Source organism: Girardinichthys multiradiatus, chromosome 6 (assembly GCF_021462225.1).
Source record: "Girardinichthys multiradiatus isolate DD_20200921_A chromosome 6, DD_fGirMul_XY1, whole genome shotgun sequence".
NCBI lineage: Eukaryota > Metazoa > Chordata > Actinopteri > Cyprinodontiformes > Goodeidae > Girardinichthys > Girardinichthys multiradiatus.
This window is the reverse complement of record NC_061799.1, coordinates 28,477,428-28,598,264: the sequence shown is the minus strand read 5'-3', so window position 1 is coordinate 28,598,264 and position 120,837 is coordinate 28,477,428. Positions and strand designations below refer to the sequence as shown.

The 120,837-nt window shown below is 40.7% G+C and overlaps 5 protein-coding genes across 9 annotated transcripts; 4 read left to right on the top strand and 1 right to left on the bottom strand.

Annotated features, from left to right (window-relative positions):
• The first annotated feature begins 26,949 nt into the window (after positions 1-26,949).
• On the top strand, positions 26,950-29,466 carry LOC124869592 (5-beta-cholestane-3-alpha,7-alpha-diol 12-alpha-hydroxylase-like). The gene has a single exon (XM_047367542.1). It carries the CDS (start codon positions 26,982-26,984, stop codon positions 28,515-28,517), a length of 1,536 nt encoding a protein of 511 aa, XP_047223498.1. The 5' UTR covers positions 26,950-26,981; the 3' UTR covers positions 28,518-29,466.
• A 32,884-nt stretch (positions 29,467-62,350) lies between these two features.
• Positions 62,351-83,298, top strand: gjc2 (gap junction protein gamma 2). 3 transcript variants are annotated; one of them, XM_047367862.1, is made up of 3 exons: positions 71,884-72,288; positions 76,371-77,634; positions 82,281-83,298. In XM_047367862.1, the coding sequence occupies exons 2-3, from the start codon at positions 76,399-76,401 to the stop codon at positions 82,281-82,283; spliced, it is 1,239 nt and encodes a 412-aa protein (XP_047223818.1). In that variant the 5' UTR covers positions 71,884-72,288; positions 76,371-76,398; the 3' UTR covers positions 82,284-83,298. The 3 variants fall into 3 exon arrangements, with proteins under 3 accessions (XP_047223817.1, XP_047223818.1, XP_047223816.1); XM_047367861.1 differs by lacking the exons at positions 71,884-72,288; positions 82,281-83,298 and adding an exon at positions 62,351-62,475 and having other exon boundaries at positions 76,371-79,197; XM_047367860.1 differs by lacking the exon at positions 82,281-83,298 and having other exon boundaries at positions 76,371-79,197.
• Positions 83,299-83,412: 114 nt separating this feature from the next.
• iba57 (iron-sulfur cluster assembly factor IBA57) lies at positions 83,413-86,290 on the top strand. Its single transcript, XM_047367863.1, has 3 exons — positions 83,413-83,868; positions 85,195-85,544; positions 85,668-86,290. Exons 1-3 carry the CDS (start codon positions 83,546-83,548, stop codon positions 86,057-86,059), a joined length of 1,065 nt encoding a protein of 354 aa, XP_047223819.1. The 5' UTR covers positions 83,413-83,545; the 3' UTR covers positions 86,060-86,290.
• On the bottom strand, positions 86,289-90,958 carry jmjd4 (jumonji domain containing 4). 3 transcript variants are annotated; one of them, XM_047367859.1, is made up of 6 exons: positions 90,834-90,958; positions 89,032-89,197; positions 87,904-88,029; positions 87,533-87,800; positions 86,868-87,014; positions 86,289-86,766 (listed from the first exon to the last, which is right to left on the bottom strand). In XM_047367859.1, the coding sequence occupies exons 1-6, from the start codon at positions 90,880-90,882 to the stop codon at positions 86,431-86,433; spliced, it is 1,092 nt and encodes a 363-aa protein (XP_047223815.1). In that variant the 5' UTR covers positions 90,883-90,958; the 3' UTR covers positions 86,289-86,430. The 3 variants fall into 3 exon arrangements, with proteins under 3 accessions (XP_047223815.1, XP_047223813.1, XP_047223814.1); XM_047367857.1 differs by lacking the exon at positions 90,834-90,958 and adding an exon at positions 89,288-89,918; XM_047367858.1 differs by lacking the exons at positions 87,904-88,029; positions 90,834-90,958 and adding an exon at positions 89,288-89,920.
• Positions 90,406-102,798, top strand: snap47 (synaptosome associated protein 47). The gene is made up of 5 exons (XM_047367864.1): positions 90,406-90,533; positions 90,838-91,359; positions 92,429-92,936; positions 93,231-93,341; positions 101,780-102,798. The coding sequence occupies exons 2-5, from the start codon at positions 90,863-90,865 to the stop codon at positions 101,924-101,926; spliced, it is 1,263 nt and encodes a 420-aa protein (XP_047223820.1). The 5' UTR covers positions 90,406-90,533; positions 90,838-90,862; the 3' UTR covers positions 101,927-102,798.
• The last annotated feature ends 18,039 nt before the right edge of the window (positions 102,799-120,837 follow it).

Genomic DNA, 120,837 nt, shown 5'->3' with positions numbered 1-120,837 from the left:
AAGTTTTGTGGTCAGTAAACTGGCGCAACACCTCACTGAACCAACAGTAGAGCACTGGAATACAGTGGACAGGTAGTGCTGCAATATTGTCCTACTGATCAAATGCTTGCAGATTTAATGACAAAACCTGCTACTAAATTAAAACTGAAAAAGTTTTCCCAGGAGATATTTGGCACATAAATGTGCAGGGATATGTTTTCAAGATAGCTCAGTGAGTTACGAGCGAGTGGGGGTGTTAAACTTTACTATTGTAAACACTCTTACTCAACATGTTTCAATACTGCCACCTGTTGTTGTTGTCATGTATGTTACTCCTGGTGTGCGCATGTGCGACGTCATTATGTCATGATTTTACGTTTTACTTTTTGCTGAAGAGCATGGCGCTGTAAGCAAAAGGGCTTACATGTAACTTTGTTAAAGTTCTTCAATAAATATGCCTGATAGAGGCTGAAGAAACTCACAGACTCACTTATTTTCATCTCTCTGCAACGTAAATACCTCTGCGCACCACTCATCGCAACACACCCCCATGCTTCACTCTGGGCATGCAACAGTCTGGGTGGTATGCTTCTTTGGGGCTTCTCCACACCGTAACTCTCCCGGATGTGGGGAAAACAGTAAAGGTGGACTCATCAGAGAACAATACATGTTTCACATTGTCCACAGCCCAAGATTTACGCTCCTTGCACCATTGAAACCAACGTTTGGCATTGGCATGAGTGACCAAAGGTTTGGCTATAGCAGCTCGGCCGTGTATATTGACCCTGTGGAGCTCCCGATGGACAGTTCTGGTGGAAACAGGAGAGTTGAGGTGCACATTTAATTCTGCCGTGATTTGGACAGCCGTAGTTTTTGGATACGATCCGGGTTAGCACCCGAACATCCCTTTCAGACAGCTTCCTATTGCGTCCACAGTTAATCCTGTTGGATGTGGTTCGTCCTTCTTGGTGGTATGCTGACATTGCCCTGGATACCGTGGCTCTTGATACATCACAAAAACTTGCTGTCTTGGTCACAGATGCGCCAGCAAGACGTGCACCAACAATTTGTCCTCTTTTGAACTCTGGTATGTCACCCATAATGTGTGCATTTCAATATTTTGAGCAAAACTGTGCTCTTACCCTGCTAATTGAACCTTCACACTCTGCTCTTACTGGTGCAATGTGCAATCAATGAAGACTGGCTACCAGGCTGGTCCAATTTAGCCATGAAACCTCCCACACTAAAATGACAGTTGTTTCAGTTTCATTGTCCAACCCCTGTATGTTGCTACAGATATACAGAATCCAGCGTATATGCATTCTAACTGCTTCTATGAACATTTTAAAAGAATGTGTCACTCTCAGTAGCTTTGTAAATTCCAGTGTGGTACATTGATGGTATGCCACTTTCGCAATATGTTCAGTCATGAAATGTCCTCACTGTCAACTGCTAGTAATAAGTTTAAAAAGTGGACGTGATAGGGAATGACAGCCACCCAGCTACAAAGTAGCTGTAGAAGTAGTAGTAATAGTAACAATATGAGTAAGAAAGCAGACATTTAGATATTTTTGGCAATGACCACATCTAGTGTAGAAGGCATCTTGCAGCCTCAAAGTGGGGACAGTGTGTCCTATTTGTGCCGGTCCCATGCCCGGCCCACATGAATGCTAGGGGTTGCATCAGGAAGGGCATTCAGCATAAAACTTTTAGGAAATTGTCGAAGCCGTCTCTGCTTCCCCGGGTCCGTTGATTTGGGTGCAGGTTTCAAAAGAGTGAAATAAACACAAGTACAATCAGCTTATGTTCACCTCTGCAGAGTGAGAGATAGACTCCAGTTAAAACCTGCGAGCCCAACTCTGGTATGTCTCTGCTTCCAGCTCGTTTTATTCAGCCTTAAGGGTGTGTTCAACATATACATATATCATGTCACTCATGTATATAGCATAAAATTTCTTTAGGCCCAAATAAGGAGTGCTTCTGGTTATTCTCTTCTAGCAAACTCATCCTCCCCTGTCTCCTCCACCCCCCTCCATTTACGACCTAGCCCTCTCTATGCCTTACTCCCTTGTCATTCACCAATTTATGACTTTACACTTTCTATGCTTCTCACTCCCTATGTTTTCACTCCCCTATATCTGCACCTTCCAGTTACACACATAGATAGTTTATATTCTACAAAATCTACCATGAGAGTCAAGAACATGATCTCCATACCAGATCAGTCGAAGTCTGGGTTAAAAGGTGGACGAAGGCGGAGACCTTGATCTCCGGATGCTTAGGCTGGCTCTAGGGACGTGGAATGTCACCTCGCTGGGGCGGAAGGAGCCTTAGCTTGTGCGGGAGGTCGAGAGATATCGACTTGAAATAGTCGCGCTCACCTCCACGCACAACGTGGACTTTGGAACCCATCTCCTCGAGAGTGGCTGGACTCTCTTCAACTCTGGAGTGGCCCACGGGGAGAGGCGGTGGGCTGGGGTGGGTTTGCTTGTTGCCCCCCAGCTCAGCCGTCTCATGTTGGGGTTTACCCCAGTGGATGAGAGAGTCGCATCCCTGCGCCTTCGGATGGGGATAGGTCTCTGACTGTCATTTTGGCCCGTGGGCTGAGCGGTGGTGCCGAGTACCTGGCCTTCTTGGTGTCCCTGTCGGGGGTGCTGCATAGTGCCCCTCCCTGGGACTCCATTATTCTGCTGGGGGACTTCAATGCCCACGTGGGAAACGACAGTGACACCTGGAGAGCTGTGATCGGGTGGAATGGTAAGGTAAGGTAAGGTAAGGTAAGGTAAGTTTATTTATATAGCTGTAGCGCCTTTAGCCTGATCGAAAGAACACACTATGACAACTACAATCTCTCTAGGTTCGAAGAACTGGCAATAGTATTCAACCACTATACCATGAAGTTAACAGCTGACAATTTATTGTCACAGATAAGCAATATTTTGCAGTGTATGAAATAAAAGATACAAAAAATAGAAATAGAGCTCTTTCAAAAATAAGTTGTGGAAAAAGTAGAATAAATAAAAAATAAATCAAAAGAAAGTGTCCTTCCTTCTTTGTAGAAGATCAGAGTTCAGTTTCGATTCTATGTTTTATGTGTGTAATGCTGTGTTCGTATGGTTACTACCCAGGTAGATTCTAGTGTTATGTTCTTATCTGTATCTCAAGTGAAATGGGGTGATGTCTGAAGTTCCTTGGAGTGGATCCCACAGTTGGCCAGACCATGCACCGTTCCGTCTGAGTCGCTTGTCCTCTCTGGCTCGCCACCGAACTGCCTGAGTTCGGATCTGAATCAACTCCTAATCCGGCAAGCGGAAAAACCAGTCGGAGTTCTCACAGAGGCTTAACAAGGTGAAACCGGCTCCTCTCTCGCTCTCATGTACACTCATATGACTTTCCCCAGGTTCGTCAGCTCGTTTACATGTGCAGGTGCTCTTCTCAGCAGCACAACTCTGTCTGGAACCACGTTCAATGGTAATGGCACTAAGCACCTCCCAGTGTACCACCTTGTGGTGGGGCTAAGTACTGCATTTAATCAAATAAATTGGTTCAGTAACCATGTGGGTTACACCCTCCCCTCTTGAATCTGTATGAGTTCCTTCACACTTAGTCCTCTGATCTACAAGGGGGCTATCATAGTTACTAATACTATCAAGTGCTTGGTCAAAGCTGTATAAAATACTGTGTGCAAAGGACATTAAAGGTTTCCCTAACTGAATGTAGTGAAAAGAGTCAGTGGGGCTGTTGCAATCTTTCTGACCTCCGTGTGGAGTCATTCATGTTTCCATCGGTTCCAGTCTCACTTTCAGTTTCTGTGTCCAACATCTGAGTATGACTTGGCTCAGCATCTTGTAGTACTCCTACAGGATTCTTTCCCACCTCAGTTTCATTTGTCATGTCCGGTGCGATTTCATTTGCCATATCCGTTTAATTTGTCACATCCACTTGTGAATTGTCCTCTTCAGCAGGGAACTGCTCAAGCATGACCTCAGGCTCCCCTCCCTCTACCAAGTCAGGAGGTGTTTCCACAGGCTCAGCTGGGGAATTGCAGTCATCAGGACCATCCTGAGACTGGGGGGCCAGAGGACCAGATGATATAGTTGATAAATCTCCACCCTCTGGGTTTACATTGGGTTGTGTTGAGGTATAATAATGCTATCACTGATATCCTTGCGGCTTCAACCTCTCCCAGTCTGGATGTCGTGAGAAAGAACAGATGAAGAGCAGGAAATTAAGATTAACGCAAGTTTAATTTGGAAGATAATAAGTCCAATGATTTTCAATGCAAAATGAAACCATACAGAATAACACAAAGAAAGAAAATTACGTAAGGCCTTACGGAGAGATCACAGGTTTCAGCAAAGCATGGCTGCCTCTACCCAGATGTCTCTCCATCACAGTTGCAGGAACATTTTTATACCATTTACTTCAAAGCCCACTGACTGTACCTTCCCTTATGCCGTCTGGTGTTGTAAATCAGCCAAGCTCCCTTGTGGTATCTATACCATGCCCAAACGTTGACATTTATTGCTTTATTGTCCCTACAGCCAGCTTTCACTGCTTGCAGCTGTTGAGAACTTCCTAACCTCTGTTTCACCCTTGTTCCATCCTGACTCCTGCTGTCATCTCTCCTCAAGGCTCACTCAAGTTAAATCTCAGTTTAATGTTCCCACATGCAAACTAAACTAATATCATGAAAGTACATGATTTTAATTCTCAACAATTCCTCCTTTTGACCTCTGCAAAAGAGGTCAATATTCAAAAATATAGGAATGATAAGTAACAAATGCACACCAAAAGATTAGTACTCTACGAAGTGACAAAGGAAAGCCATGAATTACAACTGGGCCATTAATTCCCAACCTTCAGTAACAACATTTTGCATCATATTATATGGAGGTGGCTGATGAGTGAGTGCCCCTTTTTCAATAGTTGACATTATGAGTCATACTGTAAGTGAGCAAATACATGGCACACAAAAACATCCACACGTTACTAGAATACCAACAAATACAGACAATGAAATCAGCAATGAGATGATTATATTCTTCCACTTACCAAAGGTGTTGGTGAACCACGCCTCCAGTCCCCGCCAATTCTCGAATATTCATGCATTTCTTTACTTAACGTACGTGAACCTTCTAAATCTCGAGTCACTGAACCATCGGGGACAGTATTATTTGGGATAAACGTGCAGCACATGTCACCAAACACTGTACACACAACAGTCTATTCTGCACAGCCATAAGAGAAGTAGGCGCCAACTGTTCTGCCAATCCTTCAACCACATCTCGTGTCAGATTTGCCAACCTTAAGACATTGTCATGTATGTAATTGATCCTGTCTACATTTTTATTTGGGGTTTTCACTTCACCACCTTTGGCCATAACAGAAACAAGATTAATTCTAACAATTCTACCCTGATCTCGTGCGAGCCATCCTGGCAAATCTACTCCTAAATACATATAAAATCCGGAACTCATATTTCTACATCTAAGAGTAGGTGGCCTTATTGTAATATTAAGGTTTTGGTAGGGGTTGCTCTGTATTCTTCCAATGCTGAGTAATATTGGATTAATACCTCCAGTTGTCAATTTACCCTACGCTTGTCATCTAGCCAAGGTCACCAAATGCTGAAATGTTTCTGCATATGGATTATCTGACAGTATTCGTCCCTGTTTAGTGTCCCAAATGACAAAACCCTGGGCCAGCATGCCGATGTTCTCCATACCATGCACCGCACCTTTCTGATAGATACTCAGATACACATTATATTTAGTCCAGGCTAGCTCACTACCCTCACATGTAAACACAGAACAGAGATCAAATTGAAATGTGGTGTCTGAGCCAAGTACATAATCTAATTCAATACCTCCGTGTCTTTTAATGCATGTATCCGATATTTCAGTCATTTTCCGGAGTAGATGACGATGGCTGCGGAAATTGGGACTGGAGGGTTGTTCACCACTCTGGAAAACATCACACACCAAGAATACAGTTATTCCCACAAGTGTCATTATTAAACCTCCTCCCCCACATTTCCATTTACAACTAACATCCCAACCATGCATCACCATTTTCATTCTTTATATCAGATCAATCCCACTTAGCCCAGGAGCTTATAACCTTCACACACTGTGGGATTTACTCAAGAATGTTGATTCAAAGTCATACATCAAGTACATAAAACAACAATCACATAATCAAAATCAAGAGTCACATATGCTCCGATTCCCAGTCCTGAATTTATCTGTTGATTAGTTGAATGTAATGACTCCTTGTAGTGGATAAATCCTCTTGAAAACCAAAAGAAAACGTCTCTGGAGTGGATAAATCCTCTTCTTTCAATCTTGAAAACTAAAAGAAAAAGTCTCTGGAGTGGATAAATCCTCTTCTTTCAATCTTGAAAACTAAAAGAGAAAGTCTCTGGAATGGATAAATCCTCTTCAGCTCAGTGCGATCACACCGGTGAGCCTCCAGGGGATTTATTATGCCCCTTTATGACACCTCTGGTGCCTGTGACTTTGTAGGCTCCTCAGCTGGTGCACACTGTCTCCAATGATACCAGATTTCTCCTTTTCCTCTCAGATGAGCCGTATGAGATGTTCTTTCCAGGACTTGGAACGGGCCTGTGAATCTGGGTTCCTGCCACTTCCGCTTGATGACCCTAAGCCAGACCCAGTTGTCTCCTGGTACCACAGGGGGACCTCTTGTTTCCTCAGGTCCTCTGGAGAATTCTGCCGCTAGGGTCTGCAACTCATTAAAGAACGTGTTAGAAGATAATTGTGCCGATTCACTTGTTTGTCCTGATATCTGCTGTGCTGGTACCGGGAAGACTCTCCCAGTCTGTAGTTCATGTGGGGTGTAACATGTGGACTGATTAACAGACATCCTGACAGACATTAAAGCAACTGGCAAAGCATCCACCCAATTTAATTTAGTCTGTGCACAGATTTTAGCCAATTTTGTTTTCAATGTTTGGTTCATTCTTTCAACCTTGCCCTGTGACTGACGATGATATACTGTACCGAAAGCATGTTTCAGTCCCAACATTTGCTCCACCTGTTGCAGATCTTTGCTCCTGAAATGAGTTGCATTATCAGATCTTATCTTTTCCGGGAAGCCATGTCTGGGAACGTAATGATTAATTAAACATTTTACCAGAGACTTACTGTCATCCTTTCTTGTGGGCCATGCCTCAGGCCATCCTGAATATCCATCCACACAGACCAACATGTATCTATATCCTCTTGCTGTGGATACCATGTCTGTGTAGTCAATGATGATCTCCTTTCCAGGTTGGGTGTAGTTTTTAAACTTACCTGGAAATGGATGCACAGTAGGTTTTGGATTAAATTGTCCGCAAATAGAACAATTCCTGATCTTCTCTCTGACCATATCTTTTAAATATGGGTGCCACCATTGTTCCAGGTTGATAAGCATCTGTGGAATACCTACATGTGCCTCTTCCAAAATGTGTTCCCGAATGTTTGGTGGCATCACAATTTTACCCTCAGGTCCTCTCCACAGACCATCTTCTTGTTTTGCACCTTTTCTCTTCCACACAGTAAGTTCTTCAGGGGAGACTCCCTTTTGTTGTTGTTTAATTTTTTCCAAAGTTAGATGTTCAAAGGTTTCAGCTTCAACACTTACTAAATTGAAGCTGACAGTATAACCTGCCGCAGTTTTCGCTGCCAAATCTGCGGCTTCATTCCCCTTTGCAGTCATAGTTTTTGAGAAATCATGACCTCTGCATTTGATTACAGCTAGCCTTTTAGGCAACAACAAAGCTTCTGCCAAAACTCTCATTTCATTTTCATGTTTGATTGGCTTCTGTGCTGCAGTCAAAAATCCACATCTCATCCATTGTTGCAAATCAACATGTAGAGATCCTGTTACATAAGCAGAATCAGTAAAGATAGTTACATCCTGGCCTTCTGTCAACCTCAAGGTTTCAATTACTGCCAACAGTTCAGCTCTTTGTGCTGACTGAGCTCCAGACAATCTCTCTGCTTTTAACTGTGTGAATCCCTGTGGTGAATGCTCCATTATTGCATAAGCAGCTGTAAGGCCATTCGTGTCATGATTAAAACAGCACCCATTAGTAAAAATGTTGCGGACACTGTTTCCAGCGAGTGGCTGTGATTCCAGATCTGGCCTGACTTTCTCCTCTTTCACAACCAGAGCCACACAGTCATGTGGTTCCCCCGTTCCCATTTGCTCAGCCATGTTTACCCCTTCATGTGTAAAAGTTAGACTTGGGGCCTGCAAAACCCAGCTAAGGCGCTGTTGTCGTAATGTAGTTAGAGTGAAATTTTCTGAGTTTACATATGCGACCACACTGTGTGATGTTAATACAGTGAGTGGGTAGCCCATAACAATATGTGCAGTTTTTTGAATAGCTTTCACGTCTGATGCGTGACGGGTGCAAAAAGGATGTCTCCTTTCCATGTTATCTAGCATGCAGCTAACATACTGAAGCACCTGTCTGTGTCCCCCTTTTTCTGAAACAACACAGCATTCACAACAGTGGCTGTTACAGAAACGTCCAAGTAAAAAGGCAGACAATACTCTGGGAGTGCCAATTGAGCAGCAGATGATAGCAGCTGTTTAAGTGTAATTAACACCTAATCTGCTTCTGTTGTCCAGTTCAGTGTTGCATTAAGATTTCTCATCCCCTGCTGTTTCACCAAATATGCAGACGACATATGGGTTCCTGATGCTGAAATAACCCGTCCTAGAAAATTAACCTGTTTCCTCACAAGCTGCATTTTGTTCCTGCTTACTTTAAAACTTTTCTCTGCAAGATGTAAAAGAATAGATTTAGGAGCTGTTTTGGGTGCAATCAGTAAATCATCAACATACTGAATTAGGGTCACATCCGCTGGCAACACGCAGTCTTGGAGCTGCTGTTTGAGAACCTGATTAAAAGTACCCTGGGATAAGGCAAACCCTTGAGGCAATCTGGAGTATCTCAGTTGTTGATTCTTATATGTAAACGAAAAGACATCCCTACAGTGCTCAGCTAGAGGGATGCCAAAGAAAGTATTAGCAAGATCTATACATGTGAACCAACACTGTGAGGGGTCCAGTGATGCCAATGCAACATGTGGATTTGGAACAGTTACTGTTGGTGTTTTCAGGATTTTGTTAATGGATCTTAAATCATGAGTACCTTTCTTCTCTATCGGCAGAATGGGGGCGTTCCAGGCGGACTGGCAGGGTTCTAACACATCTGCTTTTAACAGCCCCTCAATGGTGTCCGCAATTCCTGCCTCTGCAGCAGGGGAGTGTGGGTACTGGTTTTGCCAGATGGGGGAGACATCCTGTAACTTAAATTCCACAGGGGCAATGTTCACACATCCAACATCAGTGGGTCCCAGAGCCCATAGATGTGATGGATAACTGGATAAAACAGCCTCCGCCAGAGGGTGATCAGTTAATTCTCTGCCAATGTTCCAGCATGGCACAGTCAGAGGCAATCAAAGCAATACAATAAGTATTAGTGGAGGGAGAAAAAGAAAGGGCTGGGACAGCAGTAGGTTGCCAATCCGTGGTTTCGTTGTCCGATGAGCTAACCCCTCCCTCCTACTTCCCCATGTCTAAAGGGATTGCTCAATCCAGCTCTCCATCTAACGGGTCCGGATTTCCCTAAACCTGAAAGATCTTACTAAGCAGGTTTACTGAAAGTTCTGTTTAAGCTGGTGTAGGGAAATGACTCGCCTAGCCTCTGACAGCCTTCATCCAAAAGTCTCGCCCTTCTTCAACTGGAGGTCCAGGCGATCGAGTAGCCTATTGCAGTCATCCACACCTTCGACAGTCACTTTTGTTCACGGCTGCTCATTCCCTAATTTTACAACTGGCACTCGGTATATGGGCTAGGTTAATTTTATTAGCTCAGCACGAGCCCCAAGGGCGCTGTTTTAACAAACTTGACTAAGGCAACCTATAAAAACCTCTTAAAATATCTTAGAACCAGGCAACAAGACTTTTTACCACCAATGAAAAACCAATAATACGGTGACTCAAATAATTGAATGTCCAGGATTTAACTAGAATTTTATATGCTTTCATTAATTAGTAATGCTTTTGCAGGGGTCAGTAACAGCTTAAATTCGGCAACACAAAATAATTTCAATAATAGAAATGAATCAATCAACTCAACCTGTCTTTCCCTGATGCTGAAACTAGTGGGTTTGAAGAGTCTTTGAAGACAGAGGCTCATCCATGCACCTGATGGAGAAGAATTCTTCTGGCAACAACGAGTGGTTTCTTGAAGGGAATACGACTTAATCTTCAGTTTTCTTCCTTTAAGTGGCAGGCACTGATGCTCCAGACTTTGATGGTTAAACAGGATCTTTGTTGTTATTTGTCTCCGAAGACAGTAGTTTCCAGAGGCTGAAGAGTTGAAGGAAACCAGGAGACATAAATAAGGTTGATTCAGGACTTCCAGAAGCCTGAAACGTAGAGCAATCAGCTGTTCACCGATCAAGTTCACTTCTGTTGTCTGGATAAAAAGGCTTTAGATGAAATCAGATTCTTAATTTTGAGGCACAGTCCATTCTGGGCACACGGGTTGATCCTCTTTTTTAATGCAGTCGATCAGTGGGGCTGTGTCTTTGTTCCTTTTCCATCCAAGCTTATTTTCTCCGTCCGGACTTGTTCGCTGGTCTTCTGCGAGGAAACAACCCCGTTTCTGCTCTCAGCATTGTTTTTATAGCGCTTGATTCCTTCACCGGTCAGGCCCTTATTAGGCTTCTTAGTTATTGCGCAACCTATTCAGCTCAGCTTCTTGATTATTGCTCAATACTTTAGTCATGGTCATTGTGACCTACTGATTCTGTTTCTCAGCCTTGGAGATGCCAACAATAGCCCTGCTGGTCTGTAGTCGCATCCGCCCTTCCTCCCGTTAGCATGCAGCTGGCTCTCGTCCCTCCTTGTCATCCTCCAAATCTTCCCTAATCTGCTCAGTTTTAAACTTTACACAGTATTACACATTTCATTCTTCAGCTTTCAGCATTCACTTTAAAACACAGTTGCAAAACCATCACTTCATTCTTTTTATTCATGCTTTACAAATGATTAACGTTATATTTCTTTCATATATAGCTGATTGAGAATGTCAAACCTTAATGTTTTTCCTCTAATTCTCAGTTCTTAACCACATTTCAATCATACATCTTTTAACTTGTTAATCAAAGACTACTAATTTTATTCAATACATGTGAAAGAATGTAAAATCATCATACATCATTTCTTTGGATATACTTGTTTATATTTTTGCAAAAGATAAGACAGATAACATGTGGCAGATAATATGTGGCTCCACACAGGCCTCTCCAGTCTCTCAGCTCCAGAATATGAGAACAAGCTTGTTTCACTCCTCACTGCTTCAACTGTGTTTTACTAATTATTACATGGATTACACATAAGGATATAAGGATATTTATTGTAACATTTATGGAGTTAACTGTGAGCAGTTACTAAATGTTGCATGGATTACATGGAAAGATCTCACCTTATTTTGACAGTGGCTGCAAGTGAACGTTTTACAACTCCTCCCAGTTCTTTGGTCTGATGACTTGGATGCAAAGCTAGAGATATGTGAGGTACAGCTTCATCAGACATTTCATACCATATCTTTTGTTCAGGTTGAAGTTCAACAGCAGCAGCAACACCTTCAGGTGCAAAATAGAGGTTTTTAGATGAAATTGTCCATATTTTCCCTTCTAAATATTCCTCAAACTGTTCCTGATACCAATCTGTTTGATTTCTGTCATAATACAAAGTCACATGTGGTGGGTCAGGCGTTGGGCCGTAAGGAGCAAGGGCCTGAATCCAGGGCTTCCACAGGAGGAAACTGGAAATCACCCCAGCACTAGATGGGGTTTCAGGCTCAATGTAGCCCCAATATACAGGTCCTTCTCAAAATATTAGCATATTGTGATAAAGTTCATTATTTTCCATAATGTCATGATGGAAATTTAACATTCATATATTTTAGATTCATTGCACACTAACTGAAATATTTTAGGTCTTTTATTGTCTTAATACGGATGATTTTGGCATACAGCTCATTAAAACCCAAAATTCCTATCTCACAAAATTAGCATATTTCATCTGACCAATAAAAGAAAAGTGTTTTTAATACAAAAAACGTCAACCTTCAAATAATCATGTACAGTTATGCACTCAATACTTGGTCGGGAATCCTTTTGCAGAAATTACTGCTTCAATGCGGCGTGGCATGGAGGCAATCAGCCTGTGGCACTGCTGAGGTCTTATGGAGGCCCAGGATGCTTCGATAGCGGCCTTTAGCTCATCCAGAGTGTTGGGTCTTGAGTCTCTCAACGTTCTCTTCACAATATCCCACAGATTCTCTATGGGGTTCAGGTCAGGAGAGTTAGCAGGCCAATTGAGCACAGTGATACCATGGTCAGTAAACCATTTACCAGTGGTTTTGGCACTGTGAGCAGGTGCCAGGTCGTGCTGAAAAATGAAATCTTAATCTCCATAAAGCTTTTCAGCAGATGGAAGCATGAAGTGCTCCAAAATCTCCTGATAGCTAGCTGCATTGACCCTGCCCTTGATAAAACACAGTGGACCAACACCAGCAGCTGACACGGCACCCCAGACCATCACTGACTGTGGGTACTTCAGGCATTTTGGCATTTCCTTCTCCCCAGTCTTCCTCCAGACTCTGGCACCTTGATTTCCGAATGACATGCAGAATTTGCTTTCATCCGAAAAAAGTACTTTGGACCACTGAGCAACAGTCCAGTGCTGCTTCTCTGTAGCCCAGGTCAGGCGCTTCTGCCGCTGTTTCTGGTTCAAAAGTGGCTTGACCTGGGGAATGCAGCACCTGTAGCCCATTTCCTGCACACGCCTGCTCTGGATGTTTCTACTCCAGACTCAGTCCACTGCTTCCGCAGGTCTCCCAAGGTCTGGAATCGGCCCTTCTCCACAATCTTCCTCAGGGTCCGGTCACCTCTTCTCGTTGTGCAGCGTTTTCTGCCACACTTTTTCCTTCCCACAGACTTCCCACTGAGGTGCCTTGATACAGCACTCTGGGAACAGCCTATTTGTTCAGAAATTTATTTCTGTGTCTTACCCTCTTGCTTGAGGGTGTCAATAGTGGCCTTCTGGACAGCAGTCAGGTCGGCAGTCTTACCCATGATTGGGGTTTTGAGTGATGAACCAGGCTGGGAGTTTTAAAGGCCTCAGGAATCTTTTGCAGGTGTTTAGAGTTAACTCGTTGATTCAGATGATTAGGTTCATAGCTCGTTTAGAGACCCTTTAAATGATATGCTAATTTTGTGAGATAGGAATTTTGGGTTTTCATGAGCTGTATGCCAAAATCATCCGTATTAAGACAATAAAAGACCTGAAATATTTCAGTTAATGTGCAATGAATCTAAAATATATGAATGTTAAATTTTCATCATGACATTATGGAAAATAATTAACTTTATCACAATATGCTAATATTTTGAGAAGGACCTGTATGTCCACACCAGGCTCCTCTACAGACTGCAGTAAATACTGATGCGCTTCAGGGCCATCCACTGCATGCAGTGTGGTTCCATCTGGAAAAGTCACATCCAAACCATCTAATGGAACATATTATTGTTGCTCCCAATGCAATCAAAATGTCTCTTCTGCCGAGTAGATTCACTGGTGTGTCAGACGAAACAACAAATGAATGCAAGAGGTTTTGTTTTCCAACCATGGTGTGAAGAGGTGTAGACACAGGCACAGTCTGTTTAACCCCAGAGAATCCCATCACTGAAATACAAGCCTCAGACACTTTATCAGATGAGGGAGGAATATTCAAAGTGGAAAAAGTGACTCCACAAGAAATGGCAACATTTGTCCCTCAATTTCCACTGGAACAATGGGTTCTGCTGTTTTCCCATTATCTGAAACTGTATGTGGGGTGTGTCACTGCTGTCCCCACCCCTGTACAGGATATTGACAGCCTTGTGGAGGTATGAATGCTGCATTTGGAGGTTGTGCAGGAAAATGCCCCTGCTCTCCTGGGGGTTGATGCGAAGGTGGAGGAGCTCCTTCTGGGCGTGCCCCACAGCGCTGTGGGCAGTTGCGGGCCCAATGATCCATTTGCCCACAGACTAGGCAGGAGGAGGAACCAGCCCCTCCCCGTCCAGCCCTTCCTCCGGCCCTATTTCCAAACAGCCCATCCCTGGACTGCCCACGGGGACCATATGAGTATGACTCCCACTGAATGGGTGGAGGCAGTTGATATACAATGGTGGGGGCCACGGGTATCTGGGGAGATTTTATCTCCCCCTGTTGTGGTCATTATTTTATCAGGTTTTTTCTTACTATTCATCCACTGTCGTACTGCTGTTAATTGGGCAGTTTTAAGTTGTTTGTCTAATGCTTCAGCCTGTTTCTTTTCGTCCTCCATTTGTTCCTTTTTGTCCTCCAAATATTCCTGCATGTGATGCAACAAGTGTCTCTCCCATCTAGCATGACCACACCTTTTCAAATCTGGATTTCCCCGCATTATTTTCCTGACTTCTTCCGGTATGCCATCCATCACAGTTTGTCTAAAGTAGTGAACTCCATCTTTGGAAGAATGAGTCCCTGTCTGTCTAATCCATGTTCCCACTGCCTCATCCAGGAACAACTTAGGGTGTGTTCGCCCATCCCAGAAAAATTTAGGCACAGTGTCTGATTCTTTAGATGGGAACATGTCACGTAGCACATCTCCCAGTAGTCCAGCCACAGCATAATAAGGTGTATCGTCAGACTGCTGAGAAGTGCGGGCCACATTTTCAATAATCTGGAGATTACTGAGTGTAGTGCTGCGTCCCAAGATTTGTCTAAAATCCCCTAATGCTAAAGTTACTCTGACTGACAATCTATCTATCTCATTTAGCCATAGTCTTGCACTGTCAGATAAGTCAGGCAACATGTCCAACAGAGGCTGGACATCTCCCAGGGCAAATGGTTTGTATTTATATCTGCCCTGCCCTGCATCAATCAGGGGGTAACTGCCTATCGCCCCGCTGCGACTACGCAAAGAGTAACGGGGTGATAGTTGATATTGTACTTCATCTACACTTTCCTCCTCAGACCCATCATTGAATTTTATCTCCCCCTGTTGTTTTGGCTTACTGTTTGCTCTGCTCAGTATCTGTTCTGCACCCTTTACTGCTTCAGTCAGTTCTTCCTGTAACAGCCTTGAAGCCTCCAGACGGTGCTGGGCTTCTAATCGCATTCCTTCTACCTACTCCATGGTTTTTCTAATATTTGTCTCTTCAGGGGTTTCTTGTAATTCCCCTTTTAGCTGAGCGTGTTATGATTCTGGCACGTCTGCTCTACCCTGTCTCCCTGGCTGCAATCAGCAGATTAGATGCACCTGGTGGCTGCTGCATTGTAGTGCAATCTGTGGAATGCCAAGCACCTGTGTCTTCCCTGATATATACTGACTCTGACAAGCAGACGGTGCCGGATTTTTGAAAGCCATCGTGTGAGTAGATATCCAGCGTTCCTTCCTGTCTGATCATTGTTCTTGACCTTGCCTTGCCTTTTGGATTTATGCCTCTGCCTGCTCCCTGTTGGACTATTTGGATTCTGGTTGTCGACCTTGTTTCCTGCATCTGGTTTATGCCTCTGCCTGCCCCTTGCCTGACGCCTCTTGTTCCGATCGTTGACCCTGTTTCTGTCCTTGGATTATTGAGCCAGCCTAGCCCTCGGATTATTCAGCCTGGAGTCACTTCTTACTTGTGCTGTGGAGATCACCGCCTGCTGCCCACTGAGGTTTCCCCTCTGGGTTTCAAGTTCCACGCAAGACAAAAGCAGGTTAGTGGCTTTTCTGATTCCTGCGAAATCTGGAGAGACTACAAATCACTAATCCCTCTTTCTGGCTCAGTGATTCCTGAAAGCTGTGAGGAGTGTTACCTGTGTGACGTTTTCCTGTGGCTGAATAAACCTTTTAAACTTTCAGTACTGTGTCTGGCTGAATCTTGGGTCCGCCTTTTTCTGATTCATAGCAGAGCGTTAACATGAACAATACACGGTACTCTGGTGCTGGTTGACAAATCCCTATCATGATCTCCTGCAGAGTGATGTATTCCTGTGAGCCCTTCACACTCCTATTGTGATTCTCTCGGTAATCTAAATGGCGGTGACGATGGATTTACCTCACACGCAGTGGAGTTAATTGTAGTAGGACGCGTAGCATCTTCTACTGACCACTGAAACTGTCCTCCTTCAATATTCAATAAGGGATAAAGAGAGTTTGTTGTGTCAGTATCAGAAGATGGATTAGTGGGGTTAATGTACGGAGGTGGGGGCGGCCCCTTTACGGTGTTTGTTGCCTTCGTTTTTTCTTCATTTCTCATCAAACAATGTCTGTGTTTAGTCCCTTGCCACGAGAGCAAAAGCTACATTAAATACTTCCGCTTTTTCTCTGCTTTATCCGCCTCTCTTGCATATTTTCCCCGATGCAACACACCCACTCTATCCTTTTCTGTGTCTGCTTGATCCCTGTGTTGCACCTGTATTTGAATAGCCAGAGTTATAAATGGCCCTAGGGGTTTTGGCTGTGTGATATCTGCCCCCGTCACTTTGACAGCATTTTCCAGACATTCTTTCACTTTATTAACGTCGTGTGAATCTGTATGAGCAGTCCAAATACGCTGCAATTCATCTATTTGTTCTGCAAGGGGTTTCCAACCATTTCCGCTGTCAACATCCTCAAACACCCTATAATACTCCTCCATGTTACTATTTGATAACTGCAGCACAGCAGCACAAAACCAACCAGTGTTCGAATCACAATGTTTGTTTCCTCAAAATTTCACACACAGCTCATGTGATGATGTCACCTCTCACTCGCAGCCAAACTCACACAGTCATACACATACACGCATACACACACTGTGCACAGCAAGGAGAGAAAAGGGAAATAAAAAGAAAGCAAAGCAGACAGTTGAAACCCCTACGGTTGCCGGCAACAAAGAGAAAGATTCTCAGTTAACTGAGTGTAACATTTAGGTCCTGACCAGGGATGTTACTCTCGACCTCAACGGCCACACATTTGGTTGCTTTCGACCCGGCGGAGCAAACAGTTCCTATGACTGCATCCTGTTTAAGGTAAGCGGAAACCTCCGGGTGAGCGAACCCGTTCCCAAGTCCAAACGTCCCCAACTAAACTATATCCACGTTTTGGGTGAGCCAAATCCCGAGTGTGGAACTCTCAGCACGATCCGCAACTCCACATCCGGTAGAAGGGGGCTAGGCCAGCAACCAGCTCTGGGGCACAGTTTTTTATCCTAACAGCTTTTCTAAACCGCCTCAGCGCGGCCCTTTAAATACACCTCAGGTTCATCACATCATACAGCGGGGAAACAGCCAAGTAAAAACCACTTACCTTCGTCCCAGTTGATGATGTGATCTCCTTCGGTTATGCTCACGACATCCGGGTCACGGCACCAAATTGTTGAGGTATAATAATGCTATCACTGATATCCTTGCGGCCTCAACCTCTCCCAGTCTGGATGTCGTGAGAAAGAACAGATGAAGAGCAGGAAATTAAGATTAACACAAGTTTAATTTGGAAGATAATAAGTCCAATGATTTTCAATGCAAAATGAAACCATACAGAATAACACAAAGAAAGAAAATTACGTAAGGCCTTACGGAGAGATCGCAGGTTTCAGCAAAGCATGGCTGTCTCTACCCAGATATCTCTCCATCACAGATGCAAGAACATTTTTATACCATTTACTTCAAAGCTTACTGACTGGGCCTTCCCTTATGCAGTCTGGTGTTGTAAATAAGCCAAGCTCCCTTGTGGTATCTATACCATGCCCAAAAGTTGACATTTTTTCCTTTATTGTCCCTACAGCCAGCTTTCACTGCTTGTAGCTGTTGAGAACTTCCTAACCTGTGTTTCACCCTTGTTCCATCCTGACTCCTGCTGTGATCTCTCCTCAAGACTCATGTTAAATCTCAGTTTACTGTTCCCACATGCAAACTAAACTAATAGCATGAAAGTACATGATTTTAATTCTCAACAATTGCTTCCACCTCGGAATTTCACACCTCTTTTCTTCAGTGTCAACAAAAAACTGGGCAGGATAGATGAACAAGTCATCCTCAGATTCTGAGGGTTCCTCTAAGGAACTTGAAGTTAAGTGCCTTGCCCAAGGGCACATCAACCTATGGCAGGAGGAAGCTGGAATCGAACCCACAACCTTCTGATTGCAAGACGACTACTCTTCCTACTGAGCCACAGTCACCTACACAGGTAGGTCTCCCATTTTTTCAGGTGTTTGACATACTAAGAATGAGATTTGGGAGAGCCATCTTTCACAGGCAAACAGAAGGCAATGTCAACAGGTAATCGGGGCTGGCGCCCAAACATCAATTCGTATGGACTGAAACCTGTGACATCATTCTTGGTGCAGTTACAGGCATGGGTAAGTGGTTTTACAAAATCTCGCCAATGGCTTTTTTCCTTATCCTTTAAGGTTCCCAACATGCCTAACAGATTTCGATTGAACCTCTCTATGGGGTTCCCTCTAGGGTGATAGGGTGTAGTGCGCACTTTGGTGATACCTGCTACAGCGCAGTTATTTGATGAGTTGGGACTCGAAGTCCCTGCCTTGATCACTTAGCAGTCGCTCAGGAAATCCGTAGTGCACGAAGAACTGCTTCCAAAGAGATTTAATGACGGTAGTAGCCTTCTGGTCCTTGGTCGGTATAGCGACTGCATATTTGGTAAAATGGTCTGTGATGACCAAGATATCTTTTGTATTATACTGTCAGGCTGTAAAGACAAGTAGTCAATACACACCAATTCCATGGGGCGGGTGGTATAGATATTCACTAGAGATGCTGATCTTTCTGGTTGCGCCTTCCTTCTGACACAACATCCAATGACTTAATCTTTCTCTCCACATCTTTAGCCATCCTCGGCCAATAGAACCTTGTTTTAACCAAGTCCAGGGTTCTCTCCAGACCCATGTGTCCCATATTCTCATGTAAAGACGTGAGAATGGTTGCACGAAGGGTCTTGGGAGCAACAAGCTGATAAGTAACATCATCTCCAGATTTACGTGTCCTGTACAAAAGACCATTTCTCATCTCCAACCTTTTCCTTTCCTTGAGCATCAGCTTGAACTCCGGAGAGTCTGGGACGACGGTGGCTTTATCTCCAACCTCCAAGACTTGGACAACCTGTCCAATGATTAGATCAGACCTTTGATGGTCTTGAAGGTCTTTTTGATCATAGGTAAGTGTGGTTGAACAACCTAACACATCACCATTCTCGTAGGTGTCTGGAATTGGGTCTGGGTGGATAGCGAGGGACTTGACCAAGGTGATGGAAGGTAGGCTGTTGTCTACATCGCTAAGAAGATGGTGTTGACACAAGACAGCGACTGCGTCTACAGGTAAGTCTTGTTGGTCGGAAGATGAGGAAAGATAGTGAGTCTTTTGATTCGCTCCTTCTCCTCAAGAGATGCATAATCGTCAGCCATACTGTCATGCAACCATCTAGAAAGGCCGTCGGCATCCTGGTTGCTCTTCCCAGCATGATACTTAATGTTGAAGTTGAAGGTCGAAAGGGCTGCTACCCAGCGATAAGTGGCAGCGTCTAGTTTGGCTGACTTCAACACACAAGTCAAAGGATTGTTGTCCGTTATGACAGTGAATGCGTTTCCATACAGGTAGTCATGAAACTTGTCCATGATCGGGCACTTAAGAGCTAGGAATTTGAGCTTATGGGCAGGATATCGTTTTTCGCTGGATGAAAGACCTCTGCTTGCATAAGCAATGACTGGACTTTCTCCATCCTGTTCTTGGCACAGGGCGGCCCCTAGCCCTGAAGTACTAACGTTGGTATGAAGCACGTATGACAGTGTTGGGTTGGCAAAATCAAGGACAGGTGAGTTTTTTAATGATGTTGTCAAATGCCTTTTGACATTCAGGCATCCACCACTCATTGAAGGGCTCTTTGGGGTTGAAGTACCCAGCAGGGCTAGATGTTCTGGGGCCCTTGCAATAAGGCGGGTAGCCGCTGGTGAGATCATTCAAGGGTTTGACTATTTTCGAATAGTCAAGAACCAAGTGGCGGTGGTACCCCGCGAAGCCCAAAAAGGACTTGAGCTCACCGAGGTTTTGAGGTCTGGGCCAGGTCCGAAGAGCACTGACCTTGTCTGGGTCAGTCTCTACCCCTCTGGCCGAAACAAAATGACCTAGATACCGCACAGAGCTCTGGAAAAAATGCCACTTCTTTGGCGAGAGTTTCAGGCCATTCTCTCTTAGCTGCTGGAGGACATGTTTAAGCCGGATTTCATGCTCCTCTATTGTGCTAGAAAACACAATAATATCATCTAAGAATACAAGTACTTCCTTTAGGCTGACGGAACCCATGACTCTCTCCATTAACCGTTGGAAAGTACTGGGGGCATTTGTGATGCCTTGGGGCATACGATTGAATTCATAAAACCTCAACGGAAAAACAAAAGCAGTCTTTGGCTTGTCATGTTCCTCCATCTCTACTTGGTAATATCCGGATTTTAGATCCATTACTGAAGGACATTTCCGGCAAGGAGTAAAAAGGCTTCCTCAAGATTGGGCAATGCGTATGCATCTCTGATTGTCAGTGAATTCAGTTTTTGATAATCAATGCAAAGACGGACCTCTCCATTTTTTTTTCAAACTACTACAATTGGGGAATCGTGAGGGGATTCGGACTCACGAATCACTCCTGCATCTAGCAATGTTCGCAAATGCTTCCTTACCGCTTCGTAGTCGTTTGGGTGGATTGGTCGGGATCTTTGTTTAAATGCCGTGTTATCTTTCAGATTTATGTGGTGTTTTACTTTGGTTGCATGTCCAAAATTTGTCTCATTGCAGGCAAAAAACATCACGATACTCATACAAACTACATGTTACTCTGTCCTTCCACTCATTTGAAAGGGGTGAGTCACCAAAGTCAATGGTAAAGTCTGACTGGTCTGGTTCCTTGGCTGGTTTGGTAATTTCAGCACATCTCACGGTATCAACGGGCTTGTCTGAATCAGGTAAATTGTCATACATTTCTTTGGGAATGTGGAGCTCTACAATGACACAGTTTGAAGGAAGTGTGATGTCATGCTTATTTTCATTTCTCTCCCAAACAGATAATTTGTGAGGATAATGACTGGGCAGGGTAACAAGGCAGCACTCTACAAACACCCCACCAGGTAAGGCCGAGGAATGAGGTTGCTCGACCACAGCACAATCACTGGAAGTGTTAACCCTTGCCTATCCTTCTAAACAGACTCTTGCTTGAGCAGGTAGGAGTTGCTGCTTTTTACCCTTTAAAGTGGCTAACCCAATTCTCCCTGTAGAGATAACCTGGTTTCTGAGTTTGAGCACACGATTGATCTGTCTGTAACCATATGCAGAGGACAAGATATTTGGGTTTTTGTCAATACAATGTTTTTCATACAAAATGTCGAGTGCATTTGTGCCAATGAGTACAGGTAAGTCACAATTACTGTGGCGGTCAGGCATCACTAAGGCTAAAGTCGAAATTTCAGGTTCAGCATCAACAAATTATTTTGAAAACTTGAGAGCTATGGGTACATAGCCTAAATAAGGAACATTTTGGCCGTTAGCAACCTCAACCTCCAGGGCTTGGAGAGGCTGGATGGGGTGTTCTGAAAGGTGAGTTTTGGAAAACGAAGCAGTTACTGTGGTCACCTGGGATCCTGAATCAAGGAGACACTTGGTAATGACTCCTGACACACTCATGTCAGCAATACATTTCTGTCCTACGAGCGCTCGAGGAAGTTTAGCTTGGGGTCCTACTTTGTGGAATCGAATGAATGGTTTTATCCTAAGGTTCGGGTTGGGACTCTCATTCTCAGATACAGTTCCTGGTTGCCCCTCGACAGGAACTGTATTCAGTTTAAACTCTGTTCCCAGGATAATTGTTTTTGCTTTAGTTCTCTGCGCTTCTTTTCCACCAAATCAGGATTTGCCTCATTACTGCAGGTAGGTGCGATGTGGCCGTCCTGACCACACCTGAAACAGTACCATGGGCGGGGTTTCTTGTTGGTAAGTTTTGAATCTGGAGGAAACAAAGGATTTTCTTTGACAGGGACTATGGACTTATCTTTCTGTTTCTTACCTGGCTTAGCAGACGCTTGACTTGAGCTTAGGGATGCTTTAAGGGAAGCTATTTGGGCTTGTAACTTTGCCATTTGTTTCTGAAGTTTCTGTGAGTCATAAGGGGCAGCTGATGCTACCTCATCAGTAGTATAGTCTTCCACTGTGAGTGCATTTGACTGAACTTTTGTTCTGTTAGCCCCAAAATGCTGTTTCATCCTGGTGGACTTAGCAGCTTGTCTGTCCTCCTCAGAACATACCCAAAGAAGCAGCTTGGAGAAGGGAGACAGGTTACTCTTCTTCTGTTCAAGCTGAAGGCTGGTAAGCAGACCATTATTCCAGCAACCTCTACAGAACTGCTTAAGTAGTTGGCGATCTGAATCACTAGCAGCTAAACCACCTCTTTTGATGACCTTGCTCAAGATTGTCTGCAAGCGTTGCAAATAACCAGTAGACTTTTCTCCAGAGTCTTGATTTGTATTTAAGAACTTTGCAAAGAGTTCATCGCCGTCATCCATGATACCATAAGCAGAGTCAAGTAAGGCAAGATATTCATGGGGAGAAGCGTTGGGCCCAAGATGTTTCACCATGGTGGCGGCAGGCGGGATCAGGCTCTCAACCATTTTCCTGGCTGTATGTGTTGCAGACATAGCAGAGTCTGCAAGGAAGAACTCAACATTGCTGCGCCACATGTCGTAGTCAGTCTCTGTACTGGGACAGGGAATTCTCCCTGAGAAGGGTTGAAGTCGGGCGTTGCCATAGGGACAGGAAAATCACTGTTCTTGATGACATGCTCAACCACTAATTTTTGTATTTCTGGAGTGGAGAAGTGCTCAGAAGGTAAGTATTGGATTGGGTTTCTAGGTGAGGATGATACCGCTGCACCTACCTCAAGTGGGGGTGTACTACGATCAGTAAAGTTGGTCTGCTTGTCACCTATAACAATAGGATTTGCATCATTTGTGTGTGTGGAAATAGCATGCTGAAACCCTTGATTAACTTCTGATGCTTCTGGTTCAGTTGCTTAAATTTTTGTAGACTCTTGAATCCTAGCTAGTTCGTCTAGCAAAACCTTTTCAAAATCTGCTCCACTAAGCTGAGCGACACCCTTCAGTTCACTCAGGTAAGTCTGAGTTAAAGTAGAACCTCTGTCAGCTGTGTACAGCTCGGACAAGAGCTCAATACGGTGGACAATATCTGGGTTACTGGAGGGCCTATCAACAGGTAGGGTATCTTTGAGATGCTCAATAATTTCCCCTGAACTATACTCCACTATAACTGTGTTCTGGAACTTAGCTTCTCTGCTGGTAACTTTAATTACCCTCTTGATCTTACCATACTGTCCTAAGTGCTCAATTACTTCATTGTCTACCTCATGACTAGCTACACCACTATCCAGCAGTGAATTTGGCACTTTGACATTTTCAGATGTAACTGTATCCATGTTTGGACTTTTACTACAGTCTTATTTAAACTTAATGATATCAATGTTCACGGAAGAAAAGCAATAAAATGTCACACTGTTCAACTTCACATTCAAGTATTTAACCAGCTCCTGGCTGGCTCGCCAAAGTTTTGTGTAGCGCCTTTGGCCTGATCGAAAGAACACACTATGACAACTACAATCTCCCTAGGTTCGAAGAACTGGCAATAGTGTTCAACTACTATACCATGAAGTTAACAGCTGACAGTTTATTGTCACAGATAAGCAATATTTTGCAGTGTATGAAATAAAAGTGGATCCCACAGTTGGCCAGACCATGCACAGTTCCGTCTGAATCGCTTGTCCTCTCTGGCTCGCCACCGAATTGCCTGAGTTTGGAATCTGAATCAAGTCCTAATCCGGCAAGCGGAAAAACCAGTCGGAGTTCTCACAGAGGCTTAACACGGTGAAACCAGCTCCTCTCTCTTTCTTATGTACACTCATATGACTTTCCCCAGGTTCGTCAGCTCGTTTACATGTGCAGGTGCTCTTGTCAACAGCTCAACTCTGTCTGAAATCACGTTCAATGGTAATGGCACTAAGCACCTCCCGGTGCACCACCTTGTGGTGGGGCTAAGTACTGCATTTAATTAAATAAATTGGTTCAGTAACCATGTGGGTTACATAGCACTTTTCAGTAACAAGACATTCAAAGCGCTGTACATGAGGAGAAACAATTACAATACAATCACACAGCAAACACACACACAAAAAAATTAAATAAATAAAAAATTAATTAACATTAATAATCCATCTGGGTTTACTGGTAGAAATTGGTTCCAAGCCACTTTTAATAATAAAGCATCTTATGCTAAAAGAAAATGATAATATTGATAGTCTCATCAAGAGCAGCTATAGTCCAAATTTTCAATTACTAATATTTGGTTTTTGCTGGTAATCCTTCTGATAAAATAAAAAATCTATGAAAAAGTAATGAAATCACGCAATTAGGTGCAGGGCTAAGCAACACACAAGAAGTAAAGATTTTGCAAGAGTGCGGTGGAATCCTGGGGGTGCGAATATATAACTGTGAGTGTGTGTGCAAGAATTAGACTGTCAACACAGATAGAGCGCCATTGTCCTTGAGGAGAGAGATGGAAGTTTTCTCAATCGGCTGCAAAGTCTTATCTGGGTCACAGCTGTTCGGGGGTGCTGGGAAAGATTGCCATGTTTACATAACATCCAGCAAGTGCCAAGGCCGCGTTGGGGCACCAGATTTAGAAAAAATAATAAATGTCTTAGTTCAGGCAGTTGTGTGGATTTCCAACTACTTTAAGAATTTTTACTGTTATCTCTCAATTGCGAATCCAAATATCCAAATTTCTGGGATTTTCTGCAGTTCTCGAGCATATGGGTGTTCATCAGTACACTTGGCACCAGGACACCCTAAGCAGGAGGTCAATGATCAATTTTGTTGTCGCGTCGTCAGATCTTTGGCCGCATGTTATGGACACTCGCCTGAAGAGAGGGGCTAAGCTGTCCACTGATCACTACCTAGTGGTGAGTTGGATCTGCTGGAAGAGGAGAAAGCCAACAGTAGTATGGTGTCATGTCAGGAAAAAGTACTACAGTAAAACTGTCAAATTCTTTGCTTATTAGATTAAATATTGCTTGTGTGTGTCTGTGTATATTGAACTTTTTGTCTCATAGTCCTTCTGATATTTAAAGGTGCTGCTGAGCATGTAGAAGATGTCAAAGCAGGCATATCCCTCAGGAGCAGAAAAGAGACAGACAAAAAAGTTCAAGGTAATCTAAACAAGGGCAATGTTTATCACCAGAATGGGTGACTATGTTCATAGCATGTGCAACATGTGTTTTTGCTGTGAAATGTACTGACCAGTTTGTTGTTTTTTTGTTTGACTAATGTAGTCACAAGTATAAAAAGTATAAAAAATTATTAATGTTAGAACCTGTTACATGGCAAATCTCCTACAAAAAAGAAATAAAAAAACAAAGCAACTGAACTTTTACTCTTCAGCTGAAGAGAGTGGATAAAAAAAAAAAAAAAGCGGCATTAGTCAGGGAGCACAACCTGTTTTGTTCATATTTCTTGATAGTGTCTAATAAAAAGGCTCAAGATCTACCGGCTCCATACTGTGTAGCTCAGAATGTGAGGATAAAATGATATAGGAAATTATGCAAGTTACACTTGCATTGGTAAATATTAGTTTCCTCTACATTACTTTTGTTTTGGCACACTTTGCTGTGTACAATAACTGTCATGTGGATAAATAAAGTAAGTGCAATATTACTGTTACTAAATAAAACTATATTTCCGACAGAAAATTTATGTTTTTTCCAACTGGTTTTACTCTTCATATTCAGTGGTAACTTCTGATGAAAGTAACCCACCATCTGCTTTTGGGATTTCTACTCCACCATCACCGATTGACCCTGCTCGTTGGCCCTCACATCTGTCTGACCACGTAAAGGTTGATCTAGTCTGCAGGGGTCCGGTGGAGGTTGACAGAGATTTTGATTTCCCCAACTCCAAGTTAAACAAAATCAACCCTTGCAAATGGTGAGACTCATTCAGCATTTTAGTGAGTGTGCTCAGTTAGCAGTAATTACAATAGACCATGATCATAGACGTCAAATGTTATGAATAGGGTATATAATTGCATACAGCATTTGGTTTTGTTTATCTTTAACTGTCTACTTTTCATAAAGTAGGGCCCCAAAAACATATTCTGCTTAGGGCCTCCAAATGTCCAAATCCGGCCCGGAAAGAGGCACAAGTTTTTTTTTGTCTTTTTCTTTTTCATTGTTGTTCCAACTGTCATTGTCATTCCCTCTCACAACCTTTTACTCCTTTTTTCTGTACCCCTTGTCACCTTTGTTCTTTGTAAATACGATGGCGGGCCCTAAGATTGTTATTAAATAAATGAAAGATAGACCACATTTAGTTCAATCATAAGATTATGGCTGGACCAGATGCAGAACCAGATGTGCTCTAGTGTGGCTTTAATTTATTAATCTGCTAAACTGTCATGACAAAAAAAAAATATTTACAGTCTGTCAGATTCCTAACTGGAATTTTGAAGTCTTTTTCACTGAAAGGCAAATCTGTGGTTTCCCAAAACTTATCAAATTCCTCAAGAGGCGTTTCATTCTGTTCACGCCGTATAAGTTTAAGAGCCTCCTTTTTTTCTGTCTCACTTAGTTCTGGTTACACTTCTTTTTTCCCAGAAAAGCAGGGAAGTAAACCATAATAGCATGGATAAAACATCACCTAAGCATTTTGTAGTGCTCTGGTTCTACTGAAGCATTTGACCTACTTTTACCGGAAATCTGTCACTCATTATGAATGGGAGGAGGAACAACTTGTTTATCAAGCTGAACACTGACTTTATCTCACAATCACTCTGTGGTGAGGGCAGAATAAGTTATGGGGCTGCTACTACCGATCCTGCTCAGCTGTTTGGTTGCTCTGCTTGGAGGGCTGTACGTTCTTGGGGTTTTCCGAAAGCGGCGGCTGGGAGAGCCCCCTCTTGATAAAGGTCTCATTCCTTGGCTTGGCCATGTCCTGGAATTTCGCAGGGACTCTTTAAAATTCCTGGAGAGGATGAAGAAAAAGCATGGTGATGTTTTCACTGTGCAGCTGGGAGGATTTTATTTCACTTTCCTGCAGGATCCCCTCTCTTTCGGGGCTTTCGTTAAGGAGAGTCGAGAGAAGCTGGACTTTAATAGTTTTGCCGAGCAGCTTGTTGAGAGGGTTTTTGGTTATAAAGCTGTAAAGAATGATCACCATGTCCTGCAGAATGCCAGCAACAAGCACTTGAAGGGGGAAGGTCTGGAGGTAATGACACAAGCCATGATGAGTAATTTGCAAAACCTGATGTTGCACAGTGTGGGTTCAACCACAGGCCAGAGCCCCTGGAAGGAAGACGGACTGTTCATGTACAGCTACAATATTGTTTTTAGAGCTGGGTATTTGGCTTTATTTGGAAATGTGCCACACATGTCTGAGGGAAGTGGAGAGAAAGCCAAAGCAAAGGACAGAACTCATTCAGAAGCTCTGTTTTATGAATTTCGTAAATACGACCAACTCTTCCCCAACCTGGCATATGGAGTCCTTCCACCGAAGCAGAAGTGGGAAGCTGACAAGTTGCAGGCCTACTTCTGGGATGCTGTGTCTGTGCAGAACATGAAGACCAAGGACAACATCAGTCGGTGGGTGTGGGAAATGCAGCAGGCCAAAGAAGAGGTGGGCATGAATGAGTCAATGATCAACAGGTACATGTTTGTGCTTCTGTGGGCCTCTCAGGGCAACACGGGACCTTCTTCCTTTTGGACTCTCCTCTTCCTCTTGAAACATCCAATAGCAATGAAAGCAGTGAGGGAAGAGGTTGATAAAGTTTTGAAGGAGACAGGGCAGGAAGTCAGATGTGGTGGCCCTTTCGTAGACCTAACCCGTGACATGCTCATGAAAACTCCAGTCCTGGATAGTGCCGTGGAGGAGACCCTCCGGCTCACAGCCGCGCCCCTCCTTACCAGGGCTGTGCTCCAGGATATGAACCTCAAGATGGCTGATGGGCGTGAATACTTCATCCGCAAGGGTGATAGGATGGCAATCTTTCCTTACAGTGCGGTTCACCTTGACCCAGAGATCCATCCTGACCCGCATGCATTCAAATACGACCGCTTTCTGAACCCAGACGGCAGCAGGAAAACTGAGTTTTACAAAGACGGGAAGAAAGTGAAGTACTACAACATGCCCTGGGGCGCGGGAGTCTCCATGTGTCCCGGGCGATTCTTTGCCACAAATGAGCTGAAACAGTTTGTGTTCCTCATGTTGGTCTATTTTGAGTTTGAGCTGAAGAATCCTGATGAGGAGATTCCTGAAATTGACTTCAAACGTTGGGGCTTCGGATCCATGCAGCCCATCAGAGATGTTCAGTTCAGATACAGACTCAGATTTTAAAGAGCACTTATGTTGTAATAATTCTGTGAGTTTTTACTTGATTATTGCATGATTAAACAGCCTCACACTAATGGTATGAGAACCATGTAAAAGTCCACAGAGAATTTAATAAAACTGTTTAATGCCTTGCTGAAGTACCAAACCTATGAACATATTCAACCCTTTTTTTTTTTTTTTTTTTTACATTTTTCAGAAACCACAGAAAACAGAGCATTTTATTTAACTAACTAAAAATTTCAGGTCTGTTTTCTATTTACAATACAGCACAACAGTGATAATGGTGAATATTGCAGTTGATTTTTTTTCAATAAAAAGTTTTTTTTGCAGTTTATTTTCCAAGATGCTGCACTACACTGCCACTTATGAAATGGCACATTATGAAATGTAAAAATTAAAGAAGTTAAGCAATATCACAGTTTTATTGTAGCTTGACCAACAACATGAAAACCAGTTTCAAAAATGTTTTTTTTTCCTGTATTAAAGATTATTTCTTCATATCATTTACTGGTCTAATATGAAATGCTCCCACTCCAGAAATTAGATGAGGATCTAATCTGAAAAATTAAGATTTTTTCTGAACAATTGCCATACTTGGTTATGATGTTTTTATTGGAAACACCAGGTGCTTGAACAATCTACTTCTTCTCTATTTTGTTATTTCCCTGTTTTAGGAAATTGTTAACAGAGCTTAGAAATTAAGAAATAAATGCTCTCCTTAGCTGTGGGCAAGGTCCATTAACATTCTTCTCCTTCATTAGTTCCTCTATTATCCCCAAAATGACCTTTTATGATGTGTTTTTCTCTTGATTTATTGTTTCTTTTAAAATGCAACTTTAACGCCATGCTTTTCTGTCTTATAACTAAGGTGGTTGATAAATCTCTTCTGTTTTTTGATTTCTATTCTGCAGGAATTGAGTAATAGGACTAATAAACAGTTTTGTGACCTAAATTCTGCCTTTTCCTTCCTTTTAATTTTCCAAAACCATGAGTCAGTTCATAAAAAATATGTACAGTGAAATGAAAACTGAAATAATCTCTCCAGCTTTCTTTTTGATGGGTTTAAAAATTAAAATGTGAATTTATTCAGCCACAAAGTCAAATGTAAAACTTTGCTAAACAAAGTTTATTGCATCATTTTACATCCTCAGATAAATAACTAAGACTCTCCTTTCAAAAAAGGTTTATAGACATATACACAAAAATTGGTTTCTTCCTATTATGAAATTATTTCAAAACACATTCACACACACATTCAAATTTGTAAGCAAATTAGGACTTTAAATTCAGTGCCATTGATTTGTATTGGTCCATTTGTGCCAAAGCTTGAGAGTTACCCTTAAAATATTTTTTTACTAGTAGATTCCTTCTCCTAACCTAAAGCCAAACTTAATTCACAACATAGCTGTAACCCTAAAGCCTAACTCTAAAAATGAGGACTGCTGCATTAGTATTGGGCTTTGGTACCCATAAGGTCTGCCGGTTTTCAGAGAGTAAATGATTAAACCTGAAGAGGCAACATTAACAAGTAAACACAGAATCAAAACTTTAAAAAAAAAAAAAAAAAATTTTCTTCTTTTTTTAACTGTGTCCTGTCCGGCAGAGTAGTGGTCAGAATTGTTATCTGAGTGCCAAGAAAAAGCCAAACTGATTTACTTTCACAAGTGGAGCATTACAGCTTACGCTTTAAAGCTCTGCTTGATACGTATAAAAAGAAACTTTATTAGAAACTGCTTTGGGATTATTTCAGTTGTTACGGACACGGAGACAGAAATGAAAAAGGAGAAAAAAAAGAGGAACAAAAGAGAGAAAGGGGAGATAAGGAGAATAGAATGGAGGAAAGAAAGAAGGATGTAGAGAATACAAGATAACACCCTGCTTGCTTCTACACCTGCAGAAATGTTCATATTACCATTTTTTTTACCAAAAAGTGCACGGTACTTATGAATGCAAGATGTATTTAGTGGTAAATGCTGCTCAATATTGAACATTTGTGTATCAGTTAACACCTCAAGCTAAACACCTGTGGGGCTGAGTGTGAGAGCACTTGTGTATACAAGGTTTCTTCATAAAAAATATACAATAGTGAGTGTGAGGAGCTGCAGACCTGCCCCCTGGACCTGGGACAGATACAGAGGAGATCTGAGCCACAGACATCCAAAGGCCCCCCAGAGCACAGGAACCCCAGGAGAACCACCACCGGGACTACCGCAACCCCCCCAGAAAAGAATCTACTTCTTCTCTATTTTGTTATTTCCCTGTTTTAGGAAATTGTTAACAGAGCTTAGAAATTAAGAAATAAATGCTCTCCTTAGCTGTGGGCAAGGTCCATTAACATTCTTCTCCTTCATTAGTTCCTCTATTATCCCCAAAATGACCTTTTATGATGTGTTTTTCTCTTGATTTATTGTTTCTTTTAAAATGCAACTTTAACGCCATGCTTTTCTGTCTTATAACTAAGGTGGTTGATAAATCTCTTCTGTTTTTTGATTTCTATTCTGCAGGAATTGAGTAATAGGACTAATAAACAGTTTTGTGACCTAAATTCTGCCTTTTCCTTCCTTTTAATTTTCCAAAACCATGAGTCAGTTCATAAAAAATATGTACAGTGAAATGAAAACTGAAATAATCTCTCCAGCTTTCTTTTTGATGGGTTTAAAAATTAAAATGTGAATTTATTCAGCCACAAAGTCAAATGTAAAACTTTGCTAAACAAAGTTTATTGCATCATTTTACATCCTCAGATAAATAACTAAGACTCTCCTTTCAAAAAAGGTTTATAGACATATACACAAAAATTGGTTTCTTCCTATTATGAAATTATTTCAAAACACATTCACACACACATTCAAATTTGTAAGCAAATTAGGACTTTAAATTCAGTGCCATTGATTTGTATTGGTCCATTTGTGCCAAAGCTTGAGAGTTACCCTTAAAATATTTTTTTACTAGTAGATTCCTTCTCCTAACCTAAAGCCAAACTTAATTCACAACATAGCTGTAACCCTAAAGCCTAACTCTAAAAATGAGGACTGCTGCATTAGTGTTGGGCTTTGGTACCCATAAGGTCTGCCGGTTTTCAGAGAGTAAATGATTAAACCTGAAGAGGCAACATTAACAAGTAAACACAGAATCAAAACCTTGTTTTATGATAGAAATAATTGTGAATGCTACCAGGAAAGCTTTGCTGACGGGTTAGAGGGTACACACTGGGACATTGCCACCACAGACATTTATGTAGCACCAGAAGGAGTGCTGGCCGAGGTTCACTTGACTAAAGAGCAGAAAATGTGGTTTAGGATGTGGTCTGATGGCGTGCCTCAAGTCTCTTTGGCTCTGCATCCAAAGCATGAAGCACGTGAACTTGGAGGTGTGTTAAAACACTCCCTGACCCTACAGGATTGGCAGCCTTTGGCAACCCCTGACCTTTTTTACTCGCCCTCAGGTAATACTTATCGCATATTCAACCACTCTACGGATGTGGGCACACTGAAGCATGTTCAGTTAGACACACCATCCACTGGCAGCTGCTGTTGTGGAAAAAATGCCTTCCACTCTCTGGGCAGAAGGGCCCACAGATGTAGGCCTGATGGCCTTCATGGAACACACCCTTCATGGAACACACCCATTTTGCCAGTGGAGAAAAAAGGGACAGGTAAATGGCGCATGGCACATGATTTACGGGCCATAAATGCAACTTTGGCCACCCCTACCATTCCCGTGCCCAATCCCTATGTGGCTCTGACAAATCTTAACCCTGACCATTGCTGGTTTACCTGCATTGATCTGGCCAACGCATTTTTCTGCCTTCCTTTAGTTGAGGAATGCAGGGACATTTTTGCATTTACCTACAAATCTCATAGGTATAGATACACTCGTTTGCCGCAGGGATTTGCGCTTTCTCCAGGAATCTTCAATCAAGTTCTCAAAGACTCTCTCCAAGATTGCCTATTACCTCCAAACACCCCTCTGATTCAGTACGTGGATGACATTCTCCTCGCAACACCCACTGTGGATGAATGCTTAGAGGCAACAGCAATTGTCCTGTCACATTTGCCTAAAAAAGGCTACAAGGTTAGCAAAACCAAACTCCAGATCTGCAGACGCCAGGTTGACTTTCTGGGCAGAGTTGTTTCCCAATCTGGCACGGGGATGTCCCCAGCTCACCAATCTGCAGTTCTGTCCCACCCAAAACCGCTCCTGGTTAAGGACATGTTGTCTTTCCTAGGACTCACAGGGTATAGCAGATCTTTTGTGCCCGGCTACACCGACCTCACTGCACCCCTTAGAGATCTTGTCAAAAAACAGGGCATGAGAAACCTCACTGCCCCGCTTGAATGGACCAGAGAAGCTGAAGTAGCGTTCATTAACCTAAAAACCAGCCTCTCGCAAGCTGCACATTTGGCACACCCGGTTTATACATTGCCATTTCAGCTGGATGTTTCTGTAACAGCACACACAGCAAATGGTGTGCTGTTCCAGAAAAAAGGGGGAATAAGAACAGTGCTAATGTACATAAGTGCAATGTTGGACAACATGGAACAAAGACATCATGAGTGCACCCGAGATGCAGCAGGGATGGCTAAAATAATTCAAAAAACAGTTCATGTAGTGATGGGACATCCTCTTAACATATTAACATCACATGGTGTGGTGGCCTTTGTGAACTCTCAGGCTTTCACACTCTCATCACTGAGACAACAGAGGCTGAGTAAGGTGCTGGAGGCCCCAAACATCACATGCACACATGAAGGGATAAACATGGCAGATATAATAACTACCGGTACACCACATGTCTGCGCAGAAAAGGTGGAGTTTAATGAAAAAATCAGACCAGATCTACAAAGTACATCCCTAACAGACGTCCGAAACCTGTATACAGACGGGTGCTGCTTCAGACATGACACAGAAGGACTTAAGGTAGCATACGCGGTGGTGGAAGATGCAGGGACAGTTTTTATCACAGTGCAGGCAGAGGAACTGACAGATGCACAATCAGCGCAGAGAGCAGACGTTTTGGCAGTGATAGCTGCTCTGGAACTAGGAGCAGGACAGAAAGTTAACATTTACACAGTCTCCGCATACGCTGCAGGAGCAGTACATGTAGAACTTAAACAGTGGCTGAGGACAGGATTTAGAACTGTAGGACAGAAACCCATTAAACATGAACAGGAAATGAGAAAGTTGGCTGAAGCTTTGTTGCTCCCTCAAGAAGTAGCCGTCATTAAATGCAGAGGACATGACAGCAGTAACACCAGAGTAGCACAAGGTAATCAGGCAGCTGACCAGGCTGCTAAACAGTGTGCACGATATCAGCACACGCACATAATGTTGTGTTCAGAAGCAGGGTGGACACCAGAACCCACCCTGGAAGAAGTAATGAAATTACAAAAGGGGGCCTCTCCTGAGGAAAAATCAGTTTGGAAGGCCCGAAGGGGCTCACAAGATCAGAATGGTTTCTGGAGAAGTCCAGACAGACGTCCCATTTTGCCACCAGGTCTTACCAAAGTAGCCTTAGAAGAAGCACACGGAGTAGGACATGTGGGAACAATGCAACAACATCTGGAAAATATTCAAGACATTCAAGAAACACAAGTATTGAGGTCAGAGCACATCATGCACATCTTAGATTTGACATTCCTCAGCTTGTTAAGCAACCACAAAAAATAAGCATTGCTTGTTTTAAAGCATGGACAGAAGAAAAGCCCATTTTCTCTATAATGGATATTATAGAAGTTTGCGGTTTTGCACTTTAAAGTCCTTGTCCATTGCTGAGACAAAAACCTCCTCATAAATTTTTACTTATTCAGGCAAACTCTGTAGCATTACAGTGTAGACTGTCATGATTTAGGGGTGTTCAGTTTTTGTTTTTTCTCTTGTTTTTTTTGTTCTTACAGTTGAATTTTGGGTCTTGCTTTTTGTTTTCCAGTTGGTCATTGTTTAGGTTTAGTTGCTCATGACTCTTGTAATCTGTTTAAATGCATTTATGTTCTGTTATAGCTATGTTTCATAGATTTGATTATGTCTTTGTAGTATTTACGCCCAGCCATGTTTTCACTCCTGCCACAGCTTGTTATCAGCTTCATTCGGTCCACCTGCACCATGCAATCAGTCTCCCCGTTTCACCTGTACCATGCTCCATGCATACTCATCTATTCTGTTTGCTCCTCATGGAAACTTTTCATCTGTGAATGCCAAGTCTGTTTTACCAAACCTATATTGCCAAGCTTGTCTATACCACCTGTTGTGAGTTCTCTTTTGATTTATTAAAGATCTAGTTAATCACCACGACACGCTGCTTCAAGGCCATCTGCATTCTGGGGTCCACTCCGAAGACCACAGCCTGACACATACAGCCACACCTCTATCCAGTTTATTTATATTTTTATTTTGTGTTTATTTTTTATTTTTAACATTTCACACAGATTAATGTGACAATGTCACACAGTAACGTTAATAGTAGCACAGCAAACTGACGGCTGGAGGCGGGGCTTCAGCCGCCATAGCTCCAGCCGTCAGTGGGTCATTGGAAACACAACAGGTACTGTACCGAGTGGAGTGAAACCAAGTGGAGCGGAGCTGCGCTACTACCCAGTGGAAAAAGCGCATATGTCACATGTAAACATCTGGCCTGCCTAGCCTTAGCCATTTTAGCCAACAAAGAAAAGCCTATAGCTTCCCCAAAGTCAAACATGCACCCTTAAAATACCGTTAATAAAAGGATCAAAATGCATAAGTGCTGTTGCCGCGTTATGGCTGATCTGTGTTTAAAACCACCCTTTAAATAAATGTTGTCTTAACTTTAAAACACAACACAGAACAAATAATTAGCCACAATGCTGAGAGGCCTGTTCACATTAGCTGAGCAGATAGTCTGCTTACACTAGTATACAGGTCCTTCTCAAAATATTTGCATATTGTGATAAAGTTCATTATTTTCCATAATGTCATGATGAAAATTTAACATTCATATATTTTAGATTCATTGCACACTAACTGAAATATTTCAGGTCTTTTATTGTCTTAATATGGATAATTTTGGCATACAGCTCATGAAAACCCAAAATTCCTATCTCACAAAATTAGCATATTTCATCCGACCAATAAAAAAAAAGTGTTTTTAATACAAAAAACGTCAACCTTCAAATAATCATGTACAGTTATGCACTCAATACTTGGTCGGGAATCATTTTGCAGAAATGACTGCTTCAATGCGGCGTGGCATGGAGGCAATCAGCCTGTGGCACTGCTGAGGTCTTATGGAGGCTCAGGATGCTTCGATAGCTCATCCAGAGTGTTGGGTCTTGAGTCTCTCAACGTTCTCTTCACAATATCCCACAGATTCTCTATGGGGTTCAGGTCAGGAGAGTTGGCAGGCCAATTGAGCACAGTGATACCATGGTCAGTAAACCATTTACCAGTGGTTTTGGCACTGTGAGCAGGTGCCAGGTCGTGCTGAAAAATGAAATCTTCATCTCCATAAAGCTTTTCAGCACGAAGTGCTCCAAAATCTCCTGATAGCTAGCTGCATTGACCCTGCCCTTGATAAAACACAGTGCACCAACACCAGCAGCTGACACGGCACCCAGGACCATCACTGACTGTGGGTACTTGACACTGGACTTCTGGCATTTTGGCATTTCCTTCTCCCCAGTCTTCCTCCAGACTCTGGCACCTTGATTTCCGAATGACATGCAGAATTTGCTTTCATCCGAAATAAGTACTTTGGACCACTTAGCAACAGTCCAGTGCTGCTTCTCTGTAGCCCAGGTCTGGGGAATGCAGCACCTGTAGCCCATTTCCTGCACACACCTGTGCACGGTGGCTCTGGATGTTTCTACTCCACACTCAGTCCACTGCTTCCGCAGGTCCCCCAAGGTCTGGAATTGGCCCTTCTCCACAATCTTCCTCAGGGTCCGGTCACCTCTTCTCGTTGTGCAGCGTTTTCTGCCACACTTTTTCCTTCCCACAGAGTTCCCACTGAGGTGCCTTGATACAGCACTCTGGGAACAGCCTATTCGTTCAGAAATTTCTTTTTGTGTCTTACCCTCTTGCTTGAGGGTGTCAATAGTGGCCTTCTAGACAGCAGTCAGGTCGGCAGTCTTACCCATGATTGGGATTTTGAGTGATGAACCAGGCTGGGAGTTTTAAAGGCCCCATGAATCTTTTGCAGGTGTTTAGAGTTAACTCGTTGATTCAGATGATTAGGTTCATAGCTCGTTTAGAGACCCTTTTAATGATATGCTAATTTTGTGAGATAGGAATTTTGGGTTTTCATGAGCTGTATGCCAAAATCATCCGTATTAAGACAATAAAAGACCTGAAATATTTCAGTTAGTGTGCAATGAATCTAAAATATATGAATGTTAAATTTTCATCATGACATTATGGAAAATAATGAACTTTATCACAATATGCTAATATTTTGAGAAGGACCAGTAGTATAGTTTTCTCAACAGAAACATAAGGAAATGTCATGAAATAAACAGTATTTAGATTATTTCATCCTAAAGTAATTTTATTTGCCCAAGCACCAACTCTTACATGAACCGTTCTGAAGAAAAGATTCTGAAGAAAAAGTTCTGAAGAAAACGTTGAGGAGCGAAGTTGTCCCGGTAGCTATTCTCTGTAACTGTGGGGGTAGTTGGCTGTATTCAGCTGGACGAACTGTGGTCCCAATACCTTTTTCTCCTGGTTGTGGGGAAAACTGCTTAACTTAGAGACAGGGTCTCTGCTGGGAGCTTTCTGGTTGCTTGTCTTAATCACCCCTTTTCGTATGAGTGCTGGATTATCTGAGCAGCACATTGATACTTAACTTTGTAGTTGCTTCCGATCGAAGGATATTCAACTGTTGAATCGGAGTTGAAGAGTTATGCTTCTCGCTACAAGGAGACATTCGCCTGCGGAGCCACTCTTGTCCGGCTCTCGCTTGAGATCCACACGGAAGAGACCGCCATGTTGGATCATGTGTTTTTTTTCAGCTGTGACTCCTCCTCTTCCAGGACTGGGTTAGGCCTAGGTTAGTGTAATACTGAAAGATGTGGAAAAATTCATACCTTTGAATGTGTACAGTTCAGAGTCCATGTTCCATTTATGTTTCAATCCATGGCTAGGGTCCCAACACTATATATTTAGCATTTTTCTTCCTCTAAAAATTGTGAGTCAAGCCAATGCCAACAGCGGTCTCTTTCTCACCAAGTTTCTTGCTGAAGGTCTTGCAACCCGTTGGAGCTTTGTGCAGGTCAGAGAATTTAAGTGCACCCTTTCATCAAACATTTTGACAGGTGGGCGGAACTTCCGGTGAGGGCGGGACTTCCGGTGGGGGCCATGTGGGCGCCATGTGGTTGCCATGTGGGCAGGAGGTCACGTGGTCAAGCAGGGGGGTGTGTCCAAGGGGGCGTAACAGTGGCTGCTGATTGGTTGTCGTCATTAGGGGCGATACCTTAAATGAGTCAATTAAAACACAGGGGTGTGTTTAAGGGTGTTACGGGGAAGGCCTTAAATGAGCCAATTAAAACACACAGGGGTGTGTTTAAGGGTGTTATTAATAATCTGTATGTTTTTTCAGGCGTTAATACATCTAAAAAACAAAAAAAAGACATGCATCCTTTTATATTTTAAAGGTATAATCAACTTAATGTTGACCTATCACATGAAATCCTAATAAAGGAACTGTGTAACCTGACAGAATTGTAAGTTAATTTTGCTTTACAGCAGGACCTATTTGTTGAATATATGAGCCAGTCTAAATCCGTTCAAAATAGAAAAGACCTAAAAAAGTAAATAAAAAAATTGTGCTTCACTACATCGATGGAACGAGAAAAACCTTCAGCTTCTGCGTCAACATACTGGAAAAGCAGCTGAAATAGGTAAGACGAATATGAGATTAACAGAAAAAAAAAAAAGAACTTCAGTATACTGTTTCCAAGTTACAAATTGACTCTAGCAATGATGTGTTTGTTTTTGAATCATGAGAGACTCCATTTTAGGAAAAAGGAATGATAATTTTAGTTACCTGTAGCTTTTCTAAAACATTTACTTTTTAATCTTAGAGTAAAAGGTTATTTAGGGGGAGGGGGGGGGGTGTCAGGACTGTTAGGGGCGATGTCAGGAAGGGGCAGTTACGTCTGTTCATTAGATAACCATATCACCTTTGAACTCAAGAAGGGTTTTGGTCTTAAAAACATAGTCTTTGCAGTTGAGATAACACTGTCATGTTCTGGTATAAATACTGTGAGTAAAATGTTGTTGTTCGGGGGCTGTTTCATTGGTTAACCTCAGTGTCAGGGTCTTCAAATGCTGAATGTCATTGAACCATAACACTTGTTACATTGAAAAATACCAGTACTGACAAGAAGAAATGTCGGTAAATATTTCAGGAAACCCGGAAATTGTGGCTTCTACTTCTGATAATTCACAAAAGCACAATGACATCTTTAAACGTAAGTAAGTAAGTAAGTATTCATTTTTAAGAAATCATTAAATGCATGTGAATGTTCTCTAATTTTGTTTATATATATTGTTTATATATATATATATATATATATATATATATATATTTGTTTCTTTGTCATAGAACCCACCGCTGATGACCTTGATGATTTCATCTTGACACAATCAGATTATGGTAAGTAAATGTTAAATGCAATAAAATATATATATATATATATATATATATATATATAAATATATATATTATAGTTAACCCTTGACAATGTTTCAATTTATAGATTTGATGAGAGAGGTAAACCCGAATGATCAAGTTGGAGGGTTCAGTGGCTGGAATCGACAGTCAAAATTGAGAAGGCGAATTATTTCCAAACAAGAGAAACCCCCAACAACAACTGAACTTTCTTTTAACATAGAAATTAAAACTGATTCTTTGAATACCCCCCCCGTCAATTATCATCATTTCCCCTGAAGACACACCGGATAAGTTACCAGCACCACCAGAAAGTAAGTAAGTCCTAAGAACTATCTATTTTTTCTTTGAGAGTGAATGTATTTTAAACCTCAGATAAAAACTGTTTACAGATTCGACTGAGAGCTCTGTGGAAGACACAGTTGTCGAGCAGCAGCAGCAGGGTAGAAAACATAAATAAAAATTAAATAAAAACAATATATATGTATTTTAAGCATAGTTCAATAAAATGTCATATAAACCTGTTTACAGATACATCCAAAGATGCAACATTGAATCCGCCCACCAGAAGGTCGCTTTTCAAAGATCAAGACAGCTTTCAGCAGAGAGGCACCGTTTCAGTTCAACAAGAAGTGAAATCTGGAGGTTTTACCGCAAAGAATCGGAGTAAGATAAAAAAAAAAAAAACTTGTGTATTTTAAAAACTATTTTTAATTTTATTTATGAACGCTGTGCTGCGCAGTGTAAGATAACTTTTATTGTCTTCTGTTTTTACAGAATATTTAACCCCGGCCAAAAGACAGCGACTCTCTGCGCTACAAAGCAGAGCAACGCTAGTGAGTGGATTAATGAACGGTACGTTTTAATTCATACATACATACTGAATTAATTTGAATTCCTTTGTTTTTTTTCCAGCTTTAATGTGATTATTTCAATATATATATATATATATTTATTATCTATTTATTTATTTTTTGTTCATTCTCCTTACAGAGGTAACGTTGATGGTAGGACAGATTGGCTACAGAAACGGACAGCGCAGGAAGACAGTCTCTACAGCCTCACGGAATCTTCGTAATAAGGCCTCATCGTTAACGCTTCTGGCAGCATGTCAGATTCTGTTAAAGAAGCATTTTGGTGACATCAAGGTGATTTTAAACTGAACTGATCACTGTGGTTTTTTTTTGTTTTTGTTTGTTTTTTCTGTAGGTTAGTTTTATTTTATTTTGTTTCTTATGTTCATAGAAATGGATAACCGAATCAGACTTGCCCTGGATGAAATAAGAATTTTAGTTAATGAACTTAACGAAATTCCCGTTAATGCAGAAGTAGCAGATAACATCGTTTTAAATGCATCTCCTGCTAACAGTGAAAATGTAATAAATGAACATCAGCACGGTGACGTTTTAAACGTAATCAATCAGGCTCTTTCCGATTTAAATAGCGCACCATCTCCACACAGCATTGAGCAAAATTATCCACCTGACAGTCATCAGAATCCTTCTACGTCACACGCCGCAGATCAGCACGGGGGTCATTTCAATACGGACGTAGCAGTTAGTTCTGATCAAATAGGACGAAACCCTCCAGCTGTGGTTGAACGTGAACATTTTAATAACCATGAAATAAGGAGACCTTTTACCATACCGCCGCCCTGTCCAAGTAACGTTCTAGATTTAGCAGCATTCTATACAGACATCATGCGTATTATAATTGAATTAGCCGACGCTGCGAGATCGTTAACCAGACGTAACGACGTTGTGCAGCTGGAATTAGTGGGTGAAAATCTCAATCGTCACATCACATTTACTGTTACAGATGATGGAAATATGATCCTGCCTGCTTTCGAAAACTTCCTCGACGATTTAGTACAATCGAATGCAAATATACCTGTAGATAATAACATGGAATTTGTTCTTCAGGTTGTTAATGACCCAGCAGGAGGTTCTAAGCGTAAAGCTGGGGGAACGTTAGACTGTGAACTGTTTAATAAGAAAATGCGTCATTTGTATATTATAAACAATACCGGTAATCAGTTATGTTTTGCAATCAGCCTCGCACACGTCTCTGATCCTGAGCTCACGGATCACCGTGCTGTAGAACTGGGGAGGAGATGGCAGCATCAGGCAGGCCTCGACGAGCAAACAGCAGTTACTTTTAGTGATATTGGTAAATTTGAAACCATTCTGAAGAGAAGAATTGTAGTGTTTCACAGAACCACGGGCTCTACTGCTCTGTGTAAATTTGAGACCAGTTTCCCTGATCGTTCAAACCCTCTGTTTTTGCTGTTATTTCAAGGTCATTACTATGGGATAAAAAATCTCAAAGGTTTTATGGGGTGCAGATATATTTGTAATTACTGTTACACCAGCTATGATAATGCAAATACACACCATTGTGAAGGTTATTGTCCAGTGTGTCGAACATATACATATATGCAAGAGATTAGCAATCCTGTAAGCTGTGCAGGCTGTCAAAGAATCTGTCGTAATTCCGTATGTTTCAGTAGACACAGGGAACCGCGCATCAGAAATAGTGCTGAAAGGCCTATGAGTGACTGTGAGTTGGTAAAACTGTGTAAAGTATGCAAACGGATATACGTTATTCCAATCAGTAAACCGAATAAACCACACGTGTGTAATGTAAAATGCAGTATTTGCGGTGAAAATGTACCCCCCAGCCTAGACATTACATGCGATGATCATAAGTGTTACATTCTGCCTTGCAGTGCAATTAATCAGCTTGATGATAAACTGATTTTTTATGATTTCGAATGCCTCGTCAATGAGAGCGGCATGCATACCCCCTTTCTGGTCTGTGCTAAAACGTTAAAAAGTGATGAATGGTACGCTTATGGACTGAATTGCACCCAAAAATGTCTCCTGCATTTCAGGAGGCCAAAGTACAGAGGTTACACCTTAATAGCGCACAATGCGCGGGGGTACGATGGTTACCTGATTCTCACAGCAATGCTGCAGTTAGGGATTAAACCTCATATCGTCATGGTAGGGAGTAAACTTCTCTGTTTAACCGACCCTGATTACAGGTTAAAATACATTGATAGCCTGTCCTTCATGTGCATGAAGCTTAGTGCCATGCCGAAAGCGTTAGGCTTTACCGATCAAAGCAAGGTTTTTTTTCCCCACCTATTTTCCTCTGAACAACATCTCCAGTATGTGGGGGCTTTTCCTCCTCCATCCTGCTACGCTGTAGAACGCATGAGTCTTCAAGAACAACAGGTGTTTAGCAGCTGGTACAGAGAAGCGAGCAAAGAGGTCTTTGACTTTAAGAAAGAAGCTATTCGTTATTGTAAAAATGACGTTGAAATTCTTTTTCAAGGATGCTTAAAATTCAGAGACGAGTTCTTTAAGGAGACAAGTGTGGATCCGTTTAAAAGTATCACAATAGCATCAGCCTGCATGAAGGTTTTTGTAACCAATTTCCTTCCTCCTCAAACCTTAGCCATTCCATCACCTCTGGACTACAGACGTAGCAATAAAACGTTCTCTAGCGCGTCCATTCAATGGCTCGGCTGGATTGCAGACAGCAGAGCCATATTTATCGAGCATGCATTAAATAGGGGTGAAAAGAAAATCGGGCCATATTCAGTGGATGGGTATGCAGAGATTAATGGTGTCAAAGTTGCGTTTGAATTTTATGGCTGTTTTTTCCACGGCTGTAAAAAGTGTTACATGCCTCATGACAAGTGTCCGTTGAGAGGGGTCGCATTTGAACAGTTTTACGCAGCCACTGTTGAGAGAAGCAAGGTGTTACAAACTGTGTACGGCCTTCGTCTCGAAGTCATATGGGAGCATGAGTGGATTGAAATGAAAAAATCAGACCCAGGGGTGATCAGCTTTCTTGAGAAAGTTAATGCACCCGAACCGCTATCCCCCCGGGATGCGCTGTATGGTGGACGCACCTGTCCTATGAAGTTGAGGTACACAGCGGAACTGGATGAAACTGTACACTATGTGGATTACACATCTCTGTACCCTTATGTAAACGCCAACTGCGTTTTTCCCCTCGGACACCCCACCATCATTTACAAAGATTTTGATGACCCCAGCAGCTACTTCGGTATAATCAAAGCTGTGGTCTACCCACCACGTAACCTGTTGTTCCCTGTTTTACCTTACAGAACATCCCAAGGTAAACTTGTGTTCACTCTCTGCCGCACATGCGCTGAATTAAATTACCAGTCAGGTCCTTGCACGCATAATGATCAAGAAAGAGCTCTGGCGGGAGTTTGGGCGAGTGTAGAACTCTGTAAAGCGTTGGAGTGTAGTTATCGTCTTGCTAAAATCACAGAGGTGTGGCATTTTGAAAAGAGAAGTGATACAATTTTTAAAGGTTACATTCATTGCTTTTTAAAGGGTAAGCAGGAGGCTTCAGGCTATCCGTCTGAAGCAGTGGATCAGGAGAGTAAGTCAAAGTATATAAGCGACTACAAACTGCATCAGGGCATCCAATTAGACCCTGAGAAAATCGAGATGAATCCTGCCAAAAGGCAGGTTGCAAAATTGTGTTTAAACAGTTTTTGGGGGAAATTTGCGCAAAGAAGTGATCTGTCTCAGACCACAGTCATCACTAACCCTGAAGACTTTTTCAGCTTCATGTTCTCGAGTAAATACAGGGTTAACTATTTTCATTTTTTCAACCCTGAAATGTGTGTAGTGCAGTGGAACTACAGCAAACGTGTCATATATCCACCAAGTAAGACAAATAATGTGTTTATAGCAGCATTCACCACCGCTTATGCACGTTTAAAACTTCTCAGCAGCATGGAGAAGTTACAGGACAGATTGATTTATATTGACACGGACAGTTTGATTTATGTGACAAAAAGTGGTGAAACTCCTCTGGAATTGGGGAATTATCTGGGTGATCTTACTGACGAGTTAGATGGTGACAGCATTTCGGAGTTTGCATCGACAGGACCCAAGAGTTATGCATACCAAACTAAAAACCGTAAAAAAGTAGTGATACGTGCTAAAGGCATCACTCAGACGCATGAATGCAGCGAGAGGGTCAATTTTGACAGCATCAAAGGGCTGGTCGAGGGCTACTTACAGGGGTCAAGTGAGGGTGTCATTGAAATCCCTCAGCACACGATCAGGAGGGATAAAAAGAGATTCCGTTTGACAAACGCGACATTTCTTAAAAAGTTTCGACTGGTGTATGATAAGAGACGTCTTTTTTGTGACGGGACAACTCTGCCTTTCGGTTATTAGAGTTGAAGAAGAAATAAAATAAAAAGTCACATGGATTTACAGGAGATTGATTTTGATCCTAGATTTAGAGCACCTTTCTCATGTATGATAGTTGGACCCAGCGGCTGCGGGAAAACTTTCTTTGTAAAAAGTATTTTACAAAACTGTAATCATGTCATGGATATTGTTCCAGAAAATATTGTATGGATTTACACATCTTTTCAACCCATGTATGCTGAATTGCAGAAGATGAATAAAAATATTACCTTTGTGGAAGGATTGCCTCATTCTTTTGAAGATGAAAACCTGTTTCCTCCTGATCAGAATCATCTGATTATTCTAGACGATGTTATTGCTCAAGCCTCAGATGATGAAAACGTGATGAAGGTCTTTACCCAGTTTCGTCACCATCGTAATATGAGTGTTATGATGTTGACTCAGAATGTTTTTCATCAGGGAAAGTTCAGTCGCACTATTAGTTTGAACTGTAATTATATGGTGTTGTTTAAGAACCCGAGAGATAAACTCCAGCTGAATATACTGGCCCGCCAAATGTTTCCATCTCAAAAGGGTCTCTTCTTGGAGAGTTTTGAAGACGCAACGAGAGAAGCTCATGGATATTTAATCATCGATTTTACGCCTACCTGCCCAGAACATTTCAGACTGAGAACGGGGATACTTCCTCAGCAGTGGCCTGCTGTGTACGTACCCAGAACAAAGTAAGTCATCATGTCTGCGCGTATAAAAAGGAATTCACCATTATTCAGAGCTTTGTACCAGGCCTGTCCACAGAAACGTAAAGATATTCTCGCACACTGCTCTCCCGACTTTATTCAGGCTCTGTGCGAGATTGCACTGAATATCCTAAAAGGTAACATTAAACTATCACCCTCTCAACACCGACAATTGAAGAAACAAAGAAATATCATCAGATTGTTGGGTGATAAAAGAACCGGGATAAAAACTAAACAGTTGGCTCTCAAAAAGCAACGAAGTGGTTTTATTCTCCCCATCTTAACGGCTCTTGCACCCTTGATCGGTGATCTAGTGGGTGGAATCATCAGGAGATAATGTCTCTCAGAACATCGCAGAAGATGCTTCTCATTTCACCTCATCAATTCAAGCGTCTGACCCAGTCAGACACGTCCATCAGACAGACGGTGGAGGAGAATTTGGATGCTGAAATGAGAGCAATATTAAACGAGCCGGGTTTGACTTCTTATGAAAAAATCAAGAGATACGATGCTCTTCTCCAGAGGTATCTGACTTTACTTAAGCAAGGTGTCAAAGAAGAAAAACAGCGGGTCAGTTTAACGCTGCAGCGTGACACAGAGGTTCCTGAACATGAGCGGTCCCAAAAAAAACAAGGCCCAGGGCAGGACGAGGCCCCTAAGGATCAGGTTCTTACGGAAGTACTGAAAAGCCTTCCTAAACACAATCGTAAAAATGCCGAGTACATTTTGAAGAAATTATCCGAAAGAAGTGAGAGTTGGACTTCGCGAGGTGAATTTGTATTTAAAGGGAATGTTATAAAAGGGTCCCACATGATTGATTTGTTGAAAAATCTCATGCTTCCGTTTAAAAAATCTGGAGCATCACAAACCCGAGGATGGTCTGATTTTCTACACTCCATGTCAGAAGTAAACATACCTATATCTTCAGTCATCAACCCTTATGCTCGTGAAGAATATAGACGTTTCAAAACAGAGGGTACATTGATTGAAAATGGGGGTACACCCCCCAGCGTTAAGCAGAGAAGAAAAAGAAGAAGAAGGCAGATAACTCATTCTCCCTACTGGTCGAGATCTGAGCTGGAAGATCCAAAAAATGCTGATGGGAGATCAAAAAGGTCTCTTCGTAAGACGACACTACCACCCCGATGGATTACATTTTCACCATAAACCGTTATAAGAAAATGAAACATGTAGTCTATTTCTTTTTATTCAATAAAATATTTATTGATTATATTTTTCAAGTCTAACTTCGTTCTCTACTTCACACACTAACATATGATATCATTACACAAATATTAAATCATAAGAAGAAAAAAAAAACAAACAATGAAAAAAAAAAAAAAGACATTTTAAATTCCATAACAATCCAGAAACATCTCCAAAGAGCATGTTCCGTGAGTATAAAATGTACAACTTTGATTAATGACACATTTCTGATATTTTTTCACAAAGTTAGATACCATTAAATCATTCTTAATCACATCTCCGGTGTATTTCGACAACACTTGCTGCATTGATAATCCGCACGCTCTATGACATAGATAAAAAATGCAATGGTGACCGCACACAGTGGACAGAGTGTTTTGAAGCTGATTATTATGATACAATATTTTTGAGGATCTGTCTTCTAAAAATGTTACGATGCTTGACGGGTAGAACTCGAAATCCGGAGAGAATCCATAAGAGTCAAAAAAAGCTGGATTGACCATTCTCATCCAATGTCAGAGCTAGCCAGTGTTCCCCCGGCATGTGTGAAGGATGTGTATTCACAATAAAGTAGGCCGGCCCTGGGAATTTGTCAGCTAGCAGCGGCAGCTGGTCGCACGGCCACACACCGCAAAACAAATCTCCCAGCAGATGACGCATCAGGCTCTCAATTTCACGATTATTCATGCCTGATTAGATTAATAATAATCCACCAGCACACGCCTCTTTGAATCAATCTCTAAAATAGAATCATAACAAGCGTAGATGATCAGCCTGGTGGTATGAGGCAACGGGTTTCTGAAGCGCATTTCCAATCTTAAATTCCCACTGGAAACTGGAGATAGAGCATCTGTGTCCTCGCCCGGGTTAAGATTAAATGTGAATAGAGAGTATCCTTGATTAAATTCCTGACGTGTTATACTCAGTGGAAGATCTTTTAGATGTCGTCCTGTAGCTGTAAACAAGTTGTAATACTCTCTCACTGAATGACCTTGGTTAAAATTTGGCTGGAAGGCTTTAGCAGGAATTTGTCTGCCATCCTTACACAAAGCTAAATATTCCATATCAAAATGATTAAAGTCAAACGGATTGAGATTGCGTGTTCCTGTAAAAGCGTCATGATCCAGTAACGCAATCACCACATACTTGGGAAAGACGCCTAAGAAAAGATTCTCTTGGTTGCATACCCTTGAATTTTCAGGGATGGAATATGTTTTTACATTCACACGTGAAAGTGGATACAGAGCATTTGCTTTCATTAAAGCTGAAGCGTGCCCCAGTCGTACAGCTGGAGAGACAGTAACTTTTTTGATAAAAAGAGATGCTCCTAATATCCTGAGTTTGTAAGTGGAGTCTCTTGCGGCCATGAGACAAAAGGCATCGTTGGCTCTTGTAAGTTTAATTTTAAGGTCAACAGAGTTTAAAAGAAGTCTCTCGCAGAAAAATATGTCTGCATGCAGGGGGCCTAGGAGATGTACCTCCCTGGAATTTGCCGTAAAGCCTGCTCTGCTGTTAAGACCTTGGTTAGGGCCGTTAGTTGTAACAATAGAGTTCAGAGCACCTGCAGTGTCTTTATAAAAAAGACCAGAGCTAAACTGGGTTTTTAAAGAATCCTCAGAAAAGTTTAACAATGTCTCAATCATGGCTCTATATGGATGTGTAGCGCTGGATTGTGAAATCATTCGATCTCCGAGAGTGACGTCACACTGACTGAAGATGGTGTTTAACGGGTAGTTGATGAGCCCTACAGGTGCATCATCTGGCAGGTTTGTTCCATTCTCGTTAGTAATTTTCACTCTGAGATGCAACAGCGTATCGTTGAGATCCAGATACTTTTCTCCGTCTCCCGGAATGAAAAACTCGATCGGCCCTCCATCAGTGATTGCTGATAAAGGCTGGATCTCGGTGTAAATTTTATCTTCGATCGATAGCTGTGTCATCGGGGCAGAAAATAAGTCCAACTCTGCCAGCGTGCACTCTGATGATTTGTTATGTAAAAGAGCCATTATTTAAATATATCAAAACTTGCGGATGACTTCCTTCCTCTTCGTTTGTCAGCTGCGACTGATCTCCTTTTTCGCGTTTGTCGTTGTTTTTTAACCGTCCTTAAACGATCACCAGGGGGTCTTGTTCTGGGTCTTTTGGATAAAACCATAATTCCTGAACCTTCTTGACCGTCGGTGTGTGTAGAACCACTCATTTTACTCACGGCTCTACCAATGACATCCGAAGCAATATTTGATGCAGCCGTTTTAAGATGGGGTTTTGCAATTGCAAATCCTTTTTTAACCAGAGGGGATACGAAGCGGAATAATTTTGAAAATAATGATCCAATTCCGCGTCCGTACATGACCGGGGCCCCATAAAACCCTGGCAGATTACCGCCTGATTGACTTACATAGTAATTTACAAAGCGATTTGGATCACGTCTCAGACTTAGCTGTGCCATGTTCTCTCTTGCGTGCTTGATGCAGTGTTGAATGACCAGCGTAATATGAATGATAACCAATCAATCTTAGAGGTTAAATACATATCTCTGGAATAGTTTATACAAATAAAATTTATCTCAGGCTACGTTGTGATATCACCGGTCTGAAGTGTAGTCTTATGACGGTCTTTCCATAGACGAAATTTACAGGAACGTTTTGGTCCGATTTAATTTCTATATTGATATTTTCAATATGTCTTCTGGAGACTGGAAGGTAGTGGGCGGGGTTAAACGTCTGAGTAATCATATCACTGAATGTGCCTTGTACTTTGACGGTCCGCAGTAAAGGTGCAAAAGTGTCGCCTACTATTTGAGGGCTGACCACGTCGCTGTAACAGTATAGGTGATAGAAACCAGCCTTTATATCCGCCGGAAAAGGAGCCAGTTTTGGTTCAGAAACAAAAGACGCCTAAGAAAAGATTCTCTTGGTTGCATACCCTTGAATTTTCAGGGATGGAATATGTTTTTACATTCACACGTGAAAGTGGATACAGAGCATTTGCTTTCATTAAAGCTGAAGCGTGCCCCAGTCGTACAGCTGGAGAGACAGTAACTTTTTTGATAAAAAGAGATGCTCCTAATATCCTGAGTTTGTAAGTGGAGTCTCTTGCGGCCATGAGACAAAAGGCATCGTTGGCTCTTGTAAGTTTAATTTTAAGGTCAACAGAGTTTAAAAGAAGTCTCTCGCAGAAAAATATGTCTGCATGCAGGGGGCCTAGGAGATGTACCTCCCTGGAATTTGCCGTAAAGCCTGCTCTGCTGTTAAGACCTTGGTTAGGGCCGTTAGTTGTAACAATAGAGTTCAGAGCACCTGCAGTGTCTTTATAAAAAAGACCAGAGCTAAACTGGGTTTTTAAAGAATCCTCAGAAAAGTTTAACAATGTCTCAATCATGGCTCTATATGGATGTGTAGCGCTGGATTGTGAAATCATTCGATCTCCGAGAGTGACGTCACACTGACTGAAGATGGTGTTTAACGGGTAGTTGATGAGCCCTACAGGTGCATCATCTGGCAGGTTTGTTCCATTCTCGTTAGTAATTTTCACTCTGAGATGCAACAGCGTATCGTTGAGATCCAGATACTTTTCTCCGTCTCCCGGAATGAAAAACTCGATCGGCCCTCCATCAGTGATTGCTGATAAAGGCTGGATCTCGGTGTAAATTGTATCTTCGATCGATAGCTGTGTCATCGGGGCAGAAAATAAGTCAAACTCTGCCAGCGTGCACTCTGATGATTTGTTATGTAAAAGAGCCATTATTTAAATATATCAAAACTTGCGGATGACTTCCTTCCTCTTCGTTTGTCAGCTGCGACTGATCTCCTTTTTCGCGTTTGTCGTTGTTTTTTAACCGTCCTTAAACGATCACCAGGGGGTCTTGTTCTGGGTCTTTTGGATAAAACCATAATTCCAGAACCTTCTTGACCGTCGGTGTGTGTAGAACCACTCATTTTACTCACGGCTCTACCAATGACATCCGAAGCGATATTTGATGCAGCCGTTTTAAGATGGGGTTTTGCAATTGCAAATCCTTTTTTAACCAGAGGGGATACGAAGCGGAATAATTTTGAAAATAATGATCCAATTCTGCGTCCGTACATGACCGGGGCCCCATAAAACCCTGGCAGATTACCGCCTGATTGACTTACATAGTAATTTACAAAGCGATTTGGATCACGTCTCAGACTTAGCTGTGCCATGTTCTCTCTTGCGTGCTTGATGCAGTGTTGAATGACCAGCGTAATATGAATGATAACCAATCAATCTTAGAGGTTAAATACATATCTCTGGAATAGTTTATACAAATAAAATTTATCTCAGGCTACGTTGTGATATCACCGGTCTGAAGTGTAGTCTTATGACGGTCTTTCCATAGACGAAATTTACAGGAACGTTTTGGTCCGATTTAATTTCTATATTGATATTTTCAATATGTCTTCTGGAGACTGGAAGGTAGTGGGCGGGGTTAAACGTCTGAGTAATCATATCACTGAATGTGCCTTGTACTTTGACGGTCCGCAGTAAAGGTGCAAAAGTGTCGCCTACTATTTGAGGGCTGACCACGTCGCTGTAACAGTATAGGTGATAGAAACCAGCCTTTATATCCGCCGGAAAAGGAGCCAGTTTTGGTTCAGAAACATGAATCCATTCCCCTGGTTTCACGCCCATCATATAAGCTAGAGTGCTGAAGAAGCGTATTTCATACGGACTGTTTGCTTGAAATGCAAATCTCTTTTGAACTTTGCTGAATTTAATGCGTAAACCCGATTTCAATTTTTTGAAAAACATTTCCATCTCTGTCTCGAGTTGAATAACGCTGTTATAGTAGCCACTTCTGATCCTTTGCGTATTGATCTCCACATCACCAACCTTCCTCCATTCAAAGTAGGCATCATAATCCGGTAAATTATGCCATGTATGAGGATATGAAATCTCGGCTAATGCAACCATCCATTGGCCTTCTAAATCAATATGTTGAGCTAAATTTACACGGAAACTTGAACTGGTATTATTTTTAAACATTTCCATGCTAGCATTAGATGGAAGAGTAACGTAAAAGCCATCATCCTCTACCTGACGGTTCATGATGCTGTGTCAACTGTGAGGTTTAGTGCAAACCTTTTTTATACGTTTCGAAGTTCATCAAACTTGATCCAACTGTTGAATTTCTCAGGCCAGTTTTTCCAGCTTACAAAAACCTGTTTGACTCCCTTGACCGTACGTCGTTTTAATATTTTTTCCACTTGATACATCTTGTCGTTAAATATTTTTACTTTTTGAAGTTCCTCAGCGTAAAAGGAACCCTCGATAGGTTCTCCATCCAAATCTTTGAGTTTGTATACAGGAGGAGAACGGGGTATCCGCTCATACACTGTAAACACTTCATCCGTAAAACTCTGTTCGTATTTTTTGTCAAACACTCCACGGACCTTGGATATTCTGACAAGATCCCCTTGTTTAAACGTTGTCACTGAGTCCTTGCAATATCTGTTGGACTTGACATCATACAGATTCTGAAACACTTGAAAGGCATTTTCTGGGGTCACTTCCATAGGGCTCATTTTAATGCTGGAGTGGTAGGAATGGTTGTAGCTTCTAGCTAGGTTTTGCAGTACATCGACGTACCGCCGGGTATTGTTAGCTGTAAAATATCTCCACATCCTTGTTTTTAATGTGCGGTTAAATCTCTCGACCACTGAAGCTTTTGCTTCACTCGCTGTGGCAAAATGTTCAATACCGTGTTTCTCCATTAAAACCTTAAATTTCTTGTTAAAAAATTCTTTACCGGCATCAGTCTGAAGTTTTTTGGGGATCTGACTTTCTGTAAAAACTGATTCAAATGCCTTTACCACCTCAGCGGCTGTTTTCCTCTTCAAAACTCGTACATACGCCCTTTTTGAAAAGATGTCAATGACTGTTAATAAATAATTATAACCATCATTTTCCATGGCCAGAGCTTGCATGTCACAGAGATCAGCCTGGAACTGCCTCAATGGTCTGGTGACAAAAACTCTGTTTCTCGGGAACTTTATTCTTGCAGGTTTATGTAGAGTATAGGTATCTTCTCCTGATAAAAAATCTTTAACTTTTTCAACCGCAACCTTCTTTCCCGTTTCATCTTGCATAACCCTCCTCAGCCTATCTACACCCCCAAAACTTTCCGGATTTGAAGGGCTATAATATACTTTCTTCATCAGCCGTCTTCCTGCCATCTCTGCCTTATGCTCACTCTGCCGATTACTTGTTAAATAATGAGAAAAAACACACAGGAGGGTAGATTTATCCTTATTTATTTTATTTTATTGTTGTATTTAATATAAACAAAAAACAACCAGAAAACAAAATCAGATAAAATGCAGATGAATTCAAACACTACTAGCTTTTAAACAACACTTTTGGGAAAGGTTACTATGTTCCTACTTTAATTGTATTTAATAGTAAAAAGAAAAAAGAAGAAAAATCATATAATGCAGATTAACTAAAGTACTGGAATACTAAAAAAAAATGATACAACAAGTCATCAAACATGTGAGATCAGTTTGTCAGTCCATAGCACTCTGAAACAGAGTTAAGTTGTTTGAGATGTTTCTCATCGACCATGCGATCATAAAAGTGCGCTATTGCACTGTGGATGCCTTGTACCGATTTCAGTTCATATAAAACCGTCTTGGCAATCGTCTTCACTCTGAAGTCATCCGCTTGTATGCTTCGAAGTACCAGAAGATTCTGAATAGCAGGAATGAGTTTGGGGGTTACGAGTCGTCGTACGATGCGTTGAAAGTTGACTTGGTAATAATCCTCCCCCAGTACCTCCAGGCAATGGTGTTGACGCTGGCTTGGGTGGTTCGTTATACATCCATAGCAGGTTTCTCTGAGATAGTTCAAAGAGGTTATGTTGAATAAATGAAGTATCGCTGTTTTCACCGTATTGATGAGGGTGGTTGAGAACCAACCGTCAATTTCGTCCTCCTGGTTACTCTCATCCTCTGCTGAAGGCTGAGGGTCCTCCATCGGTCCCAGGGTTTGTGTAGGGGCTTCGGTAGAGGGTGAGTAGCCGGTGGCTACCTCCTCCTCCACGACCACCTTCATGTCTTCAGGCAGGACATTCGCGTCTACAGACTCAGCCATGAATAGCGGTGATGGTGAGCAGAGGTCTGGAGAAAGCGGTAGATATTTCATGTTGTATCCTGTAGGTGATGCAGGACTGAAGTGGTTCTCTGAGAATGAGGATGTTGAGGTGGATGGTGAGAAGAGGTCAGGGGAAGGCGGATGATATGGTCCAATGTTGAAGCTTTCATCGTGCTCAGGAGAGAAGTGGATCTCTGCTCGGTGGTTGTAGAGATCCCTGTATGGTGTCGGTCCACTCATTCTCATGATACGATTCTCAGTGTCTGTGAGCTTGCAGTTATCCCCCCGTATATATATCATAGGAAGGGGCGTGTCCTCAGAAGAGGGTTCGTTCTAAACGTAAAACAGGAAACGTCAGCGTTTTTTTCACTGACATGACATCGATCCAACTTCGTGACTTTTGGAAAAGGTCGGAAAGACGATGTCCAATTTCATTCATCTTCTCTGCCCAAGCTTCAAACGGCAGAGCCAGCATTGTCTTGAATACGCCGCAGTCTTGATTGAAAGCCTCCAACACAAACAGATCTGAGGGACTCGTCCGGTTGTTCCTGCGTCTGCTTGCCCGAAAAGACCAGCGGCCATTTGCTGTGGTTTTTGACCCCCACACTGCGCTAAAGAGAGGTTCTCTCTCAGCTATTTCAACATCGGATGGTATATGAAACATTCTCGCCCGTTTTACAGGTCGAGGAGACAGTTCATTTTCTTCTTCTTCTTCTTCCTCCCTCTCCTGCCTTGAGACTGTTTCAGGGCTATCATTAAGGTGCGGGATTGCAAGCTTTAACACAGCCCAGTCGCTGTGGGTGAGTGTACACAGAGCCAGTGATCCATTAAATACCTCATCTTGATCCAATTGATACAGGCAAAGCTCTCCTATTTCATACATGAAAATATAACCCCAGCTGCCAACCAGGCCATATGGCTCCAAAGACCATTCTTCCTGCAGAGTGTCGAACGGGGGTCTTTGTACCCTGCAGATGTAGTATGTTGATTTCTTAGGAGCATTCAATTCACGGGATGAATACTGGTAGACGGTCACTGGGGTTTCGCACAGAACTGACATACCTCTTGGCCGAATCGAGGTCTGATTTTCAACCATGGTTGTTGAAGTTGATGTTGGATCCTCATCATCGGTAGAGTATGTCACGACGGGAATTCCGATAGGTATCTCCGTTGAGGAAGTATATGATGCAGTTGCTTGTTCATCATCATCATCTTGGCACGCGTTGCGTTTCTCCTCCGCTTGACGATAAACTCTCTTAACTCTAGCCATTGTTGAACGGGTGTTCTTTTTTTCCAATGAATGCTGCATGTAAAGTGCAGAGTTTTATCTCTGTATTTAAAGTAAACACTAAAGCACGCCCTATTGTTTTCATTGGGTTATTCAAGGTTTAACGATGCTTACAAACACACCCCCTCTATTTTTAATTGGTGCTGATGCCAAACAGTTTCCGATAATACCATATTTGTCTTGTTCTATTTATAACAAACACGTGTGTTTTAATTGACTCATTTAAGGTATTGCCCCTAATGACGACAACCAATCAGCAACCACGGTTACGCCCCCTTGGACACACCACCTGCTTGACCACGTGACCTCCTGCCCACATGGCAACCACATGGCGCCCATATGGCGCCCACCGGAAATCCCGCCCTCACCGGAAGTCCCACCCACCTGTCAAAAAGTTTGATGAAAGGGTGTACTTAAATTCTCTCAGGTCTATAATCTTGTCCCTGATGACCCTTTGACAGCTTGATAATTTTGCCCATGATGGTGGAGAGATTGGAAGAGACTGGTTCTGTGAAAGGTTTTTTTCATACACATAAGTTAATAATTTCTTAAAGGGACAAAACTAGCTTGTATAGCTCATGGTCGGCATTGCTGCTTTGTTATTGGGGCATCTTTTTTTTACTCGATTGCAACTCTTTTTGTAACCCTCACTTGTTTGTTATTGTTGATTTCTGCTAATAAGTTGTTTCTTTCTGCATGCATTTAGGGGAAAGCATGGTAATTTTTATGTTTGTGCAAACTAAACATATCAGGATCTGGAATCATCTGCTGCCTGCTGCTAACACCTTTCCAACACTAGGTGCCGCCAGTAGGAGAGTCCTGAGGCGACAGGTGTTGCGCATCTATTCATCAGCTGAGAAGCATAAAGAGGATGGTTGCCAACACTTCGTCACCTGAGTGTTTTGCCTCCGTGGTAATCTTCTGGCCAGCTCTGAAAAACTTCCAGTCCTCCATTGTGGTACTGGCTATTTCCTGGAATTGGACTGAACCTGGCAAGCGGGGCTTCTTTCCTGACTCTTATCCTCTCCCTGGCGGTTTCCCCGGAGTCTCCAGTAAGAGAATGTTTCAGTTGGGATGTTCTGAGGTTCAGCCACTAATCATTTCACTTTGTGTTCTTTCAGTGACGGGAGATTAGATTCGCCGCTTCTGTTGTGCTTGACCAAGTTTTCAATAAACTTCTTTATTTAACAAGTTCTCTGAGTGTCTCTGCATGTGGGTTAAGTCGGCTGTAAAAATCATGACAGAACACTCAGGCCAGCCTAACCCAGCGGAGACCCTTAGCTGAACATAGTCAGCAGATTCATGCACACGGTTCCACTCTCCAAACCCTCCTACACCGGCAGCTGCAACGAAACCAGCAGCTAGAGCATTTGGCATCGTTGTTTCGAGGTGCTTGTAGTCCCGAGTCCGCCGCACCCATTGGGGGCGCTGCAGAGCCCCTGGAGGTCCAACATCAGCCACCTTTCCGAGAGGTTACTTCTCCTCACCCTGAGAAATTCTCCGAAGATGTGGGCGTATGCCGCGGATTTTTACTCCAGTGTAATTTGGTGTTTAACCAGTCACCCCAAGCGTTTTCTCACGATGAGGGTAAGATCTCATATGTCTTGGGCTTGTTAACCGGGAGAGCGCTCCGGTGGGCGGAGGCACGATTTTCCAACTGCACTAGTTTTGGTGTGTCTTATGAGGTTTTCATTAAGGAGTTTAAACAGACTTTTGATGTAGCTTCAGATCAGTCCTGTACTGCCCGCAGGTTGTGGGCGCTAAAACAGCGGAATCGTTCTTTAGCTGATTTTTCTATTGATTTCTGTACATTGGCTGCGTCCTCAGGCTGGAACGCAAGCGCGTTAAAGGCTACGTTTTTTCAGTCACTGGACGAGCCCATTAAGGATGAGTTAGCCCTCTTAGAAGAACCAGAGGGGTTAGATAAGTACATTGATTTGGCTGTCTGTCTGGCTCGCCTACAAGAGAGGAAGAGGGATTGCTCCGAGAGGGCAGTGGGGCGGTCTTCCCCGTTTCCCTCATCCCCGTTACCAGTGTCATTGGAGCCTCAAGTCAGCCACCCCGAGACCGAGCCCATGCAGGTAGGGAGAACCAGTCTCTCGCCTGGAGAGCAACGACGATGCCGGGAGGCTAACCAATGTTTTTATTGTGGTGCCTCCGGCCATTTCATTTTTGCTTGTCCTGTCCAGCCAAAAGGGCGGGTCCACAGGCTGTGATGGGGCAACCGGCGGACCAATCCTCCAGTAGTAAAACCCCTCGATTCACGTTACCGGCTACCTTATTTTTGAATCATCACGCTGAGGTTTTATCTGCCCTAGTTGACTCTGGCTGCAATTTGAACTTGATTGATTATGATTTTGTTTCCAAGAAACAAATTGCCACAGAGAAGTTGGCCCAGCCCCATCGGGTTTTAGCCTTGGATGGGTCATCACTACATGAGATCACCCATCAGACACAGCTTGTTTTGTCCGGTAATCACAGAGAACAGGTGTCTTTTTATGTTTTTCCCACTGCTCAGAGTACGTTAGTACCCGGTTTCCCCTGGCTTCAGCGTCATAACCCCCATATTAATTGGGTGTATTTGCGGGTAGAGGCTTGGTCTGAGGGTTGTCTCAGTTCATGTTTGCAGTCAGCCGTCTGCCCTACCACCCCTGGTGAGGAAGGTGAAGAGGAGGAACTCCCAGATTTAACCAGGGTCCCCTCCGAGTATCACGACCTCAAAATAGTTTTTAGTAAATCTCGGGCTCTGTCTCTGCCGCCTTATCGACCGTACAACTGCGCCATTAACCTCCTCCCAGGTGCTCCTTTGCCCTCCAGTCGGCTCTATAGCATCTCTGGGCCAGAGAGAAGGGTAATGGAGAAATATATTGCGGAGTCTTTAGCCACGGGAATTATCCGTCCTTCTTTATCTCCTTTAGGGGCGGGGTTCTTTTTTGTGGGGAAAAAGGACGGAGGTTTACACCCCTGTATAGACTATAGGGGTTTGAATGCAATTACAGTAAAGAATAAATATCCTCTTCCTTTGTTAGCTTCTGCGTTTGAGCCTATACATGGCGCTGTTGTTTTCTCTAAGCTGGACCTCAGAAATGCCTACCATTTAGTCAGAATCTGCCAGGGAGATTAGTCGAAGACAGCATTCAAGACTCCCCTGGGACATTTTGAATATCTAGTTATGCCTTTCGGCCTAAGTAATGCCCCAGCAGTTTTTCAGGCACTCGTCAACGACGTGTTGAGAGATATTTTGAATATTTTTGTATTTGTATACCTGGATGACATTTTGATTTTTTCCAGAAGTCTCGAGGAACACCGCCGCCATGTTAGACAGGTCCTACAGCGCCTCGAGAACAGACTGTATGTTAAAGTGGAGAAGTGCGACTTCCATCAGTCGACCGTCAGATTCCTGGGGTTCGTGTTGGAGGAGGGACAGGTTCGCGCTGACCCAGTGAAGGTTCGAGCAGTGATGGACTGGCCAGTACCTGACTCCCGGAGGAAGTTGCAGCAGTTCTTGGGGTTCGCCAACTTCTACCGAAGGTTTATTAGACATTACAGCCAGACGGTGGCCCCATTAACTGCGCTAACTTCCACCAAGACGACCTCCAGCTGGGGACCGGAGGCCGAGACCCCCTGGAAGGACCTACGTTCCAGCTTCAGTGCGATCCAGATTGATTGGCTGGTTCCATTCGGCCAAGTTCTCCGCCCACCCTGGTGTCAGTTGGACCATCGCCGCAATTTCCAGAAGTTATTGGTGGCCGTCGCTTCACAGAGACGTTAGAGAGTATGTGAATGCCTGCGCCACATGCGCTAGAAGCAAGTCCTCAAATCGACCTTTCGCAGGTTTGCTCCAGCCTCTCAGCATCCCCGGCCGACCCTGGTCCCATGTGGCCTTGGACTTTGTCACGGGCCTACCACGTTCTCAAGGGATTATGACCATTATTGACCGGTTCTCCGAGGCCTGCCACCTGGTTCCTCTCAGAAAGCTGTCATCGGCCCTCCAAACAGCTAGATTGATGGTCAAACATGTTTTCCGCCTGCATGGCATCCCCAGTGACCTGTTGTCCGACAGGGGGCCTCAGTTTACTTCCCGTGTCTGGAGACATTTCTGTGACGCCTTGGGGGCAAAGGTGGCACTAACCTCTGGTCATCACCCCAAGTCTAATGGCCAGGTGGAGCGCCTCAACCAGGAGCTGGAGTACGTAACGTCCACCTGTCCCGCTGAATGGAGCGACCACTTGGGGTGGATCGAATACGCTCACAACTCCTAACTCTCTTCAGCCACCGGCTATTTCCCTTTCAAAGCCTCCTTGGGATACCAGCCCCCGTTGTTCCCGTCGGAGGAAAAGGACATCACTGTTCCTACTGTACGACACCACATCCGGAGATGAAGGCGGGTATGGAACGCCGCCAGCCGTGCGCTTCACTGGACAGCAGCCCAAAACAAGCGCTACGCAGACCGTCGACGTATACCCGCTCTTAGTTACCTCTCTGGTCAGAAGGTTTGGCTCGCCGCACAGGACATCCCGCTTAAGTCCCTGTCCAGAAAGCTTTCTCCCAGGTTCATCGGGCCCTACGTGGTTGATTCTCTTCGGCCGTTGAGGGGGAGGTGTTGTCAGGATCTGGAGTCATCTGCTGCCTGCTGCTAACACCTTTCCAACACTAGGTGCCGCCAGTAGGAGAGTCCTGAGGCGACAGGTGTTGCGCATCTACAGGGGTTGGACAATGAAACTGAAACACCTTTGTTTTAGACCACAATAATTTATTAGTATGGTGTAGGGCGTCCTTTTGCGGCCAATACAGCATTAATTCGTCTTGGGAATGACATATACAAATCCTGCACAGTGGTCAGCGGGATTTTAAGCCATTCTTCTTGCAGGATAGTGGCCAGGTCACTACGTGATACTGGTGGAGGAAAACGTTTCCTGACTCGCTCCTCCAAAACACCCCAAAGTGGCTCAATAATATTTAGATCTGGTGGCTGTGCAGGCCATGGGAGATGTTCAGCTTCACTTTCATGTTCATCAAACCAATCTTTCACCAGTCTTGCTGTGTGTATTGGTGCATAGTCATCGTGATACACGGCACCGCCTTCAGGATACAATGTTTGAACCATTGGATGCACATGGTCCTCAAGAATGGTTCGGTAGTCCTTGGTAGTGACACGCCCATCTAGCACAAGTATTGGGCCAAGGGAATGCCATGATATGGCTGCCCAAACCATCACTGATCCACCCCCATGCTTCACTCTGGGCATGCAACAGTCTGGGTGGTACGCTTCTTTGGGGCTTCTCTACACCGTAACTCTCCCGGATGTGGGGAAAACAGTAAAGGTGGACTCATCAGAGAACAATACATGTTTCGCATTGTCCACAGCCCAAGATTTCCGCTCCTTGCACCATTGAAACCGACATTTGGCATTGGCATGAGTGACCAAAGGTTTGGCTATAGCAGCCCGGCCGTGTATATTGACCCTGTGGAGCTCCCGACGGACAGTTCTGGTGGAAACAGGAGAGTTGAGGTGCACATTTAATTCTGCCGTGATTTGGGCACCCGTGGTTTTTGGATACAATCCGGGTTAGCACCCGAACATCCCTTTCAGGCAGCTTCCTCTTGCGTCCACGGTTAATCCTGTTGGATGTGGTTTGTCCTTCTTGGTGGTATGCTGACATTACCCTGGATACCGTGGCTCTTGATACATCACAAAGACTTGCTGTCTTGGTCACAGATGCGCCAGCAAGACGTGCACCAACAATTTATCCTCTTTTGAACTCTGGTATGTCACCCATAATGTTGTGTGCATTTCAATATTTTGAGCAAAACTGTGCTCTTACCCTGCTAATTGAACATTCACACTCTGCTCTTACTGGTGCAATGTGCAATCAATGATTGGCTACCAGGCTGGTCCAATTTAGCCATGAAACCTCCCACACTAAAATGACAGGTGTTTCAGTTTCATTGTCCAACCCCTGTATTCATCAGTTGAGAAGCATAAAGAGGATGGTTGCCAACACTTCGTCGCCTCAATGCTTTGCCTCCGTGGTAATCTTCTGGCCAGCTCTGAAAAACTTTGCAAGAATTGCTGTGAAGGATTTTTTTGAAGTATTTTCTCTGTGTGAAATTTAACTGACCTTGTTACCTGTTCCAGGGGCGATTTCTGCCTGACCTTTCCCAGTCCTCCATTGTGGTACTGGCTATTTCCTGGAATTGGACTGAACCTGGCAAGCGGGGCTTCTTTCCTGACTCTAATCCTCTCTCTGGCGGTTTCCCCGGAGTCTCCAGTAAGAGAATGTTTCAGTTGGGTCATGTTCTGAGGTTCAGCCACTAATCATTTCTCTTTGTGTTCTTTCAGTGACGGGAGATTAGATTCGCCGCTTCTGTTGTGCTTGACCAAGTTTTCAATAAACTTCTTTATTTAACAAGTTCTCTGAGTGTCTCTGCATGTGGGTTAAGTCGGCTGTAAAAATCATGACAAAACACAACAAATAGCCTCACTTTCTAGAGACCAAACATGCTTGCATTACACAGCTGGTGGAGGAAAAGTACAGTTCTCTGAAAGCTGGTGGCAACCATAACACAGGACAGAAAAAGACAGGGACCTCTTGCACTGTTGACTTGACAAAGAACAGGCCAGAGATGACCTCAAAACTTATCCTCTCTTCCAGTATGGTCTGCCTGTTTTTCGTTAAAAACAATTGTTCCAAGGATCTTAAACAGAAGTCAAATTAACCAGAAGATCTGTCCTTATTGCACGATTTGGGTGCTGTACATTGAGGAATCGATAATAACGAACACGTCATAAGCACACAAATGCACTAAAACAAAGAACAAAGGTTACATAGATACACTCCCTGCAAAGTAAGAAATCTGGCAAACATATAACCAACAAACAGTTAGCTTTACCAATCATTACATTGTCACATCTTTATTAACATCGACAAGTCATCGACTGGATTACCAGATGTGTAACAAGCTACATATGTAATTTTTGGTCTGGATTATGTTCTGACCAGCACCAGATCCCATTGGGACTGCAACAGACTTGCCACTTGGAGTACAATGAGACCTATGTTTTTTGTGGTGCCATGTTCTTTCAAATCATGAGGTTGCACTCAGATTTTTGTATTACAATACTTGCAGCGAGCTTTAGAGTCATCCTCTGTGACAGGGGCAGTCCACGATTTTAGCTCTAGATCAGCATCCCATTCTTTTCTGTATATTTTTTTGTATTTTCCCCCTTCAGCATGATGCTATCTCTCAACGTCACCTTCGAAGGATGCAGCCCCTGGAATATATGTTGGTGGTTAGGCATTTGCAATAAGTAAACTGGTTAAAATGTTAATAAAATACTGTATATTAAATATACAATGTTATAATTTGATTTATAAAGTTGACACCCTGCTTTTGGCCACAATAAAGAGAAAAGAGATGTGTAGTTTCCTTGCCTCATTCATATTTTATATCAGTACACCTTAAATCAATGACACATCTTTTTTCTGAGTGAATGAATGGGGTTGTAGTGGTTGTAACGCTGCCATCAATAAATAAACAGTTTGTCAGTCATGGCCATGTATCCAGATAAGCTGCAGAACAATGGACCTTTTGGTGGCATGCTGGTCTTCTGAGAGGTCTGCCTGTACTTGGTGGTGAGGGGTTTTGATGAAAAACACCCCATTGTCCTTATCCTGCAACTGAGCCAGTGCAGTGGAACGATTCCTTTGGAGACTCTACCATAACGCATAAAAATAGGTCACTTTTTCCACATGGACAGGTAGGTGCACCCTTTTATTGACCGCCCACCCCTGACCCTGCAAAGATGTAGATTATTTCCCTTGCTGTAAGAATTTAATTAAAATGCCTGAATTCTTACCAGCATTTGTATGTACCTGCATACACAGCATGTTGTTGCAATAAGTTTAAATAACATAAAACTCTAAATATGTTTGCCTCGTATGCTGCTGCTTCACCATCATTGATCTTGGGAAACAGATTACCTTGACAACAAAATCTGTAATGAAATTAAAAACAGTAATTTATAATCAAAGCAGTATTATTTTCAGATTTATTCATAGTGGTTATAAAAGCAGTGTAAAGTCATTCCAAACTTTGTAAAAAAAAATGTGTCTATAACAGATGTTACATTAACTGTGCCGATCCCGACTTCCGTTCAGGGAAGAGAGAATTGGTGTGAGTTATGAGAGTAAAAAGGCATACCTTTTAGCAATAAAGCTATAACCAATGATTCTGTCACATCGAATACAGTTTATAACTTTTGTAGTATCACTCCAAACCTTATGTAAACATGCAACCGTAACAAACTTTAAATGAATGACGCTGATCTGGACTATGATGTTAACTTACTTATGAAGGGAAAGTAAATGAGAGCAGACAGAGCAGTCGAGATTACATCCCAATTTTATACAGCAATACCTTGAGAGTTTTTTTTTTACTGCAAGTATACTTTGAAAAAGAAATTAAATCCCCTCTAATTAAAACTTTGGAATAATTCAGAGATTTTAAATAATTAATGCCATTGCTTATCTGTTTCTTACTCAAAATCTGTTAACAAAACACGATCTAGCAAATTGTGTTCATTTTTATTAGTGTCTTTGGACCTAAATAGTGTAAATCCCTTGAAAAAATATTTACAAGATTGTTATCCTCTACTGTTGCCTAAAAGGGGAACTCTGTGTTTCGATTTCTGTGATAGTCTGTGACCTTAAGATCAAGTGTGCAGCAGGGCAATGATCCAGAGCACACCATATATTATATATATCATATATTTAAATGTGGAAAAAATGCAAAAATATAAGAAATGTGTACAGGGGCAAATATTTTTTCTTTGCACTGTAGATTGCCTCATATTCTGAGCCCGGTTCTAATGGAGGTTCTTTATATTCAAAGCAATATTTTACTCTTTATCATTGTTCCACGTTCCATACATAGGATATTTACTTTAAATGAAGATCAGATGCAATCTACAATTTGTTTAGATGTACAACTTGTTACTATAGGACATTTTATAATTTATTGCAGTTTTGTATTAAATTGTCATTGGAAAATGGAATGTGAGTTTTCCTCTTCACTGTCGCTACATGCATGCTCAGTATGAGGGATGCTGCAAAGTCAATGCAAGCGACTGTCCACTGTCTCTACATGCTCAGCCAGGAGGAGTGAATACTACAAGTCACTGACTCAATGCAATCTATTGGGTTTCCTTAGATAGAAAAGCTTTTAACCAATTTGAATAATAAACTGAATTTGACTGCACTTTTTGATAGTTAGGATTAATTGGAATGTATGTACCTGACTTGAAATCTGTATGATTTGACTGAATTGACTTGGTAAAGCGCCTTGAGATAACATGTGTTGTGAATTGGCGCTATGTAAATAAACTGAACTGAACTGAATTGAAGTGGATTAGATTTATATTAGATTGTGTTGTAGTTGGGTGGTTTTGGATTTACCTGGACTGAATATTTTTGAATATAAATTGGTCTTGTTTGCTGTATTTGTATAGTTTCCTGAGATAACTTTGGTGAACTTTGTGAATTGATGCTGTATAAATGATTGGATTAAACTGAATCTCGATGAACTGGTACGTATTAGCTACATCTGTGGTCAACCCCTAATTTATTGACAAGATTAAATGCACTGAATGCTTAGAAATAAATCAACCTTGAACTCTTCTTGTTCGCTGATATTTACTTTGATACAATAGCAACAAGGCTGTTATCAATTTACCTTGTCAGTAACACAATCTGGACGGGTCATTCACCTGTTTAAGACCTTCGAACATCAAACATTTCAAAATGGATGTAAAAGGAGCCTAGAATTCACAAAAATATGACTGCCATCTAGTGGCCAAACGTTTAGGATTAAACTAATGCAGGGACAAAATAGCATTAAGTATCTGTGAGGAAGGAGATGCTTGCATCTCTGACTGTACTAATGATTCTAACTAGGTCTGCAGTTCCTTCAGCTTCTGCTCTGTCAATGGAATGAACAGTTCAGAGTAGGTCATGGTAAGGTTCTGTAGCTATGCAACCAAAGGTTTGCTATTTTATTTATTTGGATGGATGTTGATTTCTGCTCTTGTGACAGAAAACCTTAATGGCCATTTCTTTCCATACAAAGAAAAAAAAAAGGAAAAGTCAATTAGATAGCTTTAGTTTTATTGTAAGTATTTACTTAAGTACTTTACATATGTTGCTATTGTTGGAAAAAATAAATGAATACTTCTTCACTGCACAAACAGATGCTGTGCCTTGCAAAAGTATTAAGCAGATTAAACATTTTTACATTTTGTCACTTCAAAACTCCAAACAGAAAGTGACAAGTGGTTTCCAAACTTTTTCCCCACATAAAAATATGAAAAGTGTGGTGGGCATTTGAATTCAGGCCATCTGAGTCATTAGTTTGTAAAGAATAAAAAAAAGTTGCACATGTAGAAAATGGAACATTTCTTCTTCGCAAAATATCTCAAGCTCAATCAGATTGGATGCAGAGTGTTTATGAAAAACAATTCTCAATTTAGCCCTTAACTGTCTGTGATTAGATTCCCCTCCATGTGACAAAATGAGAATGGCTTATCAACGGCATCCTAGTCCAAAAATAAGAAGGTAATGAGAGTAAAAGCACTTTGCAGTGAAAGGAACATAAATATAACATAAACTCTAAAACTTCAAGTTAAGTGAAATCTGGTTGGTTGTTATAAGCACAGAATGTTGGAGAAATGTCCCTGAAGCAGACATGACGATTATGTTTAAATTGCTTTACTCAGTATTGTATGTCATAGCAATTAGCCACAATTTTTAAGCTAGCTGTTTAATATGTAGTAGATGTTACTAATATTTATTAGATGTTTTTGTATTGAACAAGTAATAATTAATCAGGCTGCCAAAACTTTAATGAACAATATCGTATGGTATTTGGAACCAGCAAATCATGTGCCTTGTTTGGCTTCCTCTGGTGCATCCCAAAGATACTTAGTCACAGAAAATGTGGATGGGTCATGTCATGCTTGCTCATCACAAACAGTGGCTATTGTGTTGCAGATCACATTTAGCCACACATTTCCATAATGTTTGCAATGGTTCTCAAGAGAGTTCTGAGTTTGTTGGGTGCAACATTGTCATCTTGTGGCAAGAGATGCCCAAGGGGAAAAAGGTTTAGAAGATGTGAAACAGAGCTGCTGTTAGCACCGTTGCCTCACAGTGAAAAAGTTCCTGGGAAAAAATCGTGGCACACCTTTCTGTGTGGAGTTTGCATGCCCTTTCTATGCATGACTAGTTTTTCTCCAGGTACTCAGATTTGCTCCTACTGTCCCAAAACATGCATGTGTAGATAACTGGAGGTTTTAAATTGCCCTAAGGTATGAGTGTGTGCGTGAATGGCTGTTTGTCAAATGTAATGAACTGGAGACCTGCGTTTCAAACATAAAGTACTGCTGTTAGGCAGGGGTCCGCTTGAACCAGAGTAGGGGAATAAGTAGCATTTAATTTCTGAATTTTCAAAACACTTCCTGCCCACATCTTTAAATATTGTCAATATGGCAATCACAAAGCCTTGACTTTGGAGGTTAATATTTTGCTCAGCAGATTGCCTTGTATTGAATCATTAATAAACGTCACATGCAATAACTTATGCACACCACAGCATTTAGCATCTGCAGAGTTTTGATCAGAGCTTTTCGCATAAGAGTGCATCAAACACAGGGGCTATATTGCTACAATCTGAGGGAATCTTGCAGCATTGCTGGCAGTGTTGTCAGCGTCTGGAGTTCACTGAGTTATAGAGCAAGGCAACAGTACAGAGGAGAAGTTGCAATAACGCATCACTGATAGTTTGAATGACCCTGATGAGGTCTGCTGTGCCTTTGGCCTTCCCTCGTTTCTATGACATGGTCAGTTAAGACAAGATGATGTCAAAGACTAAAGCCTTGTAATTCTGCAAACAAAGCTTTGGTGTTTTGTTAATTCAGATCATATTTTTAAAGATGGATTCTGATGCTTAGAAGGAAATCCTCAGCAGCATGTGTGCAAATTACCTGAAACTGTTCAAATTTTTTATCAAAAAAAAAATTAATTCTGTTATATGCTGAATTATAACAAGTAATTTTCTAAACTACACAATTTTGTCAAAATGTAGCTATTTTATTTTTCCTAAGATTTCATTACATTTTTGATAAAAATGAATTTCCACTGCTTTTTATAATATCCACTTGCAGCCACTTGCTTCATTGAAAATTGGGAGGCCCAGGCTGAGGAAAGTTGTTGACATCCTCCTCAAGGCTTTTCATCTTAGTTGCTTCAGCGTTGTCCAGCCTTAGCAAAACTGGCACGGGACGCACTCGGCCCAAGGGTAGGAGATGCTCGGCTGAGAAACTGAGAGAAAAAAAGTGAACAAATGCGATGGGACTGCCACCACTCACAGGCTGCCTGTGGGATAGTCCCTCCCAGCCTGGTGAGGCTGCTTTAATGATAGCGTTGGGAGAGGAGAAGAGAGGAGGAGTCCAAGCACTAAGTTGGATGTTATTGTTTTTTTTTTTTGTTTTTTTTTGCTCTGGTGTCACTCTTTTCGGTGATGGGTGGAGGAAGAGGAGGGTGAAGGGGGACATCCAAATCACAGGCTGGAGCTTGATTTGTTACATAAACATGGACCTTTGCAGCCCCCAGTCTGCTCACATCAAATTTGCTCTGTAAATACATGTGGATGAAACTCTTGGGATGACATTGGTGGTGGCCAAGGAGAGTTGTCGAGATGTTCACTCCGCAGTGCTGCATCACTTCACCTCACAGCTCATGGAAACCTCTCAAGGCAATCCTGTTTGTACATAAAACAAAAAGAAGTATAGATCTTTCTCATAAAATATTTTCATTATTATCTCCCAAAACGTAATGTTAAAAAGAAATATATTGCTAATATATCATTGAAGGCAACACTAACCTTATGAATATTAATCCCCTTTTTTTCTATCACATGATAACAGTCCTTGTAACAAAAGCAATGTCAAATGATGTCTTGCAGGGGAACTCTGTTATATTTTCCTGGCTATAGGCTGTCCAATCAATATTTATCAGCACCAACAACAGTTTCCCAAAGCTAAAACAGCCTGACTCGTCTGAGGACAAAGGGACAAATCTTTTATTTATTTATTTATTTTTTTGTTAAACACTTGCTGGGGTGCTGTTCTGTGCTTTGACTAAAAACTTTGTACAATTAGAATACATAAATGAATTCCTTTTAGCAAAACAAACTGTTATTATTTTCTAATTATCTCATTTCACCTTTATTATTACATGTAAGTCAAAGTTATAGAAAATATTTTACAGGCATTCAAATTATGAAACCATTTTGACACTACAAAACAACAAAATAATGTTAAATAATGTGCCAATATATACTGTAAGTGTAGTTTGTTTGTAAATGAACATATCATGTTACATTTTGTATAAATCTCATATTTCATTCACTAATGTCACATTTCAGTTTGCTTCAGGACGACTAGCAGGTTAGCAACCCAGCAATCCGAAGTACAGAAAGGGAAATTATCTCATATGAAGCGCAATAGTCCTCAAAACCGTCTCATGGTTTCATAATAATATTTAAGGACTAGCAATGGTTGAAACATAGGAAATACCGTGCATATAAAAAGTCTACACACCCATGTTAAAATGTCATGTTATATTTTTGTGACATAAAAATAAGAAAAAGATTAATCCTTAACTTTATCACCTTTAGCATAACACATATCCTGCATAATTCAGCTAAAAAACAAGCAAATCTGTTCAATAGGAAAAAGTATATAATCTGCAAAGACCTTTTTTTAGTGTGCATTTCCTTAAACGTATACCTATTTGATCCACCTTTTGAGTCGATGTCAGCGTTTAATCTTATTTGGTAGGAATCTGTCTCAACTTAGCAATAGTTGGCTGCTCTGCCTCACAAAACCTCTCAAAATCCATGTGACTGTGAGGACAACCCTTGTTCTAATCCTCTTCAGACGCCCTCACAGATTTCCAGCCAGATTTAGCTCTGAATTCAAAACCTTTTCAGAACCTTATTTTTCTTTCAGTTAAGTGATTCTTGTTGATTTTGATGCATGCTTGTTCTTACTATGTTGATGAAAAAGAAAATCTTCTTTATATTCTGCTTTCTGGGTAAAAACTGACTGGTGTTCATGATTTCATCCACCTTTACAAAAACCCAGTTCCATGTGAATAGATGTAAACCCAGAACATGATACAACTACCACTCTATTTCACTGTGGGTATGCTATTCTCTTGGTGATGTAAAGTGTTTTTTGGTGCTTAACCTTTGAAATTGTGGCCCAGAACTTGGTTCTGTCAGACCATAAGCATCCTTTTGGGAGATTTTAGCCAGGCCTGGATGTTTCATTTCATGTTTCAAACACATTTCTTGCTGTTTAGACAGAAGGAAGCATTGACTTTTCTATGTCTTGTCATGGAAAATTTGCTTGACGTGCAGACATGAAACATAAATTGTTGAAGAGTTTGCTCATGGTTACAGTCAGATTATGTAGTTGTCCATCACTGCATGCTGTGAAATGACACACAAATTGTGACAAAACATAATTTAACTTGACATGCTGATGTGCCAACTGGTATTCACAACTGCAGAGATCAGGTTTTGTGTCTGTCAATAAATACAAACTCAAAATTTTGAAAACAAAAAAACCCAAAACACTTCCTATTGATCTTCACTAAAGCATCTGCATCTTTTGGATTATTTCTGAGAGGAGCTGAATGCATTGCAACTAAAAAACACGTGCTTGTTGGGTCCCTTGAGCAGCAGATCACATGTCAAAACTCCAAATGCTGTGGTCACTCCAGTAGCATTCCCTTTCTCCATTTTTTGCTGCATCTCTTCTCATAAATGAAGAGGCTTGCCTCAGAGGTGAGGCCCCTGGTAAAAGGGTTCTGCAGTCCCAGATGTCTAGCTCTGGGATCTGTTAGCCCAATATCCACTCAAACAGAAGGAGATTTTGATTTTGCAAGGACTTCAAATAGTATTTGCTATTAAGTGCTGCTTCCTTTCTGTTCTTGTAATAACTAGATATACTGTGCCTTACAAAAGAAGTCATCTCAATTAAACATTTACACATTTTTTCACATTAAAACCATAAACGTATGTTTTTTACTTGGATTTTATGTGATACATCTGAACAAGGTAGTGCATAATTATGAAGTGGAAAGAAAATCATAGTTTTAATTTTAGCGAGCAGAATTAGCAACCACAGTCGACCCTAGTGTAATTTAATCAACCTCAGTATAAAAACTGTTGTCCTGTTAAGGGTTCAGGGATAAAGCAATGGCTTAAAATGCCTAGAAGCAGCCTAGATGCTCAAAGCACCTCTGGAGGAGCTGCAGACATTCATAGCTCGGCTAGAAGAAAACATGAAAAAGAAACATGATCCAACACACATGAATCAAATGGCTTGTTTCCTGCCACAATATGCAATCAAGTTCTACAGAGTCCTACTAATGACCAATTTATTTTAACTCAGGTGTGTTTAAAAAGAAAAACGTCTAAAAGTTGCAGGACTCTCGCCCTTCGAGGACTGGAGTTCCTGTGTTGGAGACTTCAAAAGACTTTAGATTGGAGTGGAGATTCGCATTGCAGGAGGATATTAACCCTAAACCTACAGCCAGAGCTACAAAGGAAGGGTTAGAATAACACACAATTATGTGTTACAATGGCCCAGTCCAAGTCCAGACCTAAATTCAATTGAGAATTTGTGGTTAGACTTAAACATTGTTTACAGACACTTTCCATCAAATTTGACTGAGCTTGAGCTATTTGGCAAAGAAGAATATAAATATTTCAGTCTTAAGATGTGCAAAGCTGGTGGAAAAATACCCGTAAGACTTGCAGTTAAAATTGCAGTAAAAGATGGTTCTATGAAGTATTTATCAAAGGGTACAGAGAAATGCCTTACTGTACAGAAATGTATTAGTTTAATTATAAACATGCCACAATTATGGTCTTCTTTATGTCTTTATGAAATAACATCCCAATAAAGTACATTGAAGTTTGTGGTTGATGTGACAAAATATAAAAACATTCAAGGGCTATAATTACTTTTACAAGACACTGAAACACATTTTGTTACCGCTCAGGCAACAATCTTATTGATGTTAGCAAAGTGGAATTATTGAGCATTATTCTTTGCTTTATAACCACATAAATATTACAGTAAAAAGATTACCAAGGGCCATGTAAAAGAAACATTGTACAACAATTACTGTGACAATGACCAGGCTTGTGTCATTAATGCAAACCAGACACTAAGCCATTTATCTCCTCCTCTTTTCAAAAATAATTTCCCTTTCCAAAATGTGACGGCAAGTTCTGGCACGCAGAATAAAGTCACGATGAATTTACTTTCCAGTTTTAATTTTCCATGAATCATTCCCCCTCTTCTGTCCTTTGCTGCGTTGTTACTGACTAAAAGAAACAACTGACTATGTGTGTGTGTGTGTGTGTGTGTGTGTGTGTGTGTCTGTGTGTCTGTTTGTGTAGGCCATTGTACTGCTGCAGAGCAAAGTGATGGCTAAAAGTGTAAACTCAAAGTTGGAAAGGACATGTTGCAGGAATGTAGAGTGCGATCTGTTCACTTTTCTGTTATCTGGCTATCTGCCGGGTTGAAAGATCTAAATATTTTGACACTTGACATGACTGAGCATACCTGCTGGTTACATTTTAGCTGATCTACGCTGAGGCAAGGTGGCTTATGTCTTAGTGACACTTTTGTCCTCAAAGTCCCTGTCTTTGTCTCCCTAAAGTTGTTTCTTTATAACTGTCACCCATTGTAAACTCTTATGTAATCGACAGATAATAAAGAGGTTGCAAACCTGCAACTGTGCTAGCTGATTGTGCACCCTTTGTGACTGAATCAGAAATAAACTGATGGCAACATATCTTCGGAACCATTTGCAAAGACTTAAAAGTACATATCGATTTTCTCAGTGAGCTATTGCTGTTTAGAAATCCTGGGAGGCATGCTAACATTAAACTAAGACGCAGGAATGGAAACACAGAAGCACAGAGAGCAAGATAAAGTAAGAGAAAAAGAGAGAGAGAGAGGAATACTCATCATCTGTTACAAATGTTGCTCATGAATGTTGGGGGGTTAGACTGTGTTGAGTTCAACACGTTCACTCAGCCGGGTGTTCATTTCAATCTGCAGTACAATATCCTCAAGTCCGAACCCTTGGATGAGAGTCACTTGCCAGAGGATGATTTTTTTTTTTTGCGTCTCTCTGTTTTTTTTATACTTCCTTCTTGGGCAGAAGGGTGGTGTAATAGAAACCAGACACGAGCCAGCATGTGAGACATCCATCCACAGCAGCGAGACCTCACTTCTTCTCAGAGTAGGATAACAGGATTAGAAATAAATTCCAGACAAGGAAATTAGGCCTCTAGTTTTTAGTTAATCTGCATGTTAATAAAACAGAAAAAGCAAGTGCATTAGGATGGAAGGTGGATCAGGCTGTGTAGAAAAAAATAAGGAGGGAAAAGGACCACTCCAAAAAGGGAAACGCATGTGCAACTTTTTCAGGTAAGTTTTTTTAGTTACATTTATTTCCCAAAATGTATTCTGTACAGTTACTCTGTTAACTCTTTGCTTGTTTTTCTTCTAAGTTCATTAGAAACATTTGAAAAAAATTAAGTGTTTAATTTAATAATAATAAAAATGTAATAATGTAAAATATATAAGCATCTGCATTTATTATAAAGTTCCTAAACCTTGTAAAAGAGTTGTGTCCTTTTCTAGAAGGTCCAGATTAACAAATCTAAATTTTAATGCTTGTTGTTTATGATTTAAATATGATCATTCAATTCACAATTGATAAATAAAAATCTCAATTTTGTTCAAATTTAAAAAGCATAGATATTATGACATGTCTCTGTGTGTGCATTTTCTGTGCTTCTTTTTCTGTGGATTTCTTCCTTGTTATTTTCACAATCACAGATTCTTGCTAAACCATGTGAACTGTATTGACTGTATCTGTTTTTAAGTTTAATCTAGCAGGGCATAGAAACTGCAAAATAAAAGAGCTTACTGCAAATGCAATAGAATTTGCCAAAATGAAATTTTTCATCTGTTGTTAGAATGAAATCACCCTAAAATTAGAATGTAGGCTAATAATGTAACAATACAAAAATTTAGATAAGGAAAAATTTATACCGTTCCTTTAAATTTCGTACCGTTTGCTCATACCAAGATACATTACTTATAACTAATATGGACTCTGTAGTTCTGTGACCATTGTGAAAATAAATAAATAAATAATAAAAAATGCACATATGTTAATGTGGATGATGAAGGTACAGTTGGTGCATGATGTTATTTATTTATTTTTCTTACATTTTATCTTATTATAAAGATGATTATTAATTTATTTTTACATTCTAATTTATATTTGCTAAAATGCAGAAATAAATTAAATTTTGATCAAAAAAACAAAGAAAAGATCTATATTTATTAAAAGAACAAACAGAGACATTGGCAAAGCAGTAGAGAATTGGCTATGAACAGCATGACTTCACTATTGTTGCTAATTGTTTACCCATTTATTTTAGCCCGGGTGACACTATGATTAACACTATAAGGTATAAAATACTGGAAGGGGAGGGAAGGGCTTGTGGTTGGGGCAACAAGCCTCTACTGTTCACTCATATGGCTGGGTAGATGGCATATCACTCAACGGGCAGTACAGTATCACAGTCATGAGATCAACATGGACTCTGTACTTCTGTAGAGTGAATGAAAGTGCTAAGCTGTCTCTTCTTCACAGCTCTGAATGCCTCACAGCATCTGCAGTGACGCTGGCTGTGAGGAGAGTATGACCCTGTGCGATCTTATGTCATCCTTTTTTTCCCTCGTGCACAACTACCGGCATGTTGTGCTGAAGCACTCTGACTAGATCATACTTTGATTCAAGAATGGTCTCCAATCCATATGGTTACCCTTTGATTTTCCGTCTTTTGTCCAGTTGTGCGGGTGTGGTGCACTTTGGTCCAATTTATTTATGACAATGACTCTTAAGTGGGGTGCTTGATGAAGGGGTTTTCCTTTGTCTTTTAATCTTTTCTCAGCTATTTTCTGTCATTTTCTTCCAATTTACCAAGCATTCATTGGAAAACAGTTAACTACAAAGCAACATCCCACGGTGGTGAAAACTAAAGAATGCCATATGTCTGGGATTCTGTTTTGGATTGTAATCAAAATAAGAGCAAGAAACTACAGAAATTTCAGATCATGAGTGACTGCCATTAAAATTCATTTCTGTTTTTTTGTAAAAGGAAGCAACATTTCCTAAAACCCATGAGTCAAAATGACTTATGGGTGCAAATCAACTAGTACCATGTAAAATTCAGATGTGGATGAGTTTTTAAGGTGGTTTTGGTGACACAGGGCCATACATGGTTCTTTATGCCCTTCAAAGTGACTTTTAAACACTGTGTTCGAAAAAATGATACAGAACTGAGCAGTGTCTTTAAACTGTTTTCATGCAATATCTGCATAGAATTTCCACCACAGATTGATAGTATTGGTGCAGGAATTAGTTTTTTTTGTTCAGTAATTTTCTTTGTCATTAGGTCAAAAACAAGGAGTTTTTTTCCCTTCATAAACTTCATAAAATATGTTGTACCTTTATACATTTTCTTGTTCTAAAGCCTTGATGTTTTCCTTTGTTCTATAACCTAAAAGTAGAAATTAAGTTGAATTAAAACAAAAACAGTTATCATTTTTTTCAAAGGTCATGCAGGTCTAGTTACTCTAGACGCATTTTATTTATTAGAAGCAATATGACTCTTAACGATGTAAAGGTTGTTGATGCCTGTCATACACTGTAGAAAAATATATTTCTTGCAGTGGTGCTCTGAGCCAGAATCTTTGGGTTTTGATCTAAATATCTGATTTCAAATATCTGATATTTGATATTTTCTGATCCAGAACTCTTTCACTTAAATATTTAGTTTTGCTTTTGGTTCTGCTGTTGCACTGTCAGCAATACAACTGCAGTTTGAAGGAAAGTGATCATGCCTATGTTATGCTCTCCGGGTGAAGTAAAGACTGCTGAGATGGAGGGGTGATGAACTATGCCTCAACTCAAAAAGCATTTGCTGTCAATTTTGGCTTATTTTTACTGTGTAAAATACTGAGGAAATATAAAAAATATCTAAATCCAGCAAGAACTTTCCTTGGAGACAGGGAAATTTAAGGAATGTTTCTACTGTAGACATTCATGAGCAGGGGCAATGTTACACATATGTATATAAAGGCCTGAGCAAAATAACAGCAAACAGCTTAATAAAATAGTTTGGTTTGTTTTTGTTTTATTAAAATAAAGTCAATAACTTAGCTATGCTACAGCAACTGTGTATTATCAGTTAGCTTCGTTAGCACAGTTAGCACAGCAGCAGTTTCTATGTGTAATTTCTACACTGGAATTTTTCCTAACTTGTGTCACTTATGCAGCTGCCAACTTTACCAGATCCTTTATGCTCTCTAACATGTTGAGGTTGAAAGCTCATAAGGATAAAACAAAGTAACTTCCTGCATTTCAGTTTCAGCCTTCCTGTTGCTACTCAAGCTCCTTGTTGCTCCTATAGAGTTCTGGAGTTCTTTCTTGAGTTATTATTACTCTACAACCTGGCATACCTTTCACCACTCAAAATGTTTGTAAAAACACAACAAAAGGTTATTTTATATGTTCTCCCTCTTAACACTATGTCTCCAAAGAAGGTGATGCTGAGCAGGACAGTGCTCTCACTCTGTGGGCTACAGACTGTCCAATGACAGCAGGCTTGTGTGACAAACTCCAAATGTATGTTCAAACTTTAGGTCAGTCTAAAGAAACACAACCACGGAAAAATCAGATAACTATTTCTTAAGTTAAGGAGATTACCATGTATATTTTCTTATTTCAAAGTCAAACAGTTTTTTGATTGTAAGCTTAATCTTCAAGAGCAAAATCAGGGGCTCTGGCTTGGTATGCTCCTTTGCCAATTCGCACCCCTTTTTCATAGCTAGAAATTGCCATGTCTGCCCTTCTTATTTCTATTTTGTACCATGACCATGTACTTACAATAAACCGTTGCATGTCAGTTTATTTTGCACCGTAGTTGAGTAATTTCAAAAATTATGGAGTGAAATGGTCGTTACTCTGCTCAAATCTGTTTTATTTTAGTTCAGTTGTATATTATAATAACATTTTGTAAAAATTTTCTTGGACCATTTATTTTGGTTGTAATCCCCGTTTTGGCATTTTCACTCTCAAAATTTCAAAACCTTTTACCCAAGATCACCCAAAACATGATCTTAATCAATACAGGCTCATGCTGTCTGGATCAGTGGTTCGATCGGTGGCTTTGACCTCAGTAAAAGGCCCCATACCATCATTGGATCAAATCATCTCAATCTCTATAAGTTGTATTTTGTGAAGGTTTTTTGAAGGATTGAGGTCTTTCAAATTTATTTATATTTCTTAAGCTGCTGAAACAAACTCTAAAGGTGACAATGAAAATTAGTTTCTCCTTCACTAATAAAACTGTGGTTTAGCATCAGAAATCATGAGTTCAATGGCCATCAAAATGTAGGTTGAATTTACAATTTTATCTTTTGTTTTACAGATTGTAGTTAAAAGTCTGTAGGAGCAACATGAGCTGGAGCTTTCTCACCCGCCTCCTGGAAGAGATCCACAACCACTCCACATTTGTGGGGAAAGTGTGGCTCACTGTGCTCATCATCTTTCGCATTGTACTCACAGCCGTCGGAGGCGAGTCCATCTACTCCGATGAACAGACCAAGTTCACCTGCAACACCAAGCAGCCGGGCTGCGACAATGTGTGCTATGATGCCTTTGCCCCCCTCTCGCATGTTCGGTTCTGGGTCTTCCAGATAATCATGATCTCCACTCCCTCCATCATGTACATGGGCTATGCCATCCACAAGATAGCCCGATCTTCAGAGAATGAGCGCAGGAAGCATCAAAGACTCCGCAGGAGGCCACCTCCTCACACAAGATGGAGAGAAAGCCAACATCTTGAGGGAGTCCTGGAGGAGGAGGAAGATGATGATGCTGAGCCGATGATCTATGAGGAAGCACTGGAGGTCCAAGAGGCCAAGGTACAGCCTGTGAACAGCACTAGCAAAGAGCCACCAAAACACGATGGCCGCAAAAAAATCCTGCAACAAGGCCTGATGAGAATCTATGTTCTTCAGCTCATGTCACGAGCTATTTTTGAAATTGCTTTCCTGGCTGGACAGTATCTCTTGTATGGATTTCGAGTTAATCCCTCTTATGTGTGCAACAGGGTACCCTGTCCACACAGGGTGGACTGTTTTATCTCCAGGCCTACAGAAAAAACAATCTTTCTCCTCATTATGTATGTGGTGAGCTGTCTCTGTCTCGTGTTAAATGTGTGCGAGATGCTTCATTTGGGAATCGGCACATTTCGGGACACTCTTCACATGAAGAAGAACCGTGGCCGACATCCCGCGTCCTATGGCTATCCATTTTCACGAAACATTACATCCTCCCCGCCTGGGTACAATCTCGTGATGAAAACAGACAAACCCAGCAGGGTCCCCAACAGCCTCATCCCCCACGAGCAGAACATGGCCAACGTAGCCCAAGAGCAGCAGTGCACCAGTCCGGACGAGAACATCCCCTCCGACCTTGCAAGCCTGCACCGGCACCTGAGGGTGGCGCAGGAGCAGCTGGACATGGCCTTTCAAACGTATCAGACCAAAAACACCCAGCAGACCTCCAGAACAAGTAGCCCTGTTTCTGGGGGCACAGTGGCGGAACAAAATCGTGTCAATATGGTCCAAGAGAAGCAAGGAGCGAGGCCAAGATCAGCCACAGACAAGGCCGCGACCATCGTGAAAAATGTAAAGACCTCTGTATGGATATAAAGATTCATCTATTCTAGGGAACTGACATTAAAAATAAATCATCCTGAACTCCAGAGCTGTAAAGGATGAAGAGATGTAACTATGAACAGCAACAACTTAGATTTGAATCACACTAATTAAAGACGTAGGGACACTGAAGGTCTGGTCTTCGGAAATAAAACAAAAAACAAGAACACACAGAGATCCAACTCAATATAATTTACAGTAGTAGTAGATGTCGGTAATAGTTAACAAAATATACCTGCTTAGTATAGCATCTTTAATTCCAGCTTAATTACTTTGCAAACTTTTAATTTAATTTTTCATCACTGAAACTGAAAGGGATTCATTTAGATAAAGTGAGCTTTTGTAGTGGAAAAGGGAAAGTAAAGCATTTGAATTGCACTAGGAAACTTTTTGTTTTACATATACTATTATTGATAGAGAGATGCATGTTTTACATTTAGATAAATATTTTTGGATGTAGAAGCAATTTAAATAGAACTATTTTAATAATGACAAGAGAAGCAGTGAATTATTTTCTGGGAACAATTTGCACAGAGTGATGATCTTCAGGCATTGTGTGCAAAGGCCTTGTCTGTGTGTTATAGTTTTTAAAACAGCTTTGCTCTGTCACATAAAAGTAGTGAAAACAAACTAATTGTAACAATAGTTTTTACTAAATAGTATTATCCTGCGAGAAAACTATACAGTATTTACAGCTGGGAACTTTAAACAGATGCAGACTATAGTAGAAATCCCATCATTATCCTTTAAGAAACTGTTATCCTATGTTCAGATGGGTTAAGTTTTTCGTTTTTCTCTGTTACTGAAATTATTGAGCAATAGGGAATCCTGCTTTTACTGCTTTCAAATATCAAAGTGCCTCAAACGCTTAAAGACTGTTTTAGTATTATCTTCATGGCTGGGTTATTTAATTTCAAAACTTCCTGTTGTGAAGAAACGCTCTGCTTCAGTGACATATACTCCAAATAAGGGCATGTCTTAAGGAACACAAACTCTCCAATCTAAACTCTGAACTTTGAAGAAAGTTAGCCTGTTAAAATGCTGTAATAGCAAAAAGCGTTTTAGACGCCTTAGAAATCTTTAAGGCGTCTTAGAAATCATTCAGACGCCTTAGAAATCTTTAATAAAATATTTTATCTGAAAATAATTACATCAAATGTCACTCGTTGTAAATATTTAAAAAAGCTACTTGTACAATTGTAAACTGTTTTTCATTATCGGAAAAGCAAATGCAAACGATAGGTAGTAACAGAGATAACTTTAAAGCTGCATATTGTAAGCAATAAAACCTGGTAAGAATTATATACTAATTACATCAAATTATGACAGCATATTTCCCATCAAATTATTTTGATTTACTCACATAAATGTCAACAATGTTTTCAAAAACCAAATGCCAAAATCTTTCTTTTTGTGTATAGTCAGTGGGATTTCAAAAAGAGAGTTTTTTTGTCCATTCTTCAGATAAAGATAAAGTGTAAAATTGTGCTGATTTTCCTTTTATATAAAAGAAATAAAGGGACTGAAATATTGGGTGTGCAGAATTTTTTTCTTTTACCTTTGGTTTAAGCATCTGTTATCCACAAATGATGCATCTTGGTATCACATTTACTCACACATATAAAGTCTAAAGGAAGGTGCACATCTAGCACTTTGTTGCAGGCAGTGCTGAGACTGAAAAATGTGTCCCTAAGAAAAATGAAGAGAGAAATAAACTAACTCTAAGGACAAGCTATGTTCGACTTTATAACCATACCCATGTTGTATTACATGTTACAGCAAATTAGTAGGACCACAGGAAACCACCAGGTTGTAAAATTGGCCATAATATGTCATATTATTAAAGCATAATCTGAGTTTTAAAAGCTTGTTAGAGTGCCGTGTGAAAATATTCATACCCCTTGAACCTTTTCACATTTGGTCACATTATACTACCACAAACCTCAGTGCATTCGATCAGGATTTTACATTGTATACTATATACAAAGACAAAGTGTGTAATTGTGAAGTGGAAGGAAAGGGATACATACTTATATTTTACAAATAAAATCAGAAAATTGTGGCATGCATTTGCATTCAGCTCCTCTGTCTCAATACTTTTAGAACCAGGTTTTGCTCCAATTACAGCTGCTAGTTTTTTGGGCTATGTCTTTCCAAGCTTTAGACATTTAGATACAAACAATTAGCCCATTCTTCTTGTAAAATAGCCCAAGCCCCGCCAGATTAGATAGTGGATGTCTGTTAACGTCACATTTCACGTCTTAGTTAATGTCTTGCCACAAATTCTCAACTGGATTTATGTTTAGACTTTTTGAACACATGAATATGCTTTTGTGTTGCAAAATAGTTCAAGCTCAGTCAGACTAGATTGAGAGTGTCTGTAGACTTTAGGTTGCAAGAGGGAATTATCATGTTTTCTGCAACAACTTTATTTGAGACAGTCTTCTATTAAAGCCAGTTTTGTGGAAAGGACAAATAATAGTGGTCCACTCGGTAGATTCTTCCACCTGAGCTGTAGTCTGTGCAACTCCTCCACAGTTACCATGGACCTTTAGACTGCCTCTCTGATTAAAGCTGTCCTTGCCCGGCCTGTCAGTTTAGTTGGATGACTGTGTCTTTAAGTCTTTTTCGCTACACTTCATAGTTATCCACTTCTTTGTGTTTGTCTTTAATGTCAAATCACATAAAATACTGTGTGATAACATCTGAGAACTTTCATGGGGTGTGAATACTATTTTAAGGCACTGTATATGCAATGCTGTCAAACGAATGTAACAGAACAGAAAACACGCTTTACTCAAAAATGTGGTAAATTTTAAAGTAATACAATGGAAATACAACTGGAAGAAAACAGGTTTGCCAGAATTGTGTGTGAGAAGCTAGATCGCTTTGGTAAATGTACCTTTGCCACTAGCCAGTAGACATATTATTGTGCACACAATTCAACACATAGTTTTAGTATTTCTGCATGCATGCTTTGTTTTGCTTACGTTAAATGAACAACCTAGCAAACAAAATCAGTACAACGTTAGGGGTAAATTCAAAAAGCTTCCTTATCTGAGTGATAGATCTTTACTGTATAGATTTTTTAAACTTGATACTAGTTGTGCTTTGTAGTGGCTAAAGGCTCGCTGACAGTTCTGATGTCATGAAGCAAGTCAGACACTGACAGTTTAGCAAGTCGAGTGGGGACCAGCAGAGATAAAAAATAGAACTCTACTATTACAATAAGAAGGAGCAAGAAAGACACTGTGTGCAGGCCTAGTGGAAGGGTCTGTGGGCAAAGAGGAACTATTACATTTTATGCTTTAACATCTACAGTGAATGTAAAAAGCCTTCAAATGACTTAATATCAACAATTTAAAATGCCTGGTCATTGTGATAATAAAAAAAAGACTATGATAAATCATTCCATTATTTATTTTACATTTATATTTCATTATTCAACAGAGAACACTAATCTGTTTGAACAAAAAATATAACAAAGTATTTTATAACCTGGTTTTGCAAGTCTGCACACCCTTAAACTTTGTTGAAACAGCTTTTGATTCAGTGCTAGCATTCTGTCTTTATGGGTATACACCACCACTAATTACAACAAATCAGATTACCATAAATAAGGCTATAGTTTGCAGACAGGATGAGGCAGTCATCAATAATAGGACAACATATGAATCAACTGTGAAATTACTAAACTAGGGTGTTTCTTCATAATTCTTTAAAAAGAAGAGATGCTCCTTAGCCTTTGGTTGGTACTGTTTATGGTCCATGTGTGACAACAATCTCCTTTATTCTCCATATATCTGAACTAAGGAGAATGATTTCTTGACAGAAGCCTTCTAGGCTTGATTGAAATCTCGTGAAGTCGTATGGGAGAATATGTTATGGTGTGACTGTTGGCCACATTCCAAAATGTAAGTTTGGAACAAAACAAAACAGCATATCACTGAAAGAACATTACATGCACCGTAAAATACTGTGGCCTGGGGTTACTTTTCTTCAGATGGGAAATCATGAACAGTTCGTTATCAATAACAGTGAGTTTTGACAAAAACCTTTTAAGGGGCAATAATTGCCAAGTCAATATGTGGGACGCTTACTGAGAAGAACAAAAAGAAGACTGGAGATCGGAACTGATTCAAAAGTTGGTTCAACAAAGTACAACGGGTAAAAAAAGGATTAAACATCTCAACTTTTTCTCAGTACAAATATTTCTAACATTTTTATTGGCATGACATTCACAGCAGATGTAAAGTTTGTAAACACCCAAGTAATCCACACATACAAAAAACAATTTAGTCCATAAAATAATGTAATGTGTAATGAAATGCAACGGTACAGAAAATAATTACTGAACACAGGAAGGAAACAATGGCACAGAAGTCCAAGAAACCATCTCATCTGCATTAGTATTTAGAAAGCATTTCTGCTGCTATGAGAAAATCAGTTCCACATGCTATTAACTCATGAGCTATAAAAATGTTTCTCATTACCAAGTATTGCAAAGAGTGATACAATTGGTAAAAGCAAAGAGACCTTTACAAAAAAATCTTTATGTTGCAAAGCATTCAATGACATTGCCTACAGCTGCATTTCTAAACTTTTTAATGTTCCAGTAAGGGTCATTGGAGCCATAATCTGGAAGTGGAAAGGAAGAAGCCATAATCTGGAAGTGGAAAGGACATCATTTCACCATAAACCAGCACAGCCAGGTGTCCCTTGTAAGATTTCTGGCAGAGGAGTCAAAGCACTTGTCCAAGATCCAAGGATCACTCACAGGGAGCTTCAGAAAGTCCTGGAAACAGTAGGTATAGTTTCTCCCATGAAGACGATTAGTAACACTCCGCTACAATGAACTCTATACACTTATGTACTTATACTTATGTACGAGATCATCCCACATTTTTACCCGTAACTTCTTTTGTTGAATAATTTTCTTTGATTTCTTTATATGTGTGGATTTTTTTGGATTATTACCAACATGTGGTGTGAATTTCATGTCAATAGACTTTTTGGGAAAAAAAAATGTAGAGAAAAATGTTTATGTGTTTAATACATCTTTAACCCAATGGGCACGTGTATATTCGCAATCTCTCTGCAAAATATGGCTTTTGCTAAAGCAGTGGTGGGCTGACATTGTCAAGTTCAAAGTACTTGCGGGACACACAAAAATGTGATTTTTGTGCAGCCTTTTAATTATTATTTTTTAAATTATACCCACTAACAGCATGTTTTGTTTTTCTGTTGAACCAGACAGTATATATGTCACAATAAAAGTGAAAAAAGTTATGACATTTTTTATCATGGTCTCATTTTTTTTGTCACGAAAACCTGGCATTCTACCAGAGTAGTGTAAACCTTTTATAATACTGTGTTGTATAGGAAAACTGGGTTAAAGTTACTACATTAAAATATATTGAAGGTTTACCATCCTCATTCTCTTTTCATTAGAAAAGAAACCACATCTGTCTCTTCTGTGGATGTCCTCCTGGTATAGCCACCCAGACAGTCTTTCTCGCTCCCCTACGATAATTTAAACAGTATTTTAATTTTCTATATGCATGTTTGCACACATACCGAGTAAATATAAAAACTTGGCCACTTAAAAACTACAATTGATAAAAGAACGAAACCCTGGTTGTTTTTGTTGAGCCGAGCCAAACAATTCGGATCCTAAAAGAGAGCCGGAAGTCCCATCATTAACAACGAAACTTTAAAAAACAGCGCTCTCGTGCGCCACTGTTTTCGAGCAATGCATTTTGGGACACCAATATGGCGCCCTCTGTGATGGTGTAAGATGTTATGTTCTCGATTAAGCTGATTTTTTTCGTTATTAGTAACAGAGTTCAGTAATTATTACACTCCTATATTACCGTATAACATGGCGGGTTTGTGGTTTATCCGGGGAGCGTTCACCGGTCTCGGTGTTAAAGCCGTGACGCCTCTCTGGGGAGCTGCATCTCTTGCGAGGGTCCGGGTCAAACTGTACAGCCAGGACTCGGGTAAAAATGGCCGCGGTCAGTTTGTTTGTTGCCCTCTTCCGCACAGGACCCTGCTAAAGATTCAAGGACAGGATACAAGCCCGTTTCTTCAGGGGATTATAACTAATGACATGAAGCTGTTGGAGGAGCCTGGGTGCGCTGCCATGTATTCACACATGCTGAATGTGCAAGGCCGAACCTTGTATGACATCCTGTTGTACAGGTGAGAAAGTATTGCATTTTCAATTATAAAGAGTTGATACTGTCTTGTAACTCTTATTATTACTGCTGCAGGTGTTTTTGGGGTCTCTGCCGGCGTCGCACGGATAGATACTAAAATGTTTGCCCATTATTCTTTGCCAAACAACTCATGCTCAGTCAGGCTGGATAAAGAGCGTCAGTTGTTACAAAGGGTTGCCACAAATGCTTAACTAAATTTAGGTTAGACTAAAATTGGCCCATTTCAACACTTGAATATGCTTTGATCTAAACTATTCCTCAGCAGCTTTGCCTGCATAATAGTAAATACCATTTAAAAGTATGTCAGCACTTTTCTTCCACTTTACAAATGCTCTACTGTGTGTTGGTCTATAGCTTAAAGATTTAAGGGGTACGAATACTTTGGCATAAGGCACTACACAAATAACATTTAAATTTAAAGACCAGATGTCCAACTTTGCATACAATTTACAGTTTCCTTAGTTTAGAATTCATTTAGCACCTATTTTTTCTTAAGTATTCCTTATTCTCTAAGTCACATGCATACAGGCCACTCTATAGCTGACATTTGATAAGACACAGGGTACGCCCTGCACAACTAATCAGTTGGACACAGAAACCCAGGGCAAGGGTTAGGATTGGGAAAAAAAAAAACTTGAGCACTAAAGGGACATTTAACACTGGCACAAGTAGACCATGCAAACACCGCTCAATCTGTCTGGCCTGGTTGGCTTGTTTAGTATAGCCTCCACTGATGCCTGTCATACAGACTGCTCAGCCAGCCAGGTTAGCATTTAGTGATCTAAAAATAACCAACATGGTATATGTTAACAAGTGCTCTATCACAGAAAATGTCAGCTTTTATTGCTGTGTCTCTGAGCATCATTCTTCCAGTTTGCCCCTTTCTCTGTGAACCTTTTGTATGGATATTTTTCACTTTTTGTTGCTCTTCATTTAAAACATGTATTTCCATAAACACAACTATTTACATTGTGGATATATACATTCAAGGGAGAAGAAAGTTAGGTCGACTTTTGATGCTTCCATAGAATTTCAGTCCAGCAAGCATAGGAAGAAATTGCTTTTTGAAAGGCAATCACTTAAATGGCAAGACTAAGTTCCTCATCCAGTCCAGTGGGCACACCACATGAATGTTCATATATAAAGCCTGCACATACTGGCCATGTGTGTCCACATAAAGTAGTTTTTCAATCCTGGTCTTCAGGGCATAATAAATATAGCTCTCTACCCAGACAACATAACTGCAAACACCAACTTTGTATTTTATGGTGAATTTACAAGACACTAAACTTATTTTATTTCCCTTCAGTCTGAAAGAAGCAGAAGTAGGAAATGGTGTTTTCCTGGAGTGTGACAGCATGGTTCAGAACTCAATCCTAAAACACTTGAAGGTGTACAAGATCCGGAGAAAAGTGAGCATTGGCCTTTGTCCGGAGCTGGCTGTGTGGGCTGTACTTTCACAGCAGAGCAGCCCAGATCAAGAGGCCAATAAACCTGAGCTTTCTGCCCCTGAAAATGCTCTGGTGTGGGAGGCTGATCCCCGAACTGTGCAAATGGGGTGGAGACTGGTATTACAGAGTCAGGTTGACCCTTTGGAAATCATTGCATCTTGTCAGAAAGGAGAAACAGAGGACTACCACAGACATCGCTACTCAATAGGTACAATCAACTTCTGAAAGTGTACAGATTTTATCAGATGATGATTAACGGTTTGAGGAGTCTTAAGAGTGTATGTCCTTGAAATTCTGTGGCAACTTTTCTTTTCCCCCTTCTGCCATGTAGGACTTCCAGAGGGAGTAAACGATCTTCCCCCTGGGGTAGCACTACCACTGGAGTCTAACCTCGTCTACATGCAGGGTATCAGCTTTAGCAAAGGCTGCTACATCGGCCAGGAACTCACGGCCAGGACTCATCACACTGGGGTGATACGAAAACGCCTCATGCCAGTACGCTTCTCATCTCCTGTCCAACAACTCGGGGAAGAAGCCGCACTCCAGACGCAGTCCGGCAAGCCAGCTGGTAAACACCGATCGGGCGTTGGGGAGCTGGGACTGAGCCTAATCCGCACTGCTCATGCCAAAGAAGTGTTGATGCTGAAATCTTCCGACGACGACACAGTGACACTTGAGGCCTCCGTGCCAGACTGGTGGCCTAAAGATGTGAAATTTAACTGAAGAGGACGTTCTATTGCTCCTTGAAATGTGACATGGATCAGATCTGACAGATTTATGACTGACAAAACCCTCAAGAATTCTGTTACACTGCCTTTGGTTTAACATGTTTTGTCTTAACCAAAACCAGCTTATTTATCTTAAACCTATTCTTTGTTATGTATAGAAAATTATATATCTAAAAGATGAGTTTCCATTGGTGCCTATTAAAAAATAAATGCAACACAAACACTATTATTTATGCTTTATCATCTTTCAGTGCAAAAACAAAGACATACATAGACATAAGCAGGATTTTAGACAGCAGTGATACCTACTGGTTTATCACAATATTTTTCATACTTAATGTGGCACTTATTGAAATGCTGGACACATTATTCCTGATAAAAGAGATGCTGCCCCCTAGTGGACTGTATAGTGTCTCGGATCTGCTGCAACATGGTTTCAGGCTGAAAAGTCAACATTGAATGATCAAGCAGCTTAAAGTCCTCGTTGCACAGTAAGCATTCAATAATGTGGGCCACTCTCTGTAGGTCAAAAGCAGAATGGTAAGGTCCAAGAGTGGTGAGGGTCTCTGAGAGATGCCGTGAGTAATCTGAGGAATCCCCAGAGGAACAGGCATTCAAAAAGGCCATCCGATTTTCAGCAACGATTTTCAAAAAGGAGGCAAATTCACTGTAATCAATGCCAGAGCAGGCTTTCATAATGACCTAAAAGGAAAACAAAATCAGCCCACAATCACTACCACATATTAAAGTTTTCTTGCATAAATATATTCCTGAACTGAACAATCTCATCATGCTCACAGTACCTGGCAATGCTGATGCCATGAATCCATTGTGTTTCTCCACTCCTCTATCTCTTTTTGAACAGAGGACAGCTCATTCTGTAGGAACTGCCACATTATGTCAATATTGCAGCCATTAAGCCAATTATGATTAATGGAGATGGTGTCCTCCTAGAAAAAGAAACAAATAACTGAAATGTAGATTTAGTTAAATCTTTGATTATCTACAGGTGCATGTCAATAATTTAGAATATAGAAAATGTATTTCATTAATTAAATTCAAGAAGGGGAAACGGATTCCTAGTGATATAGTTAAGTGTTTATTCCTGATCATTTAGATAATAGCGTACAGCTAATGTAATCCTCAAGTTTAGGTTTTCCAGAAAAATTCAATTACTGGGTGGGCCACTCCAAAATGTTAATGACTTTCAGTCTGAGGAAACATTGATGTAATTAAAAAACCAAACTAATATATTCTAGGGGTATGGATAATGGATGGATAATTACACATACACATATATATATATATATATATATGTGTGTGTGTGTATATATTTCACTCTTATGTTTCATGAATCTACAGGAGTTGCAATCTAATTTAATTACTGAATTAAATCGACTCTTTGAAGATATTCTAATTTACTGAGATGCACCTTCATAACAAATAATGTTTTTTTTACACTTCTCACCAGATTATAAACTTGATGGTGCCAACCACTTGGCACAAAAATAATTTCACCAGCCTCCTGAATAATTTCAAGAGGTTGGCATGCTTCTTCAAGCTGCGGGAAAAGGCCTCTATCCTGAAGTTCAGCTGAAGTAACATCGTAGGGTAGGTTTCCGTGCGTGTCTCGTAGAAAGTCCTCCTGACCTGGAGGATACAGCAGCCACTTCTTCCTGCCACAGATATTTGCGGACCAGCTGTACGAGCGGAACACATCGGCGTGGAACGGGGTCCTGGAGACAATGAAATACAATAGTGTTTACTAAAAAAGAAAATGATGGTAACCCCCGTGCTATGATGTGACTATACTTGGATCACACTTTAACATTTTTATACCATGAGCCTTTGGGTCCCATGTAAACAAACCGGTAGTCATCCACTTCAAGTGTATCCCAGTATTCATTAAGCCAATCAGAAGAAAAGAAGATTGGTGTTGTGTAAACATTATGGTCTGGAAAATCCCTGTAGAAGAATATGAACATGGAATTTGTTACCGACTATAATTAATAAGAAAACATTGTAATAGGTGTGGGCCAGTATGAGATTTTCACAGGATGATAACCACAAGTAAAGAAATAGCACAGCTTCATTTTATATTTACACATAAAATATAACATTATTGCTTTTAGCAAAAGCTAAAACTACTATATTGTTTATTATTTTGATATATCGACAAGAGAAACACCTGCTAAATAAGACAGTAGTTTTCAAGTGCTTTTGCGCCAGCTATAACATCTTTTTGCTATTCTTGTATTTATATTAGAAGTATAGCATGGACATATTGGCTGGGTAATTAGCTGGGCTATCTGCAGCCGTAGTGAGCCAATCACATTACAGTCTTATTTTTGTCAAAGCCTTTTAAAATATTGCAGTTTCAAGAATTTCAGATGATAAATAAAACATATATCTATGTTTGTCATTCCTGATCACAACATGGCCATGGCTTATTGTTCAGGTTTTAATCTGACACAATCCTGTTTTTTTTATTTAAATAACGAAAAGTAAAATAATTTTTTAATCAACCAAATAGTCTCGGCCCAGATCAGGTTTTCACGCACCTATACACTGAAAATTGACTGATTTGATAGGTAAACACTGCTTGATTGGCCAGTACAAGGTCTAGACTTAATCAAAAAATTTTAAATAATTTGTATCTTAATTTCAGGACATATTTATTTAAAAAAAATAATCAAAGTTTTTTTTTGTTTTTTTTGTTTTAAAGGTAAAACAACCTTTGTCCCTATTTATAATAGTGAAAATATATAATTTTGGGCTGAATAAAAAAATTAACAAGCCAATAAATGACATTTATTTCAACCACCTAAAAGTAGAGCAATCGTCAAAGATTGATTTGTGCATGTTTCATGGCAACATTTTTTTTAACAAAATGCTCTTTTAAAAATGTAACATACCATGTAAATGCATGCTCAATACAAATTATATTCTTCTGAATTAGTATAATACCTTGACATATGCCAGTCTTTAAGATAGAGGCATCCTTTGGGCGATGAGTGTCCATTCTGAATGTACTCCTTCCAGTAATGTATAAATTCTTTAAACGGCATTACTTGTTTTGGGTTGGCGTTGTATTCCTTTGCATTGCAGTTTGCAACTGGGACAGGAGTCTCCTCTGTAATGAAAAGGGTAAGAAAATACAATAATAAAATAATATGACGCTACCCGTTGCAGCTGTGGCTGAATCAGTATGAGCTTTATTTACCAAACTCTTGCAGCAGTTTCTGAAAATTGGGTTTGCCCTCCTCTGTCACCCACTGTTTTCTACACTTCCAGTCCTCTGTGAACCTTCTTGAGAACATGCACGGGTGATTAGGCAGCAAATACTTCTTGAAAAATTTTGAGTAACTCAACTCCTTGTCGATGTAGTCAACAAAATGCGAAGACCAAAACTGCTCGTACGATTGTCTCGGCATTTTGACAAGGCTGCTGCAGTTGTGGTACGCGTCTCTGTCCATTGTGGTAAACAAGACCTCGGCTAACTGGCTACCAGGTATAGCCGTCAATCTGCTATACCGAAAAGCGAGCAAAGAGATTAGAATTCGCCCACCACCGGTTTTAGTGAAAATTTCAAAACATTTTAACGGGCTTTGTAGCTTTTTTTTTTTTACACAAGTCGTCATATGACTAAAATCTCCTAACGACGCAAACATAACACCGACACCGTCTCAGTTTGTCAATAATATTGACATTTCGTGTCTTTAACAATAAAGATGCAGTCACTCGGAATAATCCATTAAAAACACCGTCGCAGTAGTTACCCGTTATTGTTCCCCCACACCTACCCCAGGAACCGTGACATTTAACTGTTTTATGCGGACCATAGACCCTGGAAGAGCATATGGCGCATGTGCGTCCATGATCATACGTCAACGGCACCGCCATTTTGTGAGTGGGATGTTCTGCTCCAATGGTTTTAGGCGAACCTATGTCACTGTGCGCTATTTGCATAACAAAGCTGTGTTTCATATTTGTTTGGAAGTCAGTAAATAAATAAGCAAATTACGTCATACTAAATAAACAAAATTCATGTTTTTTTGTTTTGTTACCAAACGTAAAGCATCCCGTAGTGAACAGCAAGCTTCTCTAGCCATGCCCAAGCAGGGTTAATTCAATAATAAGACTAGGAATAAAAATATTATTATTGCTGATAATATTTTGCAAAACACAACCAAATATTGTTTAGTTGGTAAAACTAAAACGATTAATCAAAATTAGATAAACATATTTTTTGGCGTTTATAATCAGAAAGGTTTCCCACTACAATCGTGCTGCTGTTTTACAAAGTGATCTCGCCACTCGCAATATGGCGGACGCGCTCACGTATAGTTCGAGGTCTACTCGTGTCCATCGTGCGAACCAGAAGTACTTTCAAGGCGGACAGTCTACGCGGCCGTACCCGTGTGTTACATCACTTCCGTAATAAACAACGTTACTAGGAAGAATACGAGGTAACGTCATGCTCAGACTATTGTTTACGCTGTATATGCTACGGAAAAGAGACATTTAACCAAGAGGAAGCAGGGTGATTTAATTAAAATGGCATTTTTGTGGTGCGGATAAACAACAGAATCTACCTGATTGGATGCCTCATCTGAGCTCATCGATTTGCCTGAATTACTTTGAGGAAAGTGTGTTCCCAACCAGGAATACACGCAAATCATTAATCATAACAGAGTTATGATATGACTGTAGATTAACCTAGCAGCTGCATATATATATGTCAGCACTGAAGGTTATTTGCCTTTTACCTAGGTGAACTTGCTCAACTGCCTTCAAGATGAGCCGGGATGCTCCCATCCACAGCTGGCCTGGTTCCTATTACATCAACAATGAGAAGAGGTGGGAGAGCGGAACCCTGTCTCTCACCAGGACCATGGTGCGCTTCATCTCAAGCCAGAGCAAGGAGTGTCTCTCCAGCTTCCGCCTGTCCAGGATCATGGAGATCAAGATGGAGTCATCTAGTTTCATCTTCAGCACCCTCACAGTGCTCGAGGAGGGAAACGTCAAGCACTGGTTTGGTTCCCTCAAGCCCAACCGGGTGGCCGTATTTAATGTGCTGGAGCATTTCTGGAGAGAGCGGCTTCTTTCACCTACCTCAGAGGCTCGGGGGGCTGAATGTCATCCTTCAAAGGGGAGGGAGCTGATCAACCTGGTGGTTGGGGCCCAGAGAAGACTGGAGGACACTGGCAGAGTCCTCAGCCACCAGGGAGAGCAGTTTGACAACATGATGCAGGGATTGGAGAAGATTGACTCTGATCTGGGTGTTGCTGATAAGTAATTATCGTAAACTCGTCCTATTGAGCTTTAAACATGTCTTGATGGTGCTGCTTGGATATTGTTTTCTAGCAAAGCTGAAAGAGTAATAGTGTAATTGTCATAAACAACACACTGAAAAAGGATTCCTACCCATTTAACTTTTCCACACTTTATAAGGTTGCGACTACAAACTTCAATCGATTTTAAAGAGATTTGATGTTTTAGAACAACACAAAGTAGTGAATCACTGTAAAGTGGAAGTAAAATGATACATGGTGTTTAAATCCTTCTTTGTGTGCACAAGTATTTACCCCCCCCCCCCCCCCCTTTTTGCCAAATATGGTATATTCGGCATATGGATATGCTTTGATCCAAAGCAGTCCAAAACCACTGACTGTTTGGGTTTGTCCTGCTGCAAGGTGAACCTCCACCCAGCATAAGTCTTTTGGAGCATGTAACATGCTCCCCCCCCCATGATTACAATGCATGATTTCATATGACTAACAATGGCTTTCCCCTTGCCACTCTTCCATTAAGTAAGGGTTGTGTTGTGCACTACAGATAGGTGTCCTGTCAACATATTCTCCCACCTGAGCTGTGAATCTCAGCAACTCATTCAGAGTCCCTACTGATGAATTAGCAGCTTCTCTGATTTATATTCAACTTGCCTGGGCTGTCAGTTTAGGATTAATAGATTGAACAGGGTTACTCTGCTTGAAATGTCTCATCAAATGTATCCCAGACCTCTCTGGTGCCTTCCTTGTTCTCTATGATGTTGTTGGTCCAATCATGTCCTGGCTCCTTTTTGGTGACTTCTGAAGGTAGTTGGTTGGACTGGATTTTATTGAGGATATAAGAGTAAAGAGGGCTGAATAAAAATTTATTTCCTTTAATATTTTTATTAGTAAAAAAACAGAATCCTTTCCTTTAGCTTCACAGTTATGCAGTACTTTGTGTTGATCAGCTGTATCAAATCTCAATAAAACACATTTAAGTTTGTTGTTGTAACTTGACAACATGTAAAATAAATTGTCAATGGGGTATGAGTACTTTTGCCATGCACTTTACATTATCTGTGTCTCCTCAGACTTCTTTCAGAGCTCGAGTCTCCCTCCTGGTGGCCTTTTGGTAAACTCCCCTGGAAGACTCAGCAGGAGGCCAAAGCCGAGGACGCCGCCAAGGCTGCAGCGGCTATCTCAGCGGGCAAAGTTTCTAGCAGAAGCAAGGTGATCACAAGCATCCCGGCAGTGTTGTCCAAAGGCGGAGACTCGGACTTGAAGCCTGGATGTTTGCTGGTGCTGGTTTCCTCACTGGAGGTGCGAGACACAAACTGCCACCTCCTCCACCGATTTGAACGGAACGAAATTGATGAAATCAGGGTGCACAGCCCCTACGAGATCACAGTTAGACAGCGGTTTATAGGAAAACCAGATATATGTTACAGGTTCCTGTCAGCCAAGATGCCAGAGGCAATGTCTGTGTTAGAGATGCAGTACAAGAAGAAGATGGAGTTGACAAGTGAATACGCAGCCTTCAAGGCAACTCCGCTTTCATCTCCTTCTGACAAAGAAGGGACTAACTGGAATGAAGGTAAAGCTGCTGTTTTTGGTCTCTTTGCCATGCTTAATATACATTTGACCACTGAGTGGCAGTAATGTTCTATGTTCTCAGCCTGAAGCACTCAGAAAGGCAGCCACGTGCAAAAACATTTCATCATGGTTATTGGTGTTTCTCTGTGACAGAAATATATTTTGATGAGTCAATTCACCCTGATTGCCTCAGTTGCTGCACTCAGGGTTTGCTGTCTGGTTTTCTTACAAACAACATACTGTGTACACTCTGCGCCTTTTCACCACCTCCACCCAATGGAAGCAGGTTTGCTGCAGAAGTGCCAAGAGACCGAGCTGCCAGTGGAGGTCCCGGCAGGAGAGCTGTCGCAGTTGCAGGTGCACGTCCTGCAACCATCTGTCAGTCAGGCTGAGGCCCAGGAACTCAAGCAGGTGAGAAAGCTAGATTTCCATTGCCCGTATAAAAATATAACTGCATCACTGAGGCCTGAAGCAGTTTCATGTTTGTTTAAACGATACAGGGGGCAGAAATGAAAAAGTCAACTTGTAGTCTGCATAGTGTCTCAAAGCAACATTTGCTGTTATTGTAAATAATCATCTAGTTACAGCAACATGCATTTTCATGTTTCCATTCCAAGCCACAATTTGCTGCTGTGATTTTTATTTTTTATCCTGTGTGTTTAAAATGTTATTTGGTGAGTCCACAAACCAAAAGTCCATCCTGGGTTCAAGAGAGGAAAAGAAGTATGGTCAGTTATTTGGTCAGCGCCTTTTCCACTCAGTACCTCACATCTCTGACAGCTGTTACAGACATGGTCTGTGGTGGCAAGCACTAAACAGTGACGCAAATTCAGGCGTATTACGCTGACATTTTTTTTTTTGTCATGTTTGTGACTCACTATTTGAGGTTGCTGAGAGCTTGAAATTACATGTGAAATTTACTGTAACCCATATTTTCTATTTCCATAAGTTTAGACCATTTACAAGACTAAAATAAATGAATGGCCTTAAGCATTACTTATAGTGGACACTAACCGGCCACTTTTTAAGGTACACCTGTTCAGTTTCTTGATAACGCAACTATCACGTTAAATAAATTCAAGGATCCAAATGCAAATTCATCTCTCCGGTTTATGAAAAACGGTCCAAAACACAGAAAGTTTTCAACGAGGGCCAGCCATAACGCCTTGTTGATGTCAAAGGAGAACGGGCAGATTAGTTCGAGGTGATGGAAAGACTACAGGAGTTCAACTTAGCACAGAACACCATCTTTGAAACCCACAACATGTCCAACCTTGAAGCAGATGGGTTATGGCAGCAGGAGACCACACTAGGTGCCACTCCTATCAGGTAATAAAAGCAAACTTTGGCAACAGTTCACACAGACTTGGTAAACTTGGACAAAAATGTTGCCTGATCCAGTGAGTCTGGATTTCAGCTGCAACCTTGATATAGTAGAGTCAGAATTTGATTTAAACATGAAAGCATAGCTCCCTCCGGCCTTGTATTGGCAGTTTAGGGTGACCTTAGTGGTATAATGCATTAAGATTTTTCTGGGCACACTTTGGGCCCTTAGTACCAACTGAACATCCTTTAAACTCCACAGCCTTATAGTGTGGTTGCTGATCATTTCCATCCCTTTATGACCACAGTGTATCATCTGACAGGTACCTCTTGCAGAATTATGACCCATGTCACAAGGCTCAGATCATCTCAAACTGGTTTCATAAACATGTCAATGTGTTTTACTCTACTCAGATGGCCTCCATAGTTATAAGATCCCAATCCTATAAAACACCTTTGGGATGTTGAGGAATGGGAAATTGGCATCATTTATGCACAGCCAACAAATCTGCAGCAACTGCATGATGCTATCATGTCAATATAGATCAAAATGTCTAAGGAATGTTTCTGACGCCTTTGGGATTTTATGCCATGAAGTGGAAAGGCAGGTCTGAAGGCAAAAGGGGGATCAACACCACACTAGCAAGGTGTGTCTAATAAAATGGCCAGTCTAATATCATTTGATATGTGTGACACCAGAGCGGACCGAAAGCTGAAGTCCCTAAAGCTCCCTAGACCTCCACTTTGTCATAGTTTTAGGTTTGATAAGTTCTGAGGAGGCCCTGATGGCGCTGCAGTATTTTGTGAAAACATTTCATGGCTATGCACCTATCTCTGTGATTCACTGTTATGACCATTTGCTATAAATTCAGTTAAATATTACATAGTGCTAGAGTGCTGCTTTGGTGTAATAACTATGTCTTAAATAAACGTTTAAAAGCATGACCAGCACTGGGCCGGTCGTAAACTTGTCTCATCCATTGTGCTTTTAAATGTTTTATTGTCCTCTGCTGATAATGGATCACAGTTGAATGACTGCCAGTTTTAGGACTCTATGCAGTGCCAGTGCACACGCCCTGCTCTTAACATAATTTAAGATGAGAATCTAGTCTTAGACAGTGTATACATATTCACTGCTTCGAGGCCTGGCTTCAGTGCTGTTACCTATACTGCTATTTTCAGGATTTTAAAAACGTACCCAGGCCTACAACAAAACATTCAGATAGTTTTTCTATTGTATCAAATCATAGCTTTAACAAAAAAAGGCTGTAAAAAGTATTGGTGGAAAGTTTTAGGCATGATTTTGGAGCAGGTCACATCACCCTGCAGTGTGAAGGAATTAAAATTTTTTTGTATTGAAACATATCAGAATACAATTAATGTGAAGTAGTGTTTTTAACTTCATCCAGAAGTACGCATATCTTACAAAAAAAAAACTGCAAGATATTTGTAGCTTGGTTTTATTGCCATACCTTTATTTTTTAGTATTCTTTGCTTTGCTGCATTGTAGGTTACATCTGTGTTCAAAATATTTAATAAAGTTTAGCAAGGTGCTTTGTAAGTTCTACAAAATTATTGCATTACACAGTAAATAACATAATTCTCCCATCACATTAATGCTGATCTGCCTTGTGAAAACATATGGCTTTTAATAAAGGGCTCTAAAATCACCAGCATACACAGTTTGGTCTCCCGCTCAACCAGGTTGCCACAGGTTATGTTAAAAATGCCAAAAACGAGTTATTATTTTCCAAATAATTTAGCTAATAATTGTCTGACCACATGGGGGCGCTCTTAGTCTGTGTGTAGGGCATAGAATTTTCAACCCCAGCTGGTCAAGAGATTCTTAAGTATGAAAAGTGAAGGGAATTAGTTGGTGATGTTATAGTAGAAAATAAGTTACCGTCTTCTGATGCAGTAGCAGACCACATTTAATACTTCTCATTTTAGTATAAACATAATATACATAATGGAAATGGAGTAAATCATAATTAAAACAGACTTCATAGTTGACATAAGATACACTTCATTGCTTCATGTTAGAACCTATGTAAAATGCATTTTTACAGCACCTTTCAATCATACTCCCGCACATCATGGTTCCCGTGGAAGTCTTAAAAAGCCTAAAAAAGTCTAAAATTTGAAAATTTAAGGCCTTAAAAAGTCTTCAAAATGACTAGAGTTTTATCTTAGGTCTTTAATCCCAAGAAGCGTTTATTCTATAAATATAAATACAGAGTAAAATGCCAAAATCAGAAGTTAATTTTGTGCTGTCTGAGTGGCTTGCTACCGGTGTTTGTACATGATACAAATCCCGCTATAACGCTCTACAGGAAGAAGGAGAACTGCAGCCATATTGCAGCTGCCCACTGTGTGCCGCGTATTGGGAGTCACGTTGGCTGCTTGTTGTAGAAAACATAGGAAAGCGGGTTTTAATGAGACTTGGCTTGATATTAGCAATTTCTGCACTTGGTTGGAAGCGGTCCCCAGCAATCGATATGAAGCTTGCTGTAAACTTTGCAAGAAGACCATCCAATTGGGGACATTAGGCGTCAAAGCGCTCGAGTCTCACTCCAAGGGGAAGAAACACCGGCTAGCCACGAAAAGCCTTCAGTGGAATCACGCTATCTTACAGTTTCTTTTTAACAACCCCCACCATCTTTGACAGTGGTTGGTGGATCTGAAGTGTATCGCTGTGTCACTACCACTTTGCCTAACGATCTTTGGGCTATATTCTGATCCATTGAAACATCAAAATCTGAGGTGCTTTGGATTCCTCACTCAATTACAAATCACTTGTCTTAAAACAGTAGAAGTGATATAAGCAGCATCTTCAGTTTTCATTGTATGTTTAAATGCTAAAATAATTCTATCTTAAATTAAATGGAATCTATAAAAACTAAATTGATAACAGTAAAAAGTGTCTTGCGGATCTTCCACTTTACTTTGAGAGCATGAGAAATGTCCAACGTGGACTGAAAATGCTGCGCAAATTGGTCAAGATCATAATTTTTCAAATGATATTTGTGTTGTGCTGACATAAACAGCTGGGGTCAGTGAAGCATATTGTTTTTCAAAACTAATCACATAAACATAGAATATTGATGTTGTTTTAAAGACATTTCTAGTTCCCACGGTTTCTGAGTGCAACACCTGGAAATATTTCCTTTAGGCGCCTAAACTGTCGGTCATCATTCCAAACCCCATGTCATCTATGTCCAGCCCCCACACCGAGGGAGCAGCAGTTTGAAACTGAAAAATAAATCTGAAACTGAAAAAAAAAACTTGAATCTGAAAAGTAATTTGAAACATTTCATTTCAGTTTTAATCTTTTTTTCAGTTTCAAAAATATGTTTCAGTTTCAAATCCTTTTTTTTTCACTTTCAAAAAAAATTTTTTCAGACAACCTTTATGGCCCCAATTTAGCTCCATACTTACATCACTTCATTCCTTTTTTAAATTTAACATTCATCATAGGCTAAGGCAAGACTAAAACATAATGTATGATGGGATGTAATTTAAGTGAAGGTCCTTTTACTTTTTCCCCTACCACTTCTGCGCCTTATCTACAAAAAGACCGGAAACTAGCTGTCTTGTTATGTGATCACAGATCAGTACAAAAACAAACTATGAAGCTGAGCCATCTCTAAAATGTAGAGCATCCTCGTACTCGTACTCGTCGTCTTCCGCTTATCCGGGACCGGGTCGCGGAGGCAGCAGACTAAGCAGAGACACCCAGACGTCCCTCTCCTCCAGCTCCTCCGGAGGGAGCCCAAGGCGTTCCCAGGCCAGTCGAGAGACATAGTCCCTCCAGCGTGTCCTGGGCCGTCCCCTGGGCCTCCTCCCGGTGGGACGTGCCTGAAACACCTCCCGAGGAAGGCATCCAGGAGGCATCCGGTATAGATGCCCGAGCCACCTCAACTGGCTCCTCTCGATGTGAAGGAGCAGCGGCTCTACTCCGAGCTCCTCACCCTATCTCTAAGGGAGTACCCGGCCACCCTACAGAGAAAGCTCATTTCAGCCGCTTGTATCTGGGATCTCGTTCTTTCGGTCATGACCCAAAGTTCATGGCCATAGGTGAGGGTAGGAACGTAGGCCGACCGGTAAATCGAGAGCTTTGCTTTTCGGCTCAGCTCTCTCTTTACCACAATGGACCGGCACAGCGCCCCCATTACTGCGGCAGCCGCACCGATCCGGCTGTCAGTCTCCCGCTCCATTCTTCCCTCACTCGTGAACAAGACCCCAAGATACTTAAACTCCTCCACTTGAGGCAGGAACTCCCCTCCAACCTGAAGAGGACAAGCCACCCTTTTCCGGTCGAGAACCATGGCATCGGACTTGGAAGAGCTGATCTTCATTTCAGCCGCTTCACACTCGGCAGCGAACCGCCCCAGCGCATGTTGTAGGTCTTGGCTAGAGGGGGCCAGCAGGACCACGTCATCTGCAAAAAGAAGAGATGAAATCCTCTGGTCCCCAAACCAGACTCCCCCCGGCCCTTGGCTGCGCCTAGAAATCCTGTCCATAACAGTTATGAACAGGACCGGTGACAAAGGGGGAACAGGTCCGACTTTGTGCCGACAATGCGAACCAAACTCCTGGTCTGCTTGTACAGAGACCGGATGGCCCCTAATAAAGGGCCCCCGACTCCATACTCCTGGAGCACCCCCCACAGGGCATCACAAGGGACACAGTTGAATGCTTTCTCCAGGTCCACAGAACACATGTAGACCGGTTGGGCAAACTCCCATGAACCCTTGAGTACCCTGTAGAGGGTATAGAGCTGGTTCCAGTGTTCCACGGCCGGGACAAAAACCACACTGCTCCTCCTGAAGCCGAGGTTCGACTATCGGCCGGACTCTCCTCTCCAATACCCTGGCATAGGCCTTACCAGGGAGGCTGAGGAGTGTGATCCCCCTGTAGTTGGAACACACCCTCCGGTCACCCTTCTTATGAAGGGGGACCACCACCCCAGTCTGCCAGTGCAGAGGCACTATCCCCGACTGCCACGCAATGTTGAAGAGGCGTGTCAACCATGACAGCCCTACAACATCCAGAGTCCAACCCCGAGTCCCCAGCCTCTGTTTCCACCAGGGAATGCGTGATGGCGGGATTGAGGAGATCCTCAAAGTACTCCTTCCACCGCCCCATAACGTCCGCAGTTGAGGTCAGCAGCCTCCCACCCCCACTGTAAACCGTGTTGGCGAAGCACTGCTTCCCCCTCCTGAGGCGGCGGACGGTTTGCCAGAATCACTTTGAGGCCAACCAGTAGTCCTTCTCCATGGCCTCACCGAACTCCTCCCAGGCCCGAGTTTCTGCCTCTGCCACCGCCCGGGCGGCGGCACGCTTGGACTCACAGTACCCATCAGCCGCCTCAGGAGTCCCACAAGCCAACCACAGCTGATAGGACTCCTTCTTCAGCTTGACAGCGTCCCTTACTGCCGGTGTCCACCACCGGGTTCGGGGATTGCCACCGGGACAGGCACCGCAGACCTTACGGCCGCAGCTACGGGCAGCGGCATCGACAATAGATGCGGAGAACATGGTCCACTCGGACTCTATGTCTCCAACATCTGGTCACAGTTCTCCCGGAGGTGGGAGTTGAATACATCCCTGGCCAAGGGGTCCGCCAGACGTTCCCAGCAGACCCTCACTATGCGCTTGGGCCTGCCGTAGAGCATCCTTTAGGAAGTAAATATATCTGATGGACCATAATAGCTTTTCAACTTTTTAGACTAAAATCTTTTGTACCGTGCAGACCTGTTGATGCATTAGAGTTGTTATTAATTTTTCTGTTCTGCATGTCTACAATTAACTGTTCTGAAACGACATCACTAATGCACAAGCCTCTTCGTAATTTTCAGTCATATATTGTGCTTCAAGCTGTAGCCTAAATGTTTAATTTTAGAGGTTTCCTCACGACTCATAATCTCTCATCATTGTATAAGCAATGGCTAAAAATATTCATTAGCTTTATTGTTTTCTTCTATAAATTAACTGAAAGGCATCTTGCTGTCATGTCATCCCATGTTAGACTGTGAAGTTGCAGACCTGTGTGAGTGAATACACACATTTCTTGGAGTGTATTGACATTATCTGCTTTCTAATCCGCTGCCTGTGGCTGTTTTCATGCCCATGTGAAATGTCCACAGAAAGCAGCTGGTGAAACCTGACATAATGTCAGCCGCCACACGAGCATGGTTTGTGTGAGTGCGGATAAAATAATACAAGTTTAGACACGAGGGTTATGGAGTTTGGAGTGTTTATTAGGTTTCGCTTGGCAGAGTGCAGTATATTTAAACTGTCCCATTAATCATCACAAACATGGTTTTTAGACCATGAACATGTAGTCACAATATTCGCTAAACCAATGGAAATTAGAAGAAACAATATTGTTTAGCAATGCTCCCCTGAGAGGCGATAAAACTTCTTTCTTGGTGTATTCTCAGGTTTTAGCTGCTGAATAACATCTTTTAGATCCCCAGCACGAATAATTTGTGTTGCATCACAACACAAACTTTAAGCTGGCATCATTGAGAGTAAAATTTAAAACAAGAAAGGGCTTAAAATCAAAACTGATGCCCCCTATTTATGTAAATGTTTTCCAGACATTTTAACGCACAAACCAAAACTTTATGCCTCTACAAAAGTATTCATACTCCTGCAACGTTTTCAAATTTTCTCATGTAAACACCACATATTTCTAAATATTTTACTGGGATTTATCTGTTAGACCAACACAAAGTAGTGTATAATGTGAAGTTGAAGGATAAGAAGTTTTTACAAATAAATATTGAAATAAAATTGTGGCATTGTATCGGTCTTGTTAATTGCTTTCTTTTTTTTTGTAGGACCACCTTTTGCTGCACATATAGCTCCAAGTCTTTAGATGTATATTTCTACCAGATTCGTGCATCTAGTAACTGAAATCTTTGCCCATTCCTCTTATGAAAATAGCTCAAGCTCAGTCATATTGGCCAGAGAGCGTCTCCAAACAGCAATTTTAATTCTTGTTAGAATTAGGTCTAGGCCATTGTAACGTGTGTCTATGCTGTGATCCAAAACCCTTAAATCTATCCCTGCTGAAGAAAAGCATCTCCACAGTATGATGCTGCAAATTACATTTTTCACAGGGGTAATGATGTGCCTTCTTTGGTGTTTTTTACTTGGTCTTTGTTTGTCCACTAATGCTCTCTGACAAGCCTCTGAGGCCTTGATAGATCAGATTTGTATTCTGAGAATAGATTAAACACATATAACCTCTATTAACAAATTTAGGGACTTCTGAAGAGAAGGATTGGATTTTATTTAGGGTTATCAGAGTTTGTCTATCACATAAAAGCCTGATACAACATAATGACATTTATGGTTGTGTGAACATGTTAAAACTGTTTTACCGTGTGGTGATTTTGAAATTGTCATCCTTTATGTTGTTTCTTAGTTATCTGTGCTCTCAGGATGCTGACATGCAGTGTCAATATTGACAGAACTGAATATATGCTCATGTGGGGTGTTATGTTTCTGAGCAGATGCTGATGCAGCTAAAGAACCTTGCTCTGGAGGCAGAGTCGGAGCTGGAACGGCAGGACGAGGTCCTGGACGTCCTAACAAGCTCAACGGACCATGCCACAATGCACATTGGGATGCACACGAGTCGAATGAAAAGACTGCTGTAGTCCCAACAGTTGAAAACAACGGTCCATGCTCCATCGTTGGCCTCAGAAGGCCTTCTGCTCAAAGAAACCATTAAAGACTGGCACATGATCTTGATAGATCCTAAGACTTAGTGGTACTTGATGATGTAACTGCAGGTGCCTCTTATTTCTAGCAGGGTACTGATGGGTTTCCTAAAGTCAAGTTTAAACATAACTTGCTGTGAAAATAGAGCTTTGGTTCAATGCAATTAGGTGACACATAGCTTCAAAGGTTTCTTTAACAGAAAATGACTGTTTTAAGCATTAAATTCAGTTGTTTAAAATGTATTCTACAAAAATAGCTTCTGTTTGTCAAACCATTGGTTAACATTTTAAAACCTCCCTCAAGCCTCATAATCTCTTGTTTCTGATTCGAAAGCATTGATTTGTTTCAACCTAGTAATGCATTTGTCCTGAATAATGTACTGTTGCACTTCATTTTTATGTTTCTCAGGTTATATATGTCACTTATCCTTTTAGAAAAGGGGTTTCCTGTCTCTTACTAATCCATGTGACCATGTAACCTTATTTTCTACAGGAACATGGGAAATGTAATTGAAAAAACTCTACATAGCTAAACACTAACATTTTGAACCTTGTATGACAAGAGAAATCACACATTTATTTATTATTGTAAAATGTGTATATTGCAAGTGATACTTTAATATTACTGTACATTATTTACACCTAATGCAATTCTCTTATTCTGCCTTTTTTTTTTTTTCAACTTGCAAATTAGCCTGAATTTTTAAGAGTGGACTGACCCTTTTTTTAAATGATCCTCAGATCTGTTTTATTTTCTCCTTGAGTGGTAAAGACCGATAAATAAAAAACAAAAAGCGTGGGAGAGTTTATGTGTGTGTGTTGTGAGGTAAATATTTGACCTAGAGATGATTGCGACTGAACTGGAGCACGTCACAAATTGTTACTGTAGATGTATTACTGCACATTTGATGCCTCTATACCAACCTTTGAGATGATCTGCTTCTGTTTCTGCTGACAATATACTCTGCGTAGTTGGATGTTAGCAAATATTGGTGAAATGTACCTCCTTTTTCCTACTATAGTATGCACTGAATGAGTCTGTTTAGCATATGTGAAATAAAAATTTAATTAGCTTATCAAATATATATTTTTTTTACTTGTGAAACTGTTCTTATTAATAGAACCACACTGAAATGTGTTTGATTTAATAATTGAATTAGTCCATGCAAACTGTTTGTTTTGTAGTACCACAAACCTGTATTACATTGGTGATAATGAGGCCCTTTTGGAATTAGTTTAATTTTTAAATAGCCAAATTAGATAAACAAGTTCACCAAAGAATTATTTATTGCTCTTGCTTAAGCAAATCCTTTATTTCAGATCAATTTTGTTTTGATAGACAAAATACACTATTCTCTCAATATATGTTCGTCCACATACAGGGGTTGGACAATGAAACTGAAACACCTGGTTTTAGACCACAATAATTTATTAGTATGGTGTAGGGCCTCCTTTTGCGGCCAATACAGCATCAATTCGTCTTGAGAATGACATATACAAGTCCTGCACAGTGGTCAGAGGGATTTTAAGCCATTCTTCTTGCAGGATAGTGGCCAAGTCACTAGGTGATACTGGTGGAGGAAAACGTTTCCTGAGTGGCTCAATAATATTTAGATCTGGTGACTGTGCAGGCCATGGGAGATGTTCAACTTCACTTTCATGTTCATCAAACCAATCTTTCACCAGTCTTGCTGTGTGTATTGGTGCATTGTCATCCTGATACACGGCACCGCCTTCAGGATACAATGTTTGAACCATTGGATGCACATGGTCCTCAAGAATGGTTCGGTAGTCCTTGGCAGTGACGCGCCCATCTAGCACAAGTATTGGGCCAAGGGAATGCCATGATATGGCAGCGCAAACCATCACGGATCCACCCCCATGCTTCACTCTGGGCATGCAACAGTCTGGGTGGTACGCTTCTTTGGGGCTTCTCCACACCGTAACTTTCCTGGATGTGGGGAAAACAGTAAAGGTGGACTCATCAGAGAACAATACATGTTTCACATTGTCCACAGCCCAAGATTTGCTCTCCTTGCACCATTAAAACCGAGGTTTGTCATTGGCATGAGTGACCAAAGGTTTGGCTATAGCAGTCCGGCCGTGTATATTGACCCTGTGGAGCTCCCGACGGACAGTTCTGGTGGAAACAGGAGAGTTGAGGTGCACATTTATTCCTGCCTTGATTCGGGCAGCCGTGGTTTTATGTTTTTTGGATACAATTCGGGTTATCACCAGAACATCCCTTTCAGACAGCTTCCTCTTGCGTCCACAGTTAATCCTGTTGGATGTGGTTCGTCCTTCTTGGTGGTATGCTGACATTACCCTGGATACCGTGGCTCTTGATACATCACAAAGACTTGCTGTCTTGGTCACAGATGCGTCAGCAAGACGTGCACCAACAATTTGTCCTCTTTTGAACTCTGGTATGTCACCCATAATGTTGTGTGCATTTCAATATTTTGAGCAAAACTGTGCTCTTACCCTGCTAATTGAACCTTCACACTCTGCTCTTACTGGTGCAATGTGCAATCAATGAAGACTGGCTACCAGGCTGGTCCAATTTAGCCACACTAAAATGATAGGTGTTTCAGTTTTATTGTCCAACCCCTGTATTTCCCACACATTAAATATATTTTATATTGAAATTGCTTTTAAAACAAACCCCATGGTTTATTTTTAGTGTAGGTTTATAATTGAGTACAGCAAAAAGAACAAATTCAAAGATTACTGTCATTAGAAGTAATTTTAAAATGCATTTTTCTGTCAAAAATCTATTTTTAATTGGAATATGAGAAATGGCTGTGTTGCAATTGATTAGCAACGCAGAAAGGGTGGAGTGACCACCGTTATTATTTTCCAGGCAGGATGATCAAATAGCGGGTGTAAGTGAACAGGTTAATATGACTGACTTCTCTTCACCCATCAAGTGTAGTCATTCCAATGAAAAACATTTTTGCCCCAGTATTATAAAATCAATGAAAACTTGTCTCCAAGGGAAGGAACAACCTAAAGCTGAAGAATGCAAACGAAGAGAGTAATAACCAATACCTCTGGCAAGGAGTCAGGAGCCGGACCATCAATGTAAACAAGGAGGTTGTTTATGAGCAAGACATTTTTCAGGTAAAAAAGGCTTTGTTTTTACTTTTTATGTCTTTTGTCAGTAAATCCATCGGCTGATGTGTGTAGTAGCAATAATTAAACCAACAAGTGCTCTCTCCAAGCTTTCCTCCTGCACATAATTAGCTGGAGCACTTTCTCAGTGTCTGAGCAAAATGAAATTGCATTTGAAACTGCTGTCAGATTCCAAAGCAGTCTTTTAACTCCCATTCCACCCAGCACATGTATAGCTTGTTTCTGACTTTTAGGACCAAATGACACAATTACAAGAAATTTACCCTTGGGTGGACTTAAAGGCTGTGTCTTGGAATAATGCATTCTCAGCAACATTACTGCAATGCAGTTGGACTCGCAAGTAAATCATTGTACAGAAATCTAAGGCTGGCTATTGATGAAACTGTCAGGGTTTGGACTTTGTTTGTGTTTAGTCACTTTTTATGTTTATATTTAGTATTTTGGTAGTCGTGGTTGTTTTGGTTACTTCCTTTTACTCCGGATTGTTTATTTCCTCCTAGTGTTTGTTGTCACTCTCCTCGTTCATTGCTCCTTTGGTTATTGTTGCTTTCTTAGTTATGACTTAGTATGGTTTTCACTTTGTTGTCATTATTGCTATCATTATTATGATTATTATTATTATTGTGCTCTGTTTTCCTTGGGTTCTTTAGTTTAGTTTCCCATCTAGTATCTCTGTGTTTTATTTATGGTTAGGTATTTGTTCTCCCCCCTGTACTCTTCTGTTTATTAGTTTATTTTTCTGTTACTCCTCTTCAGTTATTATGTATTCAGTCTTTGTTAACTTTACATTCTCCTACAAGTCCTCCCAAGTCTGGTTCTTCTAGTTTATCTTATTTCTCCAGTCCTTCCTGAGAGGTTAGATTAGTAGTATTTACATTTTGTTTATATTTATTCAACTGCCCATGTTCTCTGCTTTTCCAGTCAGTTCAGTCAGTGTGGTTTTAGGTTTGTTTACTTTTGTAATCTGGGTCTCTTTATGGGTTCTTTGTTTATACTTAGGTTGCCAGGTCTTAGGTTGTTGTTGTTCTTCTGTTTCCTTTAGTTCATGGTTATTCTAGTTTTCGTATGCTTCATTTGATTATTTATCTTTGTTTATAGGTTTGCTTGGTCTTTGCTTCTCTTTATTGTTAATTAGTCCCTTCGCCATGTGTTAGTCTATGCATTAGTTCCACCTGTTCCTTCAGCCTCCCTGCCTCCTTATCACACCTGTTCTTAGTTCCTTTGATTACCTGCCGTTGTCTCCCTCAGTATATTAGTTGGTATTGTTTCATTGTGTGTCGCTGGTTCCTCCAATCACAACCACTGATTAAGTTCAGTTTTTGCTACGTTCCTGCAGTGTGTACTCAAGTAAGTTTTTAGGTTTTGTCTCATGCTTGTACCTGCAGTGATATTTGCTACGTTTTTGCTACATTTGTAATCTTTGTATAAAGCTGAAGACCGATTCAAAATGCTGCTGCCAAGCTCTTGTCTGCACTTTGGTCCACCCCAAAACCCCACCGTGACAGAAACAACTGTTAGAAAATACATCCATTAGCATAAGTGTGTGTATCAATATTGCTGGTCAGAAGAAGAGCAGAAATGACAATGTTTAAACTGAGTGCAGCCAGAGTTTTAAGGTTTTTGAATTGTAATTGTTGTCACAAGTTTTCATTCACTACTGTAAAGAGTCAAAGGCAGACAGGTCTCTTAAAAGAATGCTTTAAAATCTTTGAGTAGGGTGCTGGTTTGTGAGGTCTCCAAGCAGCGTCCTCTTAAACAACATTTTTCCAAGCTTCTTTGTCTCACTGGGTACATTTCCATGTAAATTTTCACTTTATGAGCTCACGTTCGGGCTTGGCTTTGCTAACTCTGTGTCAGTCTTTGGTGGCCTTCTGCACTAATGCCCGAGTTCTGTATGTAACATCGTCATTCCTCTGTACGTTTTGACTGCCCTGTGCTTAGTTTTTTCTTTCATGCTGTCTTATGTATTTCTGGTTCTATACATGAAAATAAATCTAACTAGTGTGAGCCACAAATCTGAACCTAATTCAAAAGGAAATATTGTAAAAATGATATATTCCCACCAAATGTGTAGCCAATATCCTAATGCCAAAGTGGCCCAAAGCTTACCTTTGTGTCACAATGTTTTATATTTATAAATCCCAGTATGAAGTATGTATATCTGGTATGTAAACATGTATTTTCCATGATTGGTGTGGTCTGAGAACTATCCCAGATGGTCTGTCCTCTCACTACTGCTACCAGCTGCAGCAAAAGTACCTGTATAGTTGCGAATGTGTCAGCAAAAAGTCCTATTTACACAATCCAGAGGAAATGACCATAAACATGGTTTTAACTGCTGTGGAAGGTGTTTACATAGGCCCGTGAACAGATTTTGTCAATATGTTAGCATGCTAATTACAAAACCTCCTGTGGCTGTTAACATCATAGCAAAGGTTCGGTTTAAGTAATTTGTGGTCATTTTCATCTTACTAGTTTTGCGTTATGCTGCTGTTTAGCCTTTTTAAGTGCTCAAAATCTATTAAAGCAGTTTTTTTTTTTTTTAAACTAAATTCTAACCTGAAATATTTAATTTAAGAATGATTAACATGTTGTGCCTGAATGCTCGGTTATAAATAGAGATGTATTTAAGAGTTCTGACAGCCTCATTCTGCAGTCTGGTCCCAGTTAGCATAAACTCATCACTTTACATCACTATTAAACATGGCCTGCCATGACAAATTTGATACTGAAAACACTTAGCACAACACAGAGCTCTTACCCTTGTGTGACACTATAAATCTTCTTGCCCTGACGAGGATGATTTAATTGTGGGTCATTTATTTTGTTGATTCCACCGATAAACAGTCAAATGTTTGGGAGTTCAAAACTTCAGAAGCACATCACATGGTTTCCCGAATTCCAACCCTTTAAGAAAATGGTTAGGGAAACAGACTACACGCTGGCGTGGTTTTTGAGCAGCACTCGCAATATGAGGAAGTGGCGGCGGTCTCGTCTCACCACAGATACATGAGATCCGGCTTTGCCTTCTAAACGGATGGTATGGAGACACAAGGGATTTTGTTGGCCTTGACGTCCAAGCCTGTTTACCTGATAGTCCTGTGGTGAGAGCTTTCATTCAAAGAAGCATGTTTCCACTGATGGCACATCACTCAGCTCTTACAGGGAAAAATAACAGCTTGAGACTGTGGGCAACAAGGGCACGAGGGTTGCACTGTGCTCCAAATGATGAAGTCATATTTCTCTTCAATGGGTTTTTCAGTGTTTATAGAAATTTTTGCTCATTTCTCATGTTCCATTCGGCATTGTACAATCACTTCAGTTTTATATAAAGATAATGAAATCTAATATCACACATCTGAAAGTATGAGTTACTGTATGTATTACTGAAGGCAGACCTAGAATGCATCAGTGAATTATTGAGAAAATCTCCTCTTTTTTTGGTCTGTTTGGCTTCATCTGAGTATAACATCCTGATTCTTGACTCACATCCTGGACAGAGTCTCACTATTGCAGGTGTTGCTGCGTTTTCTTTTGCACTGGGAGTTTCTGGTTTCAGGAAACAAAGTCCTGTGCTTAACATTAGAACTGGGAGAATACATTCCTGGAAATAAGGTGCTTGAGCCTAGCCAGGGGGTGATATGTACTCTCAAACAGAAATTGGTATGACTCTTGGCATCAACACTTTCTGTACTCTGACTAAGGTTATGAGAAGATTTTTCCTTCTTCTTTTTTAGGCAAAGTTGTTTAAAATAAAGATAGGTTAGCCTTTGGATTTCTATTTAACCTTGATTTGATTTAATATCCATCACTGCAAAAATGCTGTTTGGATTTGATTCTATCTTTGGTTTCTATCAACTCATTAATTTGCTCAGCATGGCTGGTATGGTACTTTCCCAGATGCTGAGCTGCGTGCTGAAATCATGTGCTGTTGTGCATTGTTATGTTTTTTTGGTCTTTCAGTGGCTTGATTCTTGGTTTTCTGGCCTTTCCCATTTCTGTGCAACATGGATAACATAGACAAGGCCAAACCAGACTTGGCTACAGTTTTATACAGCAGTGTCAGTCTCAAATTAACTCCAGATTAAATCCAACATTACAGCATACCTAATCTCTGCTATGTGAACAATGTATTTCATGCTAATTTTCTTACTGTCGCTTAGAGTGATATGTCTCAGCCACAGGTACTGTTCCGCATATAGTGTTATATACCACATCTTTAGTGTTTAATGCTTGTTTAAATCTAGAATCCAATTTATTTCAGACAAATTATATATTTAATAAAGTATTGCCTTTTTACATTATTTTTGCTTGGTCAAGTCTGGTTTGCTTTTGTCTTGTATTGCTGACATCTTATATGGGGTCTTTGCAACTTATTGCTAAATCTGTTTCTTTTCTTAACTGTACTTTTTTTTTTTCTTAATATTATCAGTTAAATGACCTTGTAGTTAGCAATCGTATTAATTTCCAATACCAAAAACCAAGAATTTTATTTTAAAAAAAAAAGGATGAAAGAAAAAAGTAAGCAGAATGCAGTTGAGAACGCATACAACATTTTTATTTGTATTGTTCCATTTTTATATATATAATTTTATGTGTTCAGTGAAAAAGAAGATAAATTCAGGAGGAATTTTGTACTAGAGCAGTACCTGGCACCCTTTGCAGGCTTTTTAAAATGCCTTGCAGCAAGCCCAGCAAGCCTGTAACTCACCACAGTGGTGAATGAGTACCTTTTGAGAAAAAAAAAAAGACTTTTGCTCCAAATCTGATCAGCATTGGTACTCTGATTTGCACAGGCATGTTTTAGCCTTCTTTACATTAGCAAGCAATGCAGTTCTTATGCAAGTCTTCCATTTCTCTACATACTCAGTGTCTTACTTGTGAAAGTAAAATTGCACTACAATAACGCAGCCATCAAAACATTATTCAGAGCACACTGTTTGTCACACCACAACTCCTGTAAGATTTTCTTTAGTCAGTTGGTCCACAAAAAAATCATTTCACATTGATGCTACATGTGCGTTGGATTCATAGAAATTAAAATACACAAATATAGTCATACTGTAGCTATATATAAATATAGCTTTATAAAACTCTCTTTATTTGGCTTAGACAAGGAGAAAAAAAAAGTACTAACAACTAAAGCTAATTATTGTGGCTAAACATGGTGGGGGAACATATTTAGAGAGCGATTCTTGATTTACTGCAATGTGTGGACATCAGCAAACATTTTTTACTGACTTGAGATACATAAGAAATGTATAACACATAAGTTAAGATTTTCTATTGTGATACACTTTATAACAACAAACAGCTGCAAAACAAATTTTAAAGGCACTTTTAAACAATATAAAAGTTTGTAATCACCTAGGTGGTCTGGCTGTTGACTCCCAGATTGAGCTATCTGTCATTGCTGCAGAATGAACTGTGTTGTGCTGTTTTCCCTATAGTATAGCCCATACAGTTTTTATTATTCAGTAGAGGGCAGCAACAAGTCTTCAGTTTCTTAACGGCAAGCATTGATTAATGCATTGTGTGCTGGTCACATTTTGTGCTTGTAGCTGACTAACATAATATGTCTTCACTTTACCTATTTAATGTGAAATAAAACGGCATATGTGGCATCTTCAAGTGAAAATAAGTGGGTGGCTGGGCATGGATGGCCTTCAAAGTCATAAGCACAACAACTTAAAAAGAGAATGTTTTGCTTATTTCCTCTAAAGAGCTGTTCTATAAACGAATTCCTCTTTTTTTGGGGGGTTTTGAGGGGAGAGAGACCACATCAGTGCAGAACTGCAGCTTTAGTGAGTTTGAGTCCTTTCTGTGACAAGATTGTGTGTTCATCAAAAGTCCATCTTTGTACACCTCCCCCAAACAGGTTGTCAGGGTATCAACCAGTTCACACAGCATCGGTACTTTAATAAGCTGGCCCCCCAGAAACCCTCAGCGAGTGTGTTTTTAGTGGCTCTTACTGCAAATGGAAACACTTAACTCCCACAATAAATTACCCACCAGACTGTTGTTGCACTGCAGAACCCCAGCTTTTGGAGCTGTGGATTTATATTTCATTAGTATCTCTTTAAATCTACTCTGTTGTAATGACTTTGGTTGAAATTAACTGATAAAAACCTGCAGGGCTGGATTTCTGATTGAAGTTAAGGATGTGTCCCCTGTCACCGCATTGTTGGCTGACAGCAGGATCATTTCAGGATAAAAATACACTTTCTTGGTAAATTATTTTCAGTGGTAAGTAAACAGTCATTAGTATGGCAGGCCATTGATCTCAAGGACAACACTGACATTCAGTCTAAACTATTGTTTATGCTGTGGCAGGGTAATTAAAAGGGACAATCATACAGCCTGTGCTGTTTAATAGCAGATCCATAACAAAAACAGTAATAACAGCACAGCTTTTTGGGGTCAGGGTCAGACACCACTTAAACATGCAGAAAAGCATGGCTTGGCCTAACACTCTTTATTGGATGTCAGTGCTTGTTAGGAAATAAGAACCCCATCTAGGACCCTTGCTAGCTGGGAGCCTGTTAAATAATCCTAATTATCATTCTAGCAAACAGATGTATTTGAGCACTGAGTGATGTAATAACAGCTGACCAAACAGATTATTGTTGAAATATTGCCCTGCTGTTATAGGTACGATGTCACAGGGTTGTGTGCTCACCAAGCGCTGCCACAAGCATAACAAACACAGCTGAATCTGGGGTTTACGTTTCAGCAGGATGAAGGCACATGCGGCGTCTGGGTAGGACTAAGGAAACGTAGCCATGGACAGCATTGGCTCTTTGCCGCTATGGAAACAAACCATGTCAGCAGAATCAACACATTGTGCACTAAGCTTGTGATAATCTAATACCTTGAAATAAAATGAGGTGCAACCAGTTGACAGGTTGAGACTGTGGGCATCGAGGGCACAAGGGTTGCTAATTAGGTCACCTAATTAGTCATTGGGATTAAATCTGTGTAACCTCAGTATAAATCCAATTATAGTGAAAATGGTTAAAAGCTTGTTAGTAAAAAAAAAAAAAAAAGATTATTAAAAATAGCCAATAAGTCTGTAGTATGTCTGGAGGAGCTGCAGAGATCAACAATTCAAGTGGGAGAATCTGTTGATAGGATAGCTATTAGTTGTGCACTCCACCAATCTGCCTTCGGTAGCAGAATGGCAGAAGGGAAAATATTGTCAAAATAAAGCCAGAAAGAGACAGGTTTATTATTATTTTTTTTTTGCCACAAGACCAGTGGAGAAACAACAATTATGATGAAGACACTTTGGTTGGGTGAGGTCAAAATGAAACTACATACAAAACGATATTTCAGCCTGAAAAGACTCACAAATGAGAGAAACACAAAGAGGGCAATTAGAGAAGTTTATTTGCTGGTGTTTGTTTTCTTTTGGCGCTCGGACCCTGGTGGAAGATATGGATGCTGATAATAACATGAGCTTGAATGAACATCTTAGGGTTAGAATTAGAGAAGTCTTCCTGATACTGGTGGTGGAGTGGAGGCCTGAGGAGATAAGAAGTCTGAAGGAGCTTGAAGCCTGATGGTGGAGATGGGGTGGAGGAGGGTCGAAGCTCAGCTGAAGAGCAGGAGATTCTGCGTATGAAGGTATTTTAAAGCGAAGGCTGAATGGATGATTGGCTGAAGAGGAATGCGGACCAGAAGCTGATTGGTTGGAGAGCGGAGAACATAGTGGAGTAGTTAGATGGAGCCGGATGTAGAGGCGAGCCTTCCAAGTTGAATTTTCGTCTAAACTCCATAAGTGGTGCAAAATTAATGCTGCACATCAACCAGAACACACCAATCGATTGGTGAAACTTTGTCGGTGGCACCATCAGGTTGCCAATATGCTTTTCTTCAGCAGAGGCAGGGAAGCTGGAAGGAGCTCAATGCAGAGCAATCCTTGGGGAAGCCTGTTATGTAAACCTGTTAAAAGACACTGGAGTGAGGTTTCACTGTATAGTGGGACAATGACCTTTAAAGCTACAATGTAATGCTACAGATCAAAGCATAGTCATTTGTTAAAATGGTCCAGTCAAAGTCCAGACCTAAATCTGATTGAGAATATCTGGCATAAGTTGTAATCTTATGTTATCAGATACTCTCCTTACAATCTGACTGAGCTTGAACTATTTTGAAAAGAACAGTCAGGAAACCTTTCAGTTATTAGATGTGGCATCGACTGGTAGTGACATAGCCCAAAGCTATTAAAGCTGGAAAGGACATACCCAAAAACACAACTGTAAGTGAAGTGAAAGGAGGTTTCAAGAAACCATTGACCTAGGTTAGCTAGGTTAGCACGTCAAACTTCTCAGATCCATGAATTCATGCATCATTTTCCTTCCTCACAATTATTCACTACTTTGTGTTTGACTTTCATAAAAAAAAAAAAATTCATTTACGTTTGTGGTTGCAAAACAATAACCAGTGAGAAGGTTCAAAGTGTACTTCTGCAAGACGTGTTTTGAAAGATGTCTGCAGAAAGTGATTAAAAAGTTATGCCAGGACAATACACTGCATCTGTAATAAGGGTGTGGACCATCAGCTTCAGGCTGAAATCATTTTCTTTAATAATTTCCAAAGCACAGCTGGCAGCCTATCATAGGCTGTGACTTTTGAAGTCCGTGAAACCACAAATCGAGTTAATAATTGTAATCATTTTTTGGTTTAAGAATAGTTTTTTTTTTTTCTTAATTGTCTTCATATATTAAGAAGTTAGCAACAAAAGAAAAACACATTTAATGTCACATTCATAAGTCAATTTTCATGTTTTCTCTTTTTGTGAGTTTGTTCCCATAACTGCACCGAATTTTTGGACAACACCTATTTTGTGGAGACTCCTTCTGCAATCCCAAATGGTTTGTTCTCGTAACCTCAGTTGAGCAGCCAGCAACTATGTAATTGGAGAAGATTGAGTACACACAGCAAAACCAAAGCCTGGTGAGTTCTTGAGAAGCTGAAACAAAGCTTACCAGATGTTTACCCTGCTCCTTCCATATGTGAAGGGGAGACTGAACTCACCCACTGACTACATGAGGCAGACGGAAAGAGTGTGAACCTTTTGACTGAATGTCTATTTCTGGTACAGAGAAGCTACAATGCAGAGTGGGCATGAAACCAGTGCAAAACAATGACATGTTAACTTGTTTGGTTTTCCTATAAAAGGAAATCTAGTGTTCCTCAGGATATCACTCAGGAATCCCCTTCGACTGATGGAAACCATGGAGCCGTCCAAAACAGAGCTCCATAATTCAGCTGTCTGGTTTCAATTAAAGGATATTAAATATCAAAGACAATCACTCCCATTTTTAAGAGCAATTTCTATGTGTTCCTGGTTTATTTTGATTGGAAATTTGTGGGTGGAGCACATGCTAATAGATACGGAAAACTTGCACCTGTGGTAGAGCAATGTTTTGGGTGTCAGAAACACTGACTGTTTGCATACTTTTCCTCTGAGAGTGAGCCTGGCTTTATCCAAGGAACAATTCCAGACTGGGCCTGACCTGTGGGATTGTCTGGAATAAAAGTCTGCACAGTATTTGTAAGATTATAAGCATTGACTCGCTGTCTGTGATTTATGTCATCCATCATTATTATTGACCAGCAGATTAGGCAGCAGATTTGTTGGTAAAAATATTATCCACGCATGCAATGTGAAAAAACTTCCCAAAATGAAACATTAAATTCATGTCAGACATCAAACTTCAAAAAGTGAGTTTTGCTACAACATCCACACTACAGTCCAACTTTGTTGCTCTTTTCAGGATCAAAGACAAGATCCAAAGTGAAACCTATGCAGAAGTTCAAAATGTGTCAAATACTATTATCTAATAAGAATGATTGTTTTTTCTCGGGTCCTAAACTATCATGAAGAATAAGCACACCTGTTCCCGTTCATTGGCTAAAAATAATCTTTTCTATTCCTTGACACTGTCTTGAAGATGTTACATTGTTCAGTTGCCTTTCAAACATCCTTCATGTTTAAATATATCAATACAGTTCAGAAAGACAAGAACTGTAAAGACCAAATTTATACTAATTGCGCTTTGGAATGATGACTAAACAAGTGGATGCCAGGGCATCTGCTGAAATATTTTGTGACTTTGTGTTTGATTTTACCACTGGCTGCTGGGTACAATAACGAATTAACTATTTTTCCCCTGAATTTAACCGATTCCAGCGACCACAAGGTACATCAGAGAGAAAATTTGTACCTGGAAAATGTCAGGTACAAAACAAGCATAAATACAAAGGTGCAAAAAAGGTAAATGACCAGCATCTGATGTTGAGTTGAAAGTTGGTAAACCAATGGAATTTATTGTCCCTTTGGGATTAATAAAGGACATAAGTTGTGCAGAATGATTTGGTGATGCAGTGTAGATGCATGCTTGAATCATCATTCAATAAGGGGAACTGATGGAAAAACCAAATTGTCCTTCCTCAAGTAATATATATTTATAGCCTTTTAGTACACTGGGTTATGTGATTTGTTAAAGTCTTTACAATTATTACAACAGTGAGTTACCGCAAAACATACCACGTCCAGGTCAGTTCCCCATGAGTTGTAAGAATCGTGAGTTGTAGGATTCACAAATATTTGCTAATTTGCATGGAAGTGTGATGGCGAACCATAGACTGTTTGAAAATATTAATAATACATTCTATGTGTTGGATCTGTTTACATTCTGAACCAGCATCATTTTTAGTACAATGTAGCAATGTTCAAAGCCTAAACCCAAAACAGGTGTTTTGGGTTTAGTGAAGAACTTGACTGACGCTGTGCTCTGCCTGGTGAGATTGCACCTCCAACACTCAGGTGACTGAATGATAATATTGATCTATTCAAACACTGTACCAACATGCTGACTAATATTATATACTAAGTTCTGTATACAGTAGCTACTACATGTGCGGCTGATCTAATAAGACAATCATATATAAATTGTTCATTATACAGTGGCTTTCTGAGTAAGTCAGCGACATTGGAATGTAAGAAACATTAAAATTTCCAAGTTGGAGGTTTAATTTCAATGGGTTAATTCTTCTGTCATGGAACTTGGAAACAAAATCTTCCAAGTTCAGTTAAAATATACAATAAATTGTCTTATTTTTGCTAGTAATAAATTGTAGAATAGAAAATGTTAACTTAAAAAAATCTGAATTTGTATTTGTGCTCATTATCTTCATCCTGTTAAAATTAAATTCACTTTAATTAGCAGAAGAATGGTATACGGGTCTTATTATATTGGGTTTTTTTCCCTGTGCGTATCCCTGTGTCGGGTGGATCTTTTACATTCTTTCCATTCTGGTGAGTGAGAAGTGGAATCATCTTGTCTATATATAAACACAACAAAATGGAGGAACTCTCCACCCTTCTCTGTGGTTTCCAGGAGTTGCAAGACATCCATATTATGTGTAGTCTTCTTTCATTAGTGGTAAGCTTTGATCTCAAAATTAGAGAGTAAGTGATTTAATATTGCTTGTATATGAAAACAGAAAAATTTATAATGAGAGATTCCCTTTTAATAAAAATGTTGGCTGTGTCATGACAAAGTAATTCATGCATACCCTGTAATTACCTGGTTTTTAGCAATAATTGGTCAAACAATTGTCTTCCACAAGCAATCTATAATCTACTAACCTGTCATGCATTCATTATATACTTGAAGAAGATATTTGACAAGCTAATAAATCTACAAGTCCCAACTTTAAATCAGCATTACACATCTATTTCTCCTTAAACAACTTGAAAATTACTTGATTTTATACTGACCTGTAGAACTGCTTCACTTGAACGCTTTAGTCATCTTTTAAGGCTTTTGTGAGTTACTTGGTTTGACCATATTGCGGAAAATAGAATAACACATTGCAGCTCTGTATCACACATGTGTCAATATTGTTTGTATGGACATAATTTCTGCATTGTTTGTTACTGATCATAAAAATGGGAGTAAAAATTATATTATCAAAGTAAAAAGCCTGGAAAATGGAAATCCAGAGAAAACTATGGCAGAGGAAGCAGAAAGCTGGGGAAAAGTAGTTGATAATGTGTTTGCATTTTGAGTTACTTATTTTTCCTGGGATTATTAAAAGAGAAGGCCGATTATGGTAACTGTCAGAAAAAAATATTTTAGATTTGTGGTACCTGGAGATGACATGTAAAGCAGCTAACAGTTTGATTAGAATTGCAGGTATGTGCTCAGATGTAGTATCTCTGGCCAGAGTAAGGGTTGCATAAATAAAAAAAAAAAAAGGAACACAGCTTTAGCATGCCGCCAAAGTCTCATGCTGATGCCAACCTAGCCTTTTCAAAAACGTAGTAAAATTTCAGCGTCATACTTCCTAAACTTGTAAATTCGTACTGTGTCTGTTCAGCTCATTCCAGTGACCGGGTTTATGGTTTCTACAGCAAATAACTCACTCCATTTCAGTTTGGTGCAAAACAAAACTATTAAATCCCCACTCTCTTCAGAAATTTCCTTTTATGTTAGACTGAGAGACAGTGGGATGCTCTTACTCTGATGCATTGAAATTACACATTTAAATGTAAAAATGTTTTCTTCTTCAGCAGTTAGGTTTCTGGAGCTGCCAGCTCACTGCCTGGACCAGCTAATCTGAATGTATACCAAATGAAGATGCAGGCATGATATTAACTGCTATAACATTTTAATGGAACCTCTTGTCAAAACTCCTGAACTATCCCTTTAATTTGATTAGTGGTGGTCCAATTGCAGAACCTGTTTTTAAGTGGACTGTCAGGAACTAATACAAAAATAGAGATCAGAAAATCAGTTTCCTGAGTTTATTAAGGATTTTACTTGATCTACAAATTCTTCTCTACGACATTCATTACAAATAACAATTACATTTATGATTAAGAAATTGGTGTCTCCTGTTAGGGTAGTTTAAATATTGAAGTTAGAAATATGCATTTATTTATCATTTTAGAGGAATTGTACCCCATGTGTTAAAGGAATTTAAGGTTTGCAGTTTTACAGTTAATTGTTTAGAAGTTATTGATTTTGGGGAGGAATACTGATACTGTCCATCTTTGTTTAGCCCAAGTATTAATCTGTTGTTTGTTCTCTGACTTTTTGATTTGTTCTAAACTAATTTAACTGAATTTAAATTCATGAGTAAAATTTATTAAAATAACCTCAGATTTTATTTTGTTCACAGTGTGCATTAGATTCCAAATGTTTCTGATCTAAAACAAATTAATGTGTTGCTAAGAAATGGTTAGCTGTTGCTAAGAAGTCTTTATAGAAGACAAGTACAATTTGTGTTTTTTAGCTCAGCTGCTGAATAACTAAAGATGAAACTGCAGATCATACTCATACATTACAATATGACAAGTTATGCTAAGAGCATAATGAAATCGGTCCGTGAGTGTCCCGGCCTTGTCCATCTGTCCATACATCCATCATCTTTTACTTTCCAAGATTGGGGGTCTGAATGTAGAAAAGGTAATAAATTAAAAACTAAGATTTTCTTTTTTTTGCTTTGCTCTTTTTTCACTGTAAGCAACCAGAGCCATGTCTGTGCTATTGCAGATGAAGCCCAAATCCATCTGTGAATCTCCCTCTCCATCCACTTTGTGTGACCTGCAAGTAAAGCATTCCATAAGAAAAGGAATCACAGGACAGTTAAACCATTTTGGACTCCAAAAATCTTTTTTTTCATGTCTATAAGCCATATTAGCCTGTTTGCATGAATGTTTTAGTTTTATAGGCCCACTGTGCAGTATTATTACACTTTTTTCAAGTGCCATTTTAAGTTTTTTTTCATATAAAAAGTGATTCGCTGCAAAATTGTTATAGTTTTAATACGCACACACCTGCAGTTAATTTGTTCTCCTTCAGGTCTGTGGGGAGGTAATAACCACCATCGATTTAATGAATTCGTAGGACACATCCTGCATTTTTATGGCCCACTGAAAAGGTTCTGCGAGTCCGTTACCCTTCTGACGCAATAAATGGTCCTATAACAATGTCACCATGACCATTTGCGTTATTTCCTCCATATGTCAGTTTGCCTTTTGTAGAACTAGTGAAAACCCAGAGCATTTTTTTTTTCTCTTACACATCGTTTAAAGTAACTGTGACCATGAGATTTTATGCTTTGAGTAGGTTTTCCTATTTGGATGCAACCCAAGCTTCATTTTTTTCCCCTCTCGATGATCCAGGATTCACTTCACCATGTGCTTTTGAAAAGCGGAGAAGACTGCCTGTCTTCCATTGAACTTTTCAAATGATGAAGTACCTTTTCACCTATCAAAGTGTAGCTACATGTGGGATAATTTCTCTACACTTATCAAGGTAAGACTCACAAATCACACTTAGAGCTTTGGTCCTGTGGGGATTTAGGCTTTTTATTTTGCTGCATATGCAAAGCTGACACGGTAGAGTTTGGAACAAGGTGGTTTTTTTTAAGCCCACCCGCAAAGTAATGCAAATATTTCCTCTCCATAAATCAAAATGGACACGGTCTGTCTGGGGGCTTTCAATAGGAGCACACCATTTTTAAAAGTGAAGTGTCTGAAATTTACCTTTTTTGTGCAACAGTGGATGAGGCCTCATAATATACAGTTCTTCAGTTGGAGCATATTTTTCAAAACAGGCCCTCTAAACCTCATGTAACACCAATCTCTGCTCACCTTTTACTCCTGTTAAATTCTCAGTTAACTCATGGGCTTTTTTCCATTGTAGACATGACACATTTTTTTAATGAAAAATCAGAAAAGCAGCTTGGATTGCTGAGCTGAAATGAAATCACCACAAACGCACCAAGCCTCCTGGTCATGTATGACTATCAACATAACTTCCACTGTGCAAACATTCTTACTTGGTGTGTCTGCTTTGACATATTTACATTCTTCATCACACTGAAAGAACAAAAAAAAACAAGTTTTTAAAATATTTGTCTTGTAATGGGATTCTCTGCAGGGACCAGGGGGGTTACTGAACATACAGACGAGTCATGACACGACTCACCCCACCAAACAGCATCAACAAAAATGTGCCTGATGTTAATGACACTATGTCTCGAACATTAAAAGTGCAGACATCTGTGAGAAAATATCAGGCACCGATTAAGCATTTCCTCTGAGAAATGAGGATAATCAAAATGTGTTTCCCCAGCAGACACTTAAAGATTTTACAATGATAGGTAAAGAGCAAACATGATAAATTTTTTGAGCTATAAAAGCTATAAATATTGAACGATTGAAACATGAATAAATAATAATGAGCCTTTGAACTAGATAACTAGGAAATTTTAAAGCAAGTATGTTTAAGTAAAAGGCAACTGGAGTTCTATTGTTTATTGTTGGTGTTTCACCTACCAAAATGCTTCATCAGTACAACATTAATGGAAGACACAGGTTTATAAGTTGTAGTCAGAGCAGTTACACTAATGAAGCCATTACAGTCACCAATGGGCCAGTTAGGACATGCGAGTCCCTGGGCCTCTTTGCAGCTCCAGGATAATGGAACAATTAAAATCTTGGACAACACAAAGCTAAGGAAAGAGAACAAAACATCACTCATGCAATGGACAGGACAGGTTGACAGGGAGTAAAGTGCCAGGCTAATGAGGCAAATGTTTGTGAGCATAAAGTTTATCCAGTAATAAAATACTTTCTTTTACTATGGTTTGTCCTCCTATGTATTTACTGTCAGTACAAAACATCAGCT

Excerpts from the sequence above, each read along its gene's own strand:
- iba57 (XM_047367863.1), top strand. The coding sequence starts at position 83,546 with ATGGCGGGTTTGTGGTTTATCCGGGGAGCGTTCACCGGTCTCGGTGTT. Across the intron at positions 83,869-85,194 it reads TATGACATCCTGTTGTACAG|TCTGAAAGAAGCAGAAGTAG; the intron begins GTGAGAAAGTAT and ends ATTTCCCTTCAG. Across the intron at positions 85,545-85,667 it reads CAGACATCGCTACTCAATAG|GACTTCCAGAGGGAGTAAAC; the intron begins GTACAATCAACT and ends TCTGCCATGTAG.
- LOC124869592 (XM_047367542.1), top strand. The coding sequence starts at position 26,982 with ATGGGGCTGCTACTACCGATCCTGCTCAGCTGTTTGGTTGCTCTGCTT.
- snap47 (XM_047367864.1), top strand. The coding sequence starts at position 90,863 with ATGAGCCGGGATGCTCCCATCCACAGCTGGCCTGGTTCCTATTACATC. Across the intron at positions 91,360-92,428 it reads GATCTGGGTGTTGCTGATAA|ACTTCTTTCAGAGCTCGAGT; the intron begins GTAATTATCGTA and ends GTGTCTCCTCAG. Across the intron at positions 93,342-101,779 it reads AGGCCCAGGAACTCAAGCAG|ATGCTGATGCAGCTAAAGAA; the intron begins GTGAGAAAGCTA and ends GTTTCTGAGCAG.
- gjc2 (XM_047367861.1), top strand. The coding sequence starts at position 76,399 with ATGAGCTGGAGCTTTCTCACCCGCCTCCTGGAAGAGATCCACAACCAC.
- jmjd4 (XM_047367857.1), bottom strand. The coding sequence starts at position 89,735 with ATGTTTGCGTCGTTAGGAGATTTTAGTCATATGACGACTTGTGTAAAA. Across the intron at positions 88,030-89,031 it reads AAAGACTGGCATATGTCAAG|GGATTTTCCAGACCATAATG; the intron begins GTATTATACTAA and ends ATTCTTCTACAG. Across the intron at positions 87,015-87,532 it reads ACCATCAAGTTTATAATCTG|GAGGACACCATCTCCATTAA; the intron begins GTGAGAAGTGTA and ends TTCTTTTTCTAG.